The sequence below is a fragment of the Hippopotamus amphibius genome, chromosome 6 (genome assembly GCF_030028045.1).
Source record: "Hippopotamus amphibius kiboko isolate mHipAmp2 chromosome 6, mHipAmp2.hap2, whole genome shotgun sequence".
NCBI classification, from domain to species: Eukaryota; Metazoa; Chordata; class Mammalia; order Artiodactyla; family Hippopotamidae; genus Hippopotamus; species Hippopotamus amphibius.
Genome location: NC_080191.1, coordinates 39,072,833 through 39,217,011, shown reverse-complemented (window position 1 = coordinate 39,217,011; position 144,179 = coordinate 39,072,833). Strand labels below are relative to the sequence as shown.

The 144,179-nt window shown below is 38.4% G+C and overlaps 6 protein-coding genes, 1 non-coding gene and 2 pseudogenes across 13 annotated transcripts; 3 read left to right on the top strand and 6 right to left on the bottom strand.

Annotated features, from left to right (window-relative positions):
• Positions 1-6,886: 6,886 nt before the first annotated feature.
• LOC130855829 (trace amine-associated receptor 6-like) lies at positions 6,887-7,930 on the bottom strand. Its single transcript, XM_057739839.1, has one exon. It carries the CDS (start codon positions 7,922-7,924, stop codon positions 6,887-6,889), a length of 1,038 nt encoding a protein of 345 aa, XP_057595822.1. The 5' UTR covers positions 7,925-7,930.
• A 9,162-nt stretch (positions 7,931-17,092) lies between these two features.
• LOC130854885 (trace amine-associated receptor 7a-like) lies at positions 17,093-18,162 on the bottom strand. Its single transcript, XM_057737756.1, has one exon. It carries the CDS (start codon positions 18,122-18,124, stop codon positions 17,093-17,095), a length of 1,032 nt encoding a protein of 343 aa, XP_057593739.1. The 5' UTR covers positions 18,125-18,162.
• Positions 18,163-25,354: 7,192 nt separating this feature from the next.
• LOC130855809 (trace amine-associated receptor 6) lies at positions 25,355-26,392 on the bottom strand. The gene has a single exon (XM_057739806.1). It carries the CDS (start codon positions 26,390-26,392, stop codon positions 25,355-25,357), a length of 1,038 nt encoding a protein of 345 aa, XP_057595789.1.
• A 10,944-nt stretch (positions 26,393-37,336) lies between these two features.
• Positions 37,337-38,385, bottom strand: LOC130854884 (trace amine-associated receptor 7a-like; annotated as a pseudogene).
• Positions 38,386-48,988: 10,603 nt separating this feature from the next.
• Positions 48,989-50,014, bottom strand: TAAR8 (trace amine associated receptor 8). Its single transcript, XM_057739809.1, has one exon. It carries the CDS (start codon positions 50,012-50,014, stop codon positions 48,989-48,991), a length of 1,026 nt encoding a protein of 341 aa, XP_057595792.1.
• Positions 50,015-58,133: 8,119 nt separating this feature from the next.
• Positions 58,134-59,180, bottom strand: TAAR9 (trace amine associated receptor 9). The gene has a single exon (XM_057739808.1). The coding sequence runs from the start codon at positions 59,178-59,180 to the stop codon at positions 58,134-58,136; it is 1,047 nt and encodes a 348-aa protein (XP_057595791.1).
• A 25,646-nt stretch (positions 59,181-84,826) lies between these two features.
• On the top strand, positions 84,827-132,190 carry STX7 (syntaxin 7). 7 transcript variants are annotated; one of them, XR_009054191.1, is made up of 12 exons: positions 84,831-84,953; positions 87,747-87,887; positions 91,606-91,756; positions 118,384-118,453; positions 120,457-120,550; positions 121,253-121,390; positions 122,138-122,190; positions 122,724-122,820; positions 124,044-124,116; positions 124,231-124,377; positions 128,027-128,109; positions 130,843-130,891. XR_009054191.1 is itself a non-coding variant. In XM_057737656.1 (11 exons), exons 3-11 carry the CDS (start codon positions 91,672-91,674, stop codon positions 129,093-129,095), a joined length of 849 nt encoding a protein of 282 aa, XP_057593639.1. In that variant the 5' UTR covers positions 84,831-84,953; positions 87,747-87,797; positions 91,606-91,671; the 3' UTR covers positions 129,096-132,190. The 7 variants fall into 7 exon arrangements, 5 of the variants coding, with proteins under 5 accessions (XP_057593640.1, XP_057593638.1, XP_057593639.1 ...); XR_009054192.1 differs by lacking the exon at positions 130,843-130,891 and having other exon boundaries at positions 124,236-124,377; XM_057737656.1 differs by lacking the exon at positions 124,231-124,377 and having other exon boundaries at positions 87,747-87,797; positions 128,940-132,190.
• LOC130856176 (U6 spliceosomal RNA) lies at positions 103,395-103,502 on the top strand. The gene has a single exon (XR_009054473.1). It is a non-coding gene; the product is annotated as a U6 spliceosomal RNA (small nuclear RNA).
• An 11,002-nt stretch (positions 132,191-143,192) lies between the features above and the next one.
• LOC130854883 (cytochrome c oxidase subunit 2-like) lies at positions 143,193-143,951 on the top strand (annotated as a pseudogene).
• Positions 143,952-144,179: the final 228 nt, after the last annotated feature.

Here is a 144,179-nt window from a genome sequence, read left to right as displayed (position 1 = left end):
AGGCCTAGGCCTCTTCCTTCCACTCATATTTTCTCTCTCTCTCTTTTTTTTAAATTTTATTTTTGGCTGTGTCGGGTCTTAGTTGCTGCATGTGGGCTCTTTGTTGAGGCTTACGGGCTTCTCTCTAGTTGTGTCACGCAGGCTCCAGAGCCCATGGCAAGTGGGCTTTGTTGCCCCATGGCATGTGGGATCTTAGTTCCCTAATCAGGGATCGAATCTACGTCTCCCGCATTGGAAGGCAGATTTTTAACCACTGGCCACCAGGGAAGTCACTCCACTCACATTTTCTGATTGGAGCCCTTACTACTCTCCAGGCTGGAGCAAGAATAAAGAGAAGATTAATAAAGAGACAAAAGTTGTTCTCATGCCTGGAAGTGTCATGGTCTTGATGACCAACATCCTGATTGTGGCAGGTGCCCACATGTAGGCTCTGTAATGAAGTACACCTGTGATCCCTTTGTGGGGAGCCCACCCACTGTCCATTTCCCTGATTTGGGTGAAACCCTCCATCTGAACTCTCTTGACTCCTTCTCAGAGTGTGTCCATGAGGGGAAACCTTATGGGTTTTTCTTCTGGGGTCCCTTTGTCCAGGGGACCACTCCAGTGAAGAACATACTGGCAAGATGATTCAAGCTTGACTGGCTCTTTAGATCTGCTTATTCAACAGTCTGCTGACCTGCCCCGTGTCCGTGTTGAGCAGACGAAAGTAGAACTGGAGAAAGATGATTAGGAGGAGAAATGGGCCAGCAGGGAGAGAAGCCCATACAGTCACTAATTCAGATGCCAAAGATGCATGAGTTTCCTGAGGGCTGGAGGCCAGGTGGGAGCCAGTCAGGTTTGGCTTTTCTGCAGGCACCCCATTTCAGGGCGCATCAAGCCTCTGTGACACATCCCATAGGACTTGAGGAGGATGTTGGAAGAGGTCAAACCAGCACTGATCACAAGAACCAGGGACCTGACGATGGGACGGATCCTGCAGGGATGCTTGTGGACCCCAGATGTGGACTGCAGAAGAGGGACAGTGTTAGAAGGCTCACTACACAGCGGTCAAGACCACCAAGTGAAGGTTACAAAGAGACCAAACTTGGCATAACATGACTGTGCTCCTTTTCTGTCACTCTCTCCTTCTCCCTATGGGATAGAGCAGAAAAGGAGGGTGGGATAAGGAATCAAAGATCAGAAACGCCCCTTCCCTAAGATCAAGACTTCGAAGCTTAGGCTTGGCTAGTCTGGGCACAGGGAGCATGGGATACTCAACTAGATATAGATCATGGTTTTAAACTAGAGCAGATCAAAATGGAAATGTTATTAACAATCAGAGTGACTGGACAGCTCTGCTTGAAACCTAATGAAGGGATAAAGAAGGAAGGTATGCTAGAGCACACTGGGGCTGTGATAGGAGAAAATACAATTTTGTACTTTCTCACTCCCAAAAGTATTCCATAAGCAGTTACACACATTTCTAAGAAATACTTGCTAAACACAAATGAATTGTATGGTGAATCAAGATAAGAACTGATTCAGTTATGCACTAACTTGAAGAACTGCTTAGACTGTTAGTTAGGAATATTGATTGAAGTGACCAATGCCAAGTGCTGTTATTTACATTTTAACACTTTGACCCTGCTTTGTGTTTGGTTTCCTCTAGCTTCTAATGCAAAGGGACAAGAGTACAAGTACATCTCTTCCCTTCCTCTCATTAACAAGTTTCTGAGTTTAGATACTGGAAAGAACACAAAGCACCATTAACGCAACTTTCTCTCTCTTGCATCATAATTGAGGAATATCTCACACTCCTAGCCATTGGGGAATTTGTTTATTTAATAGACTTTAATTTGAGGAATATCTTAGAGAAATTCAAAGCCTGCAAATACAGGTCCAATGTAGATCTGAGACTGAAAACTTTAGATGATGCAAGACAACCAAAGTTTGATTCCAAATCCTGCCCTTGGCATTAGTATTATAACCTCCTGAGAAATGTGATAGCTGCCTAATCTTGAGATTTATCTGATGCAAATACATTTACTCAAGATGGTCTTATGAATAGGGTAGGAAGAGTCGTATATTTGTAAGAATTTTAGCGGCCTTAGGAAGAGCCTCCAATTTACATCTCATCTCAACATGAGACTCGTTCCTCTTTATAGACTAATCCCAAACATGAAAGTATAAAATTTCCTAGATTCCTCTAAAACACTTCAGAGGTGTAGCAAAAAAAGTGGAAAAGTGCAGGACAATTCGCCTTTTTTCCTAGTAGACATTTTATGTTGTTTTTTTCTATGCCGCTGATTTCCCAACTTCCTCCCTTGGAGCATGTCAAGTCTATTCTCACTGATGGTTACTTCACTGGCTCTAATGTTTGGAGTTGACCAGGTGTTGCCCTGGCTTCTCTGAGGGGCAAAATAAAAGTCTTACCTGCTGAAAATACCACTTTTGCTATTAAAAATACTAACAGGTCAGGAAACTGGTTCTAGAAATTTGGGTTTCAGAAATTTAAAAAATTGGTAAAACTTTGGGGACCCAACAGATAATTGCCAAATTTTAACTTGCCAGATAAGGAGAAGATAAACAGCAGCAATAACTGCAGGCAGGGACACGTTCTGTGTACGTGGCTATAAGTTTATAAAAGAAAAGTGTTTTCATAGCCAAACCCAGGAAGAACATACTCTAAGAATAAACAACAGTTGCATAAATTGAATAAACTTTCCATTACGAGACATGTGCCCTATTGTCCGAATCTTTCTCATATTCCTTTGACCAATGAGAAGTTTGCTGTAGTCCCCACTGATTCCCAGACTGGCATTTCAACAAGACTGAATTAGGATTAAACGACAACACGAAAATGAATGAATATTGAGAAATAACTTTACAAATATGTTTCCTTCTGTATAGGTTCTCTGCACCTTTTAGGAACCTGGTCTTCACCTGAGGACTCCGCTCCTTGGCAGAACAATGAGGTGGGTGTCCTCCTCGTTTCTCGTGCTGCTGGAGCACTCACCTTCCATCCTTCGTAAGTCCCCCAAGGTCATCAGACTGTACCAGTCCTGCCTCTCTCCCATACAGTCAACACTGACACAGGGTCCTTCTTCCTTCGTGCACCTTAATTTGACTACCCAGCAGTCTGTCTTTCTCTCCTGTGCTACTCTCAATACATATATATAACATTTAAAGCATGAGCACTTGCTATGTTAAGTACTGTAACATGTGCTTTAGAAATATTAACCCCAATAGTCAATCAAAATATGCCTCTGAAGAAGGTAATATTATTATCCCCATTTCACGGCTGAGCATACTGAGGCTACAAAGTTGGAGAGAACCTGCATTCAACCCTAAGCAGACTGGCTGTTGAGTCTGTGTCCTGTCCATGTGCTAAACTGCCTCCTACAAATCCTCTCCTTCAAGGATATGTCCCACCTCCCACCAGCACTTGTAATTTACAGGCTACAATCTTTTATCTGAAACCCTTGGGACTTCTGGAAATCAGAATTTTTATTTTAATTTAAAAAGGCATATCCATTAAATATTTTGAATGTACTAGTGAAGTATGTGAGGCATGTGTCATCAACACTATTATCTCTCCATCGAAGCATGAACATTCAGACGGACTGGTCAGAAATAAACACTAGAAATAGCTTCATGAACTTCATGTCAGTGTATGTCACCAAATTAATTAGACACAAACTTTCAAGGTTATAGCTTTTGGAATTTCAGGACTTGTACTAAAACCTAAAATCCCTCCAACCTGGGTATCTGATCACTGATGCCCGCCTTTTAGGCTCACTTGCTCTAGAATGCCAACCTCAAGTCACCTCTCACCTCTCACTTGCTGAATGTCGTCATGTGCTTCCTCACCCAACTTAAATGTCAGCACCATCATTCTAATCACTCCTTAGAAGTGAAGCTGAAGTTGGAAGAAAAGATCCTGCACTTGTTTTATTACTTTGTTAATGATCATCTATCAACTATCCATGCTATACAATGCTTTACTGTACTATACTATGTTATTGGTTATTGTATAGTAATTCAGTTCTAGCCACAAGTTGTCCTTTTCCTACCTTATCTCTACTTATACAGCTCTACATGGAGGTGATATTACACCTGTATTAGGAATGAGGAATCTGAAGCTGGAAGAGGTGATGGAAATTGTCCAGGTCACAAGGCCAGAATTTGTCCTCAGCACTTTCTGATTCAAACCCCCGAGCAAAGATTCTCCAGCGACACTCCCTTCCTATGTTAGAAGATGAGATCTCCCTACATCTTATACCCAACACATCTACTATTGCTGTTTATCACTTTTCCAGAGATGAAATAAAGAGCAGAAATAACACACACATAGAAGTCAGAAGAATGACTCCTGGTAGCGTCCATAGCTCCTGATTAACATTAGAGAGGAAGAGTCTGGGGATCTTAAAGTGCTGCTACAAAAAAAAAAAAAAAAGGACTTTAACAACACTAAGATGTAATTCCTAAGATATTTAAATCTCTTAAGATGTAGTCTCTAAACTCTTCCAATGCAGCCACTGTTTAGTTTCTTTTAGTAAGGAAAAAGTACATCAGAGATACATATTGAAAAGATAGCCTCCTAAAATAAAAGAAACAAACACATAAATCTAACCTCAGTGTACAGATAAGAATAGAGAAGTGTATTGGTAATATCAATTTTAATACATTTATTTCTTCACAAACATTAAAATTATAGCGATAAATTGCAAATTACATCCCCCCCATACACAGACACTGTCCATTCTACAATGAACATCCTTATCATGCTTACTTCCTTGCCTGACTCTTTTCTTAGGATTACTTGCCAGAAATAGAATTACAGAGTCAAGTGACATGCATGATTTGAAATTTTACATAAATATCTTAATCCCCCTCAGAAAGAAGATACTAAATTATATTTGCCCTAGATATATATGAGCACACTCAACTCTCATGAGACTACTCAATTTCCCACACTCTAATTAATATTAGATATTATTGACCCCTCTAAAATTTGCCAATTTGAGATATGAAGCTCTATTATATTTTTATTAGCATTTTTGATTATTTGTACATTTGACACTTTCTTGTACTTAAAATTCCATACCGCGGCTTCCTAGGTGGCGCAGTGGTTGGGAATCTGCCTGCCAATGCAGAGGACATGAGTTCGATCCCTGCTCCAGGAAGATCCCACATGCCACGGAGCAACTAAGCCCGTGTGCCAAAAAAAAAAAAAAAAAAAAAAAAAAAAAAAAAAAAATTCCATACCTCTGTAAAGTTGCATATTTAGTTTGTTCAGTGGGGTGTTTGTCTCTATCTTACTGCTTTGTAGACTTTTACACTTTTAAGTCTACGAATCCTTTCTTCATCATGCCAGCTGCCAATAGTTTCCAAGTTTGTCTTTTTTTACTTAGCATGGTTTTCTAGGTTTTTTTCTTTTTTGAAGTTTAAAAATTTAAGTTTAGTGCATGAATCTATATATTGGATTTTCTGTTATGATTCTACCAATAAAAACTATAAAAGCTAAGTTATCTTTTAGCTTTTTAATATCTGGAAGAGATCAGTTTTGACTTTGTGAACTACATGAAACAAGATGCTGAAGAATTTTTCAAAAAGTTTTGTACCACAAATGGTACAAAATTTACCACATCAACGGTACAAAAATGTACCACATCAACATTTCTAATATACCCACTTTTTTCTAATAACTTAAATAACAGTGTCATTTTTATCACAAAGTACGAACTCGCAATAGTTTATAGGAAGAAAATGACAGAAAATTGCCCACCAGCAACACTAGAAGGTAAAACAAAAAACCTTATGGAGTGAAAACGCTATTACACAAAAGGATAATTACTATTGCAGCAACTGTACCATTTGCTCATGATTTTTCCCACTTTTACAAAATATCCCTCAAAATGTAAAGTATGAGTCTCACATTGATATGTAGGGCTAGAGACCTTTAGGAGCTCCAGAAATACCAGAACCCAAGAAACAAGCTGCTGAGAATGAAAGTAAACCAGTCCAAAGAAAGATAGGAAACATTAACAGGAAACATGGAACAAAGAAACCTTTGAAAGTGAAAAAAAAATAAAAGGTAAGTTTGGTAGAAAAGGTAAGCTGGTACGAGAGGCCTGAAAGAGAGAAATAAGTGACAGAGCAGGAAAGTGCACAGATTTGAAGAAACTAGAAAATATGACCATTGTGCCAAGCATCCCTTAGTAAATATATTTCTATCAAATGCTCAAGGATGTTCACTTCACCAAGAAGGTAAGGATAAAGGTGATGCTACTGCAATTGAGGTACCATTTCTCCTCCCCAATTTAGTGGATCATTTTCAAGCACTGTATTTCATCTTACAATTATTGGGAAATTACAAAAATATCGCGAGGTCGATTTCAAAGTTTGCAAACCATCAATATGAAATATAGCCTTATTTAGAAATTAATTTTGTGGTTGATGAACTCTCCTTTAATATTGGTCAGTTTGATAAGTTTTATTACAAAAAAAAAATGAACTGCCCATTGAAAGCTAATCACAGAGAAATTTTTGACAACACGAGAATGAGTAGAACACTTTGTAAGGAAAAGAGGAAAGGAAAGCAAAGATAACAAAGATGTTTTCAGGTTACAAAGGGAAGAGTCAATGGAATAAAAAAGAAAAGGTGGGAGGGGGAAGGAAAGTATCTGCAAGGAGTGGAGTATGCTAAGCTCTGCAGAATTAAAAATATTTACTATTTATTTCTCAAATAAACACTTTTAGAGAAGTAAAAGACTGAAAATCATTGACTTATCCGATTAAATTTGAAAGGCAATTTGTTTTCTCTTCACTGACAGTCTTTCTTGCTTTTTAAAAACTCAATTCATTTGGAAAGTAAAGGTATCTTCAACTTCCTCAGTCCAATGGCTTACATTTGTTGAGAGAACAAACTCATGCTTGCAGAACTGTTCTTGAAAACGCGACCACTCACAATAACTTTGATGGCTTTCCTGAACCAAGGATAGAATAAAGCATAGATCAAGGGGTTCATGGCTGAGTTATAATAAGCACACCAACAGCAAATCTCATAAATATAGGCTGGGGTTATGAAGCCCATAAAGCCATCAGTTAATGAGTCAATACTATACGGCAACCATGAAATCATAAATGCTATGACTGTGATACCCAGGGTCTTAGCTGCTTTTCTCTCTCTCTTGGCCACTCTGGATTTATAACTGTCTGATGATGATTCTGTTTTGCCATCAATATTTGCAATCTTTTTAGCCTGTTGTCTTGCCACAAGGAAAATATTGCCATAGAGAATTAGCATAACAAGGGTAGGTATAAAGAAGGATAGAAAATGTACTAACACCCAGTATTGATTTATAACGATCTGACAACCTCCTATGCAGTTGAGGGCACTAGATAATTCTTCTAGGCCATCATCACAGGCACCTGTGTAGAACACGGCACCACTGTAAGTAAGGGGCAGGACCCAGGAGATGCAGATGCACAGTCGTGACACAGACACCGTGAACTTGGTGGGATAGAGCAGAGGGTCAGTGACAGCAATGTACCTGTTGATGGAGATGAAGCACAAGTGGAAGAGAGAAGAGTAACAAAATGCCACATCACAGCACGAATGGAAAGTGCAGAAACTTCGCCCAAAATACCAGCAGCTCTCCACAGACCTGACCGTGCTGAAGGGCATCACGGTCACTCCCACCAGAAAGTCCGCACAGGCCAGAGAGGTGATGAGAAAATTGGTTGGAGAATGAAGCGGCCTGAAATGAAGGATTGAAATCATCACCAGGGGGTTTCCAAAGACAGCCAGCACAGTCCCAGAGCCAAACACTGTGTACAGAATCACCCGGGATGCAGGCGAGTAGGGGGTTTTGACACAGGATCCGTTCAGGTGCTCGTAGCAGAGCTGCACAGCTGCAGGGGGGGACGAGCTGCTGCTCATGATCTGTCCTTTACTCTCAGAGAATTCTGTCCTTCTTGATTTCCACAAAGTGTAGGCTTGCGTTTTTCAATAGTCCTGGGGGAAAAACATACGTACACTAGGATGCCTCAGGAAATTTTCAGATATTAGTACAATTGTTTCTTCAATTTTCCATTTTTTTTATAGATCTCAAATGTATTCAATAACAAAATAAAATAAAAAAAAATTACTTTGAACATAATCACTGGGAGTAACTTTCAGTTAACAAATGATTTGTTCCCTGAATTTGATAAAATTCCCTTTTAGTCATAAATATTTTTTTATTTTTTACCTCCAGAGTTTCTCTTTGCAACAGGCACTGACATGGGAAGTAATTATAGAGTTAAAGCATCCTCTCCTGTTAGATTTATCTGCATTACTGCCTAAAGCACACAGCCCTTCCAAATAAATAAATGCCATCAATAGAAATTCCCTAGATAAAATCCCAACAGTGTAAGGTGTGAACTTGGAAGATTATTTTCAAAAGTGATTATTAAGAAAGTTATTCTACAACTCTTCACATTAAGTTAGGTTACCCATTATGTTTCTTTGACCAAAGAGTTTTTATTCTTCTTCTTCTTAGACTTGAACCTTTTCCCTATTCTCAATCCTGCTGTGGCCCTCTTATTGGATTTTTGCTGCAAAGGTATAACAGGGTAGAAGCAGTGAGAGTGAATACTTGGCTTTTGCTCTCCTGTTAAGAATCATTTCTGCATCTGCACTGGACACCAACAAACAGAAAAGGGAACATACACTGTGAGCAACTTATAATGGATGAATTACATTACAGGAAAGCATTAAAAACACCATGGTATTTAGGCACACTGGCTTTTCTGAACTACTGTGACTGTGGGTGCTGGTAGAGAAAAAATCGTTCTCTTCTCAAGACATTGTCACTGGAAGCAGACTTGTAATGTCTCTCCTCCCTCTGACATGGGTGTAAACCCTCTGACTACTGCTGCTATCAGATCCTCACAGAGGACCTTACATTCCCCTCTGGAGTTAAAACATCATCTCCTGTTAGATTTATCTGCATTACTGCTCAATGCTGACCCCCTCCCCCAAAATGATACGTCCACGTTCTAACCCTCAGAACAAGATCTTCTTCGGAAAAGGGGCCTTTACAGGCTTAATTAAAGTGAGATCATCCTGTACTATGTGGATGGGCACTAAATCCAAGAGCAGTGTGCTTATAAGAGACAGAAGAGGAGAAACAGAGAGAGGAGAGAAGATGGCTACCTGAAGATGGATGCAGAGATTGCAGTGATGCCACCACAAGCCAAGGAACCCCTGGAGCCCCCAGAAGCTGGAAGAGACAGAGAAGGACTCTATTCTACAGCCATGGAAGGACGCATGGCCCTGTCAACACCCTAATTTCAGACCTCTGGCCCACAGGACTGTGAGAGAAGACATTTCTGTGGGAGAGTAAAGCCAGCAAGACTGCGGTCATTTGTTATGGCAGCCCTAGGAAACTAAAACGCTCTCCTAGGTAGTTTTCATTTCAATGATATAATGGTTGACAAACAAGAAATTGCAGCAAATGATCAAGGGGTGAAAATCAACACAATTCATTCAAAAAAATGGATTTCAGAGCTTTGAGGGCAAATTGCAAATAATGAGAGCCTCTGTTGTCAGACATTTAACAGGCACCAACCTTATACTGTAGGTATAATTAAAGTTCATTTTCAAAATAAAATATTTTTAGAGGAGTTTTAGGTTCAAAACAAAATTGTGTGGCAGGTGCAGAAATTTCCCATGTACAGCCAACCCCCACGTAAGCACATCCTTCCCCCACTTCAATATCCAGCCTGTTTTGAAGCTAGACAAAAGGTACTTCCTGAGACAGAGATGAGAGAGGAATTCAGGTCTGATTCCAAACCCCATGCTCTTTTCATTCTCCTCACTGTGCTGAGTGTCAGAGCCACTCCCACCAAAAAGTCAGCCTAGGCAAGAGAGGTGCTGAAGAACTTTGTTGGAGAGGAAACCAGTCTGGAAATCAGTGCTGAACTATGGCAAACTTCTCATCAGTCAGAGGAAAATGAGAAAATTAAGAACAATGAGATATTGTTTGTTCAACCTACAGAACTGCCTTTTATTCTTTTTTTTAAATTTTTTAAGCTCTTTATTGGAATATAATTGCTTTACACTCTTGTACCAGCTTTTGAGGTACACCAAAGTGAATCAGCTGTATTTATACATATAGCCCCTCCCTCCCACGACTCCCTCCCACTCTCCCTGTCCTGGCCCTCTGAGGCATCACCCGTCATCGAGTTGATCTCCCTTTATTATACAGCAACTTCCCACTAGCTATCTATTTTACAGTTGGTAGTGTAAATATGTCTATGCTACTTTCTCACTTCATCCCAGCTTGCCTTTTATTCTTAAATAATGTATTTCCTATATTACTAATATAAAAGCATACTTTTCTCTTAGGAAATTACACCAAAACATAAGGTTGTTCCTGCGGCAGTCGCTGCTGTGTGTGATGTCCTTAGTTGCCAAAGTTGATACTCAGCAATTATCTGCAGGTTCCTTGAATTTTTTCGTCAGTTTTATTATTTCTGAAACACAACTTTTGGGGAACCACCATCCTGACCCACTAGCAATTTTAATGGCAAAAGTGGTATTTTAGCAGGTAAGCCTTTTATGACCCTAAAATAAACCAGGGCAGCCTCTGGTCAATTCCAAACATTTGAGACAGTGAAATCTCTTCTCATGGAAAGAGATATCTAAGGAATCACCTACATAGAAAAAGCAATATCTAACGTCTCCTATGAAAAGAGTTGTCCTGCATTTTTCTACTTCTCTTTTCTTTTTCTTTTTTCTTTTTTTTTTTTTTTTTTTTTGCTACCATCAAAACGTATTGGAGGAATCTAGATTATTCGATAATCTCATGTCTGGGGTTAGTCCATAAAGAGCAACTGGCCCTGTGCTGGGATGAGACACAACTTGGAGGCTCTTCCTAAAGCTTCTAAAATTCTTGCATGTATATGACTCTTCTTACCTTGCTTATACATCATGGGTAAATTATTTACAGCAGGGAAAGATCAAGACTAGGCAGTAATCATATTTCTCAGGGGGTTATGACTCTAACCCCAAAGGCAGGATTTGGAGGCAAATTTTGGTTGTCTTGCGTCATCTAAAGTTTTCAGTCCCATATCTATGTTGGACCTTTAGGTTGCCAGTTTTGAAAATCTCAGCTATTTTTAAAATGAAAGTCCATTAAACAAACCATCTTCCCAATGACTAAGAGTGTGAGACATTCCTTATTATGATAAAAATGGGAGAAATATGAATTAATGATGTTCTGTTATCTTTCCAGTGTCCAAGTTCAAAAGCTTGTTTATGAGAGGAAGGAGAAAGAAATGTTTTGTACTCTTGTCTCTTTGGATTAGAGGCTAGATGTAACCCAACACAAAGAAGGGTCAAAGTGTTAAACTATCAATAAACAGCATTTGGTATTGATAACACACAGTAAGTACATTACATAGTGTTTTAAGCAATTTTTTTCAAGTGAGTGTAAAACAGAGTCAGTTATGAACTTGATTCTGTGTATAATCCATTTGTGCTTAATAGGTATTTCTTAGAAATATATGTTAATCTCTTATGGAGTAGATTGCATGGTATGGGAAAGGATATAACATTATATTTTCTCCAATCACAGACATGCAATGTCCTCTGCGAACCTTCCTTCTTCATCCCTCATTAGGTCTCAGGCAGACTCCAGAGCTGTCCAGTCACTCTGCTTTTCTTGAATAATTTGAAGACTTCTTCCCATCATCCTACTGTACATTTTGGGGGATCTCATTTATTTCTTAGAAATTAATTATGTAAACACTCAGTACTTCTGAGCGCATTCTTAAATTTGCCCTATTTAAGCTTTGACAATCAAAAATAAATTTATTGTTGATGAAGTGCTCCTCAAAACATGACCACTTGATTTCTGGGTCAATATTCAGGGTTGATATTTCAAAACACTAAAGAAACCAATCTGGCAAGATGTGAGCAATGACTATTTAGAAAAGATGCTCTTCTGAGAGGCAGATCAATCTGTGGAAATGCCTTACCTTTGCCTCGCAATGATTTTTTCATTGGTGGATCACATAGAGGCTTGGGAGGTATGGGAGGCTCAGGGCAATAGATATTTACCAACAAGTACTTAAGCATTTCAGCATTTCCACAATGGAATGTTTGAACTGGTACATACCATCCGAAGTTCAGGCCTGTTAGGAGCACATATTAGTTTACTTCCTCCTGAAATCCTAGTGAGATGCCAAAAAGTATTTATTAAAGATAAAAATCAGATGGGGTGCAAGTGATGGAAAACCAGGGTAGAGAAAATACAACCCACATTATATACAATAAAAGTTGACCAGAAAGGTAAAAGAAATGTTCTTTCCAAAGAGCTTGGAAGAAATTCTTAATCCCAGAAAAAGCAGCTAAAGAATGAGGACAAGAAAATAATAAAAATGATTCTAGAGAAAGTTTTCTCTGGACTAAAGATTCTAAACTTCAAATACTAATGCCTACTGAGTGCAAAGAGAAAAAATGAAAAACATTACAGGCACTAAATGCAGACAAGTATAAAGAGGAACTTTAAAAAGCTCCTAGGAACAGAGGCCAGAGGAAACTAGCTTAAGGAAATGGAATGAACATCATACTGACATCAAACTTCACATCAGTACATTAGGTCCAAGAAGGCATTGGAGTCACGTTTTTGAAGTTATCAGAGAATACACTTTTGCAACCATCATTCTAGATAAAATTAAAATTATAAGCGAAATCATATAAAATTCTTTAAAACTAATTTGGAATCAAGACGTAATATATAATGTATAATTATATTTCTATATATTATAACATATAACATATATCAATATATTATAACAAATATTTTTCTTATGCTAAATTATAATTAACATATAATACAAGCTTATATAATATAAATATATACATATAATTTGCATAAATAGAAAATAGAGCAAGAAATAGATGGTGATGGATTATTAGAAGCAGGCAAGCCACATCTGAGGGAGCAGAGGTGATGCGATTCTTAGAAAGCAGAGGTTGTACTAAGACCAGGGGAGGCTAGATGAGGGGATAACTCTGGGCTGTCCCAGCAGGAACCAATCCAGCCAGAAACGCCCTGAAAGGTGGCCAGCACCCCTTTGTGTATTCAGGAAACTCGGTTATCTGGCCTTGCTCAGCTCACTTAAGGTGTGGCCTGCATGTAAAAAGGGATGGTTCAAACCCAACCTCAAGCAACAAGTAAGAAGCATAAACAAATTGTGCTCAATCCATACAGTGAAATCTACTCAGTCATGAAGAAAAAGGAATCAAATACTGACTCATGTTTGACATGGATTATTCTCCAAATTATTATGCAGAGTGAAATAATTCAGACAAAAATGAGTATATATAATGTGTGGTTTCATTTGTATAAAATGCTAAGAAGTACAAATAATATAGAGTAACATAAAGCTGATCAGTGGCTGCCTGGGGATGGGAGGGGGCTGAGTGGGCAGGGATGAGCAGGAAGGACATTATAAGGGACATGAAGAAACTTCTGGGGTGATATGTATGTTCAGACTTGATGGTGATGATTTTACAGTACAAATGCCAAAACTTATCAAAGTGTGTATTTTAAATATGTGAAGTTTATATGTATATTATTAAAAAATATTAAAATTTGAATTCCTCTATTAAAAAAAAATTAAAAAGGGGAGTCCCTTGGTGGTTTAGTGGTTGGGATTCAGCACTTTCTCTGGCACGGCCTGGGTTTAATCCCTGGTTGGGGAACTGACATCCCAGAAGCCGTGCGGGGCAACCAAAAGAAATAAAAAATAAAAATCAATCAATCAATTTTTAAAAAGGGATTGTTCAGAATAGATCATCTCACGTTTCCCTCAACTTTAGTATTTTGTACCTTTATCACTGCAGGCTAATGATTGAATGGTCAAGGAAATGTGGCCAATGTGATATTCTTGCCTAGGGAATTTTTCTGTCCCTGAATTCACCTACCAGTGTCTGACACAGAGGGATGCGCTTTCCAGGGGATGATCCCGGTCACCGCAAAATAACTGTGTAGCATCTGCAATTTTGATATCACGATAACCACCATGACGTATAAAGAATTCTTTCTTTTATATGTTCATGAGCATTCTTATGTAACTATAAATTATTTCTACGTTTAAGGGAAATATGCATGTACTTATTCAACAAATAGTTATTGAGCCTCCCCTGTATTCCAAGTACAGTGGAAGGTCCACCTTGAAGGTACTCATAGGAACAAGTGGGTGATCTTCCTCTGAGGAACACACATGGGGGCCGGGGGAGGGGCACAAATCTGCACAGCAGATCATCAGGAAGCAGAAAGTGGTGTGATAGACAATGGACAAAGGGGTTCCTAAGAAGGTACAGCCTACACAGACGTGCATTCACAATCTCTATTGTTTAATTTTTCATTCATGAAAAAATGAAGGCACACTTTACAATGTACTCTTAATACATGAGCTATTAAAGGAACATAAAAGTTGCAAACATAAACATTTGTTATAACAATATATGATATCCATGAGAAAAAGTTAAATGCAATTTGGGAACCTGTAATACTCAGGTGGGATGAAGCGTTTTGATTTTATAAGTCTTGCTGTAGAGAAGAGGCTCAAAGGAACCAAACAGTCAATAGAAAACAACAAGATCCTGTATTTGCTTGATGTGCAGGCCAATCCTGCCATAGAAATGAAGGTGGCATTTATCTAAATGATGCTCCCTTCAGCCTCAGGGGGAAAGCCTTGTACAGTAAAATACATAATGAAGTAGTATAGGTTCAAATGAAATATCAGAGCAAATCATTACTCCCTCCAACGTCCCCATCTCTCCAAAGAAATTTGGTCAGCCTTCTCTTTATGATGATTGAATTTTTCCTTTGAGATAATCGGTACAAAGGCTTGTGTTTATATTGCCCTCAACAACCTGACTGCAGGGGCTGGGCCACAGCAGGAGAGGAAGTTCCTGGTGACTTCATTTACTCTCTGACCCCCTGGGTGTGACTACTGGCTCTATGGTTTAACAAATATGCCATAGTGGGCATGAGACTCACCTCTTTATGCCCAGATTCTTCATTTATGATGTAGAAATAATAATAATAATAATATTCTCTCTTGCATAGCCTTGTTGTAACGATTGAGTAGGGTGGTAAGGCAGTCCCAAGCACAGAATGAGACATACATAACTTAGATAAAGCATTCTTAGGTATAAATTGTTTTTATTGTTGTATCCTGTGAGCTCCAAAGCTCCTATGTTGCGTACCAGAAGCACTCAACAAATGTTGATTGAAGCAAAGGCCAGTAGACTAGTCCCCGCACGACTAGAGTAATTCTCAGAAGAGAGTAATGAGGGCAGGAGCTTGTTTTTCATGAAGAAAGTTTTCAAGCACTTGTAAAAAATAGACATGAATATGTTGATATAGGAAAGGAAGCGGTAAAATTAAATGATGTGTCTAATATATGTGAAAGGCTACTAAAAAAAAAGACAAGTGTAAATGTATTAAACTAGATGTTAAAGGTGCTTATTTGAATCCAGGACCTTTATGATATTCAGCAGATTTCTTAAACACTTTGAATTTAGCTTTTTTTTTTTTTGCCTTTTTTATTTTTAAAATGAAGTGTGATTTCTCTATAGCTATGGAATAGGATAAAGTTACTACTTTGAAAGGACTAAATCAAAATAAATTGACAATTTTCAATGTCAGAACTGAAGAACTGTGGGTAAATTAATACTAAGCAGTCTAGGCTCCTTTAAAATAAATCATCTGTATCATTTTTAATCATCAAATAAACACAGTTTCAAACAAGTACTGTATAGTCAGAAATAATACACTATTCCAGGAAAGGTTAATCAATTTAAAGCATTTGTTTAGTAATAGAAATGATGTGCTAATAGATAAGGAGATTTACAACAGTCAAGAAATTAGAGAAAAATAGCAAGAATATTTTGATATGTATTCACTTCTGCCCCAAAGATACGATGCTCTGATTTTTAAATCTTGCAATGAAACTGCAGCTAGAATAGAATCAAACATGTTATTCACACTGTGCATGGGACATACAGCACCCTCCAATCTTAGTACCAAGAACAAGTCTTCATGTATGAAAAGCTGGTTGGGTTTTATGCAATGTGCATGACTTAATTTGTCTGCTTTCAAATTTGCGGGTCATGTAAAATGCATTTACCAGCTCCTGTCTTGTCATGTTTTTATGTCCTCCATTTCAGTTTTCTATTCTTTGGAACACATTTTTAATTTGGGCTCTCAGGTATATCATTGAAAACCCTTATAAATATTTTTTGGAACAATGCAAAAGTGAACAGATAGTAAGTTAATTTAAAATAAAATACAATAAAGAGTGACCCTCTTAAAAACCCACGGTCTAAACATATGCTAACTGGTAAAATTTCTAAACTCAAGTGAAATTTTATGAGCAGACAATTACCAGGAAGAAGTTCACTCAATAAATGAATGTTATTTATGACACCAATGACCTTTCCCATAGTAAATAATTCAATTGATATTACAGTCAATAACACTATCTCTAGATTGATTTTACCTGACTCTGAGATAGTATTTCTGGACTCACAAATCTGAACACCTGACAGTATAGACTCATTACTTTGCCCTCCCTGAGCCAGGACCTCTCAAAGTATCCCCCAGCTGCATTTACATTTTAACAGAAAAATATTACAAAGGAATAAAGAGAAGACATAACCAGGGATTCAGCTATTATAATGTAATAAAGGGGAGGATTGAGAATAACAAAAATATACTAGATCCTTTCTATACATTCTTTTAAATTTTCTCAAGAATACTGCAAGGGAGGAATTATTAACTAGAGAAATACAGGGAAATTCAGAAAGAAGTAGCAGCCCAAGATCAGTGCTAAAATGGCACGTTTCTGGCTCCAAGGCCATGCTATTTTCACTACAACCAGGTTTTTATGTTATATTTATCAAAGAACTATGAACCTGAATTTGTGTTCAGATCAAATTTGAAGCATAACATTATTTCACATTAGAAGACCTTGCACATTCATGCTTAATAAATGGTGTGTTCACTGTGAATCTAGTTTTAATTCCTCAGTCTAAAATGTGAACTTACCTAGAAAATAAATTTATTGTTGAGGAATTCTGTCTCCAAACTTTACCAGTCACAATTAGTTTGATAGCTTTTCGAAACCAAGGATAAAAGAAAGCATAAATCAAGGGGTTCATAGCTGAGTTATAATAAGCAATCCAAGTCAGTATTTCATAAATATATGTGGGAGTGATGAAACCTAGGAAGGCATCAATTACTGAATCCAGGAAGTATGGCAACCAGGAAATCAGAAATGCCAGCACTGCAATGCCCAGCGTTTTGGCTGCTTTTCTCTCCCTCTTGGCCACTCTGTCTTTGTAACTGTCTGAGCATCTCCTACTCTTACTGCTCATCCCTTCAATTTTTCTAGCCTGTTGTTGAGCAATGAGGAAAATCTTGGAGTAAACAATTATCATCACAAGAGTGGGGATGAAAAATATTAGAAAATTTACCAATACCCAACTTTGATTCACTGCAATTTGACAGCCTCCCACACAGGTGAGAGCACTTACTAGATCTTCCAGCCCAGATGCATTTGCACCTGAGGCAAGAAGTGAAAAAGTATAAGTAACTGGAAAAAGCCAGGAGAAGGCAATACACATGCCAGAAACAGACACAGTGACCCTGGTTGGATAGACCAGGGGGTCAGTGACCGCAGTGTACCTGTCCAGAGAGATAAAGCACAAGTGGTAGATGGAAGCGTAACAGAATGACACATCGAAACAAGAGTGAAGTTGGCAGTAACTCTGCCCAAAGTACCAGCAGCTCTCCACAGACCTCACAGTGCTGAAGGGCATCACAGTTGCTCCCACCAGGAAGTCAGCACAGGCCAGGGATGCAATCAGAAAATTGGTTGGAGAATGCAGCTGCTTGAAATGGAGAATTGAAATCATCACCAAGAGATTTCCAAATACAGCCAGCACAGCCCCAAAGCCAAACACTGTGTACAGGACCAGGCGGGGGCCTGATGAGTAGGGGGTTTTGACACAGGATCCATTCAGGTGCTCGTAGCAGAACTGCACAGCTGCAGGGGGGAGCGAATCACTGCCCATGATTCTCGGTTTTGATCTCTGGAGAAATTGTCCCTCTCTGTGGCCCAAAATGTCATTCCGGTTTTAGAAAAGTCCTTTAAAAAAAGATGAATACATGTCAGTAATTTCCAGTGCATTCTGTCTCTATTTCTAGGTAAATTCATTTCTTATTTTCACGTTTAGAAAGTGATTTGTATCCTCATTTTGTAAAATAATTCACTTCCAAATGAATAAGCAGTTAATTTTCATCATTACATAAAGTGCTGTTTATATAAATTTTAAAAAATCTTCTTGCATTACCTAGTTCTTCATATCAGAGGAGAGCTGGTCTTCAAGAAGCTGTTACATGATGCATGTTTGAATGCCACATTTTATTAGCATCCTTTCCCTAATTTATCAAAGTGAAGATAATGCCCAAAAGCTCTCTTCCCTCAGGAATGTAGCTAAATAATTTCAAAACCCAAAGCCTTTAAGACTGAATCCCCATAAGTACAAGGTGTTTAGAAAGAAAAAAATTAAATAACAATTATGTTTATGCTAAAATAAGCCTATGCCTTACTAATTTCCTGATGACATATGACCTTTGCATGAAATAGAATAGTGCTTACTTCCCAAAAACTTTGTCCAGAATTTGAAAGTCAAATTATTTTTTGTTATTAATTATTGTCTTTCATTTTTATTAGAACCATTTGTTTATGATTTCTGTGTTGACTGTCACCAAAACTCTTCCAAATAAGATCTTTATTGCCTCCAGTGTTGGTTTGTGTTAAAGAAAGTAAAAAGAGAATCATATATTAAACACCTGAATGCTTCATGCTTAGCTTTAATAATTCCGACTTGGAAAAGTGGGGGAGTAGAGTACAAGGTGTTCTCCTCATGGAACAACAAAGGAACTGTAAGTACAAATGAAACACCATTCCTGCTAATGTTGTTGTCGTAATGGGACTGTGTGAAAGATATTAAAAAATTAAATGGTGAAAGGATCTTTGGAATGTGGATATTTTTAGGTTATACTCTGCATTTTACCACTGACAAATTTCATTTTCCACTTAGTGTTCTAGAACAGATCTCAGCTTGGGTTTCAAAAAAGGGTTTTGTGATGAATGACTTCTGGTTATGTTGAAAAATCAGCTTTTTGATGTTGATGCATAAAAATATACTGAAAAATTTACACTTTTACTATGTATGGATGGATGACATGATAAATGTATCCACCCTTGTATTCACCCCCACAACCAAGGTAGAAAGCGACACTCCAGCAATTTTCCCCGTGACCGTTTGCAGTTAATCTCACCCCACATTTCCATTCTCCTGTCCTGGGTAAACACTGGCCTCCATGCTATGCCTAGGGATTCATTTCCCTGGTCAAAAAATCCTGTGTGAAAAAAATCACACAATATGTTCTTTTCAGTGTCTGGCTTATTTCACTCAGCTCAACATCTGTGAGTTTCATCCATGTTTGAGTATATTAGTAGCTCACCCCTTGTTACTGCTAAATGTCATTCCATTGTATGAATATACCACAATTATTTTATCCACAAACCAACTGATAAACATTTAGACTGTGTTCAGCTGGGGCTGTTATAGAGTTTTGCTGTGAACATTTGTATACAATTCTTTGCATAGAGATATATTTTATTCCTTTTAGGTAAATACCTTGGTGTAGAGTTGCTGGATCCCATTGGGAAGTGTATGTTTAACTCTGTAAGAAAATTCAAACTATCTTCTAAGGTAACTGGATCATTTTGTACTCCCACCAGCAAGCTATGAGTATTCCCATTGCCCCAAGTCTGTCTTTCTTCCTGGTGGATTGCCTATCACTTTACAAGACTTTTGAACACACCAAAGCGTATCCGTTATACTCTATTTTACTTCTCTAACGTCAGTATGAGAGACCAACATGTGAACAAGCAACGAGACATGCACAGTGCCGTGGAGGATACCCCGATGAAGCCACGAATTGTACCCAGGCGCCTTTGGGTAATTTTACCAAGGAGATGACTTTAAAGACGGATCGAGCAGGTTGAGGAGGTATTTAAGGTAAAAACAGAGCAGGGTTACCCAGGCAGAGAGGACAGTGTGTGCTGAGGCTGGGACATGGGGAGGTGGAGGCATCCGTAGGAACACAGGGGAGCTGAGACCCTGCAGCTCAGGCGCTGTGTGGGGAGCAGTGTGAGATAAAGGACACATGCACACAGGCTTAAGTTGACCACACCCTCCCTCATTTTGCCAGGCAGTTTGGATTTATGCAGAGGTCAGTGTGTGGGAGGGGAAAGGACGTGAAATATCCATGGAGACAGATACTAATCTTTGCTCCACCGGCTCAGGTGTGCGAGAAATAGGATTTATTTTTCTGCAGTACTCTTAAATCTACTTAGAGGCTCATATCCCCTCAAGTACAAGAAATAGTAAACCTCAGTAAATTTAGGGATTCTGCACCTTTTTCCTCAGCGTGGCATCCAGGTTCTGGCAGCCTCAGCCTCCACATTAGTATCTGGGGGCGTTTTTTGAGTCTATCAACTGAGCAGTGTGTTTTCCTACCTCTAAGGAGCAGACTTAGCAGCATTTCCCCCTCCAGGAGGGGAAGTGCTCCTTCCAGCTCTGCTGGGAGATAAAGGCTCCTCTAAAAAGCATGTGCATCTTCTCGACACATCTACTGTGGCCGTTTATCACTTTCCAAGAAATGACCTGAAGAACAGAAATAAAGCACAAATGGAAGGTTGAACTATGACTCTTGGTTGCTTCCATAGCTCCTGAATACAGCACAGAATTGATATAGAGAGGAAGAGTTGGAGGATCTTAAAGTTGTGCTGAAGGAAAACATTAAAAATACTTAAAAATATTGACATAATTCCTAAGATATGTTAATCTCTTTAAGATGCAGTTTCTAAAGTATACCAATGCATCTACAATTTTGGTTCATTAGATAAGATAAAAATATACCAAAGACTCATACTCAAATGATGTTCCCCCAAAATAAAACAAGCAAACACACAGACAAAACTAACCTCAATGCTTAGATAAGAATAGACATGTGGGGACTTCCTTGGTGGCACAGTGGTTGGGAGTCTGCCTACCAATGCAGGGGACACAGGTTCGATCCCTGGGTGGGGAGGGTCCCACATGCTGCAGAGCAACTAAACCTGTGCTCCACAACTACTGAGCCTGCGCTCTAGAGCCTGCAAGCCACAACTACTGAGCCCATGTGCCACAGCTGCTGAAGCCCACGTGCCTGGAGCCCGTGCTCCACAACAAGAGAGGCCACCACAATGAGAGGCCCAGGAACCACAATGAAGCATAGCCCCCACTCACCACAACTACAGAAAGCCCGTGTGCGGCAACAAAGACCCAACACACCCAATAAAAATAAATATATTAAAAAAAAAAAAAAAGAATAGACATGTGTATGGTGAACACCAATTTTAATACATTTATTTTATCACAAACATTAAAATGATAAATTACAAAGTAAATTCCTCCCACACACAGACACTGTTCGTTATATATATACACTTAGTGTGTATGTATATACATATATATATGCTTTTACAAAGTGTAACTTTATGTATATGTGTGTATGTAAAGATATATATATATAGGGGCCTATTACATACACTGCTTTATAATCGAGGTCAGAGTTTTTTGGTTTTGTTCTATTTTGACTTTAGTCAAAAAATATATTGAGGTTGTCTTTCCTTGTCAATTATTACAGAACTTCTTCATGCTTTCTTAATGGTTTCATAATGTTCCATTTCAAAGGTAGAGCATAATGTATTTAATTTATACCATATTGATCCTAGTTTATTCCAATTAATAACTGAGTTATGTGGATGGCCTTGTCATGTATGCTTCCTTGCCTGACCCTTTTCTTAGGATTACTTGCCAGAAATGGTACTACAGAGTCAAGTGACATGCATGATTTGAAAATTTACATAAATATCTTAATTCCGTATGACTAGAAAAATGGTATAGATGATCTTATTTGCAAAACAGAAATAGAGACATAGAGGCAGAGAACAAATGTATAGACACCAAGGATGGGGAGGTGGGGGTGGGATGAATTGGGAGATTAGAATTGACATAAATACACTATTCTTACTATGTATAAAATAGATAACTAATGAGAAGCTACTGTATAGCTCAGGGAACTCTACTTAGTGCTCTTTGGTGACCTAAATGGGAAGGAAATCCGAAAAAGAGGGGATATATGTATGTGTATAGCTGATTCACTTTGCTGTGCAGTAGAAACTAATTCAACATTGTAAAGCAACTATACTCCAATAAAAATTATTTATAAAAAAAATTTAATTCCCCTCAAAGATATTAAGTTATGGTTTCCCTAGATGTATATGAACATGCCTGGCTGTTAGCAGAGAGCTCAATTTCTCACACTCTAATTGATCCCATACTAATGATCCGTCTAATATTTGCCAGTTTGAAATCTGAAACTCTATTACATTTTTATTTTATTTTATTTTTAAAATCTTATTGGGATATAGTTGATTTACAATGTTTTGTGTTAGTTTCTGCGGTACAGCAAAGTGAATCAGTTATACATATGTATATTGACTCTTTTTTTAGATTATTTTCCCATATATGTCATTACAGAGTATTAAGTAGAGTTCCCTGTGCTATACAGTAAGTGCTTGTTAGTTATCTGTTTTACATGTAGTAGTGTGTATATGTTAGTCTCAATCTCCCAGTTTATTGCTCCCCACCCCTTCCCCTCTTGGTAACCATAGTTTGTTTTCTATGTCTGTGACTCTATTTCTCTTTTGTAAATAACTTCGTTTGTACCATTTTTTTAGATTCCATGTATGAGGGATATCCTACGATATGTGTCTTTCTCTGACTGACTTCAGTGAGTATGACAATCTCTAGGTCCATTCATGTTGCTGCAAGTGGCATTACTTCATTCTTTATTACAGCTGAGTAATATTCCATTGTATATATGTATCACAACTTCTTTATGTATATTTGGCATTTTAATGTATTTATTAGTCATACCTCTGTAAAACTTCCTATTTATTTGTTGAGTGGGATGCTTGTCTCCATCTTACTCTTTTGTAAAAGGCGTTTAAATTTTTAAATCTACTGATTCTTTCTTTGTCATGTATGCTGCCAATAGTTTTTCCAAGTTTGTCTCTTTTTCCTTAACATGGCTTTGTTTTTCTTTGAAGTTGAAAATTTAAATTCAGTGCATGAATCTATATGGATTTTCTGTTATGATTCTATCAATAAATTATGAAAACTATGTTTTCTTCTAGTTTTTTAACATCTGGAAAAAATCAGTTTTAATTTTGTGAAATACATGAAGCAAGATGCTAAATAAATTTTCAAAAAGTTTTATACAACATCAACATTTCTAAATTATTCATTTTTTTCCAATAACATAAATAACAGTGTTATTTTTGTCATGAACAGTGTATAAACTCCAAATAGTACTTACAGGGGGAAAAATGACAGACCATTGTGCCCCATCATGACCGGAAGGTAAGACAACAAACCTCATGAAATGAACAAACTATCACATAAAAGGATGTTGCTATCACAGAAACCATTTTGCTGTTGGTTATTCCTACATTTATAAAATATTCCCCCAAATATAAAATAAGAATCTCATCCTGAACCTGAAATGGCTGATGGGTATGAATCAGGGAACTTTAGGAGCTCCAGAAAGACTGGACCCCAAGAATCACTTTGCTCAAAATGAAAGCAAACTAAACTGAGTCCACAGAAAGACACGGAATGCAAGACGTTAACGGGGAACAGAGAAGGACGAAACATTTGAGACTGGGGGAAAAACGTTAAGCTTGGAAGGAAAGGTGAGACAGTTACAGGGGCTTGAAAGAGGAATATATTTAACAGTTGACAGAGCAGGAAAGTATACAGATTTGAGGAAACTAGAAATCATGGCCATTGTGTCAACCATCACTAAATAAATGTTTCTATCAAACCATCAAGGATGTTCACTTCTCGAAGAAGGTAAAAGTATCTTTAAAGGTGATGCTTGCTGAAATTGAGGTACCATTTCTGCTCCCCAATTTAATGGATCACTTTTAAGTACTGTATTTCATGTCGTAACTATTGGGAAATTCCCAATATAGCACCAGATTAATGTCAAATTTTTCAAATCCTCAATATGAAATTTAGGCTTATTTAGAAATTAATTTTATGATTGATGAACTGTCTTTTAATGCTTGCCAGTTTAATAAGTTTTATAGCTCTCGTAAACCAAGGGTAAAATGGAGCAGAAATTAAAGGATTTAGAGCAAGTTACAATAACTGAACCAGCAAGCTATCTCACAAGCATAGGAAGTATTATAAAACCCAAAAAAGAATCAATGAATGAATCAATTACACTGAGTGATCATGAGAGCAAAAATGCTACACTCTGATGCCCAGGGTTTTAGCTGCTTTTCTCTGTCTCTTAGCCACCCTGGTCTTGCAAGTCCCTGATGATAATTTTACTTTCTAGTAATATTTTCAGTCTTCTTAGTCTATTTTCTAACCACAAGAATAATACTTCTGTACAAAAGCACCTTAACAAAGCCAGGTGTGAAAAATAATAGAAATTCTACCAATATCCAAAATTGATTTAAACAACTTGACAATCACTTATCAAGCAGAACACGCTTACTAATCCCTCCATCCCATCATCTTGGGCACGTGTGTACAATTTGGCACCACTGTATACCAGGGGCAGAATGCAGGAGACGCTAAACACAGTTCCTGACACAGACACCTTGCAGGCCTTAAGCATAATAGATTTAACTGCAACACAGAAGTTTCCCTGGGAAAATAAGCAGAGCAAAGCAAAATAAATAAATAAAGCAACAGCCTGGGAAAGTGAATTAGAGAGAAATATCTGGCTAGTTGGGAAAGGTTAGAATACTTTAAAAGGAAAAAGAAGAAAGGAAATCAAAGACAACAGAGATGATTCCAGGTTATAAAGGGAAAAGTCAGTGGAATAAAAAGTGGTGGGAGGGGGGTGTAGTTTCTGCAGGGAGTGTAGAATGGTGAGTTCTGCAGCAGTTAACAAATAGAGATTTAACATTTATTAGTCAAATAAATATTTTTGGAGAAGCAACAGGGAAGCACACATCCTAACAAAACTGAAATACATTGACTTATTTGGTTACATTGGAAAAGCAATTTGTTTTCTCTTCATTAACAACCTTACTAGATGTTTTAAAACTCTTTTCACTTGGAAAATGTAAAAATATCTTCAATATTCTCAATTCAGTTGGCTTACATTTGTTGAGAGAACAAACTCATGCTTGCAGAACTGTTCTTGAAAATGCGACCACTCACAATAACTTTGATGGCTTTCCTGAACCAAGGATAGAATAAAGCATAGATCAAGGGGTTCATGGCTGAGTTATAATAAGCACACCAACAGCAAATCTCATAAATATAGGCTGGGGTTATGAAGCCCATAAAGCCATCGATTAATGAGTCAATACTATACGGTAACCATGAAATCATAAATGCTATGACTGTGATACCCAGAGTTTTAGCTGCTTTTCTCTCTCTCTTGGCCACTCTGGATTTATAACTGTCTGATGATGATTCTGTTTTGCCACCAATATTTGCAATCTTTTTAGCCTGTTGTCTTGCCACAAGGAAAATATTGCCATAGAGAATTAGCATAACAAGGGTAGGTATAAAGAAGGATAGAAAATGTACTAACACCCAGTATTGATTTATAACGATCTGACAACCTCCTATGCAGTTGAGGGCACTAGATAATTCTTCTAGGCCATCATCACAGGCACCTGTGTAGAACACGGCACCACTGTAAGTAAGGGGCAGGACCCAGGAGATGCAGATGCACAGTCGTGACACAGACACCGTGAACTTGGTGGGATAGAGCAGAGGGTCAGTGACAGCAATGTACCTGTCGATGGAGATGAAGCACAAGTGGAAGAGAGAAGAGTAACAAAATGCCACATCACAGCACGAATGGAAAGTGCAGAAACTTTGCCCAAAATACCAGCAGCTCTCCACAGACCTGACCATGCTGAAGGGCATCACGGTCACTCCCACCAGAAAGTCCGCACAGGCCAGAGAGGCGATGAGAAAGTTGGTGGGTGAGTACAGCTGCCTGAAATGAAGGATTGAAATCATCACCAGGAGGTTTCCAAAGACAGCCAGCACAGCCCCAGAACCAAACACTGTGTACAGAATCAGCCGGGATGCGGGCGAGTAGGGGGTTTTGACACAGGATCCGTTCAGGTGCTCGTAGCAGAGCTGCGCAGCTGCAGGGGGGGACGAGCTGCTGCTCATGATCTGTCTTTCACACTCAGAGAATTCCGTCCTTCTTGATTTCCACAAAGTGTAGGGTTGCGTTTTTCAATAGTCCTGGGGGAAAAGCATACGTACACTAGGATGCCTCAGGAAATTTTCAGATATTAGTACAATTGTTCTTCAATTTTCCATTTTTTTAATAAATCTCAAATGTATTCAATAACAAAATAAAATCCAAAAAAAAAAATTACTTTGAACATAATCACTGGGAGTAACTTTCAGTTAACAAATGATTTGTTCCCTGAATTTGATAAAATTCCCTTTTAGTCATAAATATTTTTTTTATTTTTTACCTCCAGAGTTTCTCTTTGCAACAGGCACTGACATGGGAAGTAATTATAGAGTTAAAGCACCCTCTCCTGTTAGATTTATCTGCATTACTGCCTAAAGCACACAGTCCTTCCAGATAAGTAAATGCCATCAATAGGAAAATCCCTAAATGGAATCCCTATAGTGAAAGGTGTGAACTTAGAAGATTATTTTTACTAGTGAGTGTTAAGAAACTTATTATACAAATGACTGTTTCAATTAGGTCATTCTGTTTCTTGAGCTCAAGATTTTTTTTTTTCTTGTTAGACTTGAACTTTTTCCCTAGTCTCAATCCTGCTCTGGTCACTTTACTGGATTTTTGTTGCAGAGATATAATAAGGAACAAGCAGTGAGTCAGTACTTGGCCCTTTCTCTCCTGGTAAGAATCACTTTTGCATCTGCACTGGCTACCAACATACAGAAAAGGTAGCACACACCGTGAGCAACTTGCAGTGGATGATTTGCATTACAGGAAAGCATTAAAAACACCATGGTATTTAGACCCACCAGTGTTTCTGAGCTACCAGGACTCCCAGTGTTGGTAGAGAAAAGATCGTTGTCTTCTCAAGACCTTGTCACTGGAAGCATATCTGCAACGTCTCTCCACCCATGTGAGAAATGAGCATAAACCCTCTGATTACACATTCATTTGTGGATCCAGGTGATAGAACTTTCTGTTCCCTGTGATGAAAGATGTCAAATAAGGAATAATAAGCAGAAAGCTGAAACATGGGACTACATTTCTTGGTAATTTCCCATCCTTGGAATGTTAGAACACAGCAGAGCAAAAGAAAGTATTATACAGCCTTCTCCAAGAAGGGTTCAAGACTCTTGCAGCTCCAGGGCTGTGACCTTGAAGATATTGGTGAACTCGTTTTTCAAGTTGTAAAGTGCCATGGGTATTATGATTAATCCATCTGGCCATCTAATTCCTAATAAAAAAAAAAAACTAATACTCTTAACCCAGTGATCTTTTAGATTCCTCCTAATATTTTCTGAGAGTCTGATTCTGTAACATAATGTCAATTGCTTATATAGGCGAAAGTTTAGGCCAGGCCTTCTCAACTTCAGCACTATTGACATTTGAGTTCAGATAACTCTTTCATGTGGGGATCTAGCCTGTATACTGAAGGGCAGGTAGCAGCATCCCTGCCACTAGATGCTAATAAAATCCTCCTAGTTGTGAAAACCAAAAGTATCTCCAGACACTGAAGAATGTCCCCTGGGGGGCAAACATGTCAGTGGCCTGTCTCATTTAGAACCATAGTTCTGGGCAATAAAAATGTATCACATGATACTTGTCATTTGAAGTACAGAAATAACTTTATCTCCCTCCATTATTCTGAGATTTCTTCATTCAATAATTCATTCATTCGTTCAAGGTATGTTTATTGAGTGCCAGGAGCTGGGTACAAAGTAATGAGCAAACAGATACCATCCCTGTCTTCATGAAGCCTGCAGACTTGAGGGAAACAAATCTTCTACAAGAAAACAAATAAATGAGAGTATGAATACAAATTGTGAAAAGTATTACAGAGGTGGGAGACAGTACCTTGTGAAAGTGTGGTAACCACCTAGACAGGCAGGTGTAGACAGTAGAGTTCCTACCAACAGAATAAGACAAAAATGCTGCTGCAATATTTGTCGGATAGTAACATAATATATACCCACAAAAAGGAAAAAGGAAAGGAACTACACTTAGGCATAGAGAAACTTACTGAAAAAGAAATATTACACCAAAAATAGAGAGAGAGAGAGGCAGAGACAGAGACAGAGACAGAGAAGCGTAACTGTGGTCTGGGAACAGGAGTGGTAGGGCCAGACTGCAGCTCGTTCCCTGAACAACCTGGACAGATCCCTAGATCCTCATAAACTGCTTTAGAAAATGGAGAGCTAGATACCTCCCAAAATATACTTCTCTTCTATGAAATTATGCCAAAGAACAAACAGTTGTCCTTGCTGCTCTTGCTGTTGTCTATGATGTCCTTGGTTGGCAGAGTTAATATTCAGCGAATATCTGCTGGATCCTGGAATTTTTTCACCAATTTTATTTTTTCTGCAACCCCACTTTCTAGGAACCACCATCCTGACCCATTGATATTTTTAATAGCAAAAGCGGTATTTTAGCAGGTGAGCCTTTATGCCACTCAGATGAAACCAGGGCACCCTCTGGTCAATTCCAAATTTTTGAGACAGTGAAATCTCTTCTAATGGAAGCAGATGCCCAGGGAATCAGCTACATAGGAAAAGCAATATCAAATGACTATTATGAAAAGAATGCAATTATCCTACATGTTTTCCACTTTTTTTTTTTTTGCTATCATAAAAATGTGTTAGAGGAATCTAGGTTATTCGATATTCTCATGCTTGGGGTTAATCCATAAAGAGCAAGTAGCCCTGTGCTGAGATGAGATGTCAATTGGAACCTCTGCCTAAGGCCTCTCACTTCTTGCACAGATATGACTCTCCCTATCTTGCTCATACATCTCGGGTGAATGATTTGCATCAGGTAAAGATCAGGATCAGGCAGCAATCACACTCTCAGGCAGTTGTGATTCTAACACAAGGGCAGGATTTGGGGGCAATCTTTGGTTGTCTTGCATCATCTAAAGTTTTCAGTCCCATATCTACACTGGATCTTTAGTTTGCAGGTTTGAAAACTCTCAGACATTCTCAAAAGTCCATGAAATAAACCATCTCCCCAATGACTGAGAGTGTGAGACATGCCTCATTATAAACAGAATGGACAAAGAGGCATTAATGATGCCCTGTGGCCTTCCCAGTGCCAAACTCAGAAGCTTGTTAATGAGAGGGAGGGGAGGGAAATGTTTCCTGCGTTTGTCTCTTTGGATTAGAAGTTGGAGGGAACCAAACGCAAAGCAGGGTCAAAGTGTTAAACTGTAAATAAACAGCAGTTGGTGTTGATAACACATAACAAGTACATTAATTATACATCGAATAAAGTTTTAAACATTTTTTCAAGTGACTGGAAACTGAGGCACTTATGAACTTGATTCTTCACCAAATCTATTTGTGTTTAATAGGTATTTCTTAGAAATCTATGTTAGTCTCTTATGGAGTAGTTTGAGTGCTGTGGGAAATGGTATGATGTTATATTTTCTCCTATCACAGACACACAGTGTCCTCTGCAAATCTTCCTTCTTCATCCTTTCATTAGATCTCAGGCAGACCCCAGAGCTCTCCAGTCACTCCGCATGTTAATAATTCAGTTTGGGTTATTCCAGGTGGAAACTGCTATCTAAATTTATTCAGTACCCCTGGCTGTACTATTCCCTGTCTGCCTTTGGGGAAGGGGCGTTTCTGATCTTTTATACCTTATCCCACCCTCCTTTTCTGCTCTATCCCATAGGGAGAAGGAGAGAGTAGAAGCAAAGGAGCACAATCATTTTATGTCAAATTAGGTCTCCTTTTACCTTCACTTGGTGATCATGACCTCTGTGTAGTGAGCCTTCTAACACAGTTCCTCTCCTGCAGTGCACATCTGGGGTCTGCAGGCATCCCTGCAGGAGGCATTCCTGTCCCCAGATTCCTGTGATTAGTTTCCCTTTGGTCTTTTCCAACATCCTCCTCAAGTCCTGTGGGATGTATCATAGACACTTGATGCACCCTGAAATGGGAGGCCAGCGGAAGGGTCAAAACTGACTGGCCCCCATCTGGCCTCCAGCCCTCCAGAAATTCATGCATCTTTGGCACCTGAATCGGTGACTGTATGGCCTTGTCTCCCTGCTGGCCCATTTCTCCTCCTGACCATCTCTCTCCTCTGCTCAACATGGACACAAGGCAGGTCAGCAGGCTGTTGAGTAAGCAGATCTGCAGAGGCAATCAGGCTTGAGTCACCTCGCCCGTACCTTCTTCACTGGAGTGGTTCCCCTGGACAAAAGAGCCCAGAAGAAAAGCCTATAACGTTTCCCCACACGGGCGAAGTCTAAGAGGGAGTCGAGAGAGTTCAGCTGGAGGGGTTCACCCACATCAGGGAACTGGACAGTGGGTGGGCTCCCCCAAAAGGAGTCACATACGTACCTCATCACAGAGCCTATATATGAGCACCTGCCACAATCAGGACATAGGTGGTCAAGACCACGGCACTACCAGGCACGGGAACAGCTTGTGTCTCATTATTAATATTCCCCTCATTCCATTCCTGCTCCACCCTAGAGGGTGGTAGGGGCTCCAAAAAGAAAAGAAGAGTAGCAGGAGAAGAGAAAAAGTCGATTGTACCCTCCCTACTCTAGGTCCCTGAGACCTAGGCCTGGATGGCACTGTCTGGGGTAGGAAAGATAAGATTACTTAACTGGATGTGACATTAAAGTTTTACTATGAATTAGAAATAACATATTATGGCTTTGCATTGATTGGCCAAAAAGTTCATTTGGGTTTTTACATAACATCTTTTAAGGCCAAACCTATAAATCCTGGAAATTGAGCGGAAAACAATAAGATCTGCCCAGAATGTTATTAAAAGGTGGGGAATGGAGAGTCCATAGCTCTAGTTTGCCTACAGCAGGAGATAAAATGGAAAAGCATTTTATGTTTGGGATGCACCAAGTTCAGACTGTTCCAAATCCAGTGATATATTCAATGGGCCAGGCTTGCTAGCCATACTAGAAGGAAGGACGAACCTACTGACTAGAGTTCTCTTCCTTCATGCTTTTCCTGAATAATTTGAAGACTTCTTCCCATGATCCTACCATACATTTGGGAAATCTCATTCATGTCTTACAAAGTAAATAATAATCATGTAAGTAATCACTCAGCACTTCTCAGTACATTCTTAACCTTCCCCTATTTAAGCTTTCACAATCAAACATAAATTTATTCTTGATGAATTGCTCTTCAAAATGTGACCACTCGATTTCTGCATCAATAGGCAAGGTTGATATTTCAAAACACTAAAAAAAAATCTGGCAGGATGTGGGCAATGACTGGTCAGAAAGGATGCCCTGCTGAGGGGCAGATCAGCCTGTGGAGGTTCCCTCCTTTGCTTCGCAGTGATCTTTCATCGGTGGATCACGTGGAGGCTTGAGAGGTACGGGAGGCTCGGTGCAATAGGTATTTACCAATCAGGATTTAAACATTTCATCATTTTCACAATGGAGTAGTCTTGGTACCTATTACCTGAAGATCAGCCCTGTCAAGATAACTGAGCCCATAGTTTACATACTTCTGAAATCCCAGTAAGATACCCCCAAAAGTATTTCTGAAAGATTAAATCAGATGGGGTCAAACAGATGGAAAAACCATAGCAGAGAAAATACAACCCACATTAAACACAACAAAAGTTTACCAGAAAAGTAACACTAATGTTCTTTCCAATAGGGCCTGGGAGAAATTCTTAATCCCAGAGAAAGCAATTAAAGAATGAAGACAAGAAAATAGTAAAAATTCTTCTAGAGAAAGTTTCTTCTTGGGTAAAATGTCTAAACTTCAAGTGCAAATGCCTACTGAGTGCAAAGAGGTAAAATGAAAAAAAATACAGTTACTAAATACAGACAAGTATATAGAGAAATTCTAAAAAGTTCCTAGAAACAGAGGCCAGAGGGAACTAGCTTAAGGAAATGGAATGAACATCATACTGGCATCAAACATCTCATCAGTACACTAGGACCAAAGAGGCAATGGAGTCATGTTTTTAAAGTTATCAGGGAATTTATTTTTAGAACCATCATTCTAGTTAAAATTAAAATCATAATTGAAATACTATAAAATTCTTCAAAAATAATTTGGAATTAAGAAGTAATATATAATGTATAATTATGTGTGTCTATAGCATATATTTCTAAATAATGTATACTATATCAATAAATAACAAATATTTTATTACACTAAATTATAAATATTATACACACTTATATAATATAAATTTAAATATATAATTTGCATAAATATAAAATAGCAAGAAATAGATGATATCCATGGATCATTAGAAGCAGACAAGCCACATCTAAGGGAGCAGAGGCAAGGCGATTTGTAGAAAGGAAAGGTTGTAGCAAGACCAGGGGAGAAACAGATGAGGGCAGAACTCCAGGCTGTCCCAGCAGGGCCCAATCCAGACAGACTGTGAATTCAGGAGACTCCAGCTATTTGGCCTTGCTCAGGTTACTTAACCTGTGGCCTACATCTAAAAAGGAATGGTTCATATCCAACCTCAATCAACAAGTAAGAAGAATAAACAAGTTGTGGTCAATCCATACAGTGCAATACTACTCAGTCACAAAGAAGAAGGGATCAACTCCTGATTCATACTTTGACGTGGATTATTCTCCAAATTATTATACAGAGTGAAATAATTCAGACAAAAATGTGTGTATATATATAATATATGGTCGTAGTTATATATAATGCTAGGAAGTACAAGGTAATACACAGCAACGTAAAGCTGATTAGTGGATGCCTGGGGATGGAAGGGGGTTGAGTGGGCAGGGATGAGCAGCAAGGACATTACCAAGGACATAAAGAAACTTCTGGGGTGATGTGTATGTTCTGTCTTCATGATGGTGATGTTTTACAAGTGTCTGCAAATGTCAAGACATCAAATTGTGCCTTTTAAATATGTGCAGTTTATATGTCTATTATGAAAAATATTAAAATTTGAGTTTTTCTGTTAAAAAAAATAAAAAAGGGGGAGTTCTCTGGTAGTCCAGGGGTTAAGATTCGGTGCTTTTATTGCCATGGCCTAGGTTCAATCCCCGTTCAGGGCACTGAGATCCTGCAAACCACATGGCACAGCCAAAAAAATAGTAAATAAATAAGTAAATAAATAAATAAATGATTTTTTAGAAAGGGATGGTTCAAAATAGAGCATGTCAAAGGTACCTTTCAGTTTTAGTAATTTCTACATTTATCACAGCAGGCTAATGATTGGATGGTCAAGGGAACGTGGCCAATGTGATATTCTTGCCTAGGGAATTTTTCTGTCCCTGAATTCACCTACCAGTGTCTGACACAGAGGGATGCGCTTTCCAGGGGATAATCCCGGTCACCGCAAAATAACTGTGTAGCATCCGCAATTTTGATATCACGATAACCACCATGATGTATAAAGAATTCTTTCTTTTACATGTTCATGAGCATTCTTATATAACTATAAATTATTTCTAAGTTTAAGGGAAATATGCATGTACTTATTCAACAAATAGTTATTGAGCCTCCCCTGTATTCCAAGTACAGTGGAAGGACCACCTTGAAGGTACTCATAGGAACAAGTGGGTCATCTTCCTCTGAGGAACACACATGGGGGCCGGGGGAGGGGCACAAATCTGCACAGCAGATCATCAGGAAGCAGAAAGTGGTGTGATAGACAATGGACAAAGGGGTTCCTAAGAAGGTACAGCCTACACAGACGTGCATTCACAATCTCTATTGTTTAATTTTTCATTCATGAAAAATCGAAGGCACACTTTACAATGTACTCTTAACACATGAGTTATTAAAGGGACATAAAAGATGCAAACATGAGCATATGTTATCATGGTAATATATGATATCCATGAAAAAAAGTTAAATGCAATTTGGGAATTCATAACACTCAGATGGGATGAAGTGTTTTGAACGTAAAAGTCTTGCTGTGAAGAAGAGGCTGAACAGAACCAAATAGCCAATAATAGAAAACAACAAGATCCTGTATTTGCTTGATGTGCAGGCCAATCCTGCCGCAGAAATTAACATGTAATTTATCTAAATGATCCTCCCTTCAGCCTTGGGGGAAAAATCTTGTACAGGAAAATACATAATGAAGTAGTGTAGATTAAAATTGATATATCACACCAAATCAATTACTCCCTCCAAATGTAACAGGGAAGAGCTAAATCGGACTCCTTGTTGGATCAGTTTCTTTGACTTTAATCTTTGCTTTTTGCTGCTTTTGTTATTATAATCATATATAATAGCCTGCCTCAGGGAACACTGCCCATATGCCTGAATGTTAAACTAAAGTGCCTCTGTTCAGCTCACACGGAGACAATCTGACCCTGCCCACCTGAGAATGGCTGCAAGAAAGAAGAAATTAATGCATCCCCTCACCAAGGCTGGTCATTCCAGGAGCTGTTTTGCAAGACTGATGGCCCTTTTACTTCCTCACTGCCTCTCCCTCTCTGATTCTATAAAAGAAACTGGCATCCAGACCCTGATAAGATGGTTTTTCGGAGACACTAGTCTGCCATCTACTCAGTCTGCCAGCTTTCTGAATAAAGTCATATTCCTTGCCTCAACACCTTGTCTCCCGATTCATTGACCTGTGGCATGGCGAGCAGAGCGAGCGTGGACTCTCCAATACAATGTCCCCATCTCGCCAAAGAATTTTGTTTAACCTTTTCTTTATGATGATTTAACTTTGCCTTTCAAATAATTGGTACAAAATCTTGTGTTTATATTGCTGTCAAGAACTTGACTGCAGTGGCTGAGCCACAACAAGAGAGGAAGGGTGACTGTTTATTTCATTACTCTCTGACTCCCTGGATGTGAATACTGGCTCTCTTGTTTAACAGATATGACACCTTGGGCATGAGACTCACTTCTTTATGCCTCAGGTTCCTCATTTATGATGTAGAAGTAATAATAATATAATATAGTAATAGTATTCCCTAGCTCATAGCGTTGTTATGAAGATTGAGTAGGGCAGGTAAGGTAGTCCCAAGGACAGAACAAGTGGTCCATAACTTAGATAAAGCATTCTTAGGTTTAAAATGCTTTTATTGTTGTATCCTGACAGTTTGGAAGCTCATGTGTTGCTCATGTGTTGCATACCAGAAGCACTCAATAAATGTTGTGAAGCAAAGGCCAGTAGACTACTCCCCACACGACCAGAGTAATTCTCAGAAGAGAGTAATGAGGGAAGTAGCTTGTTTCTTATAAAGAATGGTTTCAAGCCCTTATAAAAATAGGCAATAATATGTTGATCTAGGATAGGAAGTGATTAAATGATTTGTTTAATATATGCTAAAGGCTACTAAAAAAAAGGAAAGACAAGTTAAATGTATTAAACTAGATGTTAAAGTGCTTATTTGAATCCAGAAGCTTTATGGTGTTCACCAGAATATCATAAATTATTTTTTAATTATTTTTAAAATGAGGAAGTATGATTTTTCTATAGCTTGTGGAACAGGATTACATAGTTACTACATTGAAAGGACTAAATCAAAATAAATTCATAATTTTCAGCATCAGAACTGAATAATAGTGGGTAAAACTAACACGAAGCAGTCTAGGGTGCCTTTGAATCATCTGTATCCTCTTTAATCATCAGATGAAGATGAGAGAGTTTCTCATACGTACAGTATAATCAGAAATAATACACTATCTCAGGAAAGGTTTACCAATGTAAAACATTCATTTAGTAATAGAAATGATGTGCTAATAGATAAGGTAATTTACATCAGGCAAGAAATTAGAGAAAAATAGCAAGAATATTTTGATATGTATTCACTCTGGCCCCAAAGATATGATGCTCTGATTTTTAAAACTTGTTGTCTGATTGCAACAAAGCTAAAGCTAGAGTAGAACCAAGCAATTTAATGACATTATGCATGAGACATACAGCACCCTCCAATCTTAGTACCAAGAACAAGTCTTCATGTCTGAAAAGCTGGTTGGGTTTTATCCAATGTGAATTGCTTAACTTACTTGGTTTCAAATTTGTGGGTCATAGAACATGCATTTCCCAGCCCCTGTCTGTCATCATTTTATGCCGTTCATTTCAGTTTTCTATTCTTTGGAACACATTTTTCGTTTGGGCTTTCATGTGCATCATTGAAAACCCTTCTAATTTTTGGAAAAATAGAAATTGAAGTGAATAAATATTAAGTGGATTTAAGATAAAGTACAATAATGAGTGACAATCTTAAAACCCTTGTTCTAAACCTATTCTCGGTAAAATTTCCAACTGAAATGAAATTCTAGGAGCACACTGAATCATCAGAAAGAAGCTCATTAAATAATTGAATGTTATTTATGACACCAATTACCTTCCCCATAGTAAATAACTGAATTGATATTATAGTCAATAGATCTTTTTCTGGATTGATTTCACCTAACTCCAAATTCATATTTCTGGCCTCAGAAATCTGAGCATCTGACAGTGCAGACACACTCCTTTGCCCTCCCTCAATAGGGAGCCACCACCTCTCCAAGGATCCCCCAGCTGCATTTACATTTTAATATTAAGAAAAATATTACAAAGGAATAGAGAGACGCTATAACCATAGACTGAACTATTACAAACTAATAAAAGTGGAGCTTTAGAATAACAAAAATATACTAGGTCCTTCCCACATATTCTTTTTAAATTTTCTCAAGAATGCTACAAAGAAGGGATTATTAACTAGAGAAATACAGTGAAGTTCAGAGAGACGTAGCAGCCCAAGATCAGAGATAAAATGTTGCATTTCTGGCTCTAGGACCACGCTGTTTCCATTACAACCAGGTGTTTATGGTATATTTACCAAAGAATTATAAAACTGCATTTAAGTGTTTGGGTCAAATTTGAAGCATAACTTATTATTTTACATTAGAAGATCTTGTACATATATGATTAACGTTTCTACCCAATGGTGTGCTCACTATGAATCTATTTTCAGTTCCTCAACCTAAACTGTGACCTTATCCAGAAAATAAATTTATTGTTGAGGAATTCTCTCTCAGTACTTTGCCACTGACAATTAGTTTGATGGCTTTTTATCAAGGATAAAAGAAAGCATAAATCAAGGGGTTCATAGCTGAGTTATAAAAAGCAATCCAAGTCAGTATTTCATAAACGTATGTGGGAGTGATGAAACCTAGGAAGGCATCAACTATTGAATCCAGGAAGTATGGCAACCAGGAAATCAGAAATGCCAGCACTGCAATGCCCAGCGTTTTGGCTGCTTTTCTCCTCCTCTTGGCCACTCTGTCTTTGTAGCTGTCTGAGCAACCCCCACTCTTATTGCTCATACTTTCAATTTTTCTAGCCTGTTGTTAAGCGATGAGGAAAATCCTGGAGTAAACAGTTATCATCACAAGAGTGGGGATGAAAAATATTAGAAAAATACCCAAGTTTGATTCACTGCAATTTGACAGCCTCCCACACAGGTGAGAGCACTTACTAGATCTTCCAGCCCAGATGCATTTGCACCTGTGCCAAGAATGGAAAAAGTATAAACAATCAAGAAGAGCCAGGAGAAGGCAATACACATGCCAGAAACAGACACAGTGACCCTGGTTGGATAGGCCAGGGAGTCAGTGACCGCAATGTACCTGTCGATGGAGATGAAGCACAAGTCATAGATGGAAGCATAACAAAATGACCCTCCAAAATAAGAGTGAAGTTGACAGTAACTCTGCCCAAAATACCAGCAGCTCTCCACAGACCTCACAGTGCTGAAGGGCATCACAGTTGCTCCCACCAGGAAGTCAGCACAGGCCAGAGAGGCGATCAAGAAGTTGGCTGGAGAATGCAGCTGCTTGAAATGGAGAATTGAAATCATCACCAAGAGGTTTCCAAATACAGCCAGCACAGCCCCAAAGCCAAACACTGTGCACAGGGCCAGGCGGGGGCCTGGTGAGTAGGGGGTTTTCACACAGGATCCATTCAGGTGCTCGTAGCAGAGCTGCACAGCTGCAGGGGGGACCAGTTGCTGCTCATGGTGTTGTTGTATTTCGCACATAAACATGTGGAGAAGTTTTGCCCTTTTTGCAATTGCATAAAATAGAGCAGTCTTCTATGTCCTGGTGGGAGAGAAAAGATCTCTTTTGAACTAATTACCCTTGTTATACTCACAAAACATTATCTCCGTGACCTGTCACATATCCATATTAATTTTAATCTCTGAACATGTGCAATAACAATATATTAAATTTAAATGACCAATAAAATCTTTATTATTTTTCTTATACTTTACAATATAATTTGAAACAATTTTCTAAATTAAATAAGAATTTCACTTCAAGTAAATATGTTGCAAATTTTCTTTTGCCACAAAAGATTTCTTACCTTACATCTTATCAACAATCTTTTATTACCTGGCCTATATATGGGGGATATTCCTCTTTGTCAAAGTTAGTTAGATGCCTATGATTTTGTTATCTATTGGTTATCTTTTACTACCCACCCCCAGTCTGTCTAAAAAGTTACCCCCTGCACACCCCAGGAAGCACAACCAAATCCCATATCCAAAATCATCTACAGTGGAGTCTCTATAGTGCAAGCTGTGAACAAGAAGAGGAAACTTACACTTAATAATCTCCAATTAACATTTATTGTTTGAAGTAGAATAGCGTGGATACTAAAACCCAAGGAAAACGAGAGAACACTCTCACTCAAAACAAAGATTCAAAAATTCTAAACAAACTAAAAGTAACAACATACAAAAAGATCATATGCCTTGATTAGAATCTATGCCAAGAATGGAAGTTTGGTTTAACAATAGAAAATCTATTACTATAATTCACCATTTTAACAGATTAAAGTTTTATGACCATACAATGAAATGCAAAAATGCATTTGATAAATTTCAAATTTTATTCATTGCTAAAAGGAAAAATTCTTAGCTAACTAAAACTACAAGAGATCTTTTGTACCTGTAGAGATCTGTACAAAAAGGATTTATCACATGTGATATGCTCAGCAGTGTAATTTGAGAGAATTCTCTTTAAGATGAGTAAAAAGGCAGAGATGCTTCAGTGGTAGAAGATTTATGGGGTGTAAGTCATCCCAAGACATTCATGTATCCAACTGAATTCCAGTCATTCACGTATACAACATTTATATTTGTTTATTTATTAAGCATCTATTTGTGTCAGGGTCTTGAAGATACAAGAGTAAATAGAAAATATTCCCTGCCCTTAAGGGGGTCTCCACATAATATGATAAACAGACATAAAACAACAACAACAATGTGCTTCCAACTAAAATTAACACATATGAAACGTGTAAAGTGGTGAGAAAAAAGCACAAAGCTGGAAGTGTCACATTCCCTGACTTCAAGCTGTACTACAAAGCTATAGTGATCAAAGCACTATGGTACTGACACCAAACCAGACACACAGATCAATGGCACAAAATAGAGAGCCCAGAAATAAACCTACACGCTTATGGTCAATAATCTATGACGAAAGAAGAAATCTATGACACAAGTGGGGAAAGGACAGTCTCTACAATAAGTGGTGATGGCAAAACTTCTTCTCAAAGGAAGTGATCCTTCAGCTATGCTTGTGCCACACAGAGCCATGGGACACTTGGTGGCAATTTCTAGGACCGGTCATGACTCTCTATTACCCTCCGGAGCTCAGGAATCTTTTACTGTCCCTGTGCTGTGGTAGAGCAGTGAGATGCTTTGTGAGGCTGTCTCAGACTACATCCTTAGACAACTTAGGGGACCATTTCTGCCCTGTGGTCTTCCTACTCAGTGAGTTCTGTCCCAAAAATGGAGAATGAGCTCCGCCTACACCTGGATCTCCTCTCTTCAAATATACTTGACTATATTAGTTTCCTGTCACTGCTACAACAAATCACCACAAGCTTGGTGGCTTGAAACAACAGAAAGGTATTCCCTTACATTTCTGGAGGCCAGAATTATGAAATCCAAAATCAAGGTGTTAGCAGGGCCACAGTCCTTCTGGAGCATCTAGGGAAGAATCCATAGCAGGTTCTTTTAGCTTCTGCTGGCTGACAACATTCATTGGCTTCTGGCATCATCACTCCAATCTCTACTCCTGTGATCACACCACCTTTTTCTCTGTGTGTGTAATCTCCCTGTGCCTCTTTCTTATAAGGACATGCATGGGGATGCACTTAATACCCACCCAAATAATCCAGGATAACTTTTCCATTTTAAGATTCTTAAGCACATCTGCAAAAACTTTCTTATTTCAAATAAGATTAGCCTTTATTGTTTCTAGGGTTTAGGATGTGGATATCTTTATAGGGCTACTACCCAATCAAACATACAGGGATTTCATTTTTTACCACTCTCTCAACCCACACCATATGTGTGGAGAGATGGGCTGCTCTTCCTAAGAGACCTTCACTATTTTCTCACTTATTTTGTTCTCCAATTATCTCTCCTACTCTTATTCTGGGATGCAAGGAAGTTTTGCTATCGTCCAGAACTTATCCAAATTTATAGAACATCAGCTCTTCCTGTGCCAACAGGGCCTGGCCTTTTGAGTCTCAAGGGTTAGGAGAATGATCCTAACTCTTCCCAATTTCAACTAAAGCAATTAGAATAAAATAGATGTTCTAAAGAGTTTTTTCAAGTTTGTCTTATTTACAAGTTGATTTTTTTATTATGTAGAAATTTTAAATTTTACATTTATGGTTAATCTCCGGGAGAAACTATGAAAATATTCTCCAGTATTTTCTTCTATATTGTTATGGTTTTGTATTTTACAATCTGCCCTGAAGCAATATATGTATGTGTACGTGTGTGCGCATGTGTGTGTGTGTGTGTGTGTGTGTGTGTGTGAGAAAAAAGAGGCGGGAGCAAGAATCTAACAATATCTTTTTCCAGTAAACAGCTAAGTGGCCAAACACAATTTCTTGGATGTATCATCTTCCTCTATAACTTTGTAACAACATAAGTTGGCCTTGTGATCAAGGGTATTTGTAATATATTATGACCGTTAAGCAATTATTCCCCCATCATGTTGAAGTAGTGAAGCAACATACCCCATGAAGGTAATCATGTTGAAAAGAAAATTATTGTGGCAAATGTAACATTTTGTCAGAGTCGTTGCCACAGTAGGAGAATGTCCCCTAAACAGCAATTTTAGGCTCGTGCAAGATCTGAAATTGACATCTGATTCCCTTATTGTTGTCATACCATTGGTGAACAAAAGGAACTAAATTCCTTGCTATAGCAAGAAGCAAAGGAAGCTGAGGAGATTTAAGAAAACAGAGCCCCAGCCAAAGATACCAAAAGTCAAGAAAACAAGAGTCGAGGGGAAGACCAAAAGCACATAACGTTAGCAGATAATAACAAGAAGAAAATGAACATTGAAAACAGCAGGAAGGTGAGTGAGAAGGGTGAAAATACCAAAAAATTTACCCACCAGAAGACTGGGAAATGGAAAACTGAAAAATCTAAGCAGTAAGGAAAGATGACCTGTTTCATTGCTTTCAGAAATATATTTGTAGCAGGTGCTTAAAGAAGCTCACTTTGAACCAAGTTTGTTATATTGAATTTGAGGAACAACTTTTTCCAAATTTGACATCATATTCAGCACTGCATTCCAAGCCATAAACAATGGAAAATTCCCAATATAGCACAGTTTCCTCATTTTAATTTAGGCCTTGTCCTGAAAACAAATTTATGTTGATAAGCTGTCCTTTAAAACTTCACCAGTTATATTAAGTTTTAATTCTCTCCCAAACCAAGGGTAAACTAAAGCAGAGAACTTAGAGCTAAATTTTTAAATCCAGTCCAACAGGTTTGTTGTAAATTTTAATAATTAGTGTGTATATATTTAATATGATTGTTGATATGTTTGGGTTTAAATTGACTGTTACGTTTTTTCGACTCATCACATTTTTTTCTTTGTTCTTTTTAGTCTTCTTGACTTATTTTAATCTAAATATTATTCCATCATTCCCTTCTATGAAATTATAAATTGGTCACTTTTATTATTCTGTTGGCAGGTAACCAAGAGTTTTAATATGTATCCCTGGTTAATCAGGGTCTTCAACAGATTAATAATCTACCAATTCCAGGCAGTGCAAACGATTGCCAGGAATCACAATTAAATACTTAAAGTCCATTCTCTCTCCCACCTCTTTTGATACTATTGTCATTTATTTTAATCCTGCATTTAATTTAAATCCTGAAATACATTTCTTTTTCTTTAGAATTTATTTAATTTTTGTCCTATTTGTACTTTGTGATATTCTTCATTACTTCCTACATTTCAGTGTTTCATCTGAAATTGATTTTCTTCTCTATGGAGAACTCACTTTAGTTTCTTTGTGTGTGCTGGTATGCTGGCAGTGACGACTCACTTTTTGTTGGGGGAAAGGGGTGGGAGAGGGTGGGAGGGAGGCTCAAGAGGGAGATGATATGGGTGTATATGTACAAATATAGCTGATTCACTTTGTGGTACAGCAAAAACTAACACAACATTGTAAAACAATTATACTCCAATAAAGATGTATAAAAAATTAAAACTGAATTTACACTCAAAAATAAAATAAAATAAAATAAAATAAAAATATTTTTATTTTTTTTTGCCTTCAATTTTAAAAGGTATATTTGCTGCCTCCAGAGTTCAAAGTTGTCACTTATTTCATGCAAACACCATAGTGATATTATTCCTTGTATTCAGGCTCCCATCATTTCTGTTGAAAATTCAAATCAACATCTTATTTTTGCTCCTTTGAAGGTCATGTGTTTTATTTCTATGACTGCTTTTAAATTTTTTTATTTGTCTTTTTTTTCAGCATATACATTGAGTGTGGGTTTCTTTGTACACTTAAAAGGAATTCATCTTTTTTTTTTTTTTTTTTTTGGTTCTAGGGTTTCTTAAAACTGACAATATCTTTAATCAATTTTGGAAAATTATCAGTCAAAATATCTTTAAATATTGTTTCTAATTTATTCACTCTACCCTATACTTTTGGAATTCACATTGTATTTATTTTAGGTCTTTCTCTATGTCCCATATGACTTGCACAGTTTCTGTATTTTCCAAATTGTTTATTCGTAGAGCTTTACTTTGGATGTTCTACTTACCTACTTTTTACTTACCTACTTTTTTTTCAAGAATCCTCTTTCACAGACTTTAACAACTTTTAATATGCTGTTAGACTGAAATTGGGCACTTCATTTTAATGTTTATTTCACTTGTAGAATTTTCATTTTAATTTAATAATTTCAGTTTCTGATGAAATTTTTCAATTTGTCTTTTGTTTAAAATATTAGAAACACTTTTTAAAAATTCATATCTATTGGTTCCATTACCTGTATTACTTGTGCATAATGCTTCCCAGTTTGGGAGAGGAAATGATTATTGTTATTTGATTCTGTCTCATGAAATGCCTGGTAAGTTTTTATTTTTTATAGGATATTAGTACTCAGTTCTATGTCATAGAACATAAAATTATAGACAATGTTGTTTTCTTCCAAAAAGGATTTAGTTTTCTTCTGCCAGGTAGAATAAAAGCAAATTGCGTAATGTGATGGGTCCAGTCTAGATTTCAGACTTGTAAGAGCTGCTCTAGTTCTGATTTTTCCTTTCTCTAAGAGGCTTCAAATGGAATCCTGGGGTGTATACCTCAATCTTTCCTCTTTGGAAGACCCTGATCTCCAGTTTTTGCCTCTCTAGCTGTGTGAGACTGTCAAAGCCCTGCTTGGATTCCTAGCAATTGCTTTCTTCTTTGCGTCTCAGATTCTAGCCACAGAGCAGTTAGAATTCAGGAAAACAAACAAACAAACAAACCAAAAACCCGCAAGTGCAAAGGCAACACAGTGTGCTGGGCCCACTTTTCTGCTTTTCTCATTTCTCCTGGATCTTGACTTCTTACATATTCACTTTCTTGGTGCCTAAATGGCAGGGGTTTTTTCCCCAACATCAGCCTGAGACTTGATGGTTTCAGGCTGGACTCTTTGTGTCACAGCAGGAACTGATGTTGCAAATATAAAAATCTCTGGAGAAGGCCTATCTTACTTCAATGTGTCTCTCTTCTCTCTGTAATTTTGTCCTGTCAGTTCCAGACTGTCTTGATTGTTCTCCAATCCTTCAAACAGTTGTCCTATGCTGACATTTGAGCTTCTATAATTGTTCTTGTGGAAGAAATGGTATGATACAAGCTATTTCATCATGGCCAAAATCAAAAGACGTCCCCCCTGCATCCCACAATATTTTTAAATTTGTTATATTTTGTTTTTTGTCATCTTTTAGTTAATAATATTCTGTTTTTCATTTTAATTTCTTCCCTGCCCCATGGGCTTTTTGTTGGACCCTCTTTTGTGCATCCTCAGATTCTCTCAACCTCAGACTTGACTGCTTATTCTGACTAAGTCACCACTGAGACACCAGATGCACTAGTGCCCTGTGGTTCCACTGTCTGAAGTCAATGCCCAGAGACTCTGGCACTGAGTCTCCCACCATTTCCAGAGTTGAATGGTGAGAATTCACTCTCTCAAAGTGGCCAAATAATGATAATCTGAAGTTTTTAAGAATATACGTTCTGTGGCACTAATTTGGACCTTGTGAGACAGTAGCCAGGGGCAGCGAGCTTATGAGTAGACTTCCATGTAACCAATGTTTGAGTGCTTTGTGGCCTGAGAAGCAGAGACCAGTGTTTTTCAGATCTAGAACTCCCATCTTAAAAATGGTTTACACGTCTCCACTGAGTTTCCAGGCTTGATTATTATTTCTTTGAATACGGTCAGCATTATTAGATTAAAAATTGTTAAAGATATTCAGCATTGGTATTTTAAAGTGTCACATAAATTTCTCATTTTTTAAAAACTATTATTTCTGCTGGTTTTCGTGATATTGTCTTATCTCCTTTTTCTCTTAGTAATTCTTTAATTAATTTGAGTCATTCTATATGAAAAGTTGATGTAGAAATAATTTGACAACTGAGATGATATAATCTTTCTCCAGAGAAAATTTCCATTTGCTCTGTGTTTGGCTGGGAGAACTAGCAATCTTGGATCTTCTTAATCTCCACTATAAGAATTAAGAAAATTTGAAGTAAAGGTCTACCAAAATGTTTAAGGAATAATAGTTTTCAAGGTTTTAACCAAAAACATTGGTGGTGGGTGTGTGAGCTGGGCTCATCTTTCTTGTTAGGATCTAAGACCCAGTAGTTCCCAGTGAACTCTATGAGGTTGTCAAGAGCTCTGCTTAGCTTTCTTCTTCTCTGATGTTTCTTCTAGAATTGGCTGATGTCTGTTGAAAACACTTGCCCTACATGTTAGTTACACCTCTCCAAATTGTCTTTTTTTTCTGAATCTTAAATAATTCTTGACTGCATTTAAATCTCTATGATATCTTAAAGATTTTAAAAATAACTTTTCCAGATTTTCTAGTTGTCCCCAGCAGGAGGACTGGTCTACAGAACGTAGTTGACCAAGCCCACCATGTGGACTGGAAGCCCACCAGGTCCCTGGTATAGGATTTTTACTAAATATAACAGGAAAGTTCTCTTAGGTGATATAAATGGTATAACCCAAAGTCACTGAGTACTTTCAAACGTCAAGTACATTAAACAGTTGTGGGAACTATATGTCTGTAATCTCTATTTCTGTCAGGCAAAAATTTTTGGTGTCCAGGACTTGTTCTCAATGATATCAAGGCAGACTTAGATAAATTTGTTTTTAATCATATCATCTGCAAATAATGGTATTCTAAGTTTCCATTTTTGAACTTCTATATCTATTTATATATCTTGTCTAATTGTATTAACTAGTACTTATAAAACAGTGTTCATAAAATGTGATGGTATTGGACCATTTTGTCTTTTTCTGGACCTTAAAAAGAATGCTTCTAAAATTTCACCTCTGGGTGTGTGCTGAATTTCAGCAAGAGATATATTTTTATCATATTAATGCAGGAAACAAAGAACAATCAAAACTTTGAATAGGGGTTAGGCAAGAGCCAGGAACTTCATTCTGATGCTCAGTATTAACACGATCTGGTACCTTTGTTCTTTTCCTCTTGAGTGATAATATGATAGATTCAGCGCTACCTACTGATGAACTTCCTTGAAATCACGTTTCCAACTCTTACTCAGCATCTAAGGCCTAGGAGGTTATCATGTGGTACCATCAGGCATTATATGCTTTTATAATTAGAAAGCCACAATCAGCATCCCCAGGTAGTCATATTTAGGAAAGACTTTCATGAAGTGTATGAAAGTATCTAATCTCTTGTTTTCTTTTTCTGTTGTTGAGTTCCACATACTCATTACATGTTCAAAAGAAATTTCATATTCAGAATTGTATTGGAAATATTGGTATCATTCGTAACGATATAATATTTTGCTTATCCATCGTATAAAATTTTAAAATCTTTAATTTTCCTTTGGGCTTGTCATGCTCATTATCTGTAATTTAATTTAGTAACAGTGCAATTCTGTGGCACATCTATTGAATGGAACTATTATCCAATTCTTTCACTTAATTCTTTCTATGTTTGTCCACTGTACTCTAAAAACAGGGAACATGATGTCCTTTTTTAAATCTGCTGCAACTAATCTGATGTATTGAGGATGGTAAGTGAGAGTAGGAAAATGTATTTTTTGATTGTCATCATGCTCCTAATCTACTCGCTGTCTTGCTCTATTCCCAAACCCAAGCTTCCATGTATGGAGATTAATCCTGCAGTCTAAAATAGCTCCCACATTCCTACCTGCCTACACAAGTCCAGACATGTTTGAAGACTCCTCCAAAGTCCTTTCTACTCAAAAATAAAGCCTCTTCAACAACTTTTTAAGCTTTTAGGGCATGGGACCATATGTGGGTGAGAAGACAATGTTATAGGAAGGACCAATACCAGTACCAGCCTTGCGATGGCAACTAGTCCTTTGCTCACAGGACTTAGCATCTGTGATACTCTTTGGGGCTTCAAAAATATAATTTAAAATGAATTGTCCATATTACCTACAAAATGATTTTCCTTGAGGAACATACTAGATACAACGCATTTTGTTTTTAACCTTAGTTAGCCGTCCTTGACACAGGTACTTGCATATAATTAATGTTCAGTATTTGTTTGAAAACAATGAAAAGACTCAAAAATCAATGAGAAAAAATAACTTCATTTTAACTGAATGACACCACAGAACAATCAAAAAGAAAAAGGCTCACATACCACACTTTACTACAATTTAGTTTCATTATGCAAAATACTTCAAAAGTGCGTTCCAAAAAACTTTTATTGAACCAGTAGTGTAAAATAGTCCAGAGATCAAAATGTAAAATTGGAGCATACATTTTCATACTCTCTTTAATATAAGGTTTTTTGCAATAAAAGCATAGAATTTTCGACCCTACAATATTCTGAGGAAGTAAATGCACACTATATTTAGGTGAGAAAACTACTGTAAAAAAAATAAGGATGTGAATTGCACATTATTTTCAAGTGAGAGAAATTGGTGCAGAAACGGCCACTGCTAGTGAAAACTGCTATTTCTTTCACATGCCGATTTCACATTGGCTAATGACCATTTTGCCCGTCTTTCTGCAGTAAAATTTTCCCACATTTTTCTACTTATGCCTAATGTCTGTAGCTAATACCTGGTTCCAAGGCAGAATTACTGGTCCCACAGTATTACAAGCGGACATTCCCAGATTCTCCCCATCCATTAAGCAGCAGAGGCTTACCTGCTGCCCCAAAAGCCCCAGGAAGGTACAGAGGAAATACAGTTACAGGAGAGCAGCAAATCAACAGACCCTCAGGTAAGGTCATCAAGCCTGGACTGTGTCTTTTATGGACTGAATCTGGTCCCCCCAGAATTCACATGTTGAAGTCCTAACTCCCAGTATTTACAGTATAACGGTATTTGGAGACAAGATCTTTAAAAGAGTAATTAAGTTAAAATGAGTTTTGAAGGGTGAGTCCTAATCCAATATGACTGGTATCCTTAGAAGAGGAGATTAGGACACAGACTCACGTGTAGCAAGGACCATGAGAGGACACAGAGAGAAGACCATCTGCAATCCAAGGAGAGGGGTCCTCGGAAGAAACCAATTCTGCTGACACATTGGTCTTGGAATTCTAACCTCTAAAATTGCATGAAAAAAATTTCTGTCGATTAAGCTACCCCATCTGTGATACTTTGTTATGACAGCCCTAGTAAAATAATATAATGCTGTAAAAGCCTGAGAAAGAATGACCATTTAAAGACTAATGAGAGTTGCGCATAAATGAGAAAATGATTACAGATTTCGCAACCAAAAATGAGATTCAGGATTTAATGAAATTAGAAGAAATAAGTGCATGTGGTAAGGACAGGTATAGAGCATTGAGATAGGTCACATAGGTAAACCACTTTTTCGTTTATTACTTAGCACAATAAATATCTTTACAATGTAAATATCTTTACAATATCTTTCCATAGATTATTTTTTCTTTACTATATCTTATGATGAAAACACCTGCCTATGATTTTGTTCCTGGCTAATTTGAAATATATATATATATATATATATATACACACACACACACGTATTTCCCCAATTTTGAAAGGTTTTATTCATTTCTTACATCTAATTTCATCATAAATTCATAATTTTAAAAATATCCTTAAATTTCTCAACTTAGTGCTTTCATTTATTCTGAAAATAAACTAATGGTTGATGAATTATCCTTAAAAAGTCCCCCACTTAAAATAACTTTGATGGCTTTCCTAAACCAAGGATAAAATAAAGCATAAATCAAAGGGTTCATGGCTGAGTTATAATAAGCACCCCAACAGCAAATCTCATAAATATAGGCAGGGGTTATGAAGCCCATATAAGCATCAATTAATGTATCAATTGTATATGGTAACCATGAAATCATAAATGCTATGACTGTGATACCCAGAGTTTTAGCTGCTTTTCTCTCTCTCTTGCCCACTCTGGCTTTGTAACTGTCTGATTCTGCTTTGCTACCAGTATTTTCAATTTTTATAGCTTGTTGTTTAGCTACAAGAAAAATCTTACCATAAAGAATTACCATTACAAGGGTAGGTGTAAAAAAGAACAGAACACTTATCAAAACCCATTCTTGATTTACAACAATTTGACAACCTCCTATACAGTTGAGAGCACTTACTAATTTCTCCATCCCATCATCATTGGCACCTGTGTAGAACACAGCACCGCTGTACACAAGGGGCAGGATCCAGGAGATGCTGATGCACATTCCTGACACAGACACCGTGAACTTGGTGGGATAGGCCAGAGGGTCAGTAACAGCAATGTACCTGTCGATGGAGATGAAGCACAAGTGGAAGAGGGAAGAGTAACAAAATGCCACATCACAGCAACTGTGAAGGGCACAAAATCTGGCTCCAAAGTACCAGCAGCTCTCCACGGACCTGACCATGCTGAAGGGCATCACGGTCACACCCACCAGAAAGTCTGCACAGGCCAGAGAGGTGATCAAGAAATTGGCTGGAGAATGCAGCTGCTTGAAATGAAGAACTGAAGTCACCACCAAGAAGTTTCCAAACACAGCCAAAAAAGACCCAAAGCCAAACACTGTGTACAGAATCACCCGCGATCCGGGTGAGTAGGAAGTTTTAATACAAGATCTATTAACATTCTCATAGCAGAGCTGCACAACATCAGGTTGGGAAAGATTGCTGGTCATGGTCCTGCAGTTTGATGCTTGCTGTGCTTCTGCCCTTCAGAAAAATGGATCTCAATTCTGAAAATTAGAAAAATAAAATAAAGCTGCCTATTGGAGTACTACTTTTAAAAATCGCCTCATATTATATCCATTTCCCATTTCATTATGAAGAGAAATGGAAAGAATTTTTAAAACTCAGAAATTTATTTTTTCTGTGTTTACATAATTATTTCTGTAATTATGTCTAAATCTCATAGATAGTTAACTCTAAGAAAATCTGTGATTTTTCATCAGTCCAGAAATCATATTATCTGAATAATTGAAGAAATTTAATAACAGGTCATTTACACCTGTGAATTTCTTCCTTGCAAAGGATAATCACATGTAATAATTGCATATTTAAGAAGTCACCTCTTGATAGATTTCCACCTTCACGGTGTCTGAGAAGTTAACACCTAGGATGTTTTTGGAAGTCAGCCAATAAACTTTGCCCATTATAAATTCCTCACAAGCAATCCCTATGGTGTAAGGTGTGACTTATGAGAAGAAACTTACTTTTGATAATTATAATTAAAAAGTTTTACAAAACATATTTCTCTGTGCTCTATTACTTTATAGAAACATGATTTTCACAACCAAGAAATTTCTTTTTTTTAATTAATTAATTTATTTATTTATGTAGTTTTGGTTGCATTGGGTCTTCGTTGCTGCACACGTGGGCTTTCTCTAGTTGCAGCGAGCAGGGGCTACTCTTCATTGCAGTACACTGGCATCTCATTGCAGTGGCTTCTCTTGTTGAGGAGCATGGGTTCCAGGCCCGTGGGCTTCAGTAGTTGTGGCACATGGGCTCAGTAGTTGTGGATTGTGGCCTGTAGAGCACAGGCTTAGTAATTGTGGCCCACAGCCTTAGTTTCTCCGTGGCATGTGGGATCTTTCTGCACCAGGGCTTGAACCCATGTCTCCTGCCCTGGTGGGTAGATTTGTAACCACCTCGCCACCAGGGAAGTCCCACCAAGAGATTTCTTTAAATTCAACTGTCCTGAAACAGCCTCATGCAGTATTTGACAGCAATATTTCCTATTCCCTATTTACAAGACTGGTTTGCAGGGTCCGGGGCAAAATAAAAATGTGGAAGTTTTTATTCAAAAATATGAAAAATAGTGCCCTCAAGTATCATGCTTTTTCCTTTCTCTGCACTTTCTCTTGGCCTGCCATGATGTTTGATTTCTGCTATGGAATGTCTCACTCCCTTGGGCATGGAGACATTAGCAGGGCAAGTGCGGATCCTCACAGGTGCCTAGAGACCCTGCCCTGCGACTCCGTGGCTCACCCACTGCCAGGATCCTCCTCCCAGCAACCGCTGCAACAATAGTCCATGTCCAGGTGGAGGCGAGGAAGCTGAGCCAGACATTTGCCCTTCTCCTGGCCGGGGCAGACAGGAACACCCCTGCAGCTGCAGCATCCACATCAGGACCCACTCAGTACCTGAACTGGGGGTGGGCGAGGGGCTTGGATCCACTGAACCTCTAATGGAACATGCCGTGGCCCTACCAGCCTGAGATGGGATGACAGCTGCCAAGCTGGCCCTCAGACTGCCCAGTGCACACCTGACTGCAACCCCCCTCACATCATATCCAGTCTTCGGACAGGTGGGGAGGGAATAAGGAAGGTCAGGGTAAGGAAGGGGAGGCTGGACTGGACCCAAAGAGCCTAGGGGTGGGGAGCAGGTAGATGAGAATCCGTCCCAGGGAGAGGGCGGTGTAATGGGAGACGATCACAGGTAATTTCAGGTTCCAAGCCCCCACACATGTTCCATCGTCCCTTCGGAATTCACATACAAAACACAGACTCAAAGATAACATTATTAAGAATTCCAAAACTACAACTACAGGCATCAAAGCACAAGAACAGGGTTCTATGCCGCTGAACAAGTCGCAACCCATGGAAGGACCCTGCCTGATTCACTTCAGAGATTAAATTATCTTGGCAACAGCAACTAAATGATGAAGCAAAGTCAAGTGGAGGCAAATCTGCAAATCTGCCTGATGGGAGAGTGTGAGTGCTGAGGGCCTGGCGTTTCTGACAGTGCCAGCCTCTCCTGACACTGAGTTTTGACGTTGCAGTATTAACAGCAATTCAGAGAGTTAGGCAGATTAAAGGCTGAAAGCCCCACTCAGATATTTCAAGTCTGAGGAAAACATCTACCTTTGACCTTATAAAGCAACTAAGAAGTAATCTTACAAACCAAATAAGAAGTGATAAAATTTTCTTCCTTTATAATATATTCAGTACTTCAAAACAGAATTATGATCTGCCATTTAAGATAAAGATATTAAAAATACATTGGAATAAAAGTAGAACAGATATTAAAGAAGTGCCCTGAAAACAATTATTCAGTTAATCACTTACCAAATTCTTCTTGGTAGTGCTATCTTTTCTTTTCTTTCAATTCTCAAACCTAACTTAAATTCACTCCACTCTTATTTAGTAACCTTGCTTCCCTATTTTCTGAAAAGGCGATGTACATGATTTAAGGACTGAGAGGATGTAGAGATTTAAGGCTGCGTAATGGAAGCAGGAATCAAGGATGATTCCCAGGTTTTTAGCTTGCCAGCAAGAAAGACACAGGATATAGGAGAAAGTACAGTTGGGGGGACAGATGATAGATTAAGTTGGGATTGGTCAGAGGGACATAAAACTGGAGTTCTTCAGTGAGTAGTTTAGCTCATAAATTTTTAGCTCAGGAAAGAAATTGTGCTAGATATGATCATTTGAGATTCCTCAGCATACCGGTGTTTTTGAGGCCATAGGAGTAAATGTGATTGCCTCCTATACACCTGCCATAATGCCTAGGCTATATCTGATAGTAAGTATTTGTTGATCTGTTTAGAAAGTATACAGTGAAAATAGAAGGAATTGGATGTATACTAACTTCAAACGTATGCTTGCAAAGAAATGCAGATGGGAAAGCATGAAAAAGTGGTCCCACAGACCCCCATGGGTTGAAGGAGGCTCATGAAAGTGGGCACAGTAAGAGTGTCAAAGGTTGGCGATAGGTCAAGTTAAATAAAAGTTGAGAACTGTCTGTTGGCATTAACAACTAGACCACCGATGAATGAACGTGATTCCACCTCTTCTGGGGGAATGTTGGAGATAGAATCCAAATTGCTGTGAACTGAGAATGAATGGGAATGGGTAGGGAAGTCAAGGAAACAGTGAGCAATGACTGATATTTTAATGTCAACTGCAAAGAGGAAAACAGATATTTAGTAGGTATCAGGAAACATAGATTCAGAGAATGTCCATGTTGCTACTATTGTATTGTTTTGATTTATTTATTATTTTATTTTGGGGTGCTAAAGAAAAGATAATGAAGAATATGAGAACAAAGACTGCGCTCTGATTAGAAAACTTTTACTGCCAAGCAGGAAAGCGAACAAGCACAGATTTAGGCTCTGAGAGACTAGGGTCTTGGGGTTAGAAATAGGGAAGGTTTCTTAAAGCCAAAGGGCCATGAACTACCCTATATTAGGAAAGCAGTCTTTGAGTGCTGCTGATTGGCTAATGGCATTTGGGTTTGTTTGTTACATAAGCACCAGCTTGAAAGGGGTGTCTGCAGCCATACAAGGGGTGCCTGACTTGGGATTTTGGTATTGTGTTAGTTTCCTATTGCTGCTATAACAAATTATCACAACTTAGTGGCTTAAAGCAACACAAATTTATTATCTTATAGTTTTGGAGGTTGGAAATTTGATGGGTCTCTTTGGACTAAAATCAAGGAATTGACAGTGCTGCCATCTTTCTGAAGGCTCTAGGGAAAAATCTGTTTCCTGCCTTTTCCCACTTCTAGAGGCCACCTGCATCCCTTAGCTTGTAGTCCCTTCTTCCATTGGTAAAACCAACAGCATAGCATCTTCAAATCTCTCTCTGAGGGACTTCCCTGGTGGTACAGTGATTAAGAATCCACCTACCAATGCAGGGGGGACATGGGTTCGATCCCTAGTCCAGGAAGACTCCACATGCTGCGGAGCAACTAAGTCCGAGCGCCACAACTACTGAGCTTGTTCTCTAGGGCCCAGGAGCCACAACTACTGGAGCCTGTGTGCCCTAGAGCCCATGCTCTGCAACAAGAGAAGCCACTGCAATGAGAAGACCGCACACCCCAACGAAGAGTAGCCCCCGCTCTCCACAACTAGGGAAAGACCACACGCAGCAACAAAGACCAAACATGGATAAAAAAGAAAGAAAGAAAAAGAAACCTTATCTATTCTTATATTTAAAATGGTCTATACTGCTTATCTTTGTATTGTCCTTAGAAACTGATGAAATACTGCCCTTCGGCACTAGACAAAATTCAGTACTTATCTTTATAACTGGTGTGTGTGTGTGTGTGTGTGTGATCAGAATAAAATATATATATCAGCTATTATGTTATACCTGGGAATATAGTCTATGCCTTTTCATTTCTGAGAAATGCTCTTGGTTTTTCTGAACGAATTATAAAATAATGTTTTTTTCCAACACTGTGTACAGTAGCCAAACAGCCCTTTTGGTTAAAAGGCTTGATAGTATAACTTCAGAGAATCAATCTTATAAAGATGTGTTCTGAAAGTGTATCATATAAAACATCCTAATGAAATTCTTTCTGCTCAGAAGATTTATAAAATATGCAATAAACAATACTTATGTGATAGTTATTTGTTTATTGGCTCTTCAATCTCCAAAAGCTATAGATTTGTTTTAAAACATGCTAATTTTTACACAAGACCTCAATGAGAATGCTCTATTGTCATTTTATTTCATAGGTAAGCAACTAAGACATACAAAGGGTAAGTGACTTACCCAAGGTTGAAGCTGGGAAATGGTATAGATGGGATTCAAACCCAGGCAGTCTAGCTTTAACACCTCACTCTAGACTCTGATGACATTCTTAGGTTTTGCTGATAAAAGAAGGTGCATGTTTCCAAAAACAGCTGGATGTTTGTAATTCTTACAGTAAAACTCTGGGGTATCACCTTATGTATTCCTACTTTGGGTGGGGAGACTTGGTGTTATGGAAGTTTATGTGTTGTAGCACTTTTTCTCATTAAATGTAATTTTTTTTAGTGATTGATTTAGACAAACCCTATCAATAGCCAAAGCTGGATTTTTCCTAAACATTGACTACTAAAAATTTTCTACTTTAGAAAACCAAATTTAAAAGGATGCAGATTTTTAATGTAAAAAAAAGTACACAATTATTTATTGGATGAAAATAGTTATTCATTTGCTAAAAAAATATCTTTAGGGGCTTACTAAGTGCAAGGCACTGTACTAGGTATTGAAATAATGAGGAAAAATAGTTACCAGCAAATAAAAAGTACAGAGCAATTTAGTATTGCTAGTAAATATCAAATTACCTGATATGTAAAATATAAGAATATACCTATCTAAAGGTGGAAAATATCTAAAAATTTTTGCTAATGTACTTTAGTAAACTTAGTTTTAAAATATAATAACCAAAATAAATTTCCTGCGTGTCTAAGGACAGTTGCCTTTAATGCTCACTTTTAATTAATTTGACTTTTTAATTAATATTACCAGAATATTTCTGCTTTTTTCAAGTGCAAATGTAGTACTGAAGAATCATTCTTCAAGACTCATATTTAAATAGGTTGTAATGTGTCAAAAATGAAGAGTGAAAACATAAGTCAAGCACGTTATAGCTGAAACAAAATAAACATAGCACCTTCAAAGGTTGTAAACACATGGGGAATCTGTGAATTTCAGGTGTGACATCAGTAACAAATAAAGAAATGCTGTTACAGCAATGCCCAGTGACATTGGTGCTTCTCTAAGAGGACCTAGGTATTAATGATGGTCTATTCTGTCTTTGTAATTTGTTATCGAAGGGTTATTCACAGCCTTGCCCCTAATTGATAAATTTGCAGTAATCCCAACCAACACTGAAGCAAAAGACAGCAATTGTTCTGTAATTTTCTATGTCTGAACACTCCATTTCAATATTTTAAAAAAATATACAATATGTTTTTAAAGTAGAAGCTATACTTTTAGTATCAACCGATTGAGAAAAATACATGTTGGACAAGAGCAATTATGCATTCAGTAATGCTCTTAAATAAATGTGTATTTTATTAATAAAAATAAACATGTATTTTTAATGATAGTATGTACTTGTGAGAGACATAGGATTTGTGAAGTCTACAACCAGGGGCATAAGTGGATTGACTACGACTTTGTAATAATTTGCCTACTTCCATCCCCATCCTCAGTGTGTCTTGCGGCAAATACATTCATGGCTCTGCAGCAACTTGGTATGCAGCAAGCCAACAAGTTAATCTATTTGTATCAATAAATGAGATGCAGAAGAAAGGAGCGGTGCTCATCATCTAGATAGTCTGGGGGAAAATAACCAAGTGCTATGTTTTGTTTTGTTTCTTTTCATCAAAAAACTTCTTTTATGAAGAACCTCTAGGAGAGTAGAAAAATAAACAAGAAAGAGTACATTTGAAGTATTCTTCACTTACGGATGTGAATAAGAGCTTACAAACATCACTGGACAGTATTTATTTCTGCAGTCAGTTCATCTAAAGTACACTCTACATAGTGCAAGTGATCAGAACAGTGTATATATATTTTAAGTCCCCCAAATGGTTTTCCTTGGTATTTATGAGTGTCAGTGTCAGTTTACACTTGCAGTTAGGGAAGGAACACACATTTCTATGAAGGCAATAATCCTAATTCATCATCATAGGGACACAAGCTTTGAGCTCTTCTTGGGTAGTGAGTGTGAGGCACCGTAACTGAGACCTTCTGAAAGGTGGCCAGTAGACCTGTTCCATAACATCATGGTCTGAACCACACAGGTATTCTGCCGCAAATACCTTTCATGCTCTTTTATCTTGACATTTTTTCCTCCTAAACACTGTCAGCTCTATTTGAAAGGTATTCAAGCACAAATGTGAAACAGCTTAATCTTGTGTAAAGTATTTCCAAATGGTTCATGTAAAAAGCACATAACTCGTAATGTTTATGTAACTCTATTCACTTAGTGATCTCCTCTCATTTCATGAAGCAAGTTTGTTACAGAATAGTCTGTGCTAATCAGCTACCTAAACAAAGATTTAAGGCTGTGATTCAAAGATTTGAGAAGGCACGTCAACCTATTAGTTTTTTTTCAAATTTTTTATTTATCTTAAGTACTCAACATACATGTTTAATTAAACTGAATAAAAATTCATTTCACTAACAGATGTTATCAGATGAGAATAACAATTTGGGTACTTGTTATTTTGAAATAATTCTTGGTTATGTTTGGGTCATTCAGCTTTGTATTTCCAATGCCAAATACAGTGTCTAGAACAATGAACTCAAAAGTGAAAAAATGTTAATTTCAATTAGGTTTTTTATAAAATTCTTATTTTCCTTCAAATTGCCAAAAAAGCAGTACAGAAACCATCTTTTTCTCCACAAGCTCATTTGACCATAAAAATCATGTTCTCCAAAAGTAAAACATAGTGTAATCCTGTAATCACTGTTCATGTTCTTTGTTAACACAGTGTCTGTAAAATGGAGAGGAGGCATTGCCAGGGTTTGGAAAACACAAGATCTTCAGTGTTTTTCAATGTTTAATTTACTAGGAAGTTTCAGATTGCAGCTTTTTCTAAAGTCCTTTTAGATTAATAAAAGTTTCAAGAATTTGTAAAATTGTATTTACTTCTCAAACAAAATATATTTTGGAAGAATATTCTTGCCCCCCAAAAATCTAACTTCAAGTTAGGCGGGAATTTTTTTCCCCTATACATATTTTGGAAAATAAACACTGGTAACAAGGATAGAAGGATTTACAAAATTCAAATTATTTGAAGAAATGAGAAATTTCAGAGGCAAAGGTAGAGAATCAGAAAAGCATAAAAGAAAATGAAATGTGAAATAATCAGCAAATCTTATTCATTTATTGCTAAATTCTAAGAACAAAACATGCCAAAATGTACGAAGAAAACAGATGCTTTAGAACGTCTAACCACTGAACATAAGAGCCTCCTAGTTGGCAATTATACTTCTCTCTCTAGACCCAAGAGTTTAGTTTTAAACTTGACCCTAATTCCATGTTAGTTTTAACGTCCCTGAAGTACTCTTGTCAATCTGCATCTGATTCCTCAGAAAATAAATTAATCATTGATGAATCACTTCTTAAGACTTTGCCACTTACAATAAGTTTTACTGCCTTCCGAAACCATGGATAAAAGAAAGCATATATCAAGGGGTTCATAGCTGAATTATAATAAACAAACCACACTAAAATCTCATAAACATAAGGAGGGGTTATAAAATCCATGTAAGCGTCAATCATGGCATCAATAATGTATGGAAGCCAAGACACCAGAAATGCTGCCATTGCAATGCCCAATGTTTTAGCGGCTTTCCTCTCTCTCTTTGCTACTCTTTCCTTGTAACTCTCGGAGGAGGACTGAGCTTGGCTGGCTGTACTTTCTATCTTCCTGGCCTGATATTTAGCCACCAAAAATATCTTACCATATAGAAACACCATGGCGACAGTGGGTGTAAAGAACAGAAGAAAACAAAGTAGAACCCATTTTTGATTCAGTGGAGCCTGACAGCCTCCTACACAGGTCAGAGCAGCTACTAGGTCCTCAATCCCTTCCTCATTGACCCCCGTGTAAAAGACAGAAAAACTGTATGTGAGAGAAAAGAGCCAAGAGAGAACAATGCATATTCCTGAAACCGAGACAGTAAACCTGGTTGGGTAGGTCAGAGGATCAGTAACAGCAATATATCTATCAATAGAGATACAGCATAAATGAAATAAAGAAGCAAAACAGAAGGAAGTGTCAAAACAAGTGTGAAATTGACAGTAACTCTCCCCAAAGTACCAGCAGCTCTCCACAGACCTCACTGTGCTAAAGGGCATCACAGTCACCCCCACCAAGAAGTCCGCACAGGCCAGGGATGCGATCAGAAAGTTGGTAGGTGTGTGCAGCTGTTTGAAGTGAAGAATAGCAATAATGACCAGGAGGTTTCCAAACACAGCCAGCATGGCGCCAAAACCAAGGACTGCATACAGAACTGCCCGAGGACCTGGTGAGTAAGGAGTCTTCACACAGGATCCGTTCACATTCTCGTAGCACAGTTCCACAACTTCAGCTCGGGAGAAATTGTTCACCATTGCTTTCCTGTTTGAATGATTTCAGGTTCTCACATTCTCTGTTTCAGCAATTTAAAACAAGAAGGAGATGGCAATTTCAAAAGCTTCTGGAAAAGGAAAAATGATTTCTAGTTAAAATGAAAGCTAGTAACTTTTCTCCCATTTGGGGCAACATATTAACTATAACCTCTTGGTCTTTCCAAAAAGTATTGCTCAGTTTTTAATATATTTAGAGTGAGGACTTGTTGCAGAAAGTCATTAAAATTATAGTCCACACACTTAGTCCAATGACATATTTTATAAAACGTACTTAGCGAATCACTAGAAAATCCCTTTTTTGTTTTACTTTACCTTTTGAAATCTCGCTTGTAACCACCTGAGTTGAGAACTAATTAGGCTACCAAAGGCTGTTTTATTTACTAAGCTATCCCCCTTGAGTAGTCTTTTCAGCAGTAATGATAAACTGCACTTCATTTTTTTCCAAGAAGGAAGAAATAAATTACATCTCCTTCAAATTATACCCTCAAAAATCCCCATAGTATAGAGTGTAAAGACTGAGAAAACATTTACTCATAATAGCTTGCTAAACTTCTTTGAGGAATAGGTTTCTTCTATTGCTTATATTTTCAGAGTTTGTAGGTTTTTTATTTCTTTCTTTTTGTATTCCTTCATGGTCTGGATAGCTTGAGACAATCTGAAGAACTATTCTTACCATGTTGATTCTAGTATATAGCCAGTGTGTAATTACTTTCCCTGCTAATAGCCAGTTTTAGATGTCTAAAATCAGTAAGATTGATTAAAATAAACAATAACTCACCTAGCCCCTCACCTTCCTATCTTTAAAAAGCATTATAGTTTTAAACCTACCAGAGAGGAGAGGTATAACTGGGAATGGTCTTAGTGAAGATGGGGGTGGTTCTAGATTAGCTGCGTCTCTGGTGGGAACGGGTTGGTGCAAAGTCCTCCAAAATTAAAGCAGAGACCAAGTTGGTTTTTCCCAGCATTTGTTTTTTTGTTTGGTTTTATACAGAGGAATAGTCTTCAGACACTTTACAGAGTTCACCAAACAAGAGTGACTAATTTTTTTTTTTTTTGGCTTTAAATTTATTTATTTATTTATTGGATTTATTTATTTATTGGCTGTGTTGGGTCTTCACTGCTCCACATGGGCTTTCTCTAGTTGTGGCGAGCAGGGCTACTCTTCATTGTGGTGCTTGGGCTCCTCATTGCCGTGGCTTCTCTTGTTGCACAGCATGGTCTCTAGGCATGTGGGCTTCAGTAGTTGCAGCACATGGGCTCAATAGTTGTGGCTCACAGGCTCTAGAGCACAGGTTCAATAGCTGCGGCACATGGGCTTAGTTGCTCTGCAGCATGTGGAATCTTCCTGGGGCAGGGCTCGAACCCATGTCCCCTGCATTGGCAGGCAGATTCTTAACCACTGCGCCACCTAGGAAGTCCAACTAATTATTTTTTTTATTCCATGTAACCATGAAAAGTACAACCTTGCATCTGCATCTTCTTTGAACTAAAGCCTAGACTACTATTATTGACATTACCCCACACCATAGGCCTGGCTTCTGTTCAAAGTGCAGGTTCTTAAAAAAGGCTTGTGAACACAGGGGTCTTTTCTCTATCTATCTATACTCTCTAGTTAATCGGCTTTGTTAATCTGTGAATTTAAATGTTTGTGTATGTGCAGTATGAGCGTGTGTGTGGTGTGTGTGTATCTATGCCTGTGGTATTTTCAGGCTTTACTAGTCCAAGAATTTTAAATCAATTCATTTTTACTTTTATTTCTCAACTTCATACTTATTTAAGTCCTCACTGGTTTACAGGCATAAATCTAAGTTTCCTCCTTAGAGAGTGTCTCCCAGTTACTGCTGGGATTCCCAAGGTGGGTGCATCCATGAGCTCACAGGCCAATTTACCCAATACAAGGACCATCTGACACCTCCATATTTTCTTCTTCTCCCCCAGCTCTCTGGATGAGGTCCACCACATCTCTTGTTGTATTCTCCAGCTGGCTGAAGAAATTTCACCACGGCCACCACAGATGGTGCCCTGCCTGAGAGTCTGAGTGCCTATGTAAAGGATACTGTCTCTCCAAGCTTTAGGCTCCCCACTTCACTGGTGCTCAAGCAATACTGCTGTTGTGCAAAAGGAGAGTGACTCCTTCCTCAGCTCTTTCCACTTGGGCCTTAAATTAGCAGCCTTCAGTCTTACAGAGTGTCTCACAACTTGCCCTTCCCTACAAGTAAAGACACTTGAGGAGTGATGCGCACTAAGTGATAAGCCTAAGACCCACATCTTGGTTCATACTATTTTACACCAGTAAAAGGAGCTTTAGCTTCTCAAAGAAATGATTCATCCAAGCCATGGAATGGGGAAAGTATAGGAAGAAACTGGAACCTATTTTTATATCAGACACTTTTTTTTTTAATCTTGGAACATTTTCATAAGGACACTGTTACAGCATGAATGGGCTCCCACTGGCCAAATATGGGACAATTTGAGTGCTAAAACAAATAGAGTAAAAAAAAAGTGTATATATATATATACGTATATACATATACATATATGTATATATATGCCATTAGAAAAAACAGTAAGAAACTGTGAGGCCATGTTAATTAGAGTGAAAGAGAATGAAAGAGAAATGATGGTAGAGAGATCGATAGATACATAGATAGATAGATACATAGATAGATAGATAGATAGATAGATAGATAAAGGGCTGTTTACTACAGTAGCATACCAAGTGCCAGGTGAGACATATGAAGAGAGTGCTGGAGTTGGAGCATCATAATTGTGGAACCATGACAATAATACTGACTCAATGAGAATCATCAGTGGATGGGATGGGAGGAGAATTTGATGAGAGTCTAGAAAAACCGTTTAGCCAATGCAACAGGACGATTTTCTGCAGATATAAATGATTAATTAGGAAGAGCACAGACACAGTAATACCACCAGTCCTCCTCGGCAAGATGTCATAAACAGGCCCTTTAAACTTTTTTTGAATTTCCGCAAATGCTGGAAATTCTTAGCCAAACATCATGTTTAACAGCTCTCTGGAAAGTGTATTTTACTGTGAGGAGCAATGTAGTAGAATATTTTTCATATCTAGTATCACATTATATCCATAGACAATCCATTCTTGCCTAGCATAGACACTGAGAAACTGGAATCTGGACATGTGCCTGTGCAACAGAAGGTTCAGAAAAGAAGTGTTTGTTGGTTGGCCCTGAAACATAGAGCAGTCAGAGGCCAACACAGGAGCACGGTGCGTCCCTAAGAGGAGGGATGCCAAAGAAAATACTCTTAGTTGCCAAGTGTCAGGTCCATACTATTGCACTACATTTTTAACATTTGCTTTAAAGTCTTAATGATTCCCTAAAATCTTTTTTTAATTTCATTAATTTTAATTTTTCTCTTTTTTTGTCTATTGTTTTCTCCTTCATTTTTATCCCTCCTTTTATATATTTGTTGTTTCCCTTTTATTTTTTATTTTTCTTATTGCTATGTCATCTTTATTATTTTCTGATTTTACAACCCTTTGTGTTGAGGCCTAAAATATTCTTGGACCATGTTTGAAGCTTTAGATCACAGGAAACAAGATTTCATGTCCTTGTTGATTCAGTGCTCTTGTTAGTTATTTGATATGAATCACATATAGTTTATCACAGAGCCAGCTATCCAATTAAACTTTCTGTGATGAAAGAAACATCCTATAACCTTCACTGTCCCATATGACGGCCACTATTCACAGGTGGTTATTGAACACTCGAAATGTGGATACGTGGTGATTGAGAAACTGATCTAATTTTAATTCCTTTTAATTCTAATAAATTTAAGTTAAAATAGCCACGTGGGGCTACTTGCAACTGTATTGGGTGGATTAGGTCTATGCTAAAAGGACAAAACAAAAAAAGGCCTATCACATCACTTTGATTTCATTTCGAGAGCTGTTTCACCATATATATTTAGGTGATTTTGTCTAGCAAACCTGGACATCTTGCCCTGAAAATAGTATTGATTATTTTGTTTTGCTTTTCACAGTTTATTTTATTTGTTAATTGAATGAGCACCTATGATTAAGGCAGAATATAGTGGGGCAGTTAACAACACAGACCTCAGCTTTAGAAAAACTCTGACTCAAATAGTAGTATTTAATTATTCAGAACTTCAATTTTTAAAAATTTCGAAATCGTAAATGTGCCATGGGGAGAAATATTTGGCTCTCATTTTTTCACATATTTGTGTCTGCTTGGGAATCTTAAAGCTCTCTTTCTAGGGCTGCAGTTACACTATGATAAACCATTGGGTATTATCTAGCAATTCTCTGAGGCTACATTATTGTTTCCAATCTTTTTCCCTGCCTGGTCTTAATACTGGATAATTTCTCATCATCTATCACCAACTTCACTACTCTTTTCTCTGTAACTTTGCTTTGGCTAAACCCACCTAACAATCTTTCATTTCAAATACTATATTTTTGTCAGTTCTAGAATTTTCCTTTGGTGTTTCATTGCGTTCAGTTCTCTGCTGAGATTTCCCATGTTTCATTTATGGGGAGCATATTTTGTTGTACTTCACTGAGGGTAGTTATAACAACTGCTTTGACCTCCTATCCCCTTGTTCATGTTTGTCATCTCAAGGTTGGTCTCAGTTGATTTTCTTCCTTCTTGGGAATGTGTCCCACTTTCCTAGTTGTTTGTATATTAGGTAATTTTGGACTGTCTTCTAGACATGTTGAATATTAAGTTTTGGAGACTCTCCTCAAAAGTTCAGAAATAGCAGAAGTATCATTAAAGCAACCACAAATCATGAAAGTAGTGATTAATAAAAGCGTATTGTGCCCACACCAAAAGACAGTTTGTGAGACAGGAGCACGCAAACCAAAACTTGGGTTACGGCTCAGGAGTATATTGTTTCAAAACAGCTTATCTATCGAGAAGGCAGTGACTTTATTCCTCACAGTGACTGGTTATAGTTAGAAATTTCTTAAATGATGGGGAGTTGGTTAGTGGTTACCTCATATCAATTTTGGAAATAGTTCCAGTTTTGCTTGGTTGTGATTTCCTAGAGGCATAAGGAAGAAAGACCCAGGTCAAGTTAGTCTTGCAAAATGAGCTAAATTAAGCTTTGTTTGTATAACTAAACTGGTTTTGTCTGCTCAGGGAATTTTCAAAGCTGCTCTCCGTTTATTTCTGGTTTTAACTCTCTGAGCTATTTTCTCTGCTGTGTATTATCTCTTTTCTTTTAGTAGACTCTGTTTCCGGGGAGGGTAAGTCCTCTTATTTGAGATCCATTGTCTTTATTCAACCTATGTTCATCTGCTTGGCACATGTGTCATTTAGCCGTCAACCAGAGCTGCAGGTGGACAGAATTTAGGAATCCTCCAACCTGGCTCTTTTCTTTCTGAGATTCCCACACTCTTCCCAGTGTCCACGGTTATCATGGATCTCCAGGCCAGAAGAACTGTGTTTCTCTCAACTTCCCTGCCAGCCCATGTCCATCAAGCATGTCCAAGTTATGGTTCTCTTGACTTTCTGTAGGTTTTGGAATCTACACTAAACCTTTCTAATGAGTTAAATTTCTGCATAAAACCACCTACAAATGGATTCAGTGCTGTGAATGAGAAAGAATGAAGATTCTAGGACAATGCCTCACTTTCAGGCTGAGATAATCAAGTGGAGGAGAATGTCTGGGTAGAGCATGGAGAGGGGAGAGGATTTCCAGTTGGGACATGTTGAAGTTGAGATGTTTAAGGACAACCAAATTGGGAACTGTCCAGTGACTAATGGATAAATCCGTGTAGAACTCAAAAGACTGGAGGGAGCTATTTGGGACCATCATCATAGGTCATAATCAATCACCCAGGGAACTGGCAGTGTTAAGCGAATGATTCTTTATTTCAAATCTACTGTGTGTCAGGCATCTTCTAAGTGCCACTATAACACAATAAAATTGCTTTTCACAGGTCACATGCAAGTTACTAATGAGTTTACAATTCCAGACTATGAATAAAATTGTCCAACATGCTGGCTCTCTTTTATAACGAATGGAACAAGTTAGGTACAATAATTGTTCTGAAATTATTCACAAATTATTGTTTCTTAACCAAAATCTTATTGATACAATAGTCTCCATCACATAGTTCAAATGATACGAGTTTTTTTCCAACAATTTAAATTATTTCCACTTCTTAAATTATTTCCACTTGGGGTCAGAACATATCTTTAGTTGGGGTAGTTTGTTTGGTTTTAAGAAAAATGGTGTTTCTAAACACTAGTTTCTTGGTTTTGAGGGAAATTTATCCATAATCAAAAAATCATTTACTTAACAAAAGTATAAATTATGATGCTTGAAAATTAAATCCCTAAAATAGTAAATAAGAGTATGAAGGGAATTAGGGCATCTTCACTCATTATTTCTGGGAAGGTCTTTCTTACTGATCTATTTCTCAGGTCTCCAGTCTGTTTTATGACCCTCTCATTTTTCCCCTGTTCTCTGCTGCCCCTTAGCGGTCACTCTGACCAATACCAAACTGACCAAACAAAAGATAACTAAGACCAGAAGGGAAGTGTCTATTCAAAAATGAGTCACCACCCGTCTCCCCAAAATAAGGCCCACACCAAACACTTTGAAAGCATGCCAGTTAGGGACTGTCAACTGTCTCCCTTCCAAGCTGCTCCTCCACACAAACAAGTCACAGAAAAGTTTTTGAACTTGTCTTCATGAGAATCACGAGGTGCTTGAGATTTCTAGGCTCTGTACCCAGAAGTTCTAATCTCTAGGACTGAGGTGAAATGTGCTTTTTTAAATCAAGCACCCCAAATGCTTCTGGCACTCCACAGAACACTTTGAGAAACACTGCCCCGGGGAAGCAGCCCTGTTAGAAAGCAAAGAGCTCTAAACTCAGTCAGAAAATCAAGTCCGTTCATTCCACTCACACTTGCTAAGCTCCTTCTAGAGCCAGGTATCCACACCACATGCTAAGAATGCAGATAAAAGCCACAACCCCTAACCTGTTCATAGTCTAGTTTGGGAGAGGCCAAGTAAACAATTACAGCGCTCTGAGATAAGAACTCTGGAAAGAGAGAGGAGAAACATTCTGGAGATAAGGAGGGGGTGAGGGGAGGGCCCTGGAAGAGCCAGGCTGATGGTGTTTATTGTAGAAAGTTCTCCAGTCAAAGAGACTCTGAAGTGAGTTAGTGAGGACAGATTGCTTGCAAGTTTCTAACTTCTCTGACCCTGAACACATCTTCAAACTCTGGGCTTCAATTTGTTATTTGTACAAGAAAGAGACAGATTATATATGTGTGGCTTTATACATGTGGTTGCATACATGTTTGGCTGTTTCTGGCACTTTTTTCACTGTTACTTGACCATGTGCTTGCACTTTATAGTCGTGACAGCGTTTATAACAGCTACAAAGACTGACCACAAGACGTCACTCACTGAGTCCAAAGAGCTCCCACCCCATGTTTTACAGTCCTATTTATATAGGAGATCCAGATGTATTAGGAAGAAGAGTTGGCTATTCTTTCACCTAAAACAGGTAAGGTCCTAACTGCTCCTTGCATTCCATTGATAATTCATAATAATCTCTCAAACAGTACTCTATAATGCATTTCATTTAATCTTATCATTGATCATGGCACTTCAGTCAAACTCAAGAAAGGTCCAAGTAGAAAGTAGAATGAGATAACGGGAGATGAAGGGAGATGGGGTCAACAGACAGAGATAGAATGAAAGGCAAAAGATAGAAAGACACTGGAAATGATGGAGGAAAACTGAGAATGAGAAGTAATTCCCTATCACCACTACCACATTTCAGTAATTCTGCCTCTTTTACAGCCCAGCATCGCAAAAACCTCCTCCTCTCGAGGTCCTTCCTGAATATCTTGGCCATGACTCCCATGATAGTGAGAACTAACACTCATTGAGCACTTACCCTGTGCTAAGTGCTCTCACAAATGTTTTCATTGTTAATTTAATTAATCATCACATTTGCATGAGGCAATATTACAATTTCTACTTGACGTGAAAACTGAGGGACACAGACGTTGAGTAATTTACCCAAATTCCCAGAAAATAAGTGGCATAACTAGGATTCAAACAAACTTGTGTCTTTGTCTTCTTCTCTTTCTGTAAGCTGTCTGAAGACAGGTTTTAGTCCCTTCTTTTGTCTACCTCCTTATTCAGTGGCTTGTGAAAAGTGAGGCAACAAAATTATACTGATGACTTCAAGAAGGAAAAAACACCTTGGAGGGGTAATGGTTTAGCACGTTTTGAGGAGAATACCAATTGAAGGTCATAACTAGGAAAATTTGAAGCTAAGGCTCAGCTGATTATTTCCTAAACTGTAGATTAGCTGATTCACTGCGGTAAGAATTTCTTAAATATTTTTAACGTTTACACTTTTTCTTCAACAATCTTAGTAATCTTCCACTCTAACACAGTATTTTAAACATTGAGATATAGTTGACATATACCATATTATTGGTTTTCAGTGTACAACATAACAGTTTGATGCATGCATATATTGTGAAGTAATTACCAGCATGAGGTTCGTTAATGTGCCTCACCACCCATAGTCACAATTTTTTTCCTGTGATGAGAACTTTTAAGATCTCCTCTCTTTGCAACTTGCAAATATACATTACTCTAATGTTAACTATAATCATCACATTGTACAGCACATTTCCAGGACTTTATTTTATAACTGGAAGTTGGTACCTTTTGACACCTTCACCCATGCTGCCCAACTCCCCCCACACCCCCACCACTCGCCTCTGGCAACCACCAATCTGTTCTCTGTATCTATGAGCTTGGTTGTTGTTGTTGATTTTGGATTCCACATAAAAGTGAGATAACAGAGTATTGGTCTTTCTCTGATTTATTTTACCTACCACAATGCTCTCAAGGTCCATGGATGTTATCACAAATGGCAGGGTTTCCTTCTTTTTTAAGGTAAATAATATCCCATTGTACACATATACCACAGTTTCTTTATCTATTCATCTGTCGATAGACACTTAAGTTATTTCCATATCTTGGCTATTGTAAAGCATGCTGCAATGAACATGGAGTGCAGATATCTTTTTGAGGAACTTCTGTACTGTTTTCCACAGTGGCTACACCCATTTACATTCCCACCAACAGTGCACATGAGTTCCCTTTTCTCCACCTCCTCCCAACACTTTTTTTTTCTTTCTTTCTTTTTGATAATAGCCATTCTGACAAGTATGAGGTGATATCTCATTGTGATTTTGGTTTTTGTTTCCCTGATGAGTAGTGATGTTGAGCACCTTTTCATGTACCTGCATCTTTACCTTTATATCTTCATCAAAAAAACGTGTATTCAGATTTTCTGCCCATATTTTAATTGGATTTTATTTTGCTATTGAGTTTTATGAATTCTTTTTATGTTTTGGATATCAACCCCTTATTAGATAAGTGACTGGCAAATATTTTTTCCCATTCCATAAGTTGCCTTTCATTTTATTAATTGATGATTTCTTTGCTGTACAAAAGCTTCTTTTGTTTGATGTAGTCCCACTTGTTTATTTTTGCTTTTGGTGCCTTTGTTTTGTGTGTCAAGTCCAAAAACTCATTGCCAAGGCTGATGTCAAGGAACTTAACCCTTATGTTTTCTTCTAGATGTTTATGGTTTCAAGTCTTACATTTAATCTTTTGCATGTCGCTGGGCATTTTTTCCAACACTATTTATTAAAGGGACTATCCTTTCCTCATTGTATATTCTTGATTACTTTGTTGTAACTTAATTGACAATATATGGATGATTATTTCTGGGCTCTCTATTCTGTTTTGTGTCTGTTTTTATGACAATACCATTCTGTTTTGATTATTATAACTTTGTAATGTAGTTTTACATTTAAACTTAGACTGCATTCTAGAGAAATGGACTTTTTTTAAAAGAAAAAAATTGAACAACTCAGAAGTATATAAAGTTAAAAGATAAAATCTGTATGTATATTCTTCCAGATATTATTGTTTCTTTCTCTTCTTTTCCTTCTACATCTGTATTTCAAAAATGGAATCAAAACATATATTTTGTTTAGCAGATGGATTTTTATCTTTAATAAATAGCAGACCCCTTTGGATGTCTCTCATATAAACCTAGTAATACTAGCTATATGATTACATTTATATTACAATATGAGCACTACGTGCTATCATGTATTAATTAATTTAATCCTCCCAACAATCCTTTGAGGTGGGTAGAACTTTATTTTCCAGGTGAGAAAACTGAGGCACAAAGAGGTTAAGTGAGTTGGCCAAGACTGCACATCTATAAGTGCTAGAGCTGGGGTTTGACCCGGGAAGCCTGACTCCAAAGAGCATACTCTTAATCACCACACTATGTTCTGCCTCTCCATTATCTTTGTTAAAGCCACACTGTTGTGTGTGTGCAAATATCCTTAGTGAATCCCACTGACAGATATATGTTGTTCCCAAGTGCTTGATATTTAAAATCATATTGTGGAGAGATAGGATTAAGATGGCGGAGTAGGAGGATGTGTGCTCACTCCCTCTTGCAAGAGCACCAGAATTACAACTAACTACTGAACAATCATCGACAGAAAGACACTGGAACTCACCAAAAAAGACACCCCACATCCAAAGGCAAAGGAGAAGCCGCAATGAGATGGTAGGAGGGGCACAATCGCATTAAAATCAAATCCCATAAATGCTGGGTGGGTGAATCACAAACTGGAGAACAGTTATACTGCAGAAGTCCACCCACTAAAGTGAGGGTTCTGAGCCCCACATCAGGCTTCCCAATCTGGGAGTCCAGCAACAGGAGGAGGAATCCCCAGAGAATCAGACTCCGAAAGCCAGCAGGATTTGATTGCAGGACCTCCACAGGACTGGTGGAAACAGAGACTCCACTCTTGGATGGCACACAAAAAAATGTGCTCACCAGGACCCAGGGGGAAGGAGCAGTGACCCCACAGGAGACTGAACCAGACCTACCTGCTGGTGTTGGAGGGTTGCCTGCAGAGGTGGGGGGGCAGATGTGGCTCACAGAGGAGGCAGGGGAACTGACAGCAGGGGTTTTGGGAAGTGCTTATTGGTGTGAACCCTCCCAGAATCCGCCATTAGCCCCACCAAAGAGCCTGTGGGCTCTAGCACTAGGTGGCCTCAGGCCAAACAACCAACAAGGTGTGAACTCAGCCCCACCCATTAGCAGACAAGCAGATTAAAGTTTTACTGAGCTCTGCCCACCAAATCTGCCCACCAAATCGGATTAAAGCTTTACTGAGCTCCACTCACCCAGCCCTAACCACCATCAGTCCCTCCCATCAGGAAGCACACAGGAGGCTCCTAGATAGCTTCCTCCACAAGAGGGCAGACAGCAGTATCAAGCAGTATCAGCAGTATTTTGTCTTGTGGAACTGAAAACCACAGCCACAGAAAGATAGAGAAAATGAAAAAGCAGAGGACTTTGTACCAGATGAAGGGACAGGATAAAGCCCCAGAAAAACAACTAAATGAAGAGGAGATAGGCACCTTTCCAGAAAAAGAATTCAGAATAATGATAGTGAAGATGATCCAGGACTTTGAAAAAAGACTGGATGCAAAGATCAAAAAGTTTACCAAAGACCTAGAAGAATTAAAGAGCAAGCAAACAGAGGTATGCAACACAATAACGGAAATGAAAAATACACTAGAAGGAACCAATAGCAGATTAACTGAGGCAGAAGGGCAAATAAGTGACCTGGAAGACAGAATGGTGATAATCACTGATGCAGGAAAGAATAAAGAAAAAAGAATGAAAAGAACTGAAGACAGCCTAAGAGACCTCTGGGACAATGTTAAACGCACCAACATTCACATTATAGGGGTCCCAGAAGGAGGCAAGAGAGAGAAAGGACCTGAGAAAATATTGGAAGAGATTATAGTTGAAAACTTCCCTAACATGGGAAAGGAAATAGCTCCCCAAGTGCAGGAAGCATGGAGAGTCCCAGGCAGGATAAATCCAAGGAGAAACATGCCAAGACATATATTAGTCAAGCTGACAAAAATTAAAGACAGAGAAAAGTTATTAAAAGCAACAAGGGAAAAACAACAAATAACATACAAGGGAACTCCCATCAGGTTAACAGCTGATTTCTCAGCAGAAACTCTGCAAGCCAGAAGGGAGTGGCATGATATATTTCAAGTGATGAAAGGGAAGAACCTACAACCAAGAACACTCTACCCAGCAAGGATCTCATTCAGATTTGATGGAGAAATCAAAAGCTTTACAGACAAGCAACAGCTAAGAGAATTCAGCACCACCAAACCAGCCCTACAACAAATGCTAAAAGAACTTCTCTAAGCGGGAAACAGAAGAGAAGAAAAGGACCTACAAAAACAAAAACAAAACAATTAAGAAAATGGTAATAGGAACATACATATTGATAATTACCTTGAATGTAAATGGACTAAATGCACCAACCAGAAGACACAGACTGGCTGAATGGATACAAAAACAAGACCCATATATATGCTGTCTACAAGAGACTCACTTCAGACCTAGGGACACATACAGACTGAAAGTGAGGGGATGGAAAAAGATATTCCATGCAAATGGAAATCAAAAGAAACCTGGAGCAGCAATACTCATATCAGATAAAATAGACTTTAAAATAAAAATGTTACAAGAGACAAGAAAGGACATTACATAAAGATCAAGGGATCCATCCAAGAAGAAGAGATAACAATTATAAATATATATGCACCCAACATAGGAGCACCTCAATACATAAGGCAAATGCTAACACCTGTGAAAGAGGAAATGCAAGGCAGAAATAGAGACACAGGTGTAGAGAACAAACACATGGACACCAAGTGGGGAAAGCGGGGAGGGTTGGGGGGGAATGAATTGGGAGATTGGGATACCAAATTGTACACTCTAAATATATGCTGTTTCTTGTCTGTTAACTGTATCTCAACAAAAGTTCTTAAAAAAAATCATATTGTGATATGTCATTTCAGCATACTTGTTCAAGCATTTCCTCAGTATAGGTTTTTTAATATTTATTTATTTTATTTATTTGGTTGTGCCAGGTCTTAGTTGCAGCAGGCAGATTCCTCAGTATAGATTACTGAAGGTGATGTTAGCAGGCTGATGAGTTAGTACATTGCATTTAAATGTTTGCAGAAAAGCTGTGTCAATTTATAGAGCTGCCACACTGTAAGAAAGTGTCCACTTCCCCATATACCTATCCTGTCAGAACTGTGTAGTATCATTCTCTCATATTCCCAGCCTTTAAGGTCTGACAATGTTGAATTTTATATGGGCCCTTTTTTACCCAGATAAGACTCATAGATGCCCCCCTTGTTTACCTACGACAAGGCCATTCTTAGCCTCATAAATGATTAGCTGAACTTCTAGTCTCTACAAATCAATCAACAAAATTCTTGTTTTGTTCAAACATTGGCTAAGATTCTGTCTTTCCCCCAGGTGCCTGAACTTTGGTACATCCTCAGCCTTATCCAGCAAATGGCCAGCCCCTCCTTAACAGCCTCTCCTGAGAATAGACTGGCCACAGGATACAATGCTTTCTGATCTTGTCACTCCCTTTCATTCCCAGTCCCCACACTCAATTCTTTCTAGCCTAGTTTCCTCCTCTCTATTAAAGGAAAAGCCTATTGCCTAACTCTTAAGACCTTTGCAGATCTTAAGATCCAAGGGCTCTCCTCATTGCAAAATTCCTTTCCCTCCATTGCAACAATTTCCAAAGAAAGTCCCTTCTTTGATTTGTTTTTTATTTGACAGGTCAAAACAACAACAACAAAATAGCTTGTTTTATTTTGCTTTTCCTTTTGTACTTTTGTTTGCTTTTCAAGTACAGTTATTGGCTATTTTCATTTTGAAACAGGAGAGAAGGGGGCAGGGCACAACCTTTAAAAGAATGACATAGCCCAAGGACACAACATAAACTGATTAGAACCAAATAGATCCAAGATGGCGGACAAGTTGACTTCCACTAGACCTTGAGTCTCAATATACACTCATTGTAACACATTATCACTGCTGAATGACACATCAACAGGCACCATGACAGTTCCGAGGCCGACCTTAAAGATCAAAAAGTGGGCAGTAGCCCGATTCCTGCAAATCCCCACGTCTTCCCTAAAATAGCTGGAATACTCCTCCCACTCATTAACCTATGAAATTACCCACATCTATAAAAACAGACAACCCCATACCCTGGTGCTGCTCTCACCTTCTGAGATGGCCCACACTCTGCCTGTGGATTGTGTTTCTTTCTAAATAAATGCACTTCTTACCTATCACTTTGTCTCTCACTGAATTCTTTCTGTGATGAGACATCAAGAACCTGAGCTTCATTAAGTCCCAAGACCAGGTGTGTGATCTCAGTTAAATGACCATGGTTCAAGTCCTGATCTGGGTTTTGGCTGGGTTCAAGTCCCGGCCTGTAGGTTCAAGTCCCAATCTGAGTTACACAGTTTCAGTTTCTTAATTAAGCAGTTTAAAAACCTCCCCAGATAATATGCTCAGTCCCAGGTCATTTCAGCCATTTGTTCCCAGGAGATCCAGCCCCCAGGGACAGTCCAACACTGCTGCATCTCTCTGCCTCCCTTCCACGAGTCTGGGTTTCTTCGGAGCCTCTATGACGCACCTCAGGTGAGCTAGAGCAGCGCTAGTGCAAAATTCTGGAGCAATCCAATCCACAGAGGCTGTGGCTTCTACCCCCATGTTCCCCCTCAAACAATGTGCACTTCTAGGTTTTGGATCAGACTTTATAGAAAACCTGGGTAACACAACCTGAAAGTGTAGGGAACTTAATGCTCCCCAAGGTAAACTTTGATCCTTGAGAATCGAGAGAAGGAAGGGAAGTAAAAGTAAATATCTCTCCCTTCTCCCCAGTCCTAAGTGACTCAGCCATGTTTTCTTGGTGATGTGCTACTTTGCATCTGTTCTCCCTCTTTTTCTGCCTTGCTTCCCCTTTCATCTTGTTCTTGCTGCCCTAGGATTACTGTAAGGCTTTAGTATGGGGGTGGGGAGCATGAGGAGTGAGGGGAATAGGAGGAATGTTTAAGGGTACAAACTTGTAACTAGTAGATAAATAAGTCCTAGAGAGCAAAGGGACAGTGTATTGATTTTAGACAACAATCCTGTATTATAAACATCAAACGCTGCTAAATGATTAAAGACAATTTAGGAGATAGAAACAAGCTTTATTTAACACTTCACGAAGTTCTCCTTTCAGAAAACTGCAAAACGGGTTGGAAGACAGAAAACTCTTATACGTTGAAGAGTAAAGAACAAGGAAGAGAAAAATATAAAATATCTGATTGGCTAGGGCCACGTAGTCAATCTTGCTTGGGGCGAGAGGCCCAGAGTTGGTGGCTTGGTGTTTGGGGATTGGCTGACTGGATATATACTGCTTTTCTGGTCAAGAGGAGCTTTTACAGGAGTGCAAAAATTATCTAAGTTTTGGTTTGCTGAAGTGGGCCCCTGGGCAGTAGTGTCTCCATCTTGAACCTAGAAATTTATCTCAATACTGCTAAGAGGCTAGATCTTAGTTCCTCCCACCATAAAAAAGAAATGGTAGTGATCACATGATATGATGGAGGTCTTAGCTAATGCTACAATGGCAATCATAGTGCCATACATAAATGTACCAAATCAACATGATGTACACCTTAAACTCACATAATGTTATATGTCAAACATTTCAATTTAAAAAAAAAAAAAAGCTTTAGTATGTAAAATTTTGCCTTAAGCTCTAGTTTTTAGGAAACTTGGACTAAGACCCTTCTGTGAATTGTCTATTCTGAGCTTTTGCTTATTTTTCTAGTGTGACGTCTTAGGTTAGTTTTTCTAGATTCAGAAACTGAACTGAAGAACAAGAAAAGGTGAGAAGAAAGCTCAGAAGACAGGAGGAATAAGGAAAGGAGGTTGAGCCGGGGGAAAAGCTAAGAATGTGGTCTCAACTGGGGACTAGCTTCAGTCCATCCCACAGGGAAGTTCTGGAGCACAAGTTGCACCAGAGAATCAGTTCTACAACAAGTCCAGGAGTTGAGGTCAGTCAGTCATTGACTGAGTCTTGGGGGTCAGAAGATGTTGACTCCTGAGTAAGGCAGCTCACCCTGGGCCAAAGGTAACTCTCCAGAGAAGGCAGTTGTGCTTTGTTCTTAGTCTGTACAGCCACTGTGTTTTGGTTCCAGTGGCTGTTAAAGGGAATTGATTGGAGAATCAATAACATTCTCTACATGAGATTTGTCTTTCTTGTAAGTGAAGAGGATGTGCACCATTTGTGTTAGAACTTCTACATATTTTCTGTTCACTTCCCAATCTCCTTCATTTTGTTTGATTTTAATAAAGAAATTATAAATTTTTGTGTGAAGATGACCAGAACATTCCATCCCAAAATATGTTACTTTGGCAGGAAGATTATTTTAAGTCAAAAGCATTTGAGATTCAATGGATGCAAAAATAAAATAAAATAAAATAAAAAACCCTTCTTAAAGCTTCTCTTACGTGACTAACAGTAGCAAGTTCTGGGAAATTAGGCTGCTGTAAAATTCCTCTTCAGCTCAGATCTACTCCCAGAAGGGAGAACTCAAATAAAACCTACCCCAAATCCCTTTTCCAAGGGAGTTTTAGTTTTAAGACCATTCATGCCTGTATAGGCAAACATTAACTCAAATTTTTCCACCTCCGGTCTGTTCTCCTAAAAATCTATTTGTCTTTCCTAAAAGAAACCTCTTTGTTTTTCTAAGAAGATTTTTCTCCTCCCTATCTTTCTTCGACTAAGTATATAAACCTTTGTCTCTATCCATTTAACAAACCAGTGACTTTGTTAGCTCCTACATGCATGTAAACTAAACTGTTTGTCCTGTTAATCTGTCTTTTGTTAGTTTAATTCACAACCCCAGGTACTGAACTTAAGAGAGCAGAGAAAAAGCTTTTTTCTTCACTGCTACATGTATCAAAAATACAAATCATCCTATTCTGCTCTCCTTGCTTTTTTCACTCCAAGATGAAAATAGTCATTAACTTACATGGAATGACATAGGCCATAAACTTGGATTTATACAAAGAAATGAAGAGATTCAGAAATGGAATATACGAAGGTAAAATAAGATTTTTCTCATTTTAAGTTGCTCTAAAATATGTATGACTATGTCAAAAATAGTGAAATATGTTTTATACCATATGTAAAAGTAAAACATATGACAAAAATAGCACAAGGAAAGAGAGGGAGGATCTGGGAATACACTGTTAAAATGTCCTTAGAAATATATTACATGAAGGTAGCTTCAGATTAATTTTATAAATTTATTTATTTATTTATTTATTGGCTGTGTTGAGTCTTTGTTGCTGCACACAGGCTTTCTCTAGTTGTAGCGAGCAGGGGCCGCTTTTCATTGTGGTGCACAGGCTCCTCATTGTGATGGCTTCTCCTGTTGCGGAGCAGGGGCTCTAGGCACATAGGCTTCAGTAGTTGTGGCACACAGGCTCAGTAGTTGTGGCTCACGGGCTTAGTTGCTCGGTGGCATGTGGTATCTTCCTGGGGCAGGGATTGAACCCGTTTCCCCTGCATTGGCAGGCGGATTCTTAACCACTGAGCCACCTAGGAAGTCCCCAGATTAATTTTAAAAAGAGGTATAAAGTGTTTCTAAAAGAAGTATCAATATATGTAATAAGTCCATAGAGGGGATAAAATATAATCATTTAAAAATTCTTAAACCCAGGGAAGAAAGAAAAAAGAAAATAAAGAAAGCGTAAATGGAACAAATAGATGTGAATGATCTGTACATATCAGTTAAAATCAAGTGGAATTTGAAATTAAAAATGCACTTATAATAGAACCAAAACAAATGAATAAGTTACAGATGACTTACAAAATGTGTAGGATTTGTATACTAAAAATCATAAAACACGGATTAAAAATAAATTTATAAATCTAAGTAAATGTAGAGGTATACTGTGTTCATGAATTGAAAGTCTCAGTTTTGTTAAATTGTTAATTCTCCTCAACTGATTTTTTAAAAATTTATTTTATTCTTAGCTGTGTTGGGTCTTCGTTGCTGCCAGAGGGCTTTCTATAGTTGCAATGAGCAGGGGCTACTCTTTGTTGTGGTTCGCGGGCTTCTCATTGCAGTGGCTTCTCTTGTTGCAGAGCACGGGCTCTGGGCGCACGGGCTCTGGGCGCGCAGGCTTCAGTAGTTGTGGTGTAGGGTCTTAGTTGCTCTGCATCATGTGGGATCTTCCTGGACCAGGGCTCAAACTCATGTTCCCTGCATTGGCAGGTGGATTCTTAACCACTGCACCACCAGGGAAGTCCTCCTCAACTGATTTTTAACAAGACTGCAAAGGTAACTCAGTGGAGAAAGAATACTCTTTTCTATAAATGGTGCTGGAATAATTAGACATCCATATGCAAAAATAAACAAAACCTTGATCTATGCTTAATATAAACATAAAAATTAACAATATGTATTGTAGACATCAATGTAAAGGGTGAAACTATAAAACTGTAAGAAAAAAACATAGGAGAAAATCTGTGTAACTCTGGGTTTGGTAATAAAAAAGACTCAATGCCGAAAGCATGATCCACAAAAAGAAAAATTTGGCAAATTGAACTTCATCAAAATTAAAAATTTTGCTCTGTGAAACACTCTATAAGGAAAATAAAAAGAGAAGCTACAAAATGGGAGAAACATTTGCAAATGACATATTTGATCAAGCACCAGAACATATAAAGAACTCTTAAAACTCTACAATAGGGAGACAGTCTAACAAAAAAATGGGCAAAAGATCTGAACAGACACTTCAGTAAAGAAGACATATGAATTTTAAATAGGCGTATAAAAAGATGTCCAGCATTATTAAGAAAATGAAATTGAAACCACAATGAGATGCCACTACACACCTATTAGAATAGATAACATTAAAAAAGAAAATCTAACAGTACCAAAAGTTGACAAGGAATTAGAGCAACAGAAATCCTCATTCACCGCTGGTGGGAACACAAAATGATACAGCCACTTTGGAAAACAATTTGCAGTTTCTTATCAAATTAAACACATATGACCAAACAATCCCACTTCTAGATATTTACTTAAGCGAATTGAAAACTAACACTTGTGTCAAAACCTGTATGCAAATATTTGCAGAAGCTTTCACTGTAATTGCCCCAAATTGGAAACAACTAACAGGTGAAAGGGTAAAGGGCATTATTAAGTCCTGACAATGGAATACTACTCAGCCATGGAAAAGACAAACTATTGGTTCATAGAACAATGTGGATGCATCTTAAATGCATGCTGCTAAATGAAAGAAGTCAAACCCAAAAGGTTTCTCAGTGCGTGATTCAATTTTTATAACTTTCTGGAAAAGGCAAAATCTATAGGGAGAGAAAACATAAGTGGTTGCCAAGGGTTGGGGGATGAGTTGACTAAAAGTTACTGCAAAAGGGGATTTTTAGGGAGATTAAACTATTTCGTATGGTATTGGGGTGATGGATATATGACTCAATGCATTTGTGAAAAATCTATAGAGCTGGATACCAAAAAGAGTACACTTTAATTAAATTAAAAAAAATCAAACAGTATGTTTGGTGAGTCCCAGATAGAATGGAGTCACATGACAAATGAATCAAAGTGCAATACAAACATATAACATACTTGTACTGAAGGGGGTAAGGAAAAAGAGCTGATATTGGTAATTTTGGAAAATATTGTTTTGACTCGGTACTGTAAGGCTAAAGACAAAAAGAATTGTCCTTAGACACTGTACTGAAGTTTTTCTCTCACAGAGGTATGAGTTAGCAGTTCTGAAACTACTTAACATTATACAAATAAGTAACTGATTACAGGTAATGGAAGCTAGGTTCCTCACTGTCAGAGGAAGAAGTTAGCAATAAGGAAGCAGAGAAGGCTGGAATGAACCCTGTGATGTTGGATTAGAGTTGGAAACAGCTATATGAACTCATGTTTATATATATATGTATGTATATGTTTATATATACATACATACACAATAAAGTCAGCTAAAATTATAGATTCGTGTGTATACATGAGTTAATACACAGATATTTATTTCCTAGTCCTGTCCACTGAGAGAGAGGGCACAGCAGCAATGAAACACTGGTAGCAATGAGAAGGCTAGGACCCAGATCTAAATGCCTAACTAGCACTCTTAAAGTGTCAAGTTCATGACAAAAAAGGAAAGACAGAAAATTTTCACAACTTGGAGGAGACCAAGGAAACAAGCGGTGTAAAAACAACGTGGGATTGGATCCTGGAACAGAAAACAGACATCAGTGGAAAACTAGTGAAATCCAAACCAAGTCAATAGTTTAACCAAAACTACTAGGCCAATGTTAATTTTGTAGCTCTGACAAATACACCATGGTTATGTAAGACATTAACATGTGGAGAATCTGCGTGAGGTGTATATGGGAACTCTGTACTATTTTTGCAACTCTTCTTTAAGTCTACAATTATTCTAAAATGGAGTTTACTCTAAAAATGAGGAGGAAGAAAAAAATATGTTCTAGTTAACGGAAACTGGTAGAGCAAAGCACAGAAATAAGGAAACCCCTGGTGTGGGTTTGGAGAGTGGTGGGAGGGAAGTGGGAGCAGAAAGAGATGCACAAGTTCTTTAAGCTAGCATATTCCAAAACATAAATTTTGATGCAGGGAAAGGCAGGATCCAGATCACGTAGGTCTTTTATATAAGGTGACCATGTACTGTATCATCTGAACTGGGACACTTTTTTGAAGGAAAGGGGGTGCTCAGAGACAGAAGGCTGGAGTAACCAGTCTAAATTGGGACTGTCCTGGGCAAATTGGATGTAATGTCATGATAAGGAACTTGGATTTGATGTTGAGAACAATGTTTTCCATAATAAATACCATGAAGATCTTTATAGCCATTAAGTATAAAAAAGTTCTACAGTCAAATATATTCAGAAAATACTGGGTTAAAGAAAGTTATACTTGTTTCTTTACTGAATCACTTCTCAGAGCATTTAATTTATAAACACGCACCGTGAATCTTCAAGAAGGCATCATAATAAGATTCCCAGATATTTCTTCATAGATGTCCTTCTATGATTCCTTGCCCCCAACCAACACGACGCCTCACCCCTGCCCAGCCCAAGCACTTTTATTTTTAAGAAGTATATTTGGGGGCATGTGGCAGTCATGGTGATGGCGTGAAGCCTGGAGTGATGTTTTCAGATTTGTGCTTCAAATACTCAGTGGTGGCTTTGAGGATAATGACACTGAGTAGAAATGGAGGTACAAATGCCAATGAGAAAGGTGTTGCAGTAGACTGGCACACAGACAGTGAGAGACACAGATAAGAGAGACATATTGATAATATTTAGGAGGTAAAATTAGAAACAAACATGTCAATTGTCATGCTATAATTGTCCATGTAAGATTTCTGGGGGATGCCTATTAGCTCTATATTGAAAAGTGAGAGCAAAATCTGCTCTGTGCTTGGCATATAACTAGGGGCAGAGTGGTCTTAGAAAACAAACAGACTGCAGAGGGAGATGAGAGGTGCTTAAAAACAAGGCACAATGGAACAAATTCTTGTTTATTAGATGATAATTTAAGCTGTCTTTTTTGGGGGGCGGGGGGGTGGGGAGACCCGCTGTGCAGCATGTGGGATCTTAGTTCCCCGACCAGGGATGGACCCTGTGCCCCCTGCGGCTGAAGCATGGAGTCTTAACCTCCAGGGAAGTCCCTAGACTGCCTCTTAATCTAACATAGATGTATTTTCTTTCTTTTTGGAAAGGAATCTGTATTTTGCCACAGACTTTTTGAATATAAATTTATTTATTTATTTATTTGTTTATTTATTGGCTGTGTTGGGTCTTTGTTGCTGCACACAGGCTTTCTTTAGTTGCGGCGAGCAGGGGCTACTCTTCCTTGTGGTGCAAAGACTCCTCATTGCTGTGGCCTCTCTTGTTGCAGAGCACGGGCTCAATAGTTGTGTCTCACAGGCTCTAGAGCACAGGCTCAGTAGTTGTGACACACGGGCTTAGCTGCTCCTCAGCCTATGGGATCTTCCTGGAGCAGGGATGGAACCCGTGTCGCCTGCATTGGCAGGTAGATTCTTAACCTCTGTGCCACCTAGGAAATCCCTAACACAGATTTCTTAAAACAGCTGTGGTTTCTCTGGCTGTCCCACAAGAGCACATGGTGGACCTTTTAAAAAATATTTTAGTTCAGGGGCTATAATGTGAACAGGCAATTATCTCCTATTTGCTAGAATTGCTATTCCAAACACTGGACATACAGAAGTGAAGTTTCCTAGCCTACATGGCAGAGGTTATTTAGGTGGTATTTATAATAATAAGGACACAAGTATGCAGATAACAATTCCCAGTCAAAGACTCACTTCTGATTTCCTTTCAAAATCTTTCCAAGGAGACCCAAATCCCCAAAATTACTAGCTTTGAAAAATCCAAATCACAAGACTCCAGACATAGGTAATTCTTGCAAGTATAAAGGATTTATTTGGGGAGAAGTGAAATGATCTCCTGTTAAGTTGGCAGAATTTTTGATCCCTACTGGGTTCAAGGCACCTGGCTGAATTTCACTAAGAAGCAGGCTGATGCTCAGATGGGATACCATAAATAACAGGAACTCTTTTGGAATTCATTTATCCTCTGTACCTCTAAATTTTGCAGGGCTACCTAAACTATACCTATTTTTTTCACTTGAATACAAAGGATACAAAGGGGCGAAATCTTATTCTTAGTTTTCAAAAGCCCTGGAAGGAATCCACTTATGTTGTAAAACATGGGAAATTAGGAGCCCAGGAGGAGGAGTCTGACAGCTGAGCTTTCATCCTGATTCAGTCAGTAACTAGCAGGGGACCTGAAGAGACCACCAAGCCTCCAGTTCTTCAACAGTGTTTCGTGCTTTCCCGTCACACAGCCCAGGGTTCTATCAAACATGACAGGATGTCTGGAAAGTGCAGCAGATGCTATGTAGATGTAAATTCTTTGCATGACAGTTCCTTGGATGATTGCAATGCCTCTTCCTAAATTTACCAACCACTTCCTAATTCCCAACTCCAGTGCACAACTTTCGGTTGTTAATTTACGTGAACTTCCTGTGACATGTGCTATCATAGACCAATCCCTCTTTTTTGAAGTGTTTTCCTTCATTCTCTACTACCCCTTTTCCTTATTTATTTCCTATCTCTCTGATTACTCCTTTTCAAGGTTTTTCTTTCTCTGCCCTCCCTTAAACACAAAAAGTCCACAACGTCCTGTCCTCACTGTTACTGAGCTCATCTCTTCCCATAGCTCCAACCAGAACTCCATCCGGAATGTCAGCACATATTCTCAAGTATCTGTAGGATGCTGAACACCTCAAACTGAATATCAATTCCCCAGAATCTTCAACACAACACATCCCGAGCTAAACTTACTGTCACTTTGCTCCCTCATTTCACCACCTCCATCCTCAAACTGCAATTGCTTTATCAGAAATCTTAGATGTCAGCTACATTATGTTCTGCTCAGTTTTGTGTCTTACAAAGAGGAGACATCGCTTGCATTCACCACATTTAACTGATTTCCAAGTCTTAAATATTTCTCAAACCAGTCCTCCCTTCCTCTTCTCCAATGTATTTGCCTTACTACAGTCCTTCAATATCTCTGATATTGGAGAGATTCCTAATTGGGGGATGCTACTACTGCAACAGCCTCCTAAATGGTTGAAACTCCCTCTCTCTCTTACTTTTATTTCCCTTTATTTTCCCCCATTCTCCAAAGTTTTCTTCATAGTATGGAATTATGAGCACATCACACCTTTGCTTTCATAGTTTAACTCCTATTAGATATTCATTTAACATGATATAGAAGCTTTTCATTATATAAACTCTACTTGACTTCCTAGTCTCATGCCCCTCCATTCCACCCACTCTGTTTTAATCTAATTAAAATTATAAGAGATGCCTGAGAGTTTGCACTTGCCTATGATTTTATGAACTTTTATGTGTTCTTCCTTTTGGCTGGAATGTCCTTTCCCCATCTTGTCTTCCCAGTGAATTCTTACACATTTTTCAAGAATCTATTAATACTTCCCTTTTGGAATGGTTCCTGACCCCACAATAAGTCATCCTCATCTCTGAGCTCCCTCTGTGCTGTGTACGAATCTTTATCACAGCATCTCTTGCAGTGTTCTGGGAAGGATTTCACTCCTTGAGCAACTTGAGGGAAAATACTGTATCCTACTCATCTTGATGCAGTGCCTGGTATGGTGCCTGGCAGATTCCCAATGAACATTTGCTGAGTGAATTATACGGTAGGAAGAGACCAAGATTCTGAATTAGGTCATCTGGACCTGTGCTTCTCATAATTATTTGCGTGATTTTGATGACATTTCTTTGGCTTTCAGATCTTTTGGTTTTTGAAACGAGGAATTCGAGCTAGCTTTTCTGTTAGGCTTTCTCTGGCTTTAATACTCTATGGCTGAAGGTACTGCCTATTATAAAGGCTGAATTATATTTTATTTGATCACAGAATGTTTTATAAAAACTTATGAATACTGAAAAAAAAGATTTTTTTTCACACAAAAATTAGAATTTCCACTATATCTTGACAAAACAGATAATGATTATATTGGGCCAATATTCCTAAAAGTCTACAATTGTTTCTAGCTGAATCATGCCGCCCCTTTAGGTGGGGTGTGTACCTTCCATTGGGCCAGCCTGCCCGTCTCTCTCAACCCTTCTTCACAGAGGCAGAGTATACATTGCTGCTTGCATCACACTTATACCTCAGTTGTCTTCAGGAAAAAATAAGAAATGGAAAATTTGTCTATTTCTCTCTTAAAAGTAGAAAAATGAAAAATAAACGGAGAGCCTATGTTCTTATTGTTGGTTGACCTTACTCACTTATGTACATGAGTATGTATAATTCCAAACAACCTAGAATTTGCTCATGTGGTACCAATTCGAAATATTCTGGTTTTAGTTTTTTTTCCACTTAGTGCGTCTGGACTTTTGATATCCTGATGAAATCCTTTCCAGAAAATATTATTGTCTTAACATAGAAAAGGCTTAATTAATTAATTTGGTATTTCTCTCACCTGAAGCAGTTGATGCTTTTTGTCTAACAATTACTTAATGTTTGAATATTTATCATGAGAACATTGTCTGCTCTTTTCAAATCCTGTGAAAACTACTTCCTGCCCTTCAAGGATGCTTAGAATGATCTGAATGTGCTACGAAAACCCGTCTACTAAGTGAGCACACGGAAATGACTCTTCACTCATTGTTCCTACTAGAATTGCGTATTTGCGTTCGCATTTTTTAATGGACTTGCGAATACGGTCTACTGCGGAATTAAGGGTTAGGAAACAAGATAGGCATGAGTTGATGGGGCGGGCTGAAGACAGGAGTCTAGGGAGGCCGGCATCACCTGATAAAGAAAACAACTGCTCTCCATTCCCTCCTCTTGTTTTTCACACGCAGGCTAAGGCGTTCACCATGTGCACGTCAAGCCTCAAAAAACACCTCCCTTGCAATTTTGCTGGAACCCCTACTCCATAGCTTAGAACCAGAGGAGGCGGGGAAGGGCCGCTGTCACTCAACCCCGCTGGCCAATGAGAGGAGGGATATCCCCGCCTCCTTCCCTGGGAGGTATTGCGGGCATGCGCAGTGGGCCTCCCAGCGCCGCCACCCATCAGCTGAGAATCGTAGCTGGGGGCTCCGGGGCCCTTGGGTGCCCAGGGCCAAAGAAGAAGGAAGGCGAGGAGGTCGGGGTAAGAGGAGCCCCGGGAGGGGGTGTCGCTGGCCGGGCGCCCCGAAAGCTTGTGTCCCCGTGGCTGCCGCGCCACCGTGTTTGCGCGCGTTGTCAGGTGGCCGCCGCCCTGCGCTTTGCGGCAGGCTTTCGGGATTTGGAGGGCCGGCGCTGCCCCAGCCCCGGGAGCGCGCTGCTCCCCACGCCCCCCCGGGCCGGCGCGGGTGCGCGGCGCGGTCAGGCGGGTCCCGCCGGCCCCGGCAGCCCGGCCCTCCTGGCAGCGCGGCCCCGCCAGCCCCGGCGGCCCCGGCAGCCCGGCCCGCCCCGCGGCGGCTGCGCCGCAGCCTCGCCGCCTCCCCCGGCCGCCCCGGGGGCGCTCGCTCAGGCGCACCGGCGGGCTGCCGCTCCGGGGCGGGGCTGGAGCCCGAGCCGCTCCGGCCCAGCTCAGGAATCCAGCTTCTGCCTCGGGCTGGACACGAAGGGACCTCTTCCTCTTTTTAACTCAAGGATTTAGAAAACGCGCTTTAAAGTTCTCCTCCCGAATATAGAAGAACTGAAGATGTACATTTCTTTAGTAAGGGACCTATATACGTTTGTTCGGAGCCTCATCGTAGTTGGTTTTCTGTTTGGCTTGGAGACTTTGACACACTAGCTTGCTTTGATCTTTTCCGTATCTGTCCTTAATTGGTTTGCATAAAGCCCTTTACAGATACATGAAATATTCCAAGATGCCTCCCCACTCCACCCCTCTTGTTTTTTAGGTTGTTACTGTCTTTAAGTTCAGACAAAAAGAAAAAAAAAAATGCCTTTCCGGTCAAATGCTATATATATTTTTTTCCTTTCAAGTTTCATACATTTGCTTGGCTCTTATAGACATACATTAATTTTTGTTTAATTTAGATCAGCACATTCTGACCATAATTATATATAATTTAAAGGTTGCACGGGATCTGGCAGAAAAGGAAATGCTTATGAAATGCTGTGCTGTTTAGTCATCTTGGAGGTGGACGCTTCTTCTGGGGTTGGCCCCCCCACCCCCAGGGCAGAGACTGATAGCCGTGTTAAACTGTGTCTTGTGATGTGGACCGGCCTCTGCTTTGCAGGCCACTTTGAGAAGTTTGTCTCAGACTTGTGACTAGTTAAGAATTATGCTCTAGCTTCAGAGTTTCTTTAGAAGTTAATATGATACCATGTGAACTCATTAACATCTACATCTTTCTTCGGATATCCTACTTCTGCTGCTCCCGATCTCAAAGTGAATCTTAATTTTGGTCATGATCTCAAACTTAGCCAGGTGCTGCTGGGTGAAAAATAAATTGTATAAAATACCTGCAGTAAGTCTGAGTAAGGTTTGCTGTAATTCCATTTATGCTGAAAGTTTAATGTGTGAAGGGGTGAAAAATAATTCTTGGTTTTGTGGACTAAACCCAAATAGTGTAATAGTTTAAGGGCTGGAGAAGGTGAGCTAATGAATGCAGTTAATGTAGTAGAGAATGCTTGTATCTGTTGGTAGAGTGATCACCCTCACATTTGTTGAGCATCTTCCATGCCCCCGGCACTGTGGATTCCAGGAGAAGATAGTCTTGCCTCTCTCATGTTTATATTCCAGAGGTAGGAAAGATAATAAATGATATGCTAACTAGATCATTTTAAATGGTGATTAGCATTATGTTGCAGTAGGTTAGATCATCAGAGTGGTGACTTCTCACTTCAAATCAAAGTGGATATGGAATGCTTCTGTAGCATGTGATAAGATTTTGCTGGGGAAGAGGAGCAAGTCACATGGGGATCATGGGTAGAGCCCTCCAGGGAGAGGAAATAGCACCCAGCAATGGCCCCAGGCAGCGATAAGCCTGGGACGTCCTGAATGTGAAAAAAGGCCCTGGAGTTCACTGTCTTAGAAATGGTAATATTTACCCTCAGACTGGGTGTGTATTCTTAGGAAATAGGTACATTTATTCATTTATTCTACAAATATTTATTAAGCACCTACTGTATATCCAGATACTGAGAGTAGAGCAGTCCACAAAATAGACAAAAACAAAAGCAAAAAACGTGCCCTTCTGGTAACTTATCATTTTGGAGCACAGGCTGGAGGGAAGTCGGCTGCTTTATGCTGGTGCTCACGATTAAGAAAGTGAAACTGACTATTTCTGTTCCTTTATCCGTGCTGGATTTATAGAGCATGAGATTTGTGTTAATAGGAATCTTAAGGATTGTACAGTGTGTCCAGTAGTAACTAGGGGTAATATTCGACACTCAAGATTCCTTTTTAAAAGTCCCTTTGTTCTCTTATTTGTGCTGTCTAGAAACAGTTTTGGGAAGATTCTCAGTATGAGTATTGCTCCTTGATCCTCTCGTCCCGTCTTTCCCTTTATAGTGTATGTATATTCTCATAGAAAGCTACTAATTGAGATTTTGGGTGAGCATTGTTCAGTGGAACTTTCTGCTGTGATGGAAGTGTTCCATACATGAGCTGTGATATCTGAACATGGATAGTGCAGGTAGAGATAATGTTATTGTTATTCTCAGCAATGAAATTAGGAATTCTGAGTGGGCTTTCAGAAGTGTATAGTAAGAGGACTTTAGTGTATCTTAGCTCCGGGCTGAGTGCTGGAGACTGATGTGGAAAGCAGACATCAGAATAACTTGGTTGGTATAGGCTCTGTGCAGAGATCGTACACTTTTAAGTCAGTTTATAGTTAGCTGTCTATCTATCTGCATATATATATATATATATAAAACAGTATAATCAGTCATTTGGATTCTTTTTCATATCTCATCATCAGGAAAGCCAACCATTGTTGTCTTTTAGATATCACTATTCGCACAGTAAGAGAGAAGAGGAGTCAGCTCTTCAGCAATGGTACCTTGATCCACTCATGTAGTCATCCCAAGCCTGTTTCCTCATCCTCCTTGTGGGTTTAGCAAAACTTCATACAGGGTCTGCAGAAAGGTAATGTTTGGTTTTTCTAAATTGAATGGGCTCATCTGTCCTTAATTTTGTTATACAGGGAAGCAACAGTATGGTTTTGTGTTTTAAAAATATGGACTCTAAGGTTTAGTTTCAAATTTTAGCTCTTTTCTTACATTAAGCATGTTACTTATTCTCATTATACCTCAGTTTCTTCATTTGAAAAATCATAATTATTGTTGTACCTACCTGATAGGCTTGGTGGAAGAATCAACTAAGAAAATATATGTGAACGTCCTAAATACAATGCTTAGGAAATAAGTTAGCTATAGTTAATCTTGTTGAATTTTTTTTCTCTTCCATCATTCACAACTTCCTTTCATTCTTTGTGCAGCATTGAGCTGAGGGAATCACTGCTGCGCCCTTTCTCAAAGGAAATGCCAACCAATCCAACAGTGGCAGCTCTTTGGATGAATGAAACTTAGTTATCTCACCAGCAGGAACTTTCTCAAATTTAGGCGCTCGAGTAAAGGGATGAGGAAAACTGGTAGTTTGTAGCTGATTGGTTGATTCTCTGAAAAGGGGAAGAGGAGACCATAAAAGAAAACAGTGAGAAGGCTTAGACCAGACTTCTTGAGTTTTGAGGGTTAAGGGAAGTTTACAATACTTAACAACAGTCCACGGGACTCAGTGATCATACTCCCTCTGGGGGAGAGAGCTGGCCTCAGCTCATCATGCGGTTGTGTGGTCCTGATGCAGGGGAGGTGGTCATGATCTGTTGATGCTGGTCCTGCAGGTGCAAGAGTGGATCTTACCTTCTTTCTTTGCAGAGTGGGCAAGCCCTTGGTCCCTGGATGTGCATTGTCTCATTGGGATCCTGGCAGTAGGCGCAGATGCTAAGTGTCTTCCTCAAAGTAGAGTTTTCCTGTTGCCAGTTCCACTGGCAGCTGAAAAAGCAGTTGGCAAGTTCCTGTAGCTTCAGAGACATGTAGACACTAAAGAGAGTTAAGAGTGTGACTGGGAGACATGGATGTGAGACTCATTCTTGCGTAGGTGTATTTGTAGATAGAGATGGAGGAGCACCCTTAAGAGAGTCCATAAATAAGAAAGAGGAACGTTTCCTCATTCAGTGTGTTTGTGTACGCTGCCAGCCAGTTTTTTCAGATCTAGTTGATAGAGGGAAAGGAGAAAGAAAGATGTCATTGAGCCAGGAGAACATTGCCCCTGTCTGTACGGTAGAATATTGTTTGGCAGTGAACAGGAATGAAGTATTAATACATGCTACAACATAGGTGGACCTTGAAAACATGCTAAGAGAAAGAAATCAGTCACAAAAGAACACATATTGTATGATTCCGTTCATATGAAATGTATAGAATAGTCAAACCTGTAAAGACATTAACTAGATTAGTGCTAGTCTACAACTGGGGAGGTTGGAGAGAAATGGGGAGTCACTGCTGATGGGCATGGACTTTATTTGGGGAGTAACGAAAATGTTCTAACAGTGATATAATGGTTGTACAACTTTGTGAATATTCAAAAACACCATTGGATTGTGCACTTTAATTGGGTGAATATGTGGTATGTGAATCATATCTCAATGAAGCTCTTACTGGGGGAAGAAAAAGATGCAGAATTTAAAAATCCAGTTGGTAGTTTGTAAGATGCTTGGGATAGTGTCAATCTCATTGAACCCCAGGTCTAGTCTTGTTTGGGGCCTCAGCTCTTCAGGTGACTGCAAGCCCAAGTCTAAGGCTACCTGGAAGGAATTTTATTCCTGCCACCCTGCTGCAGTGATTCTGCTGTTTGAGTTGAGGTTTGAATTTACCGTTTTATGAAATTGGTTTTGGGTCTATCTCAATGACTTAGTGAGGTCCAGAGGGATCAAAGTAGATAAACTGGACCTGTGGATCAGGGAGGGAGAATGGAGAGCATCTGAAAGCTCCCAGGGATTCCCAAGTGGCCTCAATACACCAGAGCACAGGCATGGCCCCAGTACTGTTCTATCCGTCTCAGCAGTTCCACTGTTGTACTTCCTGCCAGCACTGACCATTAGAAAAAAAGACATGTATTTCCTTGTTTCCCCTTCTCCCCTACCAGAAATCTCCAGTGGGTTCTTCATGCAACGTATTCAAACCAAACCTAACATCCAGAGCCCATCCTCTTCCGTGACATTAGTTTTATGGGGCAGCAAAGATGGGTAGCTTTAGAACCAGAACCCTGAAGTTGAATCCCACTACTACCTGGTGGGTGTGTTGGGATACCTTTCCAGTTACTTAATCTTCATAAGCTACAGTTTGCTCATTGTTAGAGCAAGGTATATTTGCTGCTACCTACTTTAAAGGGGAGAATTTGAAAGTTAAATTAGACAATCTATGTGAAATGCTTTTCATTTCACAGATGTGCAGTAAATATTAGGTCATTTCTCTCTTTCCCTCTCTGTGTTGTCTCCTACTTACCCAGCTATGAGGCATCTGATCCAGGGCTGACCAGGAATTTCCCCTTCCTTTGTTAAATGACACACTGCCTTTGCACTGTCCACATGGTCTGGATCTATCTGCCTTGGGCTTCATGTCTTTGCCTTTGTTTTTTTCCTTGCACGCAGGTATCCAAGTCTTATATCCAAGTTTCATAAATTCTTTTTAGATAAGGGCAATAGTGGTACTTCCTTTTTGTCATCCCTATCACTTTTGCTTAGCACATGACTTTTTGCTGATTTGTATTGCTATTGTTGTTTTACATTATTAACTTTATCCTTTCTCCTAAATGACAAGCTTGATTTGAGCAGACACTTTATCTTGGTTGTTTTGTTTGTTTGCTTGCAACTCCTGTGTTAATGCAGGGTGTGTAGCAGACTCAAAGTTAGTATACAAATTGCCCACATCTTTACAATATTCAGTTGCACAATCAGTAAAAAGAAGTTGTGAGGAGTAGTTGAAATTCTTTCCTGTGCACAGTCCTGTCCACAAGGACGCCCCTTTTTATCCTTTCTTTCCTAGCCATGACTGGCATGATGTGGTGTGGTGTGGACTGAAAAAGAACAGAACTTCATCTTACCTCCTTCCTATGGCAGCTGCCCAGCTAGCTTCCTGTCCTAAGACGCTGGCTTCTGCAAGAGGAGAGTTGTTCTCCTTGCTCTGTCAGAAACGTGTGTATGTGATGAGCATTTTACAGGGCATTTCTTTTCTTCTCTTACTTGTTGGCTGCGCTCTTTCAAATTTGACGACCTTTCCCATTAAAATTAGAGACCCATTAGTGAGCTGTTCCTGTGTAAGTTAAATTAGATATAGTGAAATTTCTGGGGATAGCCTGAAGTCTGTGTGCCATATAATTTATAGTTAAATTCCTCTTCTCTGCCAGGAATTATTTTAAATGTTGGAGAAAGAAAGATAAATAGTATATGGACCCTGCCTTATAGTTGCTCACAGTTTAGTTAAGGAGAAAATATATAAACAGTTAAAATTATACACAGAAAAGGGACTTACTAAGTCTTCTTTAAAGAGATCAAAGATGTTTCCAAGGGGAAATGGACAATTTGAACCTTATGTTGTTTAACATGTTTAACTCAATTCTGTCCTGTAGAGTGCATTTTTAAAAATATAAACATGAGAATTTTACTTTTTGATGTGTTCTTTTGCTAGATTTCAACCCTATTGGGTTCATCAGATTTGTACTTGTAACTTCCAGATCAACAGTTTGGAAAGTGTAAGCCAATAACTTTAAAAATGCAATTATGTGACTTTTCTTTTATGTTATTTAGGTGACTGCTTAGAAAACTGCACAGCCCACCAACTGCTGATGAAATTAGCGAGCAAGCCAATCAATCATGTCTTACACTGCGGGAATTGGTGGTGACCCTGCCCAGCTGGCCCAGCGTATCTCTTCCAACATCCAGAAGATCACACAATGTTGTGAGTTGAGTTTTAAATTGACTTCACTGTTTGTTTTCAATTCTTCATTGAGATTCAAAAAAGGACAACTAGTGTTCCTCTAAGAACAGATTTTTAAAAGGCTAGACCTCTTCAAAATGAATGTAAGAAATAATTATGTTAGAAGAGATAACACTTAACTGCATTTTTCTGTAGCATGTTAGGCACCTAATAAACATTCACTAATGAAAGAAAGATTTAAAAGAATAGATACTAAGATTTGCTTTAAAACTATCTGGTTCTAAATGAGATAAATGAGATTTGATGAAATCTCATAGGTTTGGAACTGGGAAGCATTATCAAGTTTAAGGAACATTTGTTTATTAAAAATGAAATCTGACTGGATATGGTTTAGGTTAGTTTTGTAAGGGGTAAATACAGGGTACATGATTAAGGAGCAGGGGTGAGTTAAGGAGGGGACGTTTTTATCTACGGAGGCAGGTATAGAAGATAACCACCTGCATTCCTCACAAATTATCCTTTGCTACAAAGAATACTTGAAAACTCGAAATCTGGTCGAATGTAGCATTTTGTTAGAAATTATTGTTCCTCAGAGTATATATGAGAGTTTTTTTTAAAAAAATCACTTTAACAGATTTGTGCCTATAGATTTTTGGGGGTTTTGTTTCTGAATCACAGCTAATCATATACTTGGATTATTCATTTTGTGATCAGTATTTTGGCCCTCTGGGCGTGCCTGAACCCTTTCAGAGTATGTTAATATACATAGTTTTATTCTTCAGCCTGCTTCCTTTAGGCGACTCTCCTTACCAGAATGCTAACACATTGTGGAACATCTGAAATGTTTTCAGATGACCAACTGTGTTCTTTAATCATTAACTTTCCAACAGTTGTTACCCTGCCTGAATGATTGAAATGAGATATCAGTGTGTTTTGGAGGCAAAGGGAGTAAAATTAGATTGTAGATAGTTCTAGAAAAGTGCTGCTGTGCACAGCTGTGTAAGATAACCCTCACTCTTGGAGGAGCAAGGAAGGGAATAGCGTGGAGGTCTCACGTTGTCCCCAGCAGGGTCCATAGGATTGGTGCATCGAGGATTGTCCCAGTTTGTCCTGGGGCCCTAGCTGTGGCTCCACCTTGCTTTTCCGGCTTCACATCTGTCTCCTTTTTGTGGCTCCCTTGCTGCTGATTAGAAATAGTGCTAGTCTGCGTCAGGCGACCTGTGTGACAATGAAGGGAGTTTATAATTTTAATTTGCATATGTGGAAAATTTGGACCTTATCCAAGAAAGGAGGCCAGGAGGTCTATTTCCATAGGATGGGGCTGGTATCCTGTGTTGGGAAAGCTCATCAGTGTCAGGAATTCTGGGAAGAGGGTGAGGAATGACGGCAGTGCGTGGAGATGACAGAAGCAGCGTGCACTTAGTGGTATGAAAGATACATGGATCAGAGATGGTATGTGTGCTTGAACTGGAAGGAAGAGGTAACTTCAGTCAGGTCACGCTCCTTCAGAAAAAGATCAGTTCATGAGACCAGCCAGATGATATGAGGTAAATTGGACCAGAGTTGCATATTCATGGCATAGTTGATAGCTAAGTATGTGACTACATGGCGGTTTGAGGCAAGTCTTGGAGTATGTGGGAGGGTGATGATAAGACCTGAAGCTCTTGTTTTTAACAGCCTTGTGAAGAGCTGTTAAGGAGACTGGGACTCTTCAGCCCTGAGATGGTACGGTCACCACCTTCAGATGTTTGAAGCACTGTCTTGTCTGAAAAACAAGAAATGTACTCTGCTTGATCATAGAGGCCTCCACAGATGAACAGAAGCAAAACGGTAGTTAGGCTTCAGCTTGAGAAGGAATAAGGGCTTTTAGTCGTTGAGGGATAGAATTGTCGACCTCAGGAGCAGTGCCGTCCCTGTTAGTAGGTGAGCAGCACGTGGTGGTGAGAGATTTCTCAGGTCTGTTATTAAGAGTTCTAGACACTGGAATAACGGTTCAGATGAGTGCCTTTTAATTTTGATATTGTCTTTATTCATTCAGCAAATAATTTATTGAGCACCGACTGCTTGCTCATCACTGTTTCAGACCCTGGGAATCGAGCAGTAAGCAGTATCCACAAGGTCCTGTGCTCCTGTGGTTTCCAGTGTGAGGAGAAACTGATGGTTTAAAAAAAAATTCAATGAACAACATAATTTTCTATGAAGGAAAAACAAATGAGAGTGATGTGAGAGCAAGTGATTAGGGAGAAGCTGCCTTAGCTTAGGTGGTCCCCTGAATGCAGAAGAGAAGGGGCTGGTAGAGGCTAGGAAAGAGCATTTAGATGGAGGCCAGCTGGTATTTTTAAAAAGCAGTCTGGAGCTCAGGGTGTTCAGAAAACAGGAAAAAAAGAAAAATGCAGTGTGGCTGAAGCACAGCACTTGAGGCAGGAGTGGCAGGCGATGAAATCAGAGAGGAGGCCAATCAGGACACCTAGAACCTTGGCAGCCACGTGGAACTTAGATTTCATCCTAAGGGGCAGGGAAGAGACACAGTCAGATCTGCACTTTGAAGAGATTACTTTGGCTGCTACTTAGAAAATCGACTTTGAGGAAATAGGAGAACACACGGGCCATAGCAGGGCTCTGATGAGAGCGATGTTGCCTGGCACAGGGTGGTAGCAGGGGAGGTGGAGAGAAGTGATGGATGTATTGTGGAGGCACAGCCGGAAGGACTTGCTGATGCATGGGGGTGGGGTGAGAGGGAGAGAGGAGACTAGGATGACTTTGTGGTTTTTGCATTGAGCAACCGAGTGGATGGTGGGGAGTATGTACTAAGATGGGAAGAACTACAGTTCAGGAGATGTGGGGAAAGTTTTGTTTTGGCCAAGTAAACTTTGAGATGTCTTTTAAACATCTAAGTGGAGATGTCAGACATCTAGTTTAGATATATGAATTTGGAGATCAGAGTGTCATCAGAATATAAATGGTATTTAAAACCATAGAGGTCTAAAATAATCACAAAGGAGTGAGTAGAGTTCAGAGAAGAAGGCTGGAGCATTTAAACAAATGTAGAAGTCAGGAAAGCAGGAAGAAAACTGCATAGTCAGGGGAGGAGTGACTAATGAGGTAAGAAGAAAATCAGGCTCTACTGGGTTTCCAGAAATTAAAAGAATGTTTCAAGAATGAGTGAGGCATCATGTGTCTAATGCTGCCAAGAAAGTGAATAAGATGAAAGCAGAGAATTGGATCTGGCAAACTGGTGACTTTGAAAGAATAAATCCCTGGATATATTCCAAGGAAACAAAGCTGGTTCAACGTCTGCACATCAGGCCATGTGATACATACACTGCATTAACAAAATGAAGGATAAAAATCATATGATTATTTCAGTAGATGCTGAAAAAGTTATTTGACAGAATTTAACATCCATTTTTAATAAAAACTCTCAGCAAAATGGGTATAGAGGGAGCATACTTCAACATAATAACGGCCGTATGTGACAGGCCTGCAGCTAACAGCTAACACCATATTCAATGGTGAAAAACTAAAAGCTTTTCTTCTTAAGAGCAGGGATGAGATAAGGACGCCCATTATTGCCACTTTCGTTCAGAAATATTGGAAGTCCTAAACAGAGCATGTAGGCAAGAAAAATAAATAAAAGGCATCCAAATTGGAAAGGAAGAAGTAAGACTGTCACTGTTTGGAGATGACTTGATATTATATAGAAAACCTTGAAGACTCCATCAAAAAACTGGTAGAACTAATAAATTTAGTAATGTTGCAGGTTACAAAATCAATACTCTCATAAAGTCTGTTGTGTTTCTATACACTAATAACAAACTATCAGAAAGAGAAATTAAGAAAATTCGATTTACAATTGTATCAGAAAGGAATAAATTTCACCAAGGATGTGTATTGAAAACTACCAGACATCAAGGAAAGAAATTGGAGGAGACACAGATAAATGGAAAGATACTCCATGCTCATGGATCAGAAGAATTAATACTATGTCCATACTACCCACAGCAATCTACAAATTCAGTGCAATCCCTATCAAAATTATAATGGTATTTTTCACAGACTAAACAATCTTAAAATTTGTATGGAACTGCAAAAGACCCTGAATGGCCAAAGCAGTCTTGAGAAAAAAGAAAAAAGCTGGATCATCACCCTCTCTGATTTTAAACTCTGTTACAAAGCTGTAGCAGTTAAAACAGTATGATATTGTCATTCAAGACAGGCACATAGAGCAATGAAGCAGAATAGAGAGCCCAGAAATAAACCCATGTATATATCATCAGTTAATTCACAGCAAAGCCAGGAATATACAGTAGAAAAAGGACAGTCTCTTCAATAAATCATGTTGGGAAAACTGGACAGGCGCATGCAGAAGGGACCACTGTCTTACACTATACACAAAAATTAACTCAAAATGGATTAGACTTGAACATAAGACCTGAAACCATACAACTGCTAGAAGAAAACATAGGTGGTAAGCTCCTTGACAGAGGTCTTGGCTATGATTTTTTTTTTAATCTGACAACAAAAGTGAAAACAACAAAAGCAAAAATAAACAAGTGGGACTACATCAAACTAAAGTTTCCACACAGCAAAGGAAACTAAAAAGACAAAAAACAACAGGTTTGGTGAGGATGTGGAGAAAAGAGAACCCTTATGCACTGTTGGTGGGACTGCAGCCAATGACCAATGATCACTGAAAACAATACTATAGAAAACAGTATTGGAGGTTCCTCAAAAAGTAAAAGTAGAGTTACCATATGATACAGGAGTTCTCTTTCTGAGTTTTTATCCAAATAAAAATACTAGCTTGAAAATGTATCTGCACTCCCACGTTCATTACAGCATAGGCAAGATCCAGATAGATGAAAGGATTCAGCCATTAAAAAAAAAAGAATGAAATCTTGCCATTTGTGACAACATGGTTAGACCTCAGGGGCATTGTGTCCAGTGAAATAAGTCAGAGAAAGGCAAATTCCATATGATTTTTCTTATATATGGAATCTAAAAAAAAAAAAAAAAAAAACCCAAGACCAAAAAAGCTAAGCTCATGGATGTGGAGAACAGATTAGTGATTGTCAGGCGTGGGGAGTGGGAGAAATGGGTGAAGGGGGTCAAAAGGTAAAAAATAATTTTTTTTTAATTAAAAAAAAAAAGGTGGTTCACAGATTTTGATAATTCAAAAGGAAAGGAAGGGAGGGAGGGAAAGGGGGTCCCCTGTCCATTTTCCAATTGTAGATAGAGAAAAGGAGGCAGAGGACTGACCTCTTCCATTTAAAGAGACTTCCCAGCATCCTACTCACCTCTGCATCTATTATTGACCAGAATTTAGATGGAGTCACATGGCTACACCCACTGCTAGGAAGGCTGAAAGCATCTTTTAGCTGGATTGCAGTGTGCTCACTAAAAATGGGGATTGCTCCATTTGAGAGAAGGGAGAAATCAATATTTAGGAGGCAACTAGTAGATTCTACCATGTAAGCAGAAAGAGGGTCAAAGAAAAGGTGCTTTTTTCCCACAACAAAAGGGGGATTCTAGTGAGAGTATACTTGCAAAAGAATTGTCTTTGAAAGTGAGAGGTGATGGGGAATGGACCACTAATAAATGATTCTCCTTTTATCCACTGTACAGATTTGGTGCAGAGTGTGGTGTGGACTCGAAGTGTGATGGGTAAAGATGGAAAGTTTCTGTCTGAGTGCTGCAAAATGAAATAGGAGGCAAAGGCATCAGATAGAGAATGGGAGTGAAAGCTGTTAGAAATTTATGGAAAGAAGAGAAAGTGAACTACTTGTAGTTTTGACAGTTGAGAGAATGGATGTGCCAGGGAAGCAGAGAAGAGTTATGTGGCAGGTTGAGTGCTCGTTTGAGGTTTGGAGTCATGAATTTAGTGAAACCAGTCATCGCTGTGTATTTTTTAAATTCTGAGAGTCAATGTTTAAATGATGGGAAGTTTAGATTTCAGTAGAGCAAGTTATTGCTAAAAATCTAACCTACCATCCCGGGTGCATTACTGATAAGGGTTAAGCAGAAATCACGTGGAAGTGAAAGGGAGAAGTGTGAAATTTCAGTTCACCTTTTTCCCCATCTGGTAGTGCTAATAATACTGGATGTGATTGAATAAGACGGTACTTTGCACCACATTTAGGTGCCTCTCATCACACTATATTTGCATCTTTTGAATTTGTGTCAGTACAAATTACCTGGTTTTACAAAAGAAATCTAAAGAGAAGGTGCTATAAGTAAGGTAATACCCTTGTAGTTAGAATATGTGCCTCTGTTCAATGAAAGCTAAAGTCTTCCTGAGTACTGCAGTGGGAAAATTTATTTTTGTAATAGTTTTGATTATGACCAATGAAAACTTACAAAATATTGAGTTGTATGGTTTAATATTTATACCAAAAAAGAAGATAGCAATCAAAAGACTTTTGAGTCTTGGAGGAACCCAAGAGTAACATTTAGTAAAATTAGAATTTTGTCAGTTTTTAAAATAGTATTTTGGCAATTCTGTTTTGCAAAGAGTAGGATAGATGAAACAAAATGTTTTTAAACTTGTGGCTTTTTTTTTTCTTGTTAAACTACTTTTGTTAAAAATAATGCATAGTCTCATTGATTTGCTTTGTTCATGAAATATGTAAACCACATTACAATAATATATTTATATTAAACAAAATATTTAAATATTGTAAATATGTAAATGTAAAATATATTAGAAATAAAATTATATTAAAATAATATCACTTTCTAAGTAGAAGTCGTAAATAGATATAATAAAATAGAACTTTATTAGAGATGTGGAGCATTTAAAACGATCAAGAAACTCTTTTTATCCTGGGGAGAAAGTGTTCTGTTGACTCTGAGTCAGCAAGGTGTTTGTGCTCCATCCTTTGCCCTGGAGTTGACAGTATTCTCTGTCGCTGGCCCTAACATGGCATTAAGTCTTTCTCTCAACCCAGTGCTCCAGGCAACCATTCCCAGTAGACTGGAATCCACAGACAAATAAAACCGATTGTTATCCAAGGTCTAGAAGATCATAGTGCGTCAAAGACATGCTTGGATTTAGTTCTCAAACTGTAGATTCAGTTCTCAAGGTTTTTTTGTTTTGTTTTGTTTTTTAGTACCATTTTCATCAGCAGTGTCTGGAAAGGAGTTATACACTCATTTACCCATTAACATGTCTGTTTTCTTTGAGAAAAGTTCCTACCTGTGACATATAGGACAAGGATAAGCAAGTCTCTGTAGGTTGAAAAGGCAGAGCCTGTGATATGAGGTGAACCAGAGTCGGGTATTTCATAGGGACCCTTCATCCTGCCACAGACACACACAATATAGAAAAATGGATTCAGGACACATGGAACACACAGAAAGAACTTGTGTTTTTGAAAGAAGCAGATAAATATATTGAAATCCATCACTTAATTAAATATTGGGTTTTTTTTTAATAGCTATTACTGTTTTTTTAATGGTTTATTTATTTATTTTTGGCTGCATTGGGTCTTCATTGCTGTGCGTAGGCTTTCTCTAGTTGTGGCAAGCACGCACTGCTCCTCGTTGCGGTGCATGGGCTTCTTATTGGGGTGGCTTCTCTTGTTGAGGAGCACGGGCTCTAGGCACACAGGTTTCAGTAGTTGTGGCTCTCGGGTGCTAGAGTGCAGGCTCAGTAGTTGTGGCACACGGACTTAGTTGCTTCGCGGCATGTAGGATCTTCCTGATCCAGGGATCAAACCTGTGTCCCCTGCATTGGCAGGCGGATTCTTAACCACTGCGCCACTAGGGAAGTCCCAATATTGGGTTTTTTTTTTTAACTTTTAAAAAATAGAAGTATAATATATAGAGTTGTATAACAGTTAGTGTATAGCTCAGTGAGTTACGTTACACCACCACGCGTCAGGAAGTAGAACATTACCAGCCCCCTGAAGCCCTTTTCGTGCTTAGAACCTCCTTCATACTCTCCAGAGATAACCAGTGTCCTGACTTCTAACGTAATTGATTAATGTTCCTAGTTTTTTAGCTCTCTAATGGAATCAAGTAATATGTTTCATGTTGAACCTCTTTCACCCATTAGGTTTGTGCAATTCATCCATGTTGTTGCAGGTAGCTGTCTGTCATTTGTTTTCATTACTGTATTCAAACATACCACATCTAGTTATTCTTTCTACTGTTGATGGAAATTTGGAGTGTTTCTGCATTTTTGCTTTGTTTGGTTTTGTTTTTTGCTTTTATGGACAGTGCTGAACATTCTTGTACGTTCTTCTGTTTTTTGTGTGTGTCTAGGATTTGGGTTGCTGGGGCATAAGATAGATGCATGTTCAGCTGTAGTAGATACAGCTAAACGGTTACCTAATGTAGTGATTCCAGGTTGTACTCCCACCAGCCAGGGTATCAGAGTTTGTGTTACTCCAAATCCTTGCCAACATTTGGCATTTACAGTCTTTTAAATTTTACCCATTTTAGCCACAGTTGTGTCCCATTGTGATTTATATTGCAGTTGCCTGATTAGAATCAGACTTTCAGAATGTAGCTGAGCTGGAAAAATCAATGAGACAATAGGAACAGTTTCTAATTCGGCAAGCTGTGTGCGTGTGCTTGCACATTTCCTGAGATCAGATCCGAACAGCAGTGTGGCCTGAGTAAGCTGTTTTACCTTCCAAGACATGATTTTGTTATATATTTTTTCTGTGGGCTGAATTATGATCTCTTCCAGCTTTAAACAAGCTGTAATTTTAGCTAAGTTGAAGTTGTAAAAAACGCTGAAAGTTCTTCTAACACATTCAGGTTTATTCTCTTTGTTAAGATACCAGTTGCCATATCTGGACCCATCACTCATGCTTTTAAACTCGCATAATGGAAACAGTCATTCACAAGTAGAGTTCCACTAAGAGTTATGTATTATTTGTAAGTATAGGAGGTGGGAGAGTTGCAGTCACCAAGGATTCTGGAGTGAATCATGTCAGAATTCAGTAAGTTATGAATGGAAGGAAATTGATAGAAATAACCACAGCTGAGCATGAAACACAGGTGTTGAGGTAAAATTTTTCCATGCATACACATTACAGTCAGTCTTACCAGTGCTAGTGAGAATTCTTCCTTTTGAGTATTGGTTTAAAGAATAATCTAAAAGAGGAAGATAGAGAGTGGCTAAAAGCTAGCCTTTGGAAAATGAACAAAATAGATCCATTGGTAAGTTTATAAAATATACTCAGCCGAATGTGTAAGTGCACAAGTTTTCTGCATTTTAGCAGAAATATGCATGATATGTCATATGTGCTTGTGTGTGTGCTGCAAAAGATTTGAGAAGTCAGAAGCTTTTTAGGGGGGCATAAAATGTGTGAACTTAAGTTCATGTTGTAAAGGTTAAGAGAAAGTGACTGAGAAAGGTTTGTGTTGAAGCTTCATTGTTTTATTTTTTATCATTTATTTCCTGTAGATTAAAGCTGTTGGTCCAACACAGACTTGTTTAGATTTGAAATAAATATTATTGGTTTCTCTGTGTTGTGGTTAGTTTCTCAGTGTGCGTCCTTTCCTTGTTTATTAAGAAGGATCAGTGCTTGGCTCTTGTTCCTGTAAGGTCCTTAGGACTTTGAGATGAAACATAAATCTCTACAAAAGGTATTATACTTTTGAGAATGAATGCACTTCTTTTAACTACAATCTGGTGAAGGGGACACTAGTTTTGCACCTTAACACATGACTGCAGAAAAGGGAAGCTAGTATCATCGACTTCCCCTCTTTGGTTGCCAGGGCAAACTTTTCTTTAAAAAAGAACTCCAGTCCTGAGAAGTTAATGAATTGATTGGAACTGTGTATTTACCCAGGAATTGGAGGTGTTTCCTTTTTTCCCTAGGGTGGTCTGTTGATGGGTGTTGGTGGATGGGAAAGCAGTTTATGGAGGGAAAGGAGTTGAAAACATGTTCTCTCTCTCTCCCCCTCTCTCTCTCCCCCTCTCCCCCCCGCCCCCCTCCTCCCTCCCTCCCTCCCTCCTTGCCTCCTTTCCTCCATCCCCTGAAATACTTTTTGTTATATCCACTTCTAACATCGCACATCTGAAAATACCTGGTTGAATTTTTTCCCCTTGAGGAGAAAAGCTTCAGTAGCTTGATTTCAGTGTCATGATTTTCTTCATGCCTAAGGTGTTGACATAGAACAAAGCTAGGGGTGGAAATTAATGTCTCATCCAAGGGAATTTGAACAGAAAACAACTATCCTTTCTTCTCTCTGGTAATTTTTCCTACATGACGGAAGATGAGTGCTGTTTACAACTGAATGTGAGTAAACACTGTCTGTGTGTTTTATGAACTAAAACTTTAAGAGATGGCTCCAGGGAGTTCTGTCCCTCACTGCTCCTATGTGTGAACCATCTGCATGCCTCTGTCCTGAACATGAACTTTCTTACCCTTTGTTCCAACCCCAGTCCCTAGTACTATGTGTCTTCACTCCCCATTTGCAACCTAAGTGCACATCCTATTGGTTCTCTCTGCGAAATTTGTCCATTCCTCTCCATCTCTGCTGTCGCCGCCCAGGTTCCAGCTGCTGCTCTTTCTTTTCTGCGTGACTGCAGCCTCCAGGTTGTTCTCCCTGCTTCCGTTCCTGCCTGTCTGCAGTCCGCTCTCTGCCCTGTAGCCCCGGTGAACGATCAGTCAGACCATGCCGTCTCACAGCTGGAAGCGCGGCAGTGATCCCTGTGGCACTCACGCACAGTCCGACGTGACCCCCCACCGTGCCCCACCACACCCTCCAGGTCTTATCCTGCCCCCATTTGCCAGCTCCTGCCACTGCCCCCCACCCCTCGCAGCTGTAAGATTTCAGCCGCATTGGATGCCTTCCTGCTGCTTGAACAGTTGCGCTTCTTCTTACCTCGGGGCCTTTGCACTTGCTTTTCCTCTGCTTCAGACATCTTCCCAAATCTTCACACGGTTGGCTCCTCCTTGGCGTCCAGGTCTCAGCCCAAAGGTCACATCCTTAGAGATCTCTTCTCTGACCTATCATTTTACTTCCTCCACTCACTCTTTTTCTCATTAACCAGATTTGTTTTTGTAATACCTTTGATCAGTAAATTAAACTACTATAACTCTCTACTTATTTTCTGCATTCCCTGAAGAGAAAGGGCTTAATGTGCCTTGTTCACAGCTCTGTCTGTACCATAAGAACAAATGAATAAGCTGAAGTAGGTTGCCCAGTGTATCTAAACTACATTTATCTATTTCCAACAAGTAGGGATAAGCATGCCTAGCATGTAGTAGCCATTATAAATATTTATTTCTTTTCTTTCCTTTGACCTTATGGCAGGAATCTCCTCTCACTCATTTGGTAATGAGATGCTGGCTTGTGAGTTCTTTTGTATTTCATCTTTATAATTTTTCCTGAGTGCCAACATTGTTTCCTTAGCTACCAGGGTCTGTAATCTCTTCTGTGGCAGGGGATCATACCTTCATGCAGAATTACATCCCTCGAGAGCTTTGCACACAGGCTATTTAAGAACTTACTGCATGATGAAGGATAGAACAGAAAAGATAGAACAGAGAATTTCAGAAAAGACAGTGTTGTAATTCCAAGATGTGACACTGGAGGGAAGGAACATGGTTTGATAAGATGGAAAGCTCTCAGAAATCCTGACTGCAGTGTGAAATCACCTGAATGAGGAAGAAACAAGTTATATAAAGAAATCGTAGCGCTCACTTTGGCAGTACATATACTAAAAATGGAACAATACGGAGAAGATGAGCATGACCCCTGCGCAAGGATGACAAGGGAAAAAAAAGAAGAGGAAGAAATCTTAAAGGAAAGACACATTACTTTTCCGTGAGCCCAGTTCTGAAAAAGAAACAGTTGTTGCATGTGAATCACGGAAAGAGAGGAGAATGAGAAGGGTACAGAAATCACATAGTGATACACTGAGCACATGCAGCATTTGGAAGTACTAGGAACACTTCGTAGTTGAAGTCCCAACCCTGAATGTGACTGAATTTGGAGATAGGGTCTTTACAGAGGAAATTAAGGTTAAGTGAGTTCGTAAGGATGAGGCCCTAATCCAGTGTGACTGGCATCCTTATGAGAAGAGGAGAGACACCAGGAATGCCCAAGCACAGAGAAAAGGCCACACAAAGACACAGAGGAAGGAGGCCATCTGCAAGCCAATGAGAAGCCTTGGTAGAAGCCAGCCCCACTGGCACCTTGACCTTAGACTTCCAGCCTCCACCCAGAACTGTGAGAAGATAGTATTCTGTTGTTTAAGCCACCAGTCTGTGGTATTTGTTACGGCAGCCCTTGCAAACTAAACACAGGCCTGCATTCCTTGGCTTGGTGCCCTGAGATTTAAAGTTATGGGAAATCCAGATAATGCTGAAGTTTGCTTTTGAATCCCAAGATTCTACATATTATCATAACTTACTGTATTTCAAAAGTAATGTGCATTACTGTGCTTAGGAAGATAGTATTGTTCACATGATATATAACAGGAGAAGTAGTTATATTAACTTCTTTTGACTGTTACGAAAAACTCAAGATTCTGGAAGATGTTTTCATTTACTAAATAAATAGCACATTAAGAAGAATAGTTAATGGATAATAATATAAAAATACCATTATTAAACATGCATGAAGGATAAGATTTGCTTCTGTGTGGAGCGATTACTGGTAATGATCATAAAGATAAGCTAAGACTGACAATGTGACATCAATCGATTTGTCAGCACCTATCTGCCAAAATCACTTACCTGTCAGAGTGTTTCTCCTCAAAGGCAACTTGAAGAAAACAGCATTAAAGTCAACTTGCATACTCTTTTATTTAATAATAAATCTAAGTGTTTCCAGAAATATTTATACATAATTACCTTCTTTTTTTTTATGAGGATAAGATCATACTGTTTTTTGTTTTGTTTTTTTTTTTTTTTACTGCTTGCTTTTCTCGCTTCCATGTTGGTTGCATAATTTGTTATTATATGAATGTGCTGTACATCACTTAATCAGACCTCTGTTAATGGACATTTTATCCTAGAATTGTATGTTTAAACGTTGACGAACTTATGCTGCCTCCCAAATGAATCCTTCTTTCTGAGTTCTATACACATAAAATGTGGTGCTGATTATATGATAAAATTTTTCATATGTATGTTTCCACACTCTTATGTAAAAATTAGTTTAACTATTATTAGATTTTTCCACTATAAATATATTTAATATGCTCAGTAATGGTATTACAGAGCAGTTTCTCTTATTAAAATAAAGTTCGTGGTTGTGTAATGGCTACTCAGCTGCCCTGTGATGCTGCCTGTCTGTACAGTTTACTTGGCTTAATGCTGGTGTGAGCGCCAGACAGCAAAACTCAGGCTGGGCTGTTTAGTTTTGGTTTCCTGTAATGGTTTTGACAATTCTTATCCTCACCTCTTTGACAGTTTTTGTTGTTTTTCACCAGTTACTGAGCAATATTTGTTATTAAAGAGTATATTGCCTTTTATACTTACTCCAGTCTGGGTTTTTTCTTAAAGCAGTTATTAATTGGTTTGCATACTAATTGATTTGGAAGAACCCAAAGGTCATACAAGCTAGTGTTCTGTAAGTCTTAGGACACTTCTTGTATCTTTCTTGTTATCAGGTCATTATCATGTCGTTATCATGATCATCACTGCAGTAACATATTACTGATGTGCAGTGTGACTGCCTACTTCTCTGGGTTAGTTTGTTCTTCATCCCATTTACTGTCCGGGAGAATGCCTGCAGCCATCACCAAGGTCCCCTCATAGCCTGTAGATTATTGTTTTCCTGCCGGGGAGTGTGGAAGCCTTTAGCTAACAATCCAACTAAGGCCTGTTTACTTGGGAGTACCCAGAGCACTGCCTTGCTGCTGGGCTGGAGAGGAGAGCTGGGCAGCGTGGCCCAAATACATCCAGTGATTTTAGTTGTATAGTATTGCTTATACACCTTGCTTTATTCAATAATCTCATTCTGGGAAAAAAAAATCTCATTCTGAAACATATGTAAGTTGGTATCTTTTAGTTCCCTTTTACTGTTTACTCTGTGCCTCATATTTGGTATTTTGAATCTGTTGTTTGTAGGTTGTTGTTTGATCTTCTAGCGGACTCTGTCAGGTGAGAAAATTTAGGTTTGAAGTGGTGAAGTCACTTGCTCAAGTTCATATAAATATCATGGAGAGGCTGGCGCTTGAACCCAGGACAGTCTGTTTCACATAACACTATGCATTTGGATGATGTTTTATATTGTAGCAGGTCATGATGTGTGCATTTCTGTGCATTCATTCATTCCGTGAGTATTTATTAAGCATCTCTGGTGTGCTAGGCACTATCTGGATGCTAGAGATATTTCAGTGACTAAAACAAGCAAAATACCTACCTTTTGAAGCCAAACTTTAGTGAGAGAAGACAGACAGAAAATAAATAAGTAAATAGTATATTGGGAGGAGGTGTTAAGTGTTATGAAAAGCAACCTGACAGAAACATAACAGTGGGGATCTGGTATCCTGGAGAGGGGACCACATTTCTCAATGGGGTACACGGGGAGCCAGGATAGGTCTTACTGAGCAGATGATAGTTGTACAAGTATTTAAAGGAAGTAAGGAAATACTCCCTTCGGTATCTGGGGAAAGAACATTCTAGACAGGGGAGTAGCAGGTACAGGGGCCCTGAGGTGGGAGCATGCCTGGTTGTTGGAGAAATAGGGGAGTGGCGGTGTGCACAGAGCACCAAGAGAGGGGAGAGTAGGAGCTGGGGTTGGCTTGGGTGGGGCCTTAGAGGCTATTATAAGGACTTAGGCTTTTACTCTGGGTAGAACCAGGCTTTTGATCATGTAAATAAATGGAAAGTGGATACATAGATAGGAGAATGTTCTCATCTAGTCAGCATTACACTTTCTTTTCTCTCTATATAGTAGAACTGAAGGATTCATTTGTAGAAACAGAATAAATGGTAAATTCCCCAACTTTTAAGCCTGTAATCTTGATAAAATCTCTGTGAACAGAGGTTTGGGTGAGTTATGTATGGCACAGGCACATAATAGGGGAGGCACAGCCTTGGGCTCAGCTAGAGTTTTGGATTTGTCAGGTGGTTGAGTGAAGAGAGAGCCTTGAGGAAACAAGCAGGAGCGTGAAAATGATGACTGTAAGCTGACTGTGGAGTTTAAGTTAGGTCAGGAGGCAAGCGAAGACCTGGGGAGAAGGGGTTGTGTGAGGGAACGTGTCAAGACCAGAGGATGCGAGGTCCTGGGGGGGGTCAGAGGCTTGTTGTGGTCAGGGTACCAGTGGGAGAGAACTGGACAGGCAGGAGGTGGTGATTTGTAAGTGGTGTGTATGAAACTAAGGTTATGGAGGAGTTACGGTTGTTGGTGATGAGAAGGCATGTGGTAAAATCTGGGAGTGTGTGACTACAGGAGGATGGAGGACAAGGTCATTTGGAAAGATGCGTGCAAAGAACTGAGTTTGGGATGGTGGCAGGGTTATGAGCGTGGGTACTGAAATCACGAGGAGTTGAGAGAAGAGTTGAGAGTGGCGGTGAGCTAGGAGCTGAAGCCATCAAAGGTCAGGGGGTGTGCCTGAGCCACCCCGCATGGCAAAAGCTGTGAGCGGGGCTCGTGCTTTCTGTGTGTCTCATGGTTCCTGTCATTTCATTTCATCTTCACCTCTGAATTTTCTTCCCTGAGTTCCTTTAGTTTCTGCTTTGCTGGTGCCTATTATCTGGCCATCTTGTCTATGAGCTCTTTGGTGATTTTCCTCTAAAATTGCAATTGCCTCACTGAGTTAAAAAAAAAAAATGGGGTACTATTTTGTGTTATAATTTTCCCCTTATCCACATCTGTGGCAACATTGTTTCCTGCTGTGTTTTCTTTGTGAGGCGTTTTGCTGTTCCTTTCCACAATTTTTATAGCCTTTTGCATGGTTACTGCATCCGTTCTTTTTGTTGTTGAATATTCAGTGGAATGAGTTTGCTTTTCTTGGCAGGAGATGGCTGTGAAGGGAGTGGGAGGTGTCCAGCTCTGCTCTAGGGCCCCTTGCTCTCTGTACTACCCTGAGGTACTGTTTCTTACCCCCTCGGCCCCTCAGAACCTAGCCTGGTGTGGGAGGGCTTCCCCCTCCAGTCCTCACGTCACCCTGTCACTCCATTGGCTCCCCAGTGCACAGCTGCTTCTTTCTAAGGCATCCCCCTCCTCTTAAAGAAAGGTGACACTTTCAGAGATGGGTAGCGAAGGGGCCCCGAGTATGGTCCAGCCTCCCCTCTGCACCCCCCCAGCAGGGTGCCCGGTTCCTTCGCAGCACAGCTCCTGGCCCCTCTCAGGGTGTGGTCATCATCTTCCAGTGGTGGGTACTTGCTGGTGACAGGTTGGAGCTCCACCTCCTGTATTCTCGTCCGCAGTGCCCCCTATTCCCTGTCTCACCCACAGGGCTTCCCATGCGGGCTCTGCTCTTTTCTGTTGCTTTTGGCCACACGTACATATTTTTGAGAATTATTTTGTTGTCTTACGTTCTCTGAAAATGTAACTTATGTGCTTATGTGGGTTTTCTTTTCTGCCCCCTGCTTGAGAAGGGAAGAAGAGGGAAGATTCACGAACAAACTTCTACCACGTTCCTATAGGAAGCAGAAATCCATTTGCAGTGTTTTAGCAAAAATATGTGAGTGGCAGGATCTTGCAAATAAAACTGATCAGAAATTTGAACTGAGATAACCAGTTGAGGAATCATTGCCATGTAAGTGGGGGGTGAACTTCCTCACGTGGCTGATACTCAGGCTGCTTTTGGAGCAGAAGGACTGTCGGGCCATCCTGTGTATGACAGGAAGGAAGCTCATCCAGGAGGTGAGGTGGGCCAAGGAGGGGTCAGGAAGACTTCCCCGCTGGCAAGTCCACCTGTCTTAACTGAGTACACAGATCACCTTCTCAAGGGGCCACGTCCTCCTCTTGGCCTCGGTTACTCCTGATTCTAGACTCTCTCCGAGCAGGTCAGCTGAGCAGAGCCACGTGATGTTAGGCCTGAACATCTTTGCTAAGACAGAGCTTGCAATGTTCTGGCCATCTTAGAAATCCAAAGTACTGTTTACATACAGTTTTCAAATGACTTGTTTTTGTACTTTGTTCATTTTTAAGAATCATGACTTTAGATTTAATTCTTTATTAGTCTACAGTAGCTTTAAAATGCCCTAAATTTCCACTTTGTTAGCCTGTGTGCCGTTCTCCCTCTAAATATTTGGGAAGAAAACCAATGAGAAATTTAAAATTAAATGTGTTCTAAATGGGAGATTGCTTCATGGAAGCAGAACTTGCCTGCAGGTGTTGGAGTGCCACAGTAAACCAGTGAACTTGGCCCTGAAGGCACAGGCTTCACCTTGAGCTTCTGAGCTCAAGACTCATCCTTTAGAAGATCCTTCATTTTCCTCCCCACCCTTCTCCTCCGCACTGTTCACATCAGTTCTCTTACCCACAAAGAAGATAAGCTCCCTGTTCTGGTCACAAGACAGGGCATGAGATAGAGGGCATATTGGAAAAAAGCCCATAATTATTTTACTAGCTTTGCTTCAGATTCTCTGAGGAGTTTTTCTATTTACCATGTGCTTTTTAGAATTATAATATACTTTTCTTGGTTTTTCTTGATATAGGAAATAGACCTAGTTCACTTCATTTTTTTCTTAGAACTTTTTTGTGTTGAGACTTGTTTTCAACCAGCTGATATATTTTCTCATGATACATTATCCTATGCACCTTGTACTGTGTAATTAGCCCAACCTAGTGATTCTAACTCTGATTATAGTAAACTCACCAGTAATAACGTCTTGTGTTCTATGCCATTTTGAAAATGTTTTTATATATATCATCTTCTATAATACTTCAAACCACCCTTTAAAATAGGTAGAGGGTTTGATAGATGAGGAGAGAGTTGAGTCTAAAACAGAATTTGTTTTTGTTAATACTCAGGTGGGTTTTTTTTTTCCTAGTTCAGTTTCTTCCTCGTATGTGACTGCTAGGTACGTGTCACTGTCAGGTGGTAGCTGACTTCCCTCCTAACAAGGGCTTATAGCTGTCTGTGTCAATTGATATTTACCATTATCTCTACAATTCTCATAACTATATGAGAGTTTATTAAGTTTCAACACCCTCCTACAGCATGGTTCACATTAATATATGTTAATAAGACTATTCTAATTGTTCATTTCTGACTTTCAAGAAAAAAGCATCAAGCCACTTCATACTGCTTGCTTTCATTTATTGAACTCTTTCTGTTTCCAGTACAAGGTATCCACATACATACCTTGTCCTCAGTTAAAGTCCTTGATGACTGAGGAAGAGGTGGTTCTCCCTCCGCTTGACTGGTGAGGCAGTTATAGCTTGGAGAGAGGAGGTCAGTTGCCCAAAGTCAGCAGCCAGGAAGAAGTGAGGTCAGGTTTCCAAGTCAGACTGTCTGGCTCCCAGGCTGCTTGCTGGTCAGTATTAAACTCTACTTCTCCTTCCTCAGTATGATGTGGGTGAGACTGAGTCAGAATCTCAAAACCACTTGTCCAGGGGTTTTAATAACCATTATTTTTTCTACAATTGGCAGTTTCAACTCTGAGTTATTTTGGGTTGAACAACAGAGACATTTTGTGCTAAAAGATTAGGTAGTTGTATTCTGTTCTCTGTTATTTAGAGACATTTTTTTGAAGATGGTCTGTGTTCCTGTTAGGGCTGGCCCAGGGTATTCCCACAGCCCGACCACTCTCACTGGTCAGACAGCATCCTCCCTGGTCCCCAGAGAACTCTGACACGTGGTAACATTACCCAGCCCCTGATGCCAACTTCTGCCTGCAGTTGTATGACCAAAAAAAAAAAAAATGAAAACAAAAAAATACCCCTTGTTATGAAGTGGTTTTTTGGTTTTTTTCCCTTAGGTCATCCACTAGATGGCAGCAGAATCACATGGAACAGAATGGGTGTTTGGTACTGAAAATAATGAAGAGCCAGAAAGAGGATGATCTGGGTTTTGTGGAAATAATAATGCACCTTCTGGGTGTGTAGGAAATAGTGTTCTCTTTATGTTATGAAAAATTCAATATATACTGTAAAGTCACCTCTCTAGAAGTAATGGTGCAAATAGTTGCAAATTGTGGATAATGCAGAAATAATTTGTTCCTTGTCTTCTTGTAGAGGTGCATCTTGATTTAATCCTATCTCATTGTAACAATATTAGGTGAATTTTTCTTCAAGTAACTGTTTATGGTTATGTAAAAAATTTGTTCCTTAATTTTCATGTTTCACAAGGGTTTTTTTTTCCTCTCAAATTAGACATATGTCAATAAAAATGAATATGACTGCCTCAAAAAGTCATGATACCCCAGGCGAGGTAATGAAATGAAACCCAATAGCCATGACTTGGAAGAAGCCGAGAATGATTATCAGTTTTTCCAGGTCACCATCATGTTTGTCGTCTACCTAAAAACCTCTTTTTTTGTCTCTCTCTCTCTAAACTAATTTTTCTTAAACTTTTTTTAACATGGTCAACTTGAGTAAGGCAAAAGATCCTATGAACCACTATCCTAAAACTAGGAGAGAGTAAAAAACTGGAGAGTAATAAAATAATAGATTAGTAATGATATAGCAGTTACTCTATGAAAATGTTCATCCAGTACAATGAAAAAGTAACCATAATTATTTCTAAATTGATGTGAGAAGAACAGCAGTTGAAAATAATAACCCACACAAGCCAGCACCTATGATGTACTGGTAACATATTCTTTCTGAAAATTGCAGAAATTCAACCTTGTATACATGCGTGTTCAGTAGAATATGTGCAACAGTGTTCAATTTTGTATGAACTAGACTTAGTAACATAGTGAGTACTTAGTACAGTCAAGTACCATACTGAATTGAGTTTGTAAATACAAAGTTTTAGTAATTTTTACTAATTTAGGACAAAGATGGGCCAATTTTTACTATATAGGGCCAAATAGTAAACATTTTAAGCTTTGCAACCCAGTCCCTTGGGTATTCATTGTTGTTGTTGTTTTGTTTTATGTTAACCCTTTCAAAACGTTCACCACCACTCTTAGCTGGAGGGCTGTATAAAACCTGCTTGGAAGCCCCCATAGGCCGTAAACAGCTGACCCTGATGTAAGAGAGTAATGCTGTCATATGTAAAATGATGTTTCTAGAATCTTGCCAGTTCATGAGACCTGAAGAAAAGACAGGTGTTTATTCCTCATCTGCTTCAGCAGGGTAGAAAGATCCTTGTGGTCCACTGGTAGGCCTCGAAATGTACTTTGAGTACTACTTGAAACACCTAAGCACTTCAGCTCAACTCCTTTAAATTACTCCTTCAAGTTAGCACACATTTGTTTTTCCTTTGTTTGCTTTGGCAACCATCATACACCTGGATTATGAAATAATCTTTTTAAAAAGTCTTTTACTTTTAGCTCTTTTAACACACTGAAAAATACTGTTTTAGAAACTAAGAAATGTGTATTCCAATCCCAGCTTTTCTACTTAAATAGCCGTAGTTTCTTGGATAAATCAGTTACTCTGTTTGGTTCTCAACTTCATGTAAATAATAGAATTGAACTAATGCCATGTAATGTTTCTCCTAAATTTGATTCAGTAATTTCAAATTTATGTTTCCATAGACCCTTTATCACCTGATCAGATGATACCTTTACTTGACCCTCAAGTTTAGAGCTACACGAATTAAAGAAACACGAATGAGTGTTGATGTCCAGAAACCCTGCACTGTGGCTGGTGGATAGTGGGTGCCCAGATCATGCTGAATGAAATATAAGATTCAGTCTTTCTGATGCTCTTTTGTGGTTCAGTTTAAAAAATATTCATTGAGTGTCAACAATATGGTGGCTTCTAGAGGTACAGTAATGAACAATGAATACCTAGTTCTTGCCTTTAAGGAGTTTACCCTTGTGGTTGGGGAAACCAGTTGGTCATCTAATCATTTCAAGTTATGTCTAAGTATGGTATTAGAGGTTTGAATCTCCAAAACAAAGTGTCTGGTGTCTTACACTTCAAAAACAATACAATTACCACCTCTGTTAAGGCTTTTTGGATAATTGAATGCTTATATTATATAGGTCCTTGTTTGCAACACTATTATGGCATTTATATAATGTACTTTTTCCCCTCCTTTTCTAGAGTATATGCTGCTTGAGTTTGGGGGGGTGGGTAGTGAGCTTGTCTTATATTTGTATTCATGGAAAACATCTAGCACTCATCAATTTAATGGACTCTATTAGTCAAAACATAATGGTTGCATTTCTGTGAAACTTCAATTTATGGGATACCGTGTTACTGAAATTATTGTTTCAGAGTGAAGATTGTCGGCTAAGTATTTGACTTGTAAAGAACTTCAATATTTGTGAAACCTAAATAGCACTAAGTAAATCTAGCTTTTGATTACAAGTAGCTTGTTCTACGAGTCTGGCCTTTCTTTCTGTGATTGTTGCTAAGACTCTCATTATTAATCACCTGCATTATTTGTAACGGAGGTAAGCAAAGCTCAAAGACTCTTAGAATAGTTTAACAACCAGTTTTTTCCCTAAGACTGGCTCTGTAATGATACTTCCCAGTGGTCATGGTATTGTAAACCAAAAAGAGCCAATGTAGTAAGAATTGGGGGTATCAGGTGACCAAAAATAAACGTCCATTGTAGTTCATCCCTTTTGGTTCCTGTCATGAACAAATTTCCCCTTTTTGTATACTTAAGCTTGAAAAAATTAAAAAGCCCTGTGTGACACGGTGCCGCTGTCACTCATACAACCCGAACTCCTCTCTCGGCTGTACAAACAGGTAGAACCAAGGCCTGTTTATTTCCTGCATGCAGTGCCGGGTCTGCTGGGCGACTCCCAGTCCGCTTCTCCTCTGCTTCCACCAGGTGGAGGCATGGTTGTACTCCTTATTTGGGTGTTGTCTCTAAGTCACCTCAAGGGATGGAAGAAAATTTGCAAATGGGTAATTAGGTGTAAATGTGAGCTATTTCTCTTCACTTTCACCCATTAGTTCCTGAATCTGACTGTTCTTTCTGGCTGCGGGTGACGCCGCACCATGGAGTGATGGTCCTTTGAGGGTGTAAAGGTCCCGTGGGACTGCACTTCACCTTCCCAAGATACTGTCTCTCAGGTGCGTTCAGGGTGGTATGGCCGTAGACCATGATTGGGTCTTCAAAAGGCCATTCAACATTCTAGAAGTCCAGCAGCTTCCAGGTAATGGAGTACTGGCAGACCAGGGAATCCCATTGTCCTTGGAAGTTCTGTTAATTTTTTTTTTTCTCTGTAAATTGAGTATCTTGATCGGAAGCACTGGTGTGTAGAATACCATGATTGTGACTAATATATGGATTAGGAAGCTGGTAGAATCACGGGGAGAGGGCAGTAGAAGAAGCATAACAAAATGCGTAGTACTTCTATTTCAGTGAATATAAAATTCTGCCTCCACCAAGATGGGAGGGGTATAATCATCTTGCCACTGGGTGACGGGCTCACACCTCCCAGAATGGCATCACATCACATACTTTTGGTTGCTGTTGCTGCAGATGGGTACATGGCATTGCCAGTAATCATGTTAACCTGAGAAAGGGGACGTCCATGTTGGTGAGGCTGTATGTGACATTTATTCTTAAACCATTGGTGGTTTATTGTTCCGTTGAACAAGCGCTGTAGAAGTTGGGGTGAGGGTCAGGCTGATTAACATACACAGAACAAATCTAGAAAGAGATATACCAATAAGATAACATAACACCTGATACACAGCAGGCAGCTCAGGTCATTGGGTCACCTCGATACCACTGTTTACTTTTTATCCAGGGCTTGGTAGCAAGAATAGAACTATTCCTCAAAAGATAACATTAGTTTACCAAAGAGAGCATGATTTTGCTCCAAGATTCTAAGGAACCTCTGTGGGTTTTTTTTTTTTTTCTCTCCCTGGTGGGACTTCCCACTGGTTTTATACCAAATTCTGAAATTGCACAGGCACTTGAGTTACCATTGGATCAGCCAGATCATTAAAGCCAAGTTGTAGGGCTGCTTGTATCACCACTTGAACTTGCTGGATAGCCTTTTCTGTTGGGGAGTTGAAGCCAGAGCTGGCAACGTTTTGGGGCATTCAGTAAAATGGGCGGGAACTGCATTAAAAAGTCTTACTGAGGACTCTTTCCCCATTTGTATTTGAGACTGCAAAGAAGAGCAGTTTGTCATTTACTTTGCAGAGTATGTCAGTGATCCATGCGGATTAATGGGCCAAGATTCTTCACCAAGGAAACAGGGTCCTGTATTTTCATGGAATTTAACTTCTGTCTGCTGGCATACTTCCATCCTTCTGAGGCACCTAAGAGTGCATGTTGCTTCTTGCTTTTCAGATCCTGAAAGCACATGTAAGCAGTGTGTTGGACTAGTGCAGTGTCCTGTTGGAGGAGAGGATCACCCGTCTTGACAACTAACTTGTAGTACAGAGATAGAGTGTATGTAACGCTAAGATAAGACTGTCAAGGCTCTACGCTGTCCCATCCGGTTCAAAACAAACTCCTTCTCGTGTTTTCTACTTTTTAGGATAGAGCAAAAAGTATTTACCATATCAGCAGGTTTGTACAGGGTGCCAGAGATTGTGATGTTCTGTTCTAGTAAATAGATCACATTTTGAGGAGCATCAGTTGGAGTCACCATTTGAATACGCCTCTGCTAGCCGTCCTAACTATTTGCCTTCCACATCCTCCAGACGGGCCAATCACACGGGACTAGGAGAGGCTTCTGGAGGTGTTCCTGAGCACTGCACAGAATAGATGGTGCTCCTGCTTTTCTGTTCTGTTGGAGTGTAGCGCCCCCAGAGTGCTATCTCTTCCTTTGCGTATGAGCCCTTACTCAGGGAGAAAGGATGAGAACTGGGGCTGCTGAGTGTATCTGTTTACAGAAACTAGGGAAATAACCATTTGGTGGATTTAGGCTCCCTGCCAGCGGGCCTATCAGAAGCATGCCTACTTGAATCTTTTTTAAGGGCTGAACAGTTTTCTGTAGCATTCACACATTAACGTTCTTTATCCTTTCCATGACCGATGTTCTGTTCAATCTTTTTTTTTTTGCTCTTCGTGTTTTCAGTGAGTATTACCAATATTTAAGTTCCTGTTCCTGGCCCATTTTGGTACTGGCTTGTCTGACCTTTGCTCAGTTATTTGTGATTCTTTCTGCGTTGTGGGTGTTGCTCCTTCCTGTGTCTTTACCTTTTTCAAGGCTTTTAACTGTCATTATATTTTCATCTGCTTATTTTTCTTGATTTTCTACCAATCTGATATGTGTTGATTATCCGTGAAGCTTAATTTCTCATACATGTATTTGCTTATTATAATTTTAAAGTGATACCTTTTACCCATTTTTCACTGAGCTCTTTTTGGATTTCTAGTTTATAGGATTTTTTCCTATATTAGGGATATTAACCCCCCTTCTCATCATATGCTGCAGGTATTTTCTCCCGTGTACACACACACACACACACACACACACACACGTTACTTATATATATTTGTAATGTAGATACATATTTTCCATATAGTATTTTTGTATATATTTTGCCAGTTTGATATATTTTCCTTCATGGTTTTTAGTTTTGTATAATACTTTATACCTCATGCCAAGACCATAAAAAAGATTGTGTAATAAAAACATTTTTATAGTTTTATGTAGCAGTTTAATAGTTTCTTAAATTAATAATTTATTACAGATGTATTTTGCTTCGTGAGATAAGATAGAGTTCTCTGTTTTAACCCTCACGTGGTTAGTCAGTTTTCCTGGTGTCATTCATTGAACAATCTATTTTTTTTTTCACTTATTGTGACCTTTTTAAAAGACAAGAACCCTCTAGAGATGCAATAAATGCCTGCATCAGTTTGTCTTATCAACCTACTTTTTTTTTAAAAAAAATAAAAGCTTTAAACCCCTACAAGGTAGCCCAAGAAAATCTGTTGAGGTTAAAAAGGAAACATATAACTAGTTATAAGCAGCCATAAGTTTTAAAACAGCAAACAAAATTTCTCCACAATGCAAAAGAAAAATCTGTTACCAAAAAAAAAAAAAAAAATGGAGCAAAAAGAAATTCCTCTGTAACTACTAGCTGAATGGTTAATAGTTGCTATATGATTCCTGTCCAGTATTTATATTTTTCATCTTAGACTTGAAAGCAAATATTCATTACATCATCCTCAGTGAACAAAAGTTATCCTGTGTTTTGGAATACAATTATTCCTTTGATCCAATAAATATCAGTAAATAATGACTATTTAAAAGCATTTAAGCTATATGAATAAATGATTATTTTAAATGAAAAGAATGGGTGGGTTGGATCATTTTTCTCTAGTTTTTGGAAGAGTGAAAGTTCCTTACTTTGATATGGATTTTCAAGTTATTTCTACTTGACATTTTATTTGTGTATATAAATGCATAAAACTAGGACCTCTGCTTTTGTAAAGAGCCCCCCCCCCTTTTTTTAATTACAGGGTCACAGACTTCTGAGTGGTGAACTTAGCATAAAATATTTAAAACCTACAGAAGAGTAAAAGTATAGTACATACTTTTATAGTGAACTTTTTATTTACCCTTTACCTGGGTTCACCAGTTGTTGACATTTTTCAACTTTTGTTTAGTCTCTCTCTCTCTCCAGATTCAAATTCAAGTTTCTCCAATTGTCTCCATAATTTTTTTATAGTTTTTCTGTTTTGTTTTGTTTTTTCCTGATTCAGAATCCAGTCAAAAATCATACATTGGGTGTTTTAGTATTTTGTGTTTTTTAGTTCTTTAATTTAGAAAGCTTTCCTGCTTTCATTTATGTGTGTGTGTATGTGTGTGTGTGTGTGTGTGTGAGAGAAGAGAGAGAGAGAGAGACATTTTAAAAAGTACAGGCCAGTTGTTTTGTAGATTATCCCATAGTCTAGATTGGTCTGATTTCTTTCTCGTGATTAGATTCCAGTTAAATATTTTGGCAAGAAAAATACATAGGTCATATTGTGACTTTCTTATTGCATCAGGTCAGAAGGCTCATAGTGCTAGTTTGTAGCATTGGTAGTCCTAAATTTAATCATTTGTTTTAAGCAACAGACTTATCTTCGATAAAGTTAACTCAAATTAATGGCATCTATGTGGTGATAATTTGAGGTCATGTGAGTATCCCCATGGTTTTAGCATCTTCTGATCCATGCTTGAATAACTTACTGTGTAGATAGTTAAAAAATAATTTTTCTAATTTTAAATAATTTTTCTAATTTTTTTCCTCTTCCTTTATTAACTATAATTCATTCACTTTATATCCCAGTGAATTATGTAATTGTAGCAATTATTTTCCTCACAGTTTTTATGCCAGTAGAGTTATGTGAAAGTCCATGTGCCCTTGTAGTAAATATTCTGATGGAATGGGGAAGGTAATAGTGTTCGAAGACAATAGTATTTCTGGATCATAATTGCAGTTTCACATGTTAAGGTCCCCACACAATACTCCTAAAAATTAATCCATTGTCACTAATCTTGAATTTTAATTTAATTAATCTTGAAAATCCATTGTCACTAATTAGATTTGAATAAACCATTTCATTTTATATTTATTTCTTTATTTTTCTATCTTTTTCTAACTGTCCTATTGTTTGTATTAATTTGTAACTTAATTTCTATTGCCCTAACATTTGTACCAATTATACATTTATTTTTCTATCATAATAGCTGCGGAAATACAGAGGACTCTGAATCAGCTTGGAACACCTCAAGATTCACCTGAATTGAGGCAACAGCTGTAAGTACTTCATTAAACAACAAAAAGGAAATAAATAGAGGGGAGAAACCACCTATGTTATGTTCCTTTGATAGTGTGTACTGTTATGTTTGTTGGAGAAAACAATGGAAAATTAGTAAGGTTTTTCTGCTGCCTTATTTGCACTAAGCTTTTGTGTAGGTTTTTTCCTGTCCAGAGTGGGCAGATGTTTTTCTTTATTTTAAAGATCTGGCTTACTCTATCAAAGCAGAACATCTTTGGTTACCTTTTTTATACCTTTTAATAGTTTGCTTTTGATGGCCTTTGGAAAACGGTACTCTAAGCTTCTCTGTGTGATTCATTTCCCATAGCTAACAATCTGTACGATGGTTTTTATTTCACTTAGATTCAGTGCATATCCAATATGAACTATGCCCCCAAAAGTTTGTATTTACATCCTTGAATTTCAGAAAGTATTAGCCTCTGTTTAAAAAAAAAAAGTCATAATGAAATTATATAGTACATACTTGAGTAAATTAACATGCTGTTAGAAAAATAGCAGTAATACTTTGTGGTGTTACAGATTTTACAGAATGTTTTTACACATTTTTTCATCTAAACCTTACAAAATTGGGGTAAGCTAGACATATCAAAAGAACTTTTTCCATTTTGCTTGTAAGGAAAACACATCTGTTTGGGGTTTGATGATTTGCCCAACATTATTCTGAACCTGAATCTTAAATCTTAGCTTAAATTTAAATCTTAAATTCATAGCTGTTAACAGCTACAAATTTCAAGTAATTTATGTGTAGTACGTGATATGCCAAACATTAGCTACAGATGGAAAAACTGCAAAGAAGAAGAAATTAAAAGATAGGTAATAATTCATATTTTTATGAAGTACAATTTGAGGAATTTATAGTTGTCTTTAATTTATATTGCATTTTTCTGCAATGGATAGATATCAGGCTGGTAAACATGCCCCCAATCTAAATAATAAACCATCATTTATTAAAATAAAGTAAAATGGAATAGAAATCATAATTCTTAATAGTATTTTGCTAAGGTTAATAGTGGAGATTCTGAATATGTAGACATCATTAAAGTCTTTTTAGAATTTTAATTATATTACTTTTTCTAAAGATTTTTAAAAGGCATATTAAAGATGGAGCAGTTGGTAAATATATATAAGTAGGGTATAATACTTCCTTATCAGTTAAATACAGATATCTGTACTAAAACTTACTCTTACACAGTATCTCATTATTTTAAAGGATCCTAAGTGTGACTAGTACATGTTTAAAATGAGAATATATATGAGAGATACTGGTGTGACTTGTAAAGCATCACATTAATACAAGCTTTTCTCTGGTGTTAATTTCTTTAGTTAGAGATCTTACTTTTTACTTTATAAGGCAGCTAGCAAGATAGATATAAATAGCTATATAATTTACCGCTTTTACTGTGTTCTGTTCTATTTACAGAGAAGCACTATTATTTTTTTCACAGTAAACTTAAATAATAGTAAATTTGTAGTATTGCTCATTACGTCCTCTGCTCTTTTTTTTTTCTTTTTTTTTTTAAGTGTCTATAGGATATAAATGTTCAGGTAGAGAAATATGAGAGGCTGGCTGTACCCTGAGACCTAGGAACTGGGCAGAGTTTAAGACAACAAATCCTCTTTATTTATTCAACTGACCTCCCCAATTGTGGGATGCACGTAAAAGGCTCCTACACCCCCCAAATCTGAAACATCAGACATCTCACAATCTCGTGTTGACTTGAGTCCTCTTCCTTTCTAAATGGCTGCTAATACTTATTTCTCAGAGCTTGGTTACTTCCATGTGTAAGTGACGAACCCTCCACATAGTATTCGTTCGCTCTTTATCAAACAGTAGAATCTGACAGCATAGAGAAAATTTGGAGCCAGTTTATAAAAAAGTGATTTTTCTAAAATTATTCATCAGGGTTGAATCAAGTGACATAGTTGTAGCTTAAAGAGATACCTTAGTTCTTTGACTATAATGTGTGTTCTCTCACTTTAGGCAACAGAAGCAGCAGTATACGAACCAACTTGCCAAAGAAACAGACAAGTACATTAAAGAGTTTGGATCTCTGCCCACCACCCCCAGTGACCAGGTATGAAGCTTTAAGACACATTGTTGATATATTGAATGTGAAAGAAATCAAATGCATTGTAGGATCTTTGAACTTTTGTGCTAGAAAGGAAATTAGGGGGAAAAATGTATTTGAGATTAGTTCACAGAACACAAAACTATATTTAATTGCCCAGGTAGTATCCTGTGGTTCAATAAAGCAAAAATTATTTCCATGCAGTTGCCCTGACCCATAATTAAGTAAATGCTCAGAAAATGCTTCCTGAGTAATTGTTTCCTGGCCTTCCAGGACTAACTCCATACAACAGGCACACTCATGCAAGATGTGAGGTTTCCTAGGGGCACACATATTTATTACCCTGCTTACTTAGTGGAAGTTATTACTTAGGTGAGTCAAAGGTTTTATTTTCATTTAAAAAAAATAAAATGAAAAAGAATTCCTTTAAAATAAAATCATGGCCTAGTTTTTCAGATGAAAATTTGAGGTAATGAAATAACCTTTATGGGCCTTTTGCCTCAAGGTAAACATGCACAGTATTTGAACATATTGTCAAATTTTTCAAACTGTTATTGAGAGTTAATCAGTAAGGCCCTGTAATAGGAGAGTGAGTGAAATTTTCAGAATTAAATAAAGAGCCAGCTACTGGCAAAAACAACTTTTGCAAATTCTATGAAACTTCACAGCTTGATTCTAGCAGGTTTCTTTTCCCCTCCTTTCCTCTAGCGTCAAAGGAAAATACAGAAGGATCGCTTAGTGGCTGAATTCACAACATCACTGACAAACTTTCAGAAGGTGCAGAGACAAGCTGCTGAGAGAGAGAAAGAATTTGTTGCTCGAGTAAGAGCCAGTTCCAGAGTGTCTGTAAGTATTTAAAGCAGCATTGTAAAAATGAACGCGATGTTCTCCAAGGATCCCGTAAATAAATACATAGCTTGTTTTTTGAGTCATAAAAACCTGTGAATATCTTGGAAATCAGTATTTGAATAGTTATTGAATATTTATTGTCAGTGTTTCTGCTCAGTTTTTAAGAAGGATGATAAGTATGTATTATTGTGGTCACGAAATGTTTTGTCAGAAAAGATTAGGGGTCCAATCCTAATTTGAACCTGAGGCTGTTACTTTGTATTTGTGCTGGTGTAGAGAGCACTTTGCTCCTGGATTGTATGAAGATGATGGAAATGGACAGAGTGAATATATTGTATGAATATTTAAAATGAACATACACCTGGAGAAAATAAATGAAAGGATGAGTTAGAGTGGAATTTCAACTTACTCTAGTTTTAATTCTCCCTAGAAACTATCATAAGTTGTTTCCTTGTTCCTTAATATAGAGGTTCCAAGACTACTTTATGTTTTAATCAAATAATATTTGTTATTTGGCCCTTGAGAATATTTAATGAATTCCTTCCTTGTCAGCTTAGGATATAATTTTATTATTACTTGAAGTAATTGACCTAAAGTATTAGAACAAGAACTCTTCTCTCTCTTTTCTTATACCTACACTCCAGTGTGTACATAAATTAGTTTAGATTATTATAAAGTAAAATGTGAGTGTTGTGTGTTGTTCCTTTGCGTCTTCTCAATCCGTTCTCTTACTAAATTGTTCAGGGTGGTTTTCCTGAGGAGAGCGCAAAAGAAAGGAATCTTGTGTCCTGGGAAAGGTAAGACGTATAAAACATACAGATCAAAGATAATTTTTCAAATATGTTTTTTATGTCATGGTGCCTGGGCAGAATTAAAGCTTTCAGTATATTATACCATGACAATCCTAAGTTATTTATAAATAGAAAACAATGTTTGAAAATTTTTCAAAGTATTTATTTATTATAAAATATATAAAAATATTCCAATATAGCAATAATACTCTTTAAATAATTATCAAAATAAATATTATTGACTTTATTATTTGATATAGATTATTCCCATGTGTGAAGTTTAAATCAACCAAGAAGAAATACTCACTTGCCAAATATTAGAGCTTCCAATAATTAAATAACTCTAAAAAATAACATCATTGAAATGAAACATGAATAAAATTTGGTTAACATTTCTGTTATATTTTTAGAATTTAAGTGAGCAGTTCTGTGACTTTGAAGGAAACATATTCTATTCAATAAGTATTTCTTAAATAAAAGGAAGTCTCATTATTTTCATATCGGTTTTTCTTTTTTACATATTCTTTTCCTTTTAATAGCCAAACTCAGTCTCAAGTGCAGGTGCAGGATGAAGAAATTACAGAGGATGACCTCCGCCTTATACAGGAGAGAGAGTCTTCTATTAGGCAACTCGAAGTAAGCTTTACATTGTAGAATTGGACTGCTGCTCTGTTCTTAGTGAGTTTGTCCTCAAGATGCTTAGATGATGCTGGGAGAGAGGGGTCAAGGGAGAAAATGAAATAAATATATCAATTTGGTGGCATATTTCATGTAAATTAGAATCATTCCATTAAAAAAAAATAACCTCTTTAAAATTTATGTGAGGATGAGAAAATATACCTCCCTCCACTCCAACTTTTTTTTTTTAATTCTGTTAAGTCATCCCAAGACACCTGAGCATTGAGGAGATATCAGTCTAGAGATAAAGTCTATTCAGAGAGTCTGGATAGCTTCCATGGCACATGATACACATCACACCTTCAGGAATAAGACTTTTTCCAAGGGATTTAAAAGTATTTTATTTCTCTTTAGTATGTGTAGGATATCAAAGAGTAGTAGTAGTAGTAACCTTAGTTCTTAGGGAACCTACTTGTTCCCTAGAAAGCAGGCTAATAATAGCTTACACTAGCTGCCATTTATTGAGGGCTTCATGCACCAAGCACTGTTGATAAATTCTTTATGTTAATTGTCTCGTTTAGTTCTCGTAAAAGCTCTGAGGTCATTAACTCTGTCAGTATCATTGCCCCTTTACAGGGGGAAACTAAGGCACAAGATGAATATGTAAATTGCCCCACCCTTCCTGAGTAAAGTATTTAAACTTTACTTTCTAATCAGGCAAAATAATAGTTATGTATTGAAGAAAATTAAATTTATAACTTATTTGTCCATCATTATTCCATTGCATATTCAAATTTGTTAATGTGAAACTTTGAATTTACACCTAATGTTTTATTCTTTCAAGGTGTCAAATTGACATATAAATTTTTACTGGGAATACAATATTTTTTACTTTTTTGAAGAAATACTGCTTGCGATAACAAAACCAGATTTCATGACATAAATTCAGTAATCCACAGCCCTTCTCTACTATATAGAGCCTTCATTTTCATTCCAAATCACTTGATATTTTTAACATCACAAACTTATTTTGAAGAACTGGTTACTGTTATTCAGAGTCTACTTACTTGGGATTACCTGTAGTAAAATAGTTTTCTGATATTCCCAGAATATTTGTTATTTAGTCTAGATGCATGCTCACCTAGGTATGAGTAGTGGTTTGTGTTTTTTAAAAATTTTCCCTTTTTGTGGATTAGGGACTGAACTTCTGATTGTAATAATATGCGCTTTTTTTCTCTTAGGCTGATATTATGGATATTAATGAAATATTTAAAGATTTGGGAATGATGATTCATGAGCAAGGAGATGTAATAGGTAAGCCCTACTCATTAGATTTCATGAGGCAGAAGCAAGCTGCATGCCATTTACCTGTGGTAACTTAAGCCAGGGTAACTCCCTCCTCTCTTTCTGTCTTCCTGGAATCAAAAGTACAGTGTCTGCAACAGACAAAGCATCACCCTTGGCATTATCTGAAACAGATCTCGTTTTTGGCTCCTACTGGTGGAAATGACCAACTTCATTTATTTAAGAAGTCCCAAATTTAATCAGGGTCTACTGCTGCTGAGATCACGGAAGGTACCATGTAACATCATTCTAGCTTATTTCCAGGACCTCTGGTTTCTGTCTTATCCCAGTTTAATTCTTATCACACCGAGGATTTGGGGAAAACGTCTGTTCATAACTGCACACTCTCTTGTCTTTTAGAGTAGAGGGAATAACTAGCCATTTGCCTGAACATTCATTCTTATAGCTTTTTTAGTAGGTTAGTTTAGTTGTGTTACTTAGATATTGAGAATTCTTTTCTAAAAATTCTTTTTAAAAAAATCAGTGACTAAGACTTCCTTTAAGTTTTAAATGTAATCGTAAGTCATTTAAGGTGTAGCTCTCAGCATCGATCAGGACTCTGATCATTTTTATCGTTTTGAAGTATGAAGATATCTGTGGGTATGCTAAAGATCTGTTTAGTACGTTTTCTGAATTTGGTTCAGTTAAAATGCTTGAACCTATAGTTTAATATAATTATTATATGTCCATTCTTACCCTCCTCCGTAGCCCCAGTAGATCACAGGGTAAAATTTCAAGAACCATTTATTTACCCAATAAATATTTATTGAGTGCCTACTATATGCAGGCATAAATCTAGGCATTGAGGATTCAGCTGAAATTAAACAACAGATAAAAGATCTTATAATCTAATTGGTGGAGAGAGACAACAAAAACAAAAGAAAAGTAAATAAATGGTGATAAGTGTTATAGGGAATATAAGGCCAGGTCGGAGATGGAACTGCGCATGGTGAGGAATGTGCTGCTTTTCATAGGGGAGTCAGGTAAGGCCTCACTGATAGGAGACATTTTAGCGAAGACTTCACAAAAGTAAGGGAGCCAGCAAGAAAAGCGTTCCAGGCAGAGGCAACAACAGGTGCAAAGGCCTTCGGGCAGAAGCATGCCTGCCATTTTGGGCCAATGGAGTGAGCGAGAGGAGGATGGAGATGATGTCAGCAGTCCAGGGGACCAGGTGATGTGGGCCCCTGAGCCATCGTGGGGACTGTACTGTTGTTAGTGGAGGGGAAGCCACAGGAAGACTTGAGCAGAGGAGCCTTATCATCTGACTGATGTTCTAAGAGACGAGCTTTGACTGCTGGGTTGAGAAAAGACCTCAGAGGGACAAGACCAAAAACAAAGAAGTCATTAAAAACCTTTTGCAGAAACCCAGGTGAGCAGCTGTGTTGCCTTGAATCAGGATGGAAACAGTGAAGTGGTGAGAAGCAGTGGGATTCTGGATATTTTTTAAGTGTAGAGCCAAAAAGATCTAGTTACTCTCTGGATATGGGTGTACGAGAGTCAATTCAAGGGTGACTCTTGGGTTTTGGCCTGACTCACAGAAATCATGCTGCTGCCATTTTCTGAGACGGGGAAATCTGTAACTGGAGCAGGTTTGGGTTGATATAAGTCAATAATTTTTTGATATGTTAAGTTTCAGGTGCCAGTTGTCACCCAGGTGAAGGTTTGGTAGGCATTGGTAAAGAGGACATGGGGTAAAGGGGAGCTGTCTGGGCTGGGGGTATAAATCTGGGTGTCATCTGCACATAGATGGTATTTAAAGCTGTGAGATTAGGTGAGATCACCTAGGAAATAAGTGTAAATAGTGAAGAGCGGGGTCTGAAGACTTGTAAATATTTAGAGCACAGTCAGCAAAGTACATCCATTTGTTTATGCATTATCTACAGCAGGTTTTGTACCGGTGAAGTCCTGGTCGTTTTTGTTGGCTACCCCTCAGCTCTCTAGGCTCTAAACCAAGGACCACATGAATGAACTGCAAAGCTTAAAGTATTTATTATTTGGCACAAAGAAGTTTGTTGATGACCAAGAAAGAATAGCTAATGATGGAGAAGAAAACCTCACGAATGTGTAGTTTTACAATAGAGTGGAGAAAGCGTTTCAAGAGCGATGGCAGGTCAGCTCTCTCAAGTGCTGCTGTTCGGTTAGGGTAACTGAGGATTCAGAGTTGACCACTGAATTTAACAATGTGTAGGGCATAGGTGACCTCAGATGAGAGCTGTGCTGGTGAAATAGTGCAGGTGGAAGCAGGATAAAGTGGGCTCAAAAGACACTGGGAGGAGAGTGACTGGAGATAGCAAGTGGAGACAACTCTTTCTAGGAGTCAAGTGAGATCATAGCTGCCAGTGGATGTGGCATGAATGAGAGGTTTGCAGGTTGGTTGGTTGGTTTTTAAGATGGCAGCAATAGGATTGATGGGAAAGTGTTGACAGTGAGAGGGAGGAAATTGCTGGCCTGATGTCTTTGAGCTAGGCAGCGAGGAATGGGATAAGGTGCACACATGGGGCGGTCAGCTCTCGCTAAGCATGGATGGGTCCTCCCCAACCACAGGAGAGATGTCCGTGCACACATTGCTGCATGTGGTGGTGGGTAGGGTCAGAGGAGATTGTGGAAATGTCTTCTGATTGTTCCTGTTGTCTCAGTGATCTAGAAATAAAGTCACTGGTGGAGAATGACAGTGTGTGAAGAGATATGAGAAGTTGGAGGAGAGAGGAGGAAGTATGACTTAGTCTTCCAGGAGCTGGAGAAATGAGGCAGGCGTGCTCTGCAGTCAAGAATTTAAAGTGAAATAAGTCAGCACAGGTGACTCTTTTTTGATCCCATGTTCAGCTTCATGGGACAGGTTGAGGTTTTGTCAGGTAAGTGTGACTACAGTAGGAGGGAAGAGGACTGAGGATAAATGCAAGAAACCAGTGACAAATGATTGTCCGTGGAGTCTAAGCTAGGGAAGAGGAAAGCGAAGACATGAGGTATGTGAGGGGCAGTGGAAAAGTGGTAGGATCACTAAAATGGGGGTCTTAGAAGGAGAGAGCTCTAAAGGTAGCAAGTGGTGATCAGAGTGAGACCTGGAATGGAGATTATAGAGAAGCTGCAGTTATTGATAATGACAGGTTTGGGATGTGACCACAGAAGTGGATGGCTCAGAAAGTGTCACAAGCAAAGTCTTTGAAAAACATGTGTTCAAGGAATTGAGAGGCCTGGGTAACAGAGGGTCAGCAACTGGATATTGAAATCGCCAATACATGTAATAGTAGAAGCATTGAAAAGCGCATCAGTAGATCAGGGCTAAAATATTCAAGGAATCAGAAGAAAAGATATCTGTGGATGTCTACAGCAAGAGGGTTTAGAGCATGAGCTCTAAAACTGAAAGTTGGCAGGGAGGAGGGGGAGACGATGGCCACCCATCCTGCAAGCTGACACCTGTTCCACCCCCAGGAGGACTGTCACCTCTGGAGAAAGCTGCCGGGACCCTCAGGGAGCCTAGGTTTCAGTACAGAAGGAGGAAGATGATGGGCACCAAGCAGATGACGGTTTTCAGTTCTCTGTATTCACCCTAAACCACAGTTCAGATGCTTGCTTGGTACTGAGTTGGCCGTCACAGAATGCAAGCTGGGTGACAGTACTTTCGGGGGATACCAGGTAGAACTGAAGTGCATTGTAATGAAGATAAGTTTCTTTTCTTCAAGTTGTTGTGTATTGTTTGGATCATCTGAGAAACAGTATCACTAAAAGAAAAATTCAGCCTTACCCATGTACTATTAATATTAACCTTTGAATAGTGAACATGTTTAATCTTACCTTGCAGAAAATCTAGTGATTTGTGCAGCTCAGTTACTAGAGCATCTGCAGCTGTTTAACAGTTTTGTGTGTGTGTTTTATTTTAAAGATAGCATAGAAGCCAACGTGGAAAATGCCGAGGTGCATGTCCAGCAAGCAAACCAGCAGCTGTCAAGGGCGGCAGACTATCAGGTAATATTAACTGTGCTAAATTGTCTTATAACAGACTTTTAAACATGTGTGTGTGTGTGTATATATATATATATCAACTGAAGTTTAAAGGCTGGAAACGTTAAAATTTAACATCCCATGGAAGACAAGCCAGAAATATGCCAGTCAGCTAAAACTGGGGTTAGCCTGTCTATTCTCAGGGTTGAACCAGTGTTGTGTCCACAGAGATGGGAAGTTTAGTCTTGAGCGGAGCAGGGGACAACTGCAGTCTTTGCTGACGGCTTCTGGTCTCTGATGTCATTTTGACATTTTGATCCAGAAACCTCTTTGATAGTGGTTCCCCTTCATTTCTCACTGTTCCCTTCTATCTTTCTTTTTTGTCAATGATACTCTGGACTAAAGAGACAAAGATCCTTGTCCCAGAAAGATCTCTTCAGGTCCTGTGAAAATTATATTAGCTTAAAGTGTCCTTGACCAGTGGGGATCCTGTCAGCATTCAGTGGAGCCCTCCCCAGGAAGGAACTTACTTCTTAAGTGAGTCAGGTTAGTATAGGGAATCCATAGGTGTGAGTCAAATATAAACATACGTAAAGGACTACAAATGTTAGCACCATGAACTATTAAGATATTTAATATGTAGATCTTTGTTTAACAAAGATAAGCCCAGGCTTTTTGGGAACCCCTAAATACCACCCTAGCATTTAATTTCCCTTTTAAAACTTCATTTTTTTGTTGATGTAGTTGTTCATAATTATTTTCTCAGAACCTTGTTACCTTCTTATAAAATTTCTAAGATATTGTCAGCATCCACGGTATTTTTAATTGCTTTTCACTTTTTTCACTGATTTTAGAAGTGCCCTTTGGTTTCAATGCCATTTTTTCCACTGGACAAATCAGTTCATATTCAGTGCTATGTCAAGAACAATGAAGCCGTGCTCACCAACAGCGTAACTTGCGTTTACTGTTCTTTGTGCATGAGATTCAGGTGTGCAACTCAGCAGAGTTAATGGTGATGATTGTAGGTATCATTCATGACTAGTTGAACACACGCACACACAGTAATCTGTCAATGCCAACAGTTACAGCTGCTCAGTGTTTAACAGGATTCATCAGTGACTGGGATTCCATGGAATTTCATTTTACTTTTGGGTTTTAGGGGGATGCACACATATCCCTAAGTTTTACTTTTCCTCTTCCTTATGGAAAGGAAAGCCTGCAGCCACCTTGGGGAAAAGGAACACACGTCTTCCCAAGCTGTACTTCTAGAGCCAGAGCTGACCCCATCCTTAATCCCACGAGCCCTGGAGGGATGAGGAAAGAGCCACGCAACACAAGGGCTGTTTCCCAGTAGTTCCACTTGGCAGCCTTGATGTTACACTTATGCCTCTGCAAAATACAGTGCAGTGCTTCTAAATAGTTTGGATGAACCATGAGCATAAAGGAAGGCAGTAAATGTTCTCATCACCAGGACACTCCAGGGTCTTGCCACCCCACGCTGGAGAGGGTGCCCCAGGGTAAAAAGATACTCTAGTGGAACAGCTGTCATTGCTCTTGAAGGCATGTTACACATGGATCTGCAGTAATAGCCAGGTGGAGTCTGGGGAAAAACCAGGACATGATGAGATTGAAACTTGAACCTAGAGACTGTCATACAGAGTGAAGTAACTCAGAAAGAGAAAAACAAATATTGTATACTAACGCATATGTGTGGAATCTAGAAAAATTGTATATATAGATGAGCCAGTTTGCAAGGCAGAAATAGAGACAGAGATGTAGAGAACAAACGTATGGACACCAAGGGGGGAAGGTGGTGGGAGGGGGCAGGGGGGCGTGAATTGGGAGATTGGGGTTGACATATATATGCTACTTTGTATAAAATAGATAACTAGTAAAAAAATAATAAAAAACAAAAAATTGAACTATGTTTAATATGAGGAGTATTCTGTTGAAAAATCAGATGGCCTTGTGGTATACTGGAACGTATTAGAAGTTTTCAGGATAATTTCAGAATCAGTAACATATCTTTTTTCTAAATTTTATGCTACTTCTAGTTGACACAAAGTAAATTTACAAATTTTTCTACTTTGTAAGAAAAAGGATTCCTGCATGTTGCTGTGAGATACACAAGCCATTAGAAAAATAGAGAAATCTACAGCGGGGCCAGGAACGAAGAATGGAGCAAAACTCTTAACCTTTAGACTGTAAATGACTGTATTAGAATTTTTTTAGCTCTTTGTTTTTTATTTTTTATTTGTATGTTGAAATTTTTAATGCAATTTCCACTCATATTCAGGGATGGGAGTGATTTGGAAAACTAACAAGTCTACTTTAGGAAACATTGCCAAACATTTACATTTGCTGATATTGTCAGAGAACTCATTTTGAAGAGCAATTTTTTTATAAAAGTTTAAAATTTGATGTTTTTAAGATGTTTTTTGTTTTCAAACATAGGTAAACTCTGTTGCTTAAGTTAGTGATATTTATGTCTCTGTATCTTTTTTTAATTAAGCCTAACCACACACCTAGAAAAAGTACCAACAGCCGTTGAATAATTACCCCCTGAATTACACCATTAATTCAAGAAGAATATTTTTCAAAAGCATAATGCTGTATGTATTGAAAAGCATATAGCCCCAAATTTGAGGGCAATAAATTACTATTGATTTTACTCTAGAAATGAACCAGATGATTTTCACGTGCTATAGAGATGTTCCACTGCATCGGTAAACGTGTTTTTTGTCTTTGCATCTGCAGCGCAAATCCAGGAAAACCCTGTGCATCATCATTTTTATCCTTGTTATCGGAGTTGTGATTGTCGGTCTCATCATATGGGGAGTGAAAGGCTAAGGTTGTAAAGGAGCACACTGTTGCACTACATTATGTAAATTATGTAGGAAGAGTCCTTTCATTATGGTGGGTTTTTTTTTTTTATATTATTATTATTATTTGAAACCTGTTGCCTAAAGGATGTTTCCCATACTTTGTTATTTTCATTTGGGGGGAAGTTTTCTTTGGATTACATCTGGTGTTTTCTAATATTGAAAGTTTTTCTAAACATCACTGCTGGTGTAACTTTGATGCTTTTCGATCTAATAATCTGTTAAGTTTTTGCCCACATTGTATATGCCATTCACTTATAATTTATTTATCCTGTTGACTTAGTTTTTGGAATGAGTAAATTTACAGCTGTGTGTATATTCTGTGTACATCTCTCTGTCACAGTGTACCATGTACTCAACGTTTGTGTCACTTCAATTACAAATCTTTAATTTTGATTTGGGCCAGCAGAGGAGATATTGTCAATAACTTTTAAAATTAACATGTATGTTTGTCTTTGGTGTTTTGTTTTTTTCTGGTTCACAGCAGCACAAATTGTCTATTTAACTTTTACTGTTTTTCTCTTAAGACCCTTGCTTATTCTGAATGAAACCAGTGAATAACTTCCTATTATATCTCTTACTCCTAATGTATATATAGTAAACATTTGCTGTAGATTGCCTAGGAAAATACTAAGGGTAGATTGTTTTTATATAGATTCTGAGTCTGACATTTGTTTACAGGGGATTGTGTGGTCACTATAAATGTTTAATGTGATTTGAAGGAAGAGTATAAGAAATCAGTACCTATTGTGTTAGAATTCTAAAGATCCCAACTTGTTATTCTGCTATGTATTTCCACAGCTGTTATGATGGAAAATTACCTCCCCTTTTGTCCTATAGAATAATGATTACATTTGTATTCTTGGGTCAAGATTGCTTTTGGGAAGTACCTTTCCCACAGTTACTGTCTTTGAACACCTAACCCTTAAAATTCTGTTTCCCTTGCATACCATTTTGTACCATCCTTCATTAGAAAAGGAATTGGATGTTTGCCAATTAACTCGCCTTTTTTTAATCAATGTTGTTTTAATGCACTAATCCTGAATACTGTAAGATTATCTTAGGTTATAGTTTGTATTTTATAATATTCTTACATAGCGGTTTGATAGTGCAGGCAATGTTTTACATGGCAAGCTATGAGACCTCAGATGGGAACAGATAAACTATTAAGTAACTAAGTAAATTGTATCTTTGCAACCAAAATAAAGATGATTTTGAAAGTGTCTGGATAGTTTTATTTCAGGAGAACTCTGCTTCCGTGGGACTTGATACTTACCTCACACTTTTGCCACCGTGCTACCCGAAATCTCAGCAGAGGAGATGTAACCACGTAGCTGCCATTCTGCATCTTGCTGGAGCACCGGCTTACTTTATTTTGGCACTCTTAAAAGGTTTTGCCACTAATGCGTAGAGGCTGCTTTGCTTGTCATCAAAACTCAATTTTTTCCACAAAAGAGACTGTAGAAAACTATTTTGTGAGTGAATGATTAGAAGCGTTGAGACTCTGTTCACTGGAATCAGCTTGCTTTAGTGAACAGGATGGGTGATGCAGTGGGGAGAGTTGATACAAACAATACCTGTTCTGAAGTCAGCACAAGCCATCAGGCCTGCTGGAACATGGTCTTTCTTTGTAAGTGCACAGAGAAGTGTGGTCTTTCATGTGATAAGCCAGTCTCTTAGGACTATCTAAGACTCCCAGCGGCTGCCACAAATCAGCCTAATTTTCTGCCATGATTATACTGGATAAAATGTTTGTTCTTATACAGGCAAATGCATCTACTTCTGTTTATTTCATGGTGAGTTCCAAGTGCTTAATTTGGGGGACATGAGTTTAGTACCTTAATATAAAATATAACATTTTATAAATTATTTTGACTGAGACACAGATCAGTGATTGAAAACAGAAGCTCTAGTTGTTTGTAGTCTTTTAAGAAATTTATTAACTTAAGGGAAAAATTTACACAAAATATTTGGAGCTCAAAGAGTAGTCTTGATTAGAAAAATTAAAATGAAAAACTGTACGGTAGCCAAATTTTAAAAATTGTAAACAAAGTTTTCCTTTAGGCGAGTTTTAGAATCTCTTTGAAAGGGTAGTGCTTGCTTTCATGACTGTCAGCATATCTGAATCTGTTTGAGTTGAACTGAGTCTCATACTGAAGAAGTTTCTTTATCGAGCGACACATATTGTTTATTTTAGTGTGTTCTGAGGACATACTTGAATGACTCAGACTGAGATTAACCAGCCTCTTTGCTTAAATTGAATGAAGGGTTTGGCTGTTGTATTGGTCATTAAATATTATTAAAGTGTTTTGGTTTTTCACCGTGATTAGTGGTAGAAGAATAGCTGGTGCCAGTTCAACGTAATGCAGCTTTTTTCAGTAGGCATGGGAGCAACTCTTAAAAAAAACCATAGGTATGGACACAGATGGAGCTTGATCGGAGGCGGCAGACCATGGAGGCAGCCTCTGCAGTCAGGCCCACGGAGCGCGCTGGGTGCCAGCAGCTGTATCTGTGGTGTTCACCGAGAACACTGCACCTTGAAGAGGCTGCCACTGGGTCCTTCTTCAGGGTCTTCACTGCTTTTGTTAAAAAATAGTAAAATCTTACATACAAAAAAATCATGTTTTGAATACTGACCTAGACAAATTTATAATGAAAAAAGAAATGACTTTTGAAGGCTTGTTGTTCCACAGAATTAATCTGTGGTTTAAACAAGGAAAAGGCAGAGTCGTTTCTCTAGTTGGTATGATTTTTATTTGTTTCTTCATGTAGAAAAAGGAATGTCACAATAAAAGATAAAAGCTGTATAAAGAAAAAAAAAGTCATTGTCCACCTTTATAGTGAAGAGCAATTCACAAGGGTAACTTATTCAGCATTTATTTTTTGAAAAAATTGACTGTGTTTTTTACACATGATCAGGTTACTGCAATAAAAAATTAAATTTCAGAAGGAGATGAAGAGAGTTGTTTGGGCAAGTTATGAGTTAAATGACATTTTTAGTTCATTTAAATATGATGAAAATTTCTCATTAGTGGGAATGAATATCATTAGGCATCCTTCTTTCCTGGGGAGGAAAAAGTTTGCATATTTTCATGATTCACTTAAGAAAACAAAAAACTGACCTCTGGCTCCCAGACCTCTTCAGTACACCAGAAGATCTGAGCATCTTGACCTTGTATTTCTCAGCAAGAAAGTACACTTAGCAAGATTGGCACCCCCAAGAGCCTGAAGGTGTTACACTGGACCACTTCCAGGACAGAATGCATCCCATCTCTGCTTAATGACTGTCCGTACATAGTTCATCAGTCAGTGAAGATGAAACCATTTCCCCCACTTTTTTAGGCATCTGTGTCCTCAAAATACTGTCACACAGGAAGTAGAGAAATTGCCCTATGTAAGCCTGCAGGTTCACTTTTCTTCATTTCAGCTGGGTTTAACAAAGTCAATAGACTCAGTGAAGCATCATCTCTTTCACTAAGTTAAGACATGTAGGAAACCTGTTTTTCTCTTAATGCTAAATGAAACTTTTAACCTTTCTATCCTGTTTCAGTCAGGAAAACAACCACTTGATGATGTAAGTGTAAAGGGTTTCAGTGTGGGGAGTTAGAAGCTTCCACCAAGCTTCAGAAGGGCAGGCGGAGGGAAGGTGAGTCCGCAGGACTGCCCTGGGTAGATCTTGGGAGCTAGCTGGCCCAGGAGCCTGTGAGAACCTGGAAGCATCCAGGAAGCTCCTGTCACTTCAGCCTGCAGCACGGACGCAGTGAGTCTCAAGGAACTGTCACCAGCTCTCTGTTGATAGCACCCAAGCCGGTGACCCATGAGAGCTCTTGAAGCTGCTGTGACGCCCATGTCCACAGCCAGCACACGCTTCACCTGAATGGCCTCCGCGGGAGGGTGGCCGCCCGCTTCTCTGCCTCCTGAGTCCCTTAAAAATGCCTCTCATTGGGCCACGCTGACTTAGAACCAGAAGGCGAGGGAGGTTCTGGAAAATGTATTTCTGGCTTCCCTGCAGTACAAAGGACATTACAGAAGGAGGGGACCATGTTGAGGGGACAGCAGACAACCCAGCACAGTGGTGAAACGCTGATAGATGGAAAGAGCACGCACAATGTGAAGCAGAAAGCCTCACAGAATTTTCTTCTACTAGGGCTACTTTGGTGGGGGGGAAAAGGAAAATTAGCAGCACTGCTTCTAAGTGGTAAACAAGTCCATTTTCCCAACCAGAACAAAGTTTCTGTATTATATATACTCTGTGGCCCCAGTACCTAGCAGTTTCCTCCCTTTCGCCCTCCCTAGTTGCTCAATAAATATTTGTGTACTTAATTTGGCATTTATATTGTGCCAGGCTGCTACGTGCCTGGGCACAGAGGGTATTAGACTGAACCAAAAGAATGTGGTCCCTGCCCTCGAGGAGCTTATATTTTGGTATTAGGCCGGTAAAAAGCACTTGATGTTAGGAAGAAAATGGTGGGTGGGAGAGGAGAGAGGTAAGGGAAAAACAGAATGAATGAGGATGAATTCATCATTCTTTGGACCACCTACATCTGGGGACCACTCATTCCTAAGGACTGACTCCCTGTTTATCCTATTCCCTCATTACCAAGTAACTGAATTTCATTCTCTTTTCTCAGTTAACAGTGATAATGTCCAAAGAGTAGCTACTAATTTGAAACTTGATCTCTATGCATTGTCTCCAGAAAAGAACCTTCTATCTTTTGGTGACAGCATCTGGATTCAGAGCTAGGATGTCCTGATAGTCAGGACTGACATTTATATGACTTATGCAAAATTATTATTCCCGATGGGGGAAGAGCATTGGAAAGAGAGGAAAGAGCTAAGGGGATTTTGGAATCTGTTTCTTCAGAATGCACTCAAAGCCAGTGCACTGTGCATGCTCCCAGTAAAATGTCCCTTAAAACATTTTTAATTTAACCCTCCCTATCCCTTGGCAATTTTATTTTATTTTATTTTATTTTATTTTATTTTGGTATCAGAAGGGAATAAAGAACACCCTCAATAACTCACATTAACCCATTTTCTCCTGATTTAAATACTGTTTCAATTTCAATTTTAATCCTTTACTTTGGCAATCCTTTGGTTAACATGAAAATCGTGAATATTATGAAATCTTTTCTCCAAATAATTCTAATTTTAAGTACAGAAGTAGAACTAAATAACTGACACACTAAATAGATTTTTATAGACCCTGTTGCTTCTGGCAGATTTTTAAGAGGTTGGTCACTTAATTACTCAGAGTGGGATTCCTGTAGGTTTTGTGTAGTGATGGCATTTCTGCTTAAAATTTAAGCGGTGGAAGGCAAAACCAGATTTCCTGTGCAGTCGTTACATGCATAACACCCTTACTTGTTTTTGAAGAAGTCTGCTAAAACTGAACTGAGTCTTTAAATAAACTTGAAAGGGCATTAATTCCCACTTTGGCAAACCCAAAGTACAAATTTTTAAGTGTTTACTGTAAGTACCGTTATACAGTAGTTACTAACTCCAAAATCTCTTAGCATTGGTGGAAAACTTAGAAATGCAGTTATTTACCCTCAGTAAAGATTTAGTGATACTAGTTTTTGTTTCTAGTGCCTTCTGGAAGTTTCATATCAACTATTTAATGGTACATCTGAAATACTGAGGCCAGACCAGGATAAAAGGAACCAAGTTTACATCTCTAGAAACTGAAGATTTAGCCAAGAGTAACATACAAGCTTCTAGTAACTTGCATAGCGGAAGACCTAATCATGAAAAGCTTTCGGGTCCAAGCTGATCCTTCTGTCAATAATGATTCTAAAAACAAAAAACCAATTATAATTTAGTAGAGAATATTTCATTGTCTTTCCAAACCAGGTGCTATGATCATTTTACGTTCGTTTAAAGGTATACCCAACCACATTCAGCCTCTTTCCAGTGCCAAATTTGATGTGTTATCCTCCCTAAAGGTTACCATGATTTTAACATTTATTATTTTGTGGTGGGGTATATACCAAAGTTTAGTAAGATAATCATCATATATCATTTAAAATAGTTCTACCTATACAATAGATATTATTTGTTCTAAATTAGGGCTACCCTGTTGCCTCTGTCTTTTCCTGATCTATGATCAAACATTTTCTTAGTAATTTAGAATTTTCTATGTTGTAGTAAACTTTTCTCAAGCCTGGGATGGAGGCAACTGACCAATACTTTCCTTTGGGATGGCATGGACATTTAAAATAGCCCATTCTCTATAAAATATAAAATATGTTTAATGCTAATATTTGAAATTAAACTTTTATTTTGAGGTAACTGTAGACTCACATGCAGTTGTAAGAAATAACACAGAGTTCCCTCTCATGTGTCTTTCACTGAGTTTCCCAGTATGGTAACATGTTGCAAAACTATAATAGTACAAGATTACAAATAAGATATTGTCATTAATACAGTCAAGATGTAGAACTTTTTCATTCAGGACATTCAAGCACAAAGACCCCTCCAATTGCCCTTTTGTAGCCACACCCACTCTCCTCCCCTGCAAGCCCTCTTCTTCACCCTTGGCAACCATAATCTGTGCTTATTTGGTACCTGTGTTTCTTTGTTGGTGTGTTTCTTCATATCTTCCCCTCCCCCTTTTTTATCTTCAAGTTTATTGAGTCTTTCTTTCATTCTGCTACTGAGCACATCAATTAAGTGTTTCATTTTGGTTGCTACATTTTGCAGTTCTAAAATTTCTGGTCCTTTACAGAAAAAAAAAAGTTTGCTGACCTCTGGAGTTTAAAGCTGTGATACAGTCAAATGTTAATTACATTTAAAAAAAAAAGACACAACTTTGGTGAAACTGATTAAGAAGAAAATAGAAGAGATATAAAAATATTAGGAATGAAAATGGAGATAAAAAACAGCAAAGCTTTAAAAATATAAGAGGATATTATAAACAACAGATTAAATGAATAACATGAAAAATGCAAATTACAGAAATCAACTAAGAAAGAAGTAGATGATTGCTGCTTCTGATGGTATGATTCACTAGGTACACAATGATCCTTCTGCTAAAATAAAAATAGTTATTGGAAAAAGTTCAACACACATATTTAGTTCATTTCTTGGCTCCTTGGGAAGCAAGATAATCACCCAGGACTATTACAAATGAAAGTGAGTTAAACCCAGAGTAGCTGGGAAATAGGAAAAGGCTGTGATTCTGAGACTAAGTTATGGATTCCAAGCAAAGTAAAGAGGCTGAACCTAAGACTCCTGCATAAAGCCAGGAGTTTTTTAATGTATGAAAGTGGTCCCAGGTCAATGGACTCTGATGGTTACTCTAAGAAATGTATAAAAATCCTCACTTAAGAAGAGCCTCCCTAATTAATACTTCTAGATTAATTAATCAAACACACAAGTAAACAAGCCATTTCGATTGAGAAACAAAAGATTTACTCAAGGAATTCAGATATTGAAATTAGCAGAAATTGAAGAACTATTATGAAATGCTTAAAGAAATAACTGAATTAAAATGAATATGTAATGACATGAGAAAAAAAGGCATATATTAAGAACCAAACAGAACTTAAGTATGAAATATAGTTACTGAAATATATAACTCAATGAATTGTTTAAGAGCAAATTGGTCACAGCTAAAGGAGCAATTAGTTAACTGAGAGAACATATTTTAGAAAGGACAGATGAGATAGAAAATTGTGAATGACAGGTGATGAGACCTGAAGGATTGAATGAGAAGATCTAATATGTGTCTAATCAGAGTCTCAGAGAGAGAGAATAGAAAAAAATGGAAAAGGTGATTGCTGAGAAATTTCCAGAACTAATCAAAAACATGAATCCACATATACAAGAAACAAAATGTATATCAAGCAGGATAGGTAAAAAGAAACCAGTGTAGTTTCTTTATAAGGAAGCTACAGAACAACAAAGACAGATCTTAAAAGCAGCCAGAATAACTAAACATCTCACGTACAAAGGAATGACAAATTGAAGTGCAACTTTTCAGTGCCAAAAGTTAAAGCCAAAAGACAGTAGACTAACATCTTTAAGGTGCTAAGTGAAAATAACTGTCAATCTAGAATGAGTGCCCAGTGAAATTATCTTTCAAGAACAACTAGGGCAAAAGACATTCAATTTAGTTTTTTTTTCAAAAGGAGAATTTATGACCAATAAACTTTCATTTAAAGAATAAGGTTAAATTAAGAGCAGAGAGAAATGACTAAAAAGAGGCAAGAAGGAATGACAAGCTAAGAAGGAAAATGTTAAAAGAACGTTTTTATGACCTCTAATTAGGGAAAATTTTCTTAGAAAATATACGAGACACTAACCATAATCTACATAAAGACAACCACTTTTTATTTAGAACCTCTTTGGAAATAGTACTGCTAACTAAGAAACCCTCAAAACCAATCACCTAATCAATGTCTAGTTAAAATCTAAATCTCTCCACTATACAACAGGTGGCATCTTAGGGTCCCTTCCTTAAAAACAAGAGCATGGTGTCAAATGTAACTAAATTTTTTTTCCAAACCAATTTAAAAGAGCTTTTCTTTAAATCTTAAGAGAAAAGGAATGATTTCTAACACGTTATATTCATCAGTTTTTCATTGCCATATTGAAAATAGAAATTACATTGTCAGTATGTCTTAGTTGCCTACCCAGAATCCATGCAACTCTCACCAGTTCTTAATGGTCTCAGACTTTCCTTTGGAATATACTTTCTCCTCACTTGGATAGCAGCCATGTGCTTTGGATGGAACTGACTGCAACCTAACTCCAGGGGTGGTGGGCACTACTTTAGATAAATCAGTCAGCCCATCCCATTCCTTTTGCCTTAGTGATTTGTTCGGGGATGGGCAGAAACCCATTCTAAACAATCAGCTCAAGGATTACTCTCCTCCAAACTGTAATCTAGTCTGGGGAATATGTGGGTTGCGGTGTATTGGATATGAAGCCAGACACTAATGCAACATTTAAATACCAGGAAGAATGATACAGCTTCAAGACAAAGACGTGAAGCTGGGTGGAGTTATTCATTTATTTATTCAATAAGAATTTGCTGAGTGCTTAATTAATACTGGTCCCTGTGGAAAAGCAAAATCTTAGCAAATTTTGACATTGGGGACAACGAAATTGTTTATAGTTTCCACAATTAATTAGAAACATCTCTTAAAACTTTATCCTTATATCTAGGAAGACTTGCTTTTCCAATCAGGAGTTTTAGTTCCAGAAAAAGAACAAGACAATGAAAACGTTGTATGAAAGGTTTCTTTCAAACTTTTCTCAATCAACAGTTTTTACCCCAATCATCGTGATGCTGTGAGGCTTCAGAAACACAAGTGACTCTGTGTTCAGACCAAGTACTTGGCTTTAGGAAGATGAATGATCAGACCTACTCACCATATGATTATAAGGGTCAGGTAGTTTAAAAAGAAATTACAATCTGAATTGAACCAAGGATGAACAGTGTTGCTATTGAGCTTCAAAGCCCAGCTAATAAGCATAACCTTGTAAAGAGAGGTTAGTGTTTGGGAAACTGCATGTTCTTGCAGAAGGGCAAAGCTTTGGCAATATAAATAGTTGTGAGTGTGCTCGCTTTCATCTTTGTTGCCTTAACCCTCTGTGGTTAGTTTTTGTATCCAGGGCTGGATTGAGAATTTTAGAAACTCCAAATACTAAAAAAGGTTGTGATGACAACCCCATATGTAATTCAAAAGAAAGTTTATATTTTTAAAAGTTCATAGAACCTAAATGCTGAAATTAAAATGACTTTTTCTACATTTTCTTATTTTGAAATTCTGCATAAATTCATCGCAGTTAAACGTTCTTAGTAATTTCTGGTTCATCTGCTTTGCTGGTGTCTTAAGCACTTACTTAACCTGTTGGGTAATAATTCAGCATCAATTGCATTACAAATGTCTATTAATTTTTCCATAATTTTCAAAATATAGACAGAGGGGAACAGTATTATTTCAGAGAGGGATTTGATCACTCACAGCAAACAGAATCCTTTTGATTTGGGGTACTCTAGAATTTTTTCCTGATCAGTTCTAGTAAGGAACAACCATTAATCCCAAATATATTACATAATGACAAAGTAATATGGACTTCAGAAAAACAAAGCAGGTCTTATTTTGGTACTGTGCAGTGTTTGGTTTAGATTAAGCATGGTTGGAGGAGACACTTAGGTGTGTAAGGATCACTGAGATTCATGGGTCAGGGCTTTTGCTGATTTGCTTTTCCAAGACTTGGTAGTAATGTGCCTCAGAGAACTAGGGTGAGGTTAGCCAGTCATTTTGACTAAATAAAGAAGAATGCTTAAAGGTCTACTTTTTCCTAATCCCCAAAGTTATTTATGATTTGTAAAGCAGTATGACAAACTTAAAAAAAATTGTATTAAGAGAAAATGAAAAGACCAAAATCTCCCACTTAATGATTTCAATATGACATTCATATTCCTTTTTTTTTTTTTAATGTAAAAAACTTCCTCAAGCTCTGTGGAACAGAGCAAAGAGAAATTGACTCCTTTCTCTTGGGTTAATCACTAACTGGAAAACATTTGTCATATCAAGATCTTAAAGCAAGAATAAATATTGCCCTCACTGAGGAAAACAAAAAACCTCAGTCACATTATCTTTCAATACTTTTAATTTAACTTTTGTTTCTCTGCTTATGACTATTTCCAAATTATCTAAATTTAATGATGCATTTTTTTAATATAATGATAATACTGTTTGGAAAACAATATTCTTTTTTATTGAAATGTAATTATTGAGGAGAAAGAGATACACACAACACAGGCAAGAACATACTACAGTGGCACAGTTTTATCTGTTGGATAGCACTTAAATCACTGTTTAACGTGTGGTGCTTTCTTTGGGTCATCAATTATACTAAGTTATCTTGGACTCTTAGCTTCTTTGCCCTTGTTACTCCTTTAAAACTATTGGGGTACTGTTGGGAAAGCAGTTAACAGAGAGAGGAAAAATGGCCTTTCTATCAATAGCAATGTTTTAAGGGGACAAAGCTAAGTAGTCATTTTCATTTAAATTATAATCTGCAACTAGAGGCTGTCAAAAAGAATGAGAACACTATAATTGAATCACAATACTTCTTAGTTTAATCAACATTCTATCACCTATTCTGTAGGTCTCTACCTTTTAACCAGAAGAGTTTCCTTTTATAATGACTCTCTTCAGCTGATATTGAGTTCAGTCCCACAGATGAAACCACCAAAGCGAGAACCCATGCCCCTTTCTCCTTATAAAAGCCATCATAATGTAAGAAAACTGCACTGAGCAGGTTAAACAGGCAAGGGCGACTTTATTAAAGACTGTTAGGAGAGAGAGATTGAACTCACCTCCATTGAAACAAAAGGTAGGAGAATTTTTAAGCACTGAGGTGAGCTGGCGAAAAGTACTGTTGGGCATTAGTGGTGAGGTTGGTCAGTGCCATTAGACCATCTCTGTTTGCTAATTGGTGCTTATTGAGGTTAGTTTCCTACCTTTACACAAAGTCAGGAGATAAGGGTGCAATGATTATGTTTCAGTGGGATGGCTCCCAGGTCCTTGGTATTAAAAACATAACACTGGAAGGCAAGGTTGGTTTAACTTCTAAAAACAATTAATGTAATATACCATATTAGTTGAATAAAGCAAAAAACCCACATGATCATCTTAATAGATTCACAAAATTCATTTGACAAATGAATTTTGTGAATCTATTAAGGAGGCTTTGTACATTGATTTCCACTATTCTCAGGGTATACACTCAATGATACATGAGCAAAAATTCATTTTGTAATCATATTTGTAGGAGTTAACATAACCTTCCCACAACACTTCCTAGGTTTCTCTGGAATACCTCAAAAATATTCTGACTATCCAGACACCTACACAACATGAAACACCCTTTCTTTAATAGGCTCATTCATCTCATTAACAGCAGTTATATTAATAATTTTCATTATTTGAGAAGAATTCGCCTCAAACGAGAAGTCCTAACAGTAGAACTAACTACTACTAATTTAGAGTGATTAAACGGCTGTCCCCCACCATATCACACATTTGAAGAGCCTACATACGTAAACCTAAAATAATCAAAACAAGAGAGGAAGGAGTCGAACCCTCTCCTATTGCTTTCAAGCCAACATCATAACCACTATGTCTCTCTCCATAAATGAGATATCAGTAAAAATTACATATCTTTGTCAAAGTTAAATTACAGGTGAAAGTCCCGTATGTCTCCATGGCATATCCTCTTCAATTAGGATTTCAAGATGCAGTATCACCCATTATAGAAGAACTATTGCACTTCCATGACCACACACTAATAATCGTGTTTCTAATTAGCTCCCTAGTTCTTTATATTATCACATTAATACTAACCACTAAATTAACACACACCAACACCATGAATGCACAAGAAGTAGAAACCGTCTGAACAACCTTACCAGCCATTATCCTGATCCTAATCGTATTACCATCACTGTGAATCCTCTATATAATAGACAAAATAAACAACCCCTCTCTAACCGTAAAAACCATGGGTCACCAATGTTACCGAAGCTATGAATATACAGACTATGAGGACCTCAACTTTGATTCTTATATAATCCCAACATCAGACCTAAAACCAGGAGAATTACGACTACTAGAAGTAGACAACCGAGTTGTACTGCCCGTAGACGTAACAATCCGAATATTAGTTTCCTCAGAAGACGTACTACACTCCTGAGCCGTACCTTCCTTAGGCCTAAAAACAGATGCAATTCCGGGATGGTTAAATCAAACAACCTTAATATCAACACGACCTGGATTATTCTACGGACAGTGCTCTGAAATCTGCGGCTCCAACCACAGTTTTATGCCTATTGTCCTAGAACTAGTCCCACTCATTCACGCTAAAACTCTCAACAAACTAGGAAGAGAAAGGAACTTCTTCAACCTGCTAAATGCATCTTCAGAAAACTCAAAGCTAACACCATCTACAGTGGTAAAAGATTAAATGCTTTGCCACTGAAATTAAAAATAAGATAAAGATGCCTATACTCATCACTCCTATTTAACATTGTACTGGTGTTTATAGCCATTGCAATTGGGAAAAAATAAAAAATAAAAGGCATCTAGATGGGAAGTGAAGGGAATTCCCTGGCAGTCCAGGGGTTAGGACTCCATGCTCTCACTTCCGAGGGCCCGCGTTTGATCCCTGGTCGGAGAACTAAGATCCAGCAAG

Bases quoted from the DNA above. Each gene is read 5' to 3' on its own strand.
- LOC130855829 (XM_057739839.1), bottom strand. From the start codon at position 7,924: ATGAGCAGCAGCTCGTCCCCCCCTGCAGCTGTGCAGCTCTGCTACGAG.
- LOC130854885 (XM_057737756.1), bottom strand. From the start codon at position 18,124: ATGGGCAGTGATTCGCTCCCCCCTGCAGCTGTGCAGTTCTGCTACGAG.
- LOC130855809 (XM_057739806.1), bottom strand. From the start codon at position 26,392: ATGAGCAGCAGCTCGTCCCCCCCTGCAGCTGCGCAGCTCTGCTACGAG.
- TAAR8 (XM_057739809.1), bottom strand. From the start codon at position 50,014: ATGACCAGCAATCTTTCCCAACCTGATGTTGTGCAGCTCTGCTATGAG.
- TAAR9 (XM_057739808.1), bottom strand. From the start codon at position 59,180: ATGGTGAACAATTTCTCCCGAGCTGAAGTTGTGGAACTGTGCTACGAG.
- STX7 (XM_057737655.1), top strand. From the start codon at position 91,672: ATGTCTTACACTGCGGGAATTGGTGGTGACCCTGCCCAGCTGGCCCAG. The intron at 118,454-120,456 runs GTAAGTACTTCA...CTCTCACTTTAG, and splicing joins CCTGAATTGAGGCAACAGCT to GCAACAGAAGCAGCAGTATA. The intron at 122,821-124,043 runs GTAAGCTTTACA...TTTTTCTCTTAG, and splicing joins CTTCTATTAGGCAACTCGAA to GCTGATATTATGGATATTAA.